At 42.2% G+C, this 118,874-nt stretch overlaps 2 protein-coding genes across 2 annotated transcripts; both read right to left on the bottom strand.

The window, feature by feature from the left end:
* Positions 1–6,269: 6,269 nt before the first annotated feature.
* Positions 6,270–49,114, bottom strand: LOC140210578 (nucleotide-binding oligomerization domain-containing protein 1-like). The gene is made up of 13 exons (XM_072279657.1): positions 48,989–49,114; positions 42,335–42,676; positions 40,543–40,872; positions 37,308–37,421; positions 35,246–35,671; positions 25,612–26,049; positions 22,352–24,077; positions 19,252–19,338; positions 17,986–18,069; positions 15,784–15,867; positions 14,722–14,805; positions 13,364–13,447; positions 6,270–7,604 (listed from the first exon to the last, which is right to left on the bottom strand). Exons 1-13 carry the CDS (start codon positions 49,062–49,064, stop codon positions 7,520–7,522), a joined length of 3,960 nt encoding a protein of 1,319 aa, XP_072135758.1. The 5' UTR covers positions 49,065–49,114; the 3' UTR covers positions 6,270–7,519.
* A 3,122-nt stretch (positions 49,115–52,236) lies between these two features.
* On the bottom strand, positions 52,237–91,757 carry pop4 (POP4 homolog, ribonuclease P/MRP subunit). Its single transcript, XM_072279656.1, has 7 exons — positions 91,721–91,757; positions 81,934–81,986; positions 79,340–79,557; positions 69,246–69,323; positions 62,939–63,000; positions 58,390–58,491; positions 52,237–54,088 (listed from the first exon to the last, which is right to left on the bottom strand). Exons 1-7 carry the CDS (start codon positions 91,743–91,745, stop codon positions 53,952–53,954), a joined length of 675 nt encoding a protein of 224 aa, XP_072135757.1. The 5' UTR covers positions 91,746–91,757; the 3' UTR covers positions 52,237–53,951.
* Between the last annotated feature and the right edge of the window lie 27,117 nt (positions 91,758–118,874).

The following is a 118,874-nucleotide window of genomic DNA, read 5'->3' as shown; positions in this document are numbered from 1 at the left end:
TATTTGTACCCCCAACAAACAGCATTTTAACAGTAAAATTCAGACAGTAACACCCAGTTTAGTAAATAAGGCCAAGCAGCTGACCTGCATATTTGACTTCTTTTCAATACTTAGGCATGCAAATTTAAAAAACATTTCCTGAGGAAACTTAAATAACAGATGGTCAAATGCTTCAATAGCCATAGTGGTGACACATTGAAACCTGCATAACGATTTCAGAAGCTAAAATTATAATCAAAGTCATGATATGTATTTTACAAAAAGAACACATATCTTGAAAAATTTGGATGCTTGGGTATACGAAGAGCTCGTTTTCAAGTTCTCAGACTAAGGGACAGAAAAAGACAAAAATATATTAAGATAAAAAAATTCACACAGATAAATAAAGTGATTAAAATAGCACTAAAGATAACAGATATCTTTTTTTAGAAATTGAAATACAGTAGATCACAGTACTGGGGAGAATAGTCAGAATATTTACATCAGTGAGAGATTTATTTATTTTAACAATGCCAATTTGATCAATGAAAGTTAAAAAGAAATGCAAACAAAAATACTCAAGAAATTATCAATGAAAGTGATCATGGGAGAATTTATTGAAGACGTTAGCTAGAAGCCATTAGAGAAAAGAATCAACCGGAACTCAAGAGGTCTTAACATTGCCTGACAATGTTCTATAAAAGATTTTGCAGAGATCACAATGTAAGAGACCACATTAGGGCTGTTTCATATAGAAGGAGATGAGCTACAAAGTCTTAGCATTGTTATCATTAAACCTTGGAGGACAGACTGAGCTTAACATAGAAAACATAGAAACATAGAAAACCTACAGCACAATATCGGCCCTTCAGCCTACAAAGCAGTGCCGAGCAAGTCCTTATCTGAGAAATTACCTACGGCTGCCCATAGCCCTCTACTTTTCTGAGCTCCATATACCTGTCCAGGAATCTCTTAAAAGACCCTATCGTATCCACCTCCACCACTGTCACCAGCAGCCCATTCCACACATTCACCACTCCCTGCGTAAAAATCTTACCCCTGACATCTCCTCTGTACCTACTTCCAAGCACCTTAAAACTGTGCCCTCTCGTGCTGACGAAGGGTCTCGGCCTGAAACGTCGACTGCACCTCTTCCTACAGATGCTGCTTGGCCTGCTGCGTTCACCAGCAACTTTGATGGTGTTGCCCTCTCGTGCTAGCCATTTCAGGTCTGGGAAAAAGCCTCTGATTATCCACACGATCAATGCCTCTCATCATCTTATCTCTATCAGGTCACCTCTCATCCTCCGTCGCTCCAAGGAAAAAGGCCGAGTTCACTCAAACTATTCTCATAAGGAATGCTTCCCAATCCAGGCAACATCCTTGTAAACCTCCTCTGCCCCCTTTCTAACGTTTCCACATCCTTCCTATAGTGAGGCGAACAGAACTGAGCACAGTACTCCAAGTGGGGTATGACCAGAGTCCTATATAGCTGCAACATTACTTCTCAGCTCCTAAACTCAATCCCACGATTGATGAAGGTCAATGCACCGTATGCCACCTTAACCACAGAGTCAACCTGCGCAGCAGCTTTGAGTGTCCTATGGACTCAGACCCCAAGATCCCTCTGATCCTCCACACTGCCAAGTCTTACCATTAATACTATATTCTGTCATCATATTTGACATACCAAAATGTACCACTTCACAATTATCTGGGTTGAACTCCATCTGCCACTTCTCAGCCCAGTTTTGCATCCTGTCAATGTCTCGCTGTAACCTCTGACAGCCCTCCACACTATCCACAACACCCCCAACCTTTGTGTCATCAGCAAATTTACTAACCCATCCCACCACTTCTTCACCCAGGTCATTATAAAAACCACAGAGTAGGGGTCCCAGAACAGATCCCTGAGGCACACCACTGGTGACTGACCTCCATGCAGAATATGATCTGTCTACAACCACTCTTTGCCTTCTCTGGGCGAGCCAGTTCTGGATCCACAAAGCAATGTCCCCTTGGATCCCATGCCTCCTTACTTTCTCAATAAGCCTTGCATGGGGTATCTTATCAAATGCCTTGCTGAAATCCATGTACTGCTCTTCCTACATCAATGTGTTTAGTCACATCCTCAAAAAATTCAATCAGGCTCACAAGGCACGACCTGCCTTTCACAAAGCTATGCTGACTATTCCGAATCATATTATGTCTCTCCAAATGTTCATAAATCCTGCCTCTAAGGATCTTCTCCATCAATTTACCAACCACTGAAGTAACACTCACTGGTCTATAATTTCCTGGGCTATCTCTACTCCCTTTCTTGAATAAAGGAACAACATCTGCAACCTTCCAATCCTCCGGAACATCTCCCATCCCCATTGATGATGCAAAGATCATCGCCAGAGGCTCAGCAATCTCTTCCCTCACCTCCCACAGTAGCCTGGGGTACATCTTGTCCGGTCCCGATGACTTATCCAACTTGATGCTTTCCAAAAGCTCCAGCACATCGTCTTTCTTTATATCTACATACTCAAACTTTTCAGTCCGCTGTAAGTACAATCACCAAGATCCTTTTCCATAGTGAATACTGAAGCAAAGTACTCATTAAGTACCTCTGCTATCTCCTCCGGTTCCATACACACTTCTCCACTGTCTTGGTAACTGAATCCACTTGTTCCAAATTTTCCCTCATGTGATTTTCCCTCTGTGATATTAAAATAACTGTGACTCCCTTGACTTGTATCACAGATGTCTAGGATTATAGCTGAATTCAGCACAGTGATACTCTTGTGACTGACATGTAACTGTATGAAGATGGCTTCAATTTTATGTTATTTTGTAAAGGATATGGATCAGAAAATACAGTGACTATGACACTAATGCTTTGCTTTACATTTCAAAATACATTTATTATCAAAGTATGTAAATATTTCCATATACCACCTGCAGCATTTACAGAGAAAAAAAGAAATACCTCTTCTCTCTTCTTACACATATCACTGAATGTTTTCAGCTTGTTGGTTTTCATTGGGTCATGGCATTTCTTTGCTGGCGGGTCTTCCTCTAGTCTCTCAGCCCTGAAGGTTGTGTCGCATTGATCACCAATCTCATATGCCTTCATCAGGTCGGAGGCAATGTCCTTGGAGGCTGCCTTTGCCGTAGAGATGCTAATGAGGTCCCGCTTCTCTGAAAATGGGTTGACCCATTCATGTATGAGGGTAACCACTGCTGAAATTGCTTCCTCATCTTTCTGGATTCCTGGCCGCTGTAGCTCCGCATGACAAAGCTCTGATTTGTTGCCTTGCACCATCTCCCTTAACTGTCCCAGGAATGCACTGAAGTGCTCAGCTGTTATGCCGTAATGCTTGATAGCTCCAGCATTCAGGCTGAACTGTGATGTGCCTCCAGGAGTCTGCATGTCTTTGTTCACTGTGGCTTCAATAGCCTGGTCCACAGGGATCTGCCCAAAGGGGTTGTTACTTGACAGCTGCACTGAGAATTGGCCTGTCTTGAAGGCCTCGTACACAGAAGGATTCTTCTCTGGGAGGTTCATCATCTGAGCAAAGTAAGGGGACAGGTACCTGGCATAATTCATCTTATCACTGGCAAAGCACCTGGGATCATGGTTCTTATAGCATGGAGGTTACTATGCAAGCGACCACCGCTGCAATGCTATAACACATTTTCTAGCATTAGGGGTGATACCTTGCCAAAAATCACTATAAGAATTATTCCCCCCAGATGGTATCGGTGGCCCAAATTTGGGGTCCTGGCTAATGGACTACACAGAATTTTACAAAAATATACATAAACAGACAAAGCCTAATAAACACCAGTGTGCTAAAGAAGACAAACTATGCAAACAAAATAACACTTGAGAACCTGATTTGTAAAGAGTCCTTGAAAGTGAGTCTGTAGATCCTTCCGAGTTGTAGTGAATGAAATTACCTATGCCAGTTCGGGAGTCTGACAGTTGTGGGGTAATAACTGTTCCTGAACCTGGTGGTGTGGGACCTAAAAGATTTCTGTACCTCCTGCCTGATTGTAGTAGTAAGGAGAGGGAATGTTTTGCAGTATTTGTCGAAGAGGTTGATAATTCATGTTATTCACGTTTGTTTATTACAGGACAACTTTAAACAAATATGGCATTGTTTCTAAAATGTCTAATAAATAGAAGATTACTTTCCAATATTGTTCTAACATTAGCCTGGGCCTTGCAACATCATGCATTTAAGCTTAGTGTGACAGTACTTGGATCTCTAAGCTCAGGTTTGAAGCACACATCGATTATTCTTACAGACCATCTGTTAAATTTGATTGAGGGGGAAGATTCAGGTAAGCAGAGTAAGAATACACTATTGAAGGACATCTCCAAAGCATTCCTCAGGACTAGCATGCAATACAGTTGTGAGATTCAGCTGCCAAAGTGGTGCTTGTGTACCTTCTGAAGGGAAGTCCTGACTGGGTCACTGTTAATTTCTGATATCCGTTCAAGGCCAATTTCATTGTTTATTCATCTGTACATATATAATCTACGCTTTAATTAGGTTTCATAGACGACTGCATACGCAGCAAGTAAGTACAAAATACCCTTTTCGTTTACTGAGGACATTTTTTTTAAAAGTGCCAGGTGGATCAAATGATGGTTGCAGTAAGAACGATCGGGACAATTTTGGGTGTGGATTCTGCCTGTCTCACCCCAAAGTGAGAAACGGTGAGTGCGGTTGCTTGATGAGTAGATTCTTTCAGGCGAAATTCTGTAGCACGAGTATACTTTTGAATAATTAGCTTTAATTGTATCAGTTGCCGATTTTTAATATAAAATGTTCATTAAGATCTATAAACACAACAATTAATTCTTCATTAAAATGAATAAAAATTGTAGGTTGTTAAATTTGTCTTGGGAGCTTACCAACATGAGAACATAGACCAGTACAGCGTGGTAAGGGCCCTTCGGTTGTGCTGACCCTTAACCCCCACTCCAACGTCGATTAAGCACTTCCCTTCCACATCATTATTCTTTCATCCAAGTTGCTATCTAAGAGTCTCTTAAATATCGCTAATGTATCTATCTCTACCACCACTCCTGGCAGCATGTTCCATGCACTAATCACACACTGTGTAAGAAAAACCCGACCTCTGACATACCCCCTATACTTTCATCCAAACATCTTAAACGTATACCTCCTCTCAAACCACCCCCCACCCCCACCGCCTCCGCCTCATATTAGCCATTTCAACCCGGGGAAAAAGTCTTGGGTTGTCTACTCAATCTATGCCTCTTATCATCTTGTTCATCTCTATCAAGTCTCTTTTCATCCTCCGTCTGGCCAAAGGTACATGCTTTAGCTCACTGTCTATTCAGTCTAGCCTCATAAGACATTCTTTCTAATCCCGGCATCATCCTGGTAAATCTCCTCTGCGCCCTCTAAATCTTCCACATTCTTCCTATAACAAGATGACCGGAACTGAACAGAATACTCTATGTGTGGCCTAACTAGAGTTTTATAGAGCTGCAACATCATCTTGCGTTTCTTGATCTCAATCCCCTGACTATTGAACCTGTAGGACCTGAGTCATAAGGAAAGATTGAATAGGTTAGGGACTATATTCCTTAGAAAGTAGAAGTTCAAGAGGAGATTTGATAGAGGGTCATAGGTAGGGTAAATGCAAGCAGGCTTTTTCCACTTAGGTGGGTGGAACTACAACCAGAGGTCATGGGTTAAGGGTGAAAGGTGTAAAGTGGAAGGGGAACATGAGGGAAAACAACTTCATTCAGAGGGTTGTGAGAGTGTGGATTTTGCTGCCAGCACATGTGGTGCATGCAAGCTCGATTTCAACATTTATGAGAAGTTTGGATAGGTACTTGGATGGTAGGGGTATGGAGTGCTACACTTCCGGTGCAGATCAATGGAAGCAGGCAGTATATGTGGTTTTGGCAAGTACTAAATGGGCTAAAGGCCTGTTCCTGAGCTGTTCTTCTTGAAGACTCTTTATGATTATGGAGTTGTTATAGGAAAGAGGCCCTGAAGTAAATGAACAGCTGATTGAATGCAGAACAGTCTCATGGGACAAAATGTTCTACTTCTGCTTCTATTTCCAATATTTTTATGACACAAATCCTATGCTGGATTATTTTAACTAACCACAATTCCTTGGAACATAATAACTGTAAAAAAGAGTGATTTACTCTTCAATTGTATATTCTTCAAAGGATGGGGTTGAGATTATAGATTTTCTCAAAGGATTTGGATCAGCTATTCATCTAGTAAAGTGCATTTTCTAACACATGTTGTTAAAAAAAATCATTTATTCCTTTGATGAAGGTACATGTTTGGCACAATTTCTGTAATTCAGTAATACAGTTGAAAAGCAAAAGGTCTTTACAGTCCTTTCAGCATGAGATTGTCACGGCAGAACTCCCTGGCAGTTTCAACAACACTAGAAGCCCTCAATGTACTACAGTATATTAATTTTGGCAGTATAATATCTGGTTTAAAATAGATATTGACAACTGAGTGGAAATCTTCTTGGATGAACAATACTGATGAAACTTTTGACTTGTTGTATACTCAGTGGCTACTTCCCGGTCATGGTCTTCTGTTGCAGTCGCCCATCCGCTTCCAGGTTTGACATGTTGTACACTCAGAGATACTCTTTTGCACACCACTGTTTTAACACATGAGTATTTGAGTTACTGTCGCCTTACTGTCAGCCTGAACTAGTCTGGCCATTCTCCTCTGACCTCTCTCATTAACGAAGTATTTTCACCCACAGAACAGCTGCTCACTGAATGTTTTTTGATTTACACGTCATTCTTTGTAAACTCTAGAGACTGTTGTGTGTGGAAATCCCAGGAGATCAGCAGTTTCTGAGATACTCAAACCACCCGTCTGGCACCAACAATCATTTCACGGTGACAGTCGCTTAGATCACATTTCTTTCCCATTCTGATGTTTGATCTGAAAAACAACTGAATCTCTTGACCACGTCTGTACGTTTTTCTGCTTTGAGTTGCTGCCAGCTTATTAGATATTTGCAATAATGAGCAGGTGTACTTTATAATGTAGCCACTGAGTATATTTACTTAGCAGTTATAGCAATAAATAACATTAATAAATTTACATTATCATTGTTGAATATCACATAAAGAAAAGTGTAATAAAACAGAACTTTTGCTGTTCTTCTGTGAAAAACCCAACAGATTCACTCAAACAAGAACTTGGAGTGAGGAGCTGTGAATACATCACAGTATGTCTTTCTCACCAAATTATACTTTTATATCACTTTTATCATATGATAAGACAATAAAAATCTCTTAAATAAGTTTTTATATTACACATAAACCACAGAAGTCCAGAAATTAAGCTGTTGAAGAGAGTACTTTTCAAGGGAAACAGGTCAGCCCGAACAAGCAAGCTTGCTTCTGGAGATTTCGATAAAAGCGCACAAATGCTTCATGGGCTGTTCTTTGCATTTTTCAGCAGAACCAAGTGCTAGGTTTGCACAATAAGTATTGCTATGCATTTTTAAAATAAAATTAATTCAATCGAAGATTTGGATTTTTACGCCAGGCATTTTTCAATCTTTCCTTTCCAGCACTTGATATGTTATTCACCAAAATCCTAAAAGATAAATGAAAGTTAAAGAATTTCAGAAGAACACAAAATTTATATTCACATTCTTGAGTTTGCAAACCCATAAAGTCCTTAACATTAAAATTAAGGGTTATTTTCTAATAAGAGTATCTGTAGTTCTTACTTCCTCCAAAGAGGCACTGATCTTCTTGTTAATTTTTGTCTGATGACATTGGGCGAGTAAGATACTTACATCTTATTCACCCAATTATAAGCTGAGAAAATTTTATTAGATTTTATTGCATGGCACAGTAGCGTAGTGGTTAGTGCCATTGCTTTCCAGCACCAGTGATCACTGATAGGGGTTCAATTCCAGCCACTGTCTGTAAGGAGTGTGTACGTTCTCTCCATGATTGCGTGGCTTTTGTCTGCGTGCTTCCTACCACAAACGGTTAGGGTTATTGAGTTGTGGGCATGCTATGTTGACGCTAGAAACGTGGTGACACTTGGCTGCCCCCAGCACCATCATCACTGATTTGTTTGGATGCAAAAAGATTACAGTTCACTTTCAATGTACATGTGACAAATAAAGTTAATCTCTAATCTTTAATCTTTCGATGCAGTTTCTAAAGAAAAATCGGAGAATTCTCTGGCTCAATACAATACATCCAATTCTTTATTCAACTAAAATGAAGGAGAAGGAACAATTGGTCCATTGCATCATGGGTATTTATTATTTCCATCTCCTTCATGTGGCATGTAATTGCTTTCAATTGCCTTTCATTCGGAGCAAGGAGGCTGCGAGTGAACGGCTGATTTTTGGAGCCAAGGCAGGTTTTAACACTCAGGTTAAAAGCGAGGCAAGACTGTGCAGGCGCGTGACATCAGCCATAAATGTTTAAAAAGAGGGATGCTATATCCAGCGGGCAGTGTTCGGAGCAGGCGCGGAGTGAGTGGCAGCAAAGTGGTAGGGCTTTGGCTCAACGGGCTTAGGTGGTAATGAGGGGAGGTAGGTCTACCTGTGTTAATTGTGGAAAGGAAGTAGTATGTGTGTGAGGCCATTTTCTGTGCTCGGTGTCAGATGTGGGAAGTCCTGGAGTCTCCTAGCCTCCCGGACGGCGATATCAGCACCCGGTGTGTCGAGCTGCAGCTCCTAAGGGACCGCGTTAGGGAACTGAAGATGCAGTTCAATGACCTTCGTCTGGTCAGGGAGAGCAAGGAGGTGATAGAAAGAAGTTATAGGCAGGTGGTCACACCGGGGCCACGGGAGACAGACAAGTGGGTCACAGTCAGGAGAGGGAAGAGGAAGAGTCAGGTACTAGAGAGTACCCCTGTGGCTGTACCCTTTGACAATAAGTTTTCCTATTTGAGTACTGTTGGGGGGAGACAGCCTACCTGGGGGAAGCAACAGTGGCTGTGCCTCTGGCACAGAGTCTGGCCCTGTGGCTCAGAAGGGTAGGGAAAGGAAGAGGGAGGCAGTAGTGATAGGGGACTCAATAGTTAGGGGGTCAGACAGGCGATTCTGTAGACGCAGGAAAACAACTCAGATGGTAGTTTGCCTCCCAGGTGCCAGGGTCCAGGATGTTTCAGATTGCGTACAAAATATCCTGCAGTGGGAGGGAGAACAGCCAGAGGTTGTGGTACATATTGGTACCAATGACATAGGTAAGAAAAGGGAAGAGGTCCTGAGAAAAGACTACAGGGAATTAGGAAGGAAGTTGAGAAGCAGGACCACAAATGTAGTAATCTAGGGATTACTGCCTGTGCCATGCGACAATGAGAATAGGAAGAGAATGAGGTGGAGGACAAATGCGAGGCTGAGGGATTGGAGCAGGGGGCAGGGATTCAGATTTCTGGATCATTGGGACCTCTTTTGGGGCAGGTGTGACCTGTACAAAAAGGACGGGTTGCACTTGAATCCCAGCGGGACCAATATCCTGGCGGGGAGGTTTGCTAAGGCTACTGAGGAGAGTTTAAACGAGAATTGTTGGGGTTGGGAACCGAACTGAAGAGACTGGGGAAGAGGAGGTTGGCTCACAAATAGAGAAAGCTTGTAGACAGTGCGAGAGGGAGGATAGGCAAGTGATAGGGAAGGGACGTGCTCAGAACGAAGTGTTGAGATGCGTCTACTTTAACGCAAGAAGTGTTGTGAACAAAGCGAATGACCTTAGAGCGTGGACCAGTACTTAGAGATATGATGTGGTGGCCATTACAGAGACTTGAATGGCTCAGGGACAGGAGTGGTTACTTCAAGTGTCGGGTTTTAGATGTTTCAGAAACGACAGGGAGGGAGGAAAAAGAGGTGGGGGCATGGCACTGTTGATCAGAGATCGTGTCATGGCTGCAGAAATGGTGGACGCCATGGAGGGATTGTCTACGGAGTCTCTGTGGGTGGAGGTTAGGAACAGGAAGGGGTCAATAACTTTACTGGGCGTTTTTTGTAGGCCGCCCAATAGTAAGAGGGATATCGAGGAGCAGATATGGAAACAGATCCTGGAAAGGTGTAATAATAACAGAGTTGTCATGATGGGAGATTTTAATTTCCCAAGTATCGATTGGCATCTTCCTAAAGCAAGGGGTTTAGATGGGGTGGAGTTTGTTAGGTGTGTTCAGGAAGGGTTCTTGACACAATATGTAGATAAGCCTACAAGAGGAAAGGCTGTATTTGATCTGGTACTGGGAAATGAACCTCATCATGTGTCAGATCTCTCAGTGGGAGAGCATTTTGGAGATAGTGATCATAATTCTATCTCCTTTACGATAGCATTGGAGAGAGATAGGAACAGACAAGTTAGAAAAGCGTTTAATTGGAGTAAGGGGAATTATGAGGCTATCAGGCAGGAAATTGTAAGCTTAAATTGGAAACAGATGTTCTCAGGGAAAAGTACGGAAAAAATGTGGCAAGTGTTCAGGAAATATTTGTGTGGAGTTCTGCATAGGTACGTTCCAATGAGACAGGGCAGTTATGGAACTGTGGTGTACAAAGGCTGTAATAAATCTAGTCAAGAAGAAAAGAAAAGCTTACAAAAGGTTCAGAGAGCTAGGTAATGTTAGAGATTTAGAAGATTATAAGGCTAATAGAAAGGAGTTTAAGAAGGAAATTAGGGTGGGCAGGATTAAGGAAACCCCAAGGCATTCAACAAGTATGTGAAGAGTAAGAGGATAAGACGTGAAAGAATAGGATCTATCAAGTGTGACAGTAGGAAAGTATGTGTGGAACCGGAGCAAATAGCAGTGGTACTTAATGAATACTTTACCTCAGTATTCAGTACAGAAAAGGATCTTGGTGATTGTAGTACTGACTTGCAGCAGACTGAAAAGCTTGAGCATGTAGATATTAAGAAAGAGGATGTTCTGGAGCTTTTGGAAAGCATCAAGTTGGATAAGTCGCCAGGACCGGATGAGATGTACCCCAGGCTACTGTGGGAGGTGAGGGAGGAGATTGCTGAGCCTCTGGCGATGATCTTTGCATCACAAATGGGGATGGGACAGGTTCCAGAGGATTGGAGGGTTGCAGATGTTGTTCCTTTATTCAAGAAAGGGAGTAGTGATAGCCCAGGAAATTATAGACCAGTGACTCTTGCATCAGTGGTTGGTAAGTTGATGGAGAAGATCCTGAGAGGCAGGATTTATGAACATTTGGAGAGGTATAATATAATTAGGAATAGTCAGCATGACTTTGTCAAGGGCAGGTCGTGCCTTATGAGCCTAATTGAATTTTTTGAGGATGTAACTAAATACAATGATGAAGGAAGAGCAGTAGATGTAGTGTATATGGATTTCAGCAAGGCATTTGATAAGGTAGGCCATGCAAGGCTTATTGAGAAAGTAAGGAGGCATGGGATCCAAGGGAACATTGCTTTGTGGATCCAGAACTGGCTTGCCCACAGAAGGCAAAGAGTGGTTGTAAACGGACCATATTCTGCATGGAGGTCGGTGACCAGTGGTGTGCCTCAGGGATCTGTTCTGGGACCCTTACTCTTCATGATTTTTATAAATGACCTGGATGAGGAAGTGGAGGGATGGGTTAGTAGTTTGCTGATGACACAAAGGTTGGAGGTGTTGTGGATAGTGTGGAGGGCTGTCAGGGGTTACAGTAGGACATTGATACGATGCAAAAGTGGGCTGAGAAGTGGCAGATGGAGTTCAACCCAGATAATTGTGAAGTGGTTCATTTTGGTATGTCAAATATGATGGCAGAATATAGCATTAATGGTAAGACTCTTGGCAGTGTGGAGGGTCAGAGGGATCTTGGGGTCCGAGTCCATAGGACGCTCAAAGCAGCTGCGCGGGTTGACTCTGTGGTTAAGAAGGCATACGGTGTATTGGCCTTCATCAATCGTGGAATTGAATTTAGGAGCCGAGAGGTAATGTTGCAGCTATATAGGACCCTGGTCAGACCCACTTGGAGTACTGTGCTCAGTTCTGGTCATCTCACTACAGGAAGGATGTGGAAACCATAGAAAGGGTGCAGAGGAGATTTACAAGGATGTTGCCTGGATTGGGGAGCATGCCTTATGAGAATAGTTTGAGTGAACTCGGCCTTTTCTCCTTGGAGCGGCGGAGGATGAGAGGTGACCTGATAGAGGTGTATAAGATGATGAGAGGCATTGATCGTGTGGATAATCAGAAGCTTTTTCCCCAGGGCTGAAATGGTTGCCACAAAAGGACACAGATTTAAGGTGCTGAGGGGTAGGTACAGAGGAGATGTCAGGGGTAAGTTTTTTACTCAGAGAATGATGACTGCGTGGAATGGGCTGCCGGCAACTGTGGTGGAGGCGGATATGTTAGGGTCTTTTAAGAGACTTTTGGATAGGTACATGGAGTTTAGAAAAATAGAGGGCTATAGGTAAGCCTAGTAATTTCCAAGATAGGGATATTTTCGGCACAACTTTGTGGGCCGAAGGGCCTGTATTGTGCTGTAGGTTTTCTATGTATCTATGTCACATTGACCACAAATAAACAATATAATGGCTAATATGAGAGGGCACAGTTTTAAGGTGCTTGGAAGAAGTTACAGGGGAGATGTCAGGGGTAAGTTTTTCATGCAGAGAGAGGTGAGTGCGTGGAATGGGCTGCTGGCAACAGTGGTGTAGGCAGATATGATAGGGTCTTTTAAGAGACTCCTGGATAGGTACATGGAGCTTAGAAAAATAGAGGGCTATGGGTAACCGGAGGTAATTTCTATAGTAAGGACATGTCGAAGGGCCTATATTGTGCTGTAGGCTTTCTATGTTCCTTGGGCACCGTGTGCAAGACCATGGGAGGCACTAAAACTAATATTTTTAAAAAACATATTGATCTATTTTATAGGTATTTAAGATGTTTTTTAAAAAATAAATGCATAACCGAAATGCATTTTATTTGGTAACTTTACAAGTTTTCAATGCAGTTTGGGTTATTACAGTTTTTTGTTGGTTTTATCTTCAGGTTTATAATAATTTATCTTCAAATACCCCAACAGAAAAGTTTAAATTTGCAGTGTTAAACAAGATATTTGGTTATACAATAGTTTAACATTATTTTTGTATTTAATTCCACAATATTTTTTATAAAGAGCTTTTCGTACTCTTCACATTGCATAGTATTTCTTTCTTAGTAATGAACAATAGGGACAAATTCAATTTATTTTTATTTAAAGATATGATTTCCATCATAAATAGCAAACATCATAATACTGAAATCTGCCTATCTGTTGGATTGTTTTGTTCCAAGAAAATAAAAGCCCTGCACATGAGATCCCAAAGTGCAATTACATTATAATAAATAAACTTTCAAAAACATGGAAATCAAAACAAAATTCTTACCACAGTTCTTCAAGTGTATCATTTACTTCTAAAGTGCTTCTAAAGTAACCACTCCCCTTGTCAGTGACTTCATTATCTCCAAGTCTGCAAACAAGATATATCTATTTTATTCATCAGATCTTGTCTTACAATTATACTGACAATATATATGAAAATAAAGGTCAAAAATGTGCATTATAGAAACTACTGGTTAATGAATTTGTTACTGTGTTTTCTTAACTTATTCATATTTTGGAATATGCATGGTACTGGCAAAACCAGCATTTAATGAGCAATAAACAATGATTCAGTGAAAATATTACAAAAGTGAAAATAAGTCTTAAAGGTTTGATTAAGATTTAAAAAAATGAGATTGAAAGACAGTACTGAATTTTCTGTCTTGAACTTTTTTCAGAAAGGATTTTACACAAAATAAACTATGTTAAACCTGCTAACCAAAGTAGTCATACAGTATTCAATTGAACTTAAAACAAAAACTGCTCATGCTGGAAATCTAAAATAGAACATAAAATGCAGGAAATACTCAGCAAGTCACACTGCATAGAAAAATGGATTTCATGCTTTAGGTCAAAACCTTCTGTCAGAACAGAGTTCTGAAGTTTTGATGAATGGCCCTCAACCTGAAAGATTTTCATGTTTCTTTTCCCAAGGCTTGACCTGCTGATTATATCCAGCATTTCCTGTTTCCATTACAGTCAAAAGCAATTATTTACACAATAATTATAGATATATAATTTGACAATAAAAGCAATGATTTCTCAATCATATCTCCTGTGGAATTGAGTGGGTATAAGTAATGTTCAAGACTATATTTGACTCATTAACGGTATATTAAGCTACAAATGAATTATGAAATGAGTCACAGTGTAGGACATTTCCAAGTTGAAAAGAATAAATGAATTAAAACACTTCAATGATTGTAGACCTGATCAGCTAGCCTTTAAGCTCTTCTGGCCGGACACCTGGAATTCCCAAGGACAGATCTTATTTTTTGTGAATAAAACAGAGTACTTATCATGAAAGTGGAGAGCAAATTGTCGGGAGGTATCTAGGATTGGACCAGCAGGATAAGGTCATTTGCTGTTAGAGGAGTATCATAGCTTTGAATTCTTATAACTGAGGACATGTAATATATTGCAATTATTTTGAATTACAAGGGAGCTGTCAGCTGAAGAGTAGATATGATAGGTGAAGTCTGTAAAATATTTCAAAGAAACTCAGTACTTGATAGGTCTAAGCCTTGAGAAGAAAAATATGGCAACTAAAAGTTAATAAGCTAAAATTGTTACAAAGTTGCGTGTGCCTGAGCAGTTGAAGTGGGATAGGTTTTAATATGTGAGCTTAGATTTAATCTATACCGTAATTCAACCAAGCTGCGATTTCTTTCAACTGCTTGGGCCATGTACTTTGCACCTTCATCTCCAATCTTGTTACACTGCAAGCTGAGTTAAGACAAAGATACAAATATATTAATGTTCATATTTAAATTAAAGTTTAAAAAATTTTAAACTCTATAGAAACAGACATAGGTATTGATAGAGAGGAATCAAAGCGATGAGACAATTTGCTCTTCTTGTTCCATGTTCTAATCAGAATCCACTGAGTCAGCTTTCAGTGGAGCTTTATAAGTATTAAAAAGGCACACAACAGCTTAATGAACATGGAGTTTTTTGGCAACATCAAACTACGAGTCTAGCAGTATTCCGTTTAGTTCAGTTCAGTTCCACACCACTAGCCGACTGCATTCTGCAGAGTCAGACTTCACCGAAGCACCCCAGTCCACACTGAAGCACCCTGATCAAACTGCTCAAAAACAGCAAAAAGGAAAGAGTAACCAGAATCCAGAAATACATGCAACATCACACTCAAAATTTCTGGAAAAGGATCCTTAACCACAAGCCACGCCGATCAATCCTTGCAAATGGCTCCTGCGCCTTCCTCCGAGAGAAAGCAGCCAGCGAGAGGAAGAGGAAGGCTGGTCAAACGCAGGCAGACAGCATTGAATGCCCGCCCGCCCTCCGCTCTCGTCCTCATTGGCTTCAGCCTTGCTTGAATTCCTAACAATGAGCACCCAGTAATGCAGTTTGCTCAATCAGGAGTACTGTCCCATATGAAGATATGAGCAAATGGTGAAGATCTAGCATAATGTCCGTGCTCTTTAGATCACACAGATAAGCAATTCTAATGCTTTGTTCTAGCATTGATTGAATGATGATAAAGCTGTGAGTACAGACACTTACTTTTTGACCTCTGGTTTTTAAAGGTCATATATCATAAATTATACAAGATAAACTGAAAATATTTTTAACATGAAGAACACGAGCCGCAATGAGACAATGTCAATCGAGTTTTCAAAATAAGCAGTAAACGGTGCTGCTCTGAAATCACACAAGCACAAGTAGAAGAGAACGACAACATACCCCAAAACTCTCAGTGTGGTGTTGACTTCCAGGGCCTCGGCTATGAACTGAGCACCTTTGGCTTTGACAACATTTGCTCTCAACCTAATGAAGGCAAAGTGATTTAGTTAAGCATCAGAGATCTATCAGCAATACAGCGACTAAAACAACAATGCAGTTAAATCATTTGTTTGAGCCTTCGAAAGCTTCTAATCAGTAATCGTACCCAAATGAACATAACAAAGGTAATCACGAGGAAATCAATTTCAAGCAACACGCACATAAAAGTTGCTGGTGAACACAGCAGGCCAGGCAGCATCTCTAGGAAGAGGTACAGTGGACGTTTCGGGCCGAGACCCTTCGTCAGGACTAACTGAAGGAAGAGCTAGGAAGAGATTTGAAAGTGGGAGGGGGAGGGGGGGATCCAAAATGATAGGAGAAGACAGGAGGGGGAGGGATGGAGCCAAGAGCTGGACAGGTGATAGGCAAAAGGGATATGAGAGGATCATGGGACAGGAGGCCTATGGAGAAAGACAAGGGGGAGGGGAGAAGCCCAGAGGATGGGCAAGGGGTATAGTGAGAGGGACAGAGGGAGAAAAAGGAGAGTGAATGAATGAATGAATGAATGAATGAATAAATCAATAAATAAATAAATAATGGATGGATGGGTACGAAGGGGAAGTGGGGCATTAACGGAAGTTAGAGAAGTCAATGTTCATGCCATCAGGTTGGAGGCTACCCAGATGGAACACCTACGCTCTGTCCGCCAAAGAAAACAGGATCTCCCAGTGGCCACACATTTTAATTCCACGTCCCATTCCCATTCTGATATGTCTATCCACGGCCTCCTCTACTGTAAAGATGAAGCCACACTCAGGTTGGAGGAACAACACCTTATATTCCGTCTGGGTAGCCTCCAACCTGATGGCATGAACATTGACTTCTCTGACTTCCATTAATGCCCCACCTCCCCTTCGTACCCCATCCGTTATTTATTTATTATTATTATATATATATTTCTTTTTCTCTCTCCTTTTTCTCCCTCTGTCCCTCTCACTATACTCCTTGCCCATCCTTTGGGTTCCCCCCCTCCTCCTTTCTTTCTCCTTGGCCTCCTGTCCCATGATCCTCTCATATCCCTTTTGCCAATCAACTTTCCAGCTCTTGGCTCCATCCCTCCCCCTCCTGTCTTCTCCTATCATTTCGGATCTCCACCTCCCCCTCCCACTTTCAAATCTCTTACTATCTCTTCTTTCAGTTAGTCCTGACGAAGGGTCTTGGCCCAAAACGTCAAATGTACCTCTTCCTATAGATGCTGCCTGGCCTGCTGCGTTCACCAGCAATTTTTATGTGTGTTGCTTGATAACAAAGGTAATTTTGTCTTCATCTTATTCTACCAAATTACAGCCTTTAGTACAGTTAGTTACATCATTGTCCAGTATCTTTTCATTGTTCTGATGGGTGGGACTTAGATTATTGGTTTCAGATATCACTCTACCAGTCATGGTCACAACATCAGCAGCAATAGCTTCTCTTTTGGGCTTTCGCTGTTATTATGATGCTCTCCAACAACCTGTACTGGTCCCTTCTATTCCCCATCTACAACTGCTCCTAACCAACAGTATTTGAAACCCAGTAACTTATTCCATATCCATAATGACAGCATATACCTTCCTGGTTTCTAAGTCATACTGCTTGTTTGATATCAGTATTGAAAGAAACACACTTTCTGTAATTTAATATTGAGAAGCATTTGTTTCTGGTCCTACTACAAATTCTCTTCTTTTATCATCATCCCCATGTCCCTCCCTTGCAAACATATGAAGTTAAATCAGACTTGACGTATTAGATGACAAAATATATACTATACCAATGTACGGTCTATTGTTCAAAATGCTTACTTCTGCCTCTGTACAGTGGCTCTCTCAGTGAAGTTACTTGTAAAGCTCTCTCAATTCTTCTATGGTGTTGTACTTAAATTCCTCTCCAGGAATTCCTTCTTCTCCACTTCTCTTACCCTTTCCCACTTTAAAAATTGCACTGTAAAATTCACCTTTCTGATTAAGATTCTACATAATCTCTCCCTTTGTGTTTCAGTTTAAGGTTTTTGCTCATTAGTGAAGTTAAGTGCTTTGAAGTGTTCTGATACATTGAATAGAACGTTGTTCCTTACAAACGATCCAGAGGTTGTCAAGTGTTGAATCCAGTAGGTTCAATACATACCCCAATACCTTCAGGCTGCTGTTTGTTTTCAAAGCCTCTGCAATTTGTGCTGCTCCTTTCTCCCCTATGGAGTTGTGCTTCAACCTGCAAAAATTCCAATAACCGAGTTACCAATTGATCAAACCCTGCTGGATCCATGATGCCCGAGACCTGCTGTAATGATTTCTTCAGGCAAACGAGCCAGGCGCAGAGTAAACTCAAGACTCAGAGGTAGAAAGTAATGATGAGGATTTATTTGAAGAATGTAACAGAGGAATAATAAATGACTCAGAATGTTAGTTCATTCCTACTCCAACTTCAGGACTCAGTGATGAACGCTATTCATGACTAACCTAAATAATGCATATAGCACGGAAATCCCGTGCATATCAAAATTAAAACACAACAAACTAAAAACAGGATGTACGAGGAACCCACATTCAAAAAAATAAGTGGCATGAAAGCACAAGGAAAACTTAATGATTAAACCAATTACTCAACAAGTTTTAGTTAAAACAAATCACTGATGCTTGGGCGCATTGGAGCACTGAGGCTTGATGTCCTCCGATGCCATGCGCTGGTCCTAAGAGTTCATGACAGTAACATACAATATGTGTACACAATTTATACGTTATATAGCTCAGAATTAATTACCAGATAGATTTAGAGAATTAATTGTAAAGGAGATTCACCAGGATGATCCCTGTCATGGAGCAGAGAAGGTTAAGAGGAGACGTGACTAAAATGCATATAATTAAATGAGAAACGGGTAAGGTAGACTGCAGAAAACTTCTCTCCATATCAGAGAAGATAAACTAGATAATGCAGGTTGAGGGTAAAGGGAAGAGATGGTAAAGTGCCTGAAATGCACCGGAAGTGGTTAAAGCTGGTTTGCTGAGAGCATCTAAGAAATGTCCCAATGAACGTCTGGATGTCTTGCATCACCTAGGCACAGAGGAGCTCTGAACCAAGAGCTGGGTGATGGGGTTAACACAAAAGGATGCCAACTGGTCAGAGTGAATAAATTGTGCCTTTTCAGGTTTCTAAGATATATAAAGTAAAGGATTTTAAATCCATGTTTACGAGGCCACAGCCTTGAGACAATGCACGAGTGACCTTGTTAGAATGAAGCTGAGAAACTTTAACCCTATTGGTTTTCATTCTACATTAATTGAATTTATACTTCTGAAACTTCTTGCTTAACCTTAATGTTACTAGTGTACAACTTCAAATAAAACAATACTTCTCAATATTGTGCATAAATGTGTAAAGAATTGGAAGTTTTACCTTAAGGTTTCTATTCTACATGTTTCTTTTCTGAGAGCATCAGCAATAATCTCTGCTCCTTCATCTTCTAGCATGTTTCCCTCTAAACTGTAAAAACAAAGCAATAATTATCTTTTGCCCTGATGAAGGGTCTCGGCCTGAAATGTCGACTATTGACTCTTTTCCACAATGCTTCCTGGCCTGCTGAGTTCCTCCAGCATTTGGTGTGTGCTGCAATAATAATCTTTTGCTCTCTTTGTATCTGCATTTTTCAAGCAATGAATTATTCATTTACTGAGTTATAATCATGCTATTGATGTTTGCTAGTATTTTCCCATAAACTAAAGATCATAAATTATTTCTTCTTGCTCACTATTCATCTTCCTGGAGCAGAAGAGGATAAAAGGAGATTTGGTTGAGTTTTTATTTAAATTCTGAAGAGTGTAGATAGGGTAATTTTTATAACTAGGGGCATAAGGTATATGAGGGTTTTTAGGACATAGAAGATTTAGGGTATGGGAGAAAGGTTTTGGAGGGGATATGAAGGGACTGCCTTCACCCAAGGACTGGTAAGTACCTGGAAAGCAGAGCCTGAGAGAGTGGTTGAAGCTGGGTCACTGACATTATTTAAGAATTGTCTATAGGAGAAATGGAATCATCTAGGCATATCAGGATGAGCAACCAACCTCACTGGGTGATTTTAACTTTCCTAATATTGATTGGCATCTCCTTGGCGCAAGGGATTTGGATGGGGTGGTTTGTAAGGTGTGTTCAGGAAGATTTCCTGATGCAATATCTAGATAAACCACCTAGAGGAGAGGCTGTAATTGATCTGGCATTGGGAAATGAACCTGGTCAGGTGTCAGATCTCTCAGTGGGAGAGCAGTTTGGAGGTAGTGACCACAACTTATCTCCTTCATCATAGCGCTAGAGATGGATAGGAACAGACAATTTGGGGAAATATTTAATTGGGTTGGGGGAAATATGATGCTATTAGGCAGGAACTTGGGAGCAGATGTTCTCAGGGAAATGCATGGCAGAAATGTGGCAAATGTTCAGGGAACATTTGCATGGAGTTCTGCATAGGTATGTTCCATTGAGGCAGGGAAAGGATGGTAGAGTTAAAGAACCATGGTATACAATGTATGTAGAAAATCCAGTTAAGAAAATAAAAGCTTACAAAATGTTCAAGAAACTAGGTACTGTTACAGCTCCAGAAAATTCCAAGGTTGCTAGGAAGGAGCTTAAGAATGAAATTAGGAGAGCTAGAAGGGTACATGAAAAGACCTTGGTGAACAGGATTAAGGAAAACCCCAAGGCATTCTGCAAGTATGTGAAGAGCAGGAGGATGAGCCATGTGGGAATAGGACCAATCAGGAGTGATAGTGGAAACATGTGCACGGAGTCGAAGGAGGTAGCAGAGGTACCTATTGAATACTTTGCTTCAGTATTCACCAGGGAAAAAGACCTTGGCAATTGTGGGGATGACTGAAACGCTTGAGCATACAGATATTAAGAAAGAGGATGTGCTGGAGCTTTTGAAAAACATTAAGTTAGATAAGTCACCGGGACCGGATGAAGTATACTCCAGGCTACTGTGGGAAGCAAGGGAGGAGATTGCTGAGCCTCTGGAGGTGATCTTTGCGTCGTCAATAGGGATGGGAGAAGTACTGAAGGATTGGAGGATAGCAAATGTTTTTCCCTTGTTCAAGAAAGGGAGTAGAGATAATCCAGGAAATTATAGACCAGTCAGTCTGATTTCAGTGGTGGGCAAGTTGTTAAAGAAGATCCTGAGAGGCAGGATTTATGAGCATTTGGAGAGACATAATCTGATTAGGGATAGTCATCATGGCTTTGTCAAGGGCAGGTTGTGCCTTGCGAGCCTGATTTAATTCTTTAAGGATGTAACAAAGCACATTGATGAAGGTAGAGCAGTGGATGTAGTGTATATGGATTTCAGTAAGGCATTTGATAAAGGTTCCCCATGCAAGGCTCCTTCAGAATGTAAGGAGGCATGGCATCCAAGGAGACCTTTTTTTGGGATCCAGAATTGGCTTGCCCACAGAAGGCAAAGGGTGGTTGTAGATGGTTCGTATTCTGCATGGAGGTTGGTGTTCTGCAGGGATCTGTTCTGGGATCCCTCTTCTTTGTGATTTTTATAAATGACCTGGATGAAGCAGTGGAGGGGTGGGTTAGATAGTGTGTTGATGACACAAAGGTTGGGGTGTTGTGGATAGTCTGGAGGGTTGTCAGAGGTTACAATGAAATATCGATAGGATGCAGAACTGGGCAAAGAAGTGACAAATGGACTTCAACCTAGATAAGTGTGAGGTGGTTCATTTTGGTAGGTCAAATTTGAAGACAGAATATAGTATTAATGGTAAGACTCTTGGCAGTGCGGAGGATCTGAGAGATCTTGGGGTCTGTGTTGAAAGGACACTCAAAGCTGCTGTGCAGGCTGACATTGTTGTTAAGAAGGCTTATGGTGTGTTGGCATTCATCAACCGTGTGATTGAGTTCAAGAGCCGAGAAGTAACATTATAGCTATACAAGACCTTAGTCAGATCCCACTTGGAGTACTGTGTTCAGTTCTGGTCACCTCACTACGAGAAGGATGTAGATAACATAGGGAGAGTGCAGAGGAGATTTACAAGGATGCTTCCTGGATTGGAGGGCGTACCTTATGAGAATAGGTTGAGTGAACTTGGCCTTTTCTCCTTTGAGCCACGAAGGATGAGAGGTGACCTGATAGATGTGTATAAGATGATGAGGGGCATTGATCGTGTGGATAGCAAGAGGCTTTTTCCCAGGGCTTAAATGGCTAACATGAGAGGGCATAGTTTTAAGGTGCTTGGAAATAGGTACCAAGGGAATGTCAGAGGTAAGTTTTTCACACAGAGACTTGTGGGTGTGTGGAATGCACTGCCGGCGGTGGCGATAGAAGCGGATACAATAGGATCTTTTAATAGTTTCTTAGATAGGTACATGGAGCTTAGAAAAATAGAGGGCTATGCGCTAGGGAAATTCTAGGCAGTTTCTAGAGTTGGTTACGTGGTCGGCACATCATTGTGGGCCGAAGGGCCTGCAATGTGCTGTAGATTTCTATGTTCTATTTCACTACCTCAGTGTTTTGATTCTGGAAAAAATAGACTTCAGTCTTTGGAAACCAGCAGCTCCAGCTTTGCACCCATCCAGTTCGAGTGTTTCAATAGTTGTGTGATGGGAAAGGAGGTTTGCAATCACAGTGCAGTCAGTCACATTCAAAGTGATGTAAGAAAAATTCACACAGTCACTTGTTTGGGAAGCAACTGATTTTGTTAGATCTTCATTTGCTGCTTCATACAGACAATGAGAGGCTGTTAGTTTTTGTCTTTTGTGTGCTGTATATTTTTTGATATTTTCAGGAGTTAGCTTGTCTTCTTTTGGAATGTCAACAGCAGCAGCATTTTCAATAGCTGCAAAGACTTCCCTTTCTTTGACCTGGTGTTCAGGCACCAACTGTTGGACAAGTTTTCTGTTGCTGCGAGAGACCAAGCCAGCAGTGAACCTCAGCACAATCTCAAAAGTGCTGCCCTTTGAGCTGAAGGCCTTGTGCACATGATCCACACCAGAAATACAATAGAGTGCTGCAAAAAACTCTTGATGAGTCAGATGGAAAAATTGCCAAATATGAGAATGCATCATTTGTAGGCTCTCTTTAGTGAGGATTTTTTTCCAGAAGGATTTTATTACTCTGGCCTTTTGAGAGATGTTTTTTTCAACGTCTTTAGATGAAAATATTATTGTTTTATTGATGACTCCATCCCATGCAAGTTGTGCCAAGTTAATAATTTCATTCTTGTCTTCATCAGCTTCTATGCAGAAGGACTCAGGGTCTTCTTCCTCACCACTGGTACAGACAAGTAAACACTTGGTGAAACGAAGGAATAAATCTGTGATCGTTTTGGGAAATGAAGACAGATTGGACCATTTGCCTTTAGAGTGAAATGATTTACGGAGATAGAAGCACAAAATGTCACAAAACGCAGGGACGTAACAGAGCCCATACAAGGAGTCAATGTTCTTCACAGTCTGGAAGACATGATCAGCAAATGTTTTATTCTTGAGGCACTTCTCAAAGTATTTTGCAATTTCATTCCTGGAAAACCCTAAAATTTCAGCACACCGATTAAAATAGGTTTTGTGGTCTAAATCAATTGAGGTTGGGCGGGATGTGATAAGAACAGTTGAGTCACGCAGGAGATCTCCCTTGATGATGCTTACAATCAAGTGGTTAATGCGTTCAGAAACGGATGGGTTATCAAGTGAATGAACACTAAAATCAAGAGGCCATTTGAATTCATCCAATCCATCAAACAAAAATAGAATTCCAGCTGGAAATTGCAGGAGTTTTTTGCATAATATAGTCAAATGAGGATAACTACGTATAATAAGCTCGGTCAGACTGATTTTCTCAGTGATTGTGTTTAACTCCCGGAAACTGAAATACAGCAACATATAAAATCCAGTGTAACCTGTTCCACATGCCCAACTGTAGGCAAGCTTCTGCATCATAATGCTTTTTCCTATACCTGCCACTCCCTGCACGAGTGTGATTCGTGGTGATGGCTTCCCTGGTGCAGATGGGGAAAGAAGCTGCTGCAAATCTGTATACTCGCAGGCTGTATAGTCTCTGTGCTGGAGCAGCTCATGTTCAGTTTTGTTCCTTTCTTGGACATTGAGAATGACCAGGCTGGTAAAATGCTCCTGCAGTAATGGACTAGAGTTATCAAATCCAAAGTATGGTTTTATTCTCTCCATCTGAGCTCTCAATATGCTCTTGTGATTATCAGTTGCTTTAAGGATTTCTATAATTACAAAAGACAGAACATTAGAATGAATGCGACATCCAAAGTGAGTAATAAAACATAATGTATAAGATACAGTAATAAAATGGGCACATACTAGAACACAAATCATAAAAATTAAACTAAAGTAACACATGAAAAATGCTGGAGGAATTCAGCAAGTCAGGCAGCATCTATGCAATGGAATAAAGAGATGATGTTTCGGGCCAAAACCTTTCAACAGGGCACCAGGACCTTTCAAGGGTCTTTGGCTGAATGTTGACTCTTCATTTTTGTTCATAGATGATGCCTGACCTGCTGAGTTCCTCTAGCATTTTGTGCGTTACTCTGGATTTTTAGTATTTGCAGGATCTCTTATGTTTGAAATTAAATCAAACCTTTCATATCTGTGAGGTTGATTTACAATGAACATTGTAACTGTAATGATGGGATAACATTTGCTGTGAGGTGATGCCTTGCAAGAATGAAGTCTTATACAGAAGGTAGATCATTGGAATATAAGTACTAGAAGCTCTATTACACATAAGTAAGACAATACAAAACATGTTCAATAGAGTTTAAATACTACTTCTAGAATGATGTGAAGGTAGACAACAATATTGTTCAAACAGTAATATACTCCTTTCCACAAATATGGTAGGCAGAGCCTATCAGTAAACTCAATTCACAAATTGGATTCTTGGTATCACATATTGTTAAGGTGTAGCTCTATTTGAAAAACAATTAACTTCTCCTAAATTCACAGGAATACTAAGGAAAAAATAAAAATCTAATTGTTGCTAGAATACAATCTTGGGTACATTTTAGGTATAAATTCTGCAAAAATCTGGTGTAAAATTGTTCTACAAAACACCTTTATATTCAATAAAAGTGAGGCAACAATGGCACATGAATTATTCACTGTGTGAAGTATGTGCAGATAAACCTGGGACATTGTAAGGGAATGTGAGAGAGGTCCTTTACTCAATGAGCCTATTCATTCAGAAGCACTTTGCACAAATACACATTTCTTATCAAATTATATTGAACAACTACACAACTTCCAGCTAATCCAATCCAGAAATTCCTGAGGAATGTTATTTAAACTGAATAAAACTGTAAAAGTGCTTTGCTTGGAGCCGGGGATTTGACAAAACTACCTAATGTACATGTACCATTGACCGTGGAGGTGGCTGGAAGATTGTAGATGGTGACTAGATGACTTTGCCTACATGATGAACTAAATTCAAAATGGAGAACAGAATACTTCAAGAGAAATTATGTCCTTAGGTTGAGGGCTATGTTTGGAGGCCTTTTAACTGAATAGTCCCATGGAGGAATAATTTTCATCTTTTTTTAATGTGTGAGGGCTTCAAGCCTTCAAGTACTCACCTCAACCAGCTATATATCAAAGTACTGTGACAGAGCATATCTGTGTCACAGTACTTTGATATATTATTATGGAATTTGCAAAGAGATGGGTTCAAGCTTTTCATGATTCATTATTGTTAAATACAGAAATGTCCATTAATTCTAAATATGTAAGCACACTTACCTTCAGGAATATTGATTATTTCGGATTTTTCGTTGTTGATCTGAAATAAACTCGTTGGTCTGCCTTCACAGAGGAGATCAAAAGCAGGTCTGTCATCTTTCTCAGTGTAGGATTCCAAAAGTGATGTTAGGTACTTTCTGATGCCAGGATAAAGATCATCAGTATTCTGTACGACATTGAAAAATTGAACACAAGCCCACTGCCCTCTGTGGCTCATTATGTCCAGGAGAGTCCGGCCTTTATCGATGTCTAGCTTAGCTTTTATATCACTCTGATCATTCTCAGAGATTATTTTCTTCTCTTTTAAAATATCTAGGAGTGGATGGATGTTTGGACTGATGTAATTAACTATAGTGCGGCGCCCTTCTTCAATAGCCTGCAGTGCCCAGTCTTTGCGCTTCATTTGTGTTGGAAAATATTCAATATCGTCATCAACACCTATGAGGAATGTTATTTAAGAACATAAAAGTATTGAAGAAATGTAACTTATACAGCACTCTATAATTTCCAGTTTAAGAAGTCGCTGGTGAGGCCCAGCGACTACTTGTTGGTGGCAAACAAAACAAAAAACACAACTACAGACAAGAGAAAGCGTGCAGATGCTGGAAATCCAAACAACACCTACAAAATGCTGGAGGAACCCAACAGGTCAGGCAGCACCTATGGAAAAGAGTACAGTCGGCATTCCGGGCTGAGACCCTTCATCAGGAAATACAACCAAATGCTTTATTGACAACACTCCTTCTCATAACATTTATGGTAAACGATCAGTACAAACAACAGAGAGGTGGGTGGAGGTGAGGAAGAGTCGAGTGTCGAAGCAAGTAGAAGTGAGGTTGAGGCAGATTCGAAGCAAGCGGAGGTGAGGCAAAGTCAGGGCGAGCGGAAATGAGGAAAAATCAAGGCCTGTCCACCTAAACCGAGAGCCAGGGAAGACCTGTGGTTTAATTGATCTAAGCGCCAGGCCAGTTTGGAAAGGTCAGGTACAGGCCAAAATGTGGTGGCGGGGTCCAGGCCTGGAGTGTATCGAAGTGACAGGGTCTGGGTGCTGCAGCAATGTTTGGATGAGTTAAACGCCAGGCCAGATTGAAAAGGCAGGGTGTCGGGACCAGAGGAGATGGTAAGGCCGATTCTGCTGGCTGTTCCGCGATGGTTACACAGCTCTGCGATGAACTGCGCCTGCTACGGATGCTCTGGGTCTGTGTCTGTGGACTCACTTGCGCTGTGAATACTTTCTGTTTACTCTTATTAGTTTGCGTGATTCGATTTTTCTCTGCACACCGGCTGTTTGATGGTCTTTTTTTATGGGTTGTTTTGTGGCAGCCTGAAAGGAGACAAATCTCAAGGTTGTATAATGTATACATACTTTGATATTAAGTGTACTTTGAACTTTAAACCTTGGTGCACGGTAGCATAGGGGTTAGAACAATCATTGTACAGCGCCAGTGATCACCGATTAGAGTTTGATTCCTGCCACTGTCTGTAAGGAGATTGTATGTTCGCTCTGTGATGGTCTGGGCTTACCTGGGCGCTCCGATCTCCTCCCTCATTGCGAAGATATATGGTTAGGGCTGGTGAGTTGTGGGCATGTTATCGTGGCACCAGAAGTGTGGTGACATTAGTGGGATCACCCCAGCACAATCCATGGGCTGAGTTGGCACTGATGAAAATGACACATTTCACAGTATGTTTTGATGATTTGAGGTGCACGTTACAAATAGTGCAAATAGCCAGTACTTAAAATGGATGTCATTACTGGAAGAAACATCACAGCCAATTTGCACACAATAAATCCCCATAATTAAAAGCAAATTATCTGGCATTATTTATGCTGATTAGGACATACCAAATATTAGCCAGTACATCCAAGGAAATTCCCCCACTTCTCTTTGATTTAATAATATGAAATATATAATTTATTTATTTATTTGGAGTCACAGTGCGGAATGGGGTCTTCCGAGCCACACTGCCCAGCAACCCCCAATATAACCTTAGCCTAATCACAAGACAATTTACAATGACCAATTAACCTACTAACCAGTACATCTTTGGACCGTGGGAGGAAACCAGAGCACCCTGTGGAAACCCACGTAGTCATGGGGAGATCGTGCAGCGACAGGAATTGGATGTGAGTCGCTGCTACTGTAAAGCGTTGTGCTAAACACTATGCTACCGTGCCGCCCTATCAGGTCCACCTGAAAGAACGGATGGCAGTTTTTCCTCACACAGCAGCACCCTTTCAGCACTGCTCTCAAACGTATTGGTCGATTTTGGTGCTCAGCTCTGGAACAAGACTTGATTCCAAGACGACCTGACCCTGAAGCAAAAGGGCCGCTCTTTGATCAACTGCCTCACAGGGTTAGATAAATAAATCCAAAATCTCTGTGTGATTCTCTCAGGGGAATTTAGTAAACCTCAGAAATATTGCATATAACAAACATGAGAATTTGTAGTTTGACCTTGAGTATATTCACCACTCATTGTGGTAGAGAATTTCAAGGATTTCATCCCTTTGGAAAAAAGAAACTTTTCCTCATCTTCTTCTTAAACAGGTCATCGCTTATTCAAACACTGTGCTATTGAATTCCAGATTGTCCCACAAGGAGAATCATCTCTCAGAATCTTCCCTGTCAAGCTCAGTCAGTCCTCTACATAATCACTTAACATTCCTCCAAACGTGGCCATTTCTCAAACAACAAGGCATTCATGCTATCCAACTAAGTCGTTGTTCCCTGAACTTCTTCCAAGGTTTGTTGTGTGTGATCGGGTGAAGTCAATATACACTTATGAAAAAGTAATCATTTCAGACAGTGCAAAGTGTTGCATTTTAAGAAGCTAAATCAGGATCAGACCTGCACAGCAAATATCAGGGACCTGGAGAGTGTTGTAGGACTTTGGGTGCAAGCACACAGTTTCCTGAAAGTGGCAACACAGGTAGATAAAATAGTGAAAGAGTACGGCACAATTGCCTTCATTGGATAGGGCGCTGTCTAAAACAGTTGGTATGTTGAGACTTTATAAGGCACTGGTGAGTTCTCACCTGGAGTATTGCGAGCAGTTTTGCGCCCCTTATTTTAGAAAGAATGTTTTCTATGGCGGGAGAACCTAAGATCAGAAGACACAGCCTCAGAGTAGAAGGGAGTCCTCTTACAATGGAAGTGAGGTAGGAATTTTTTTAGCCAGAGAGTGGTGAGTCTGTGGAATTCATTGCCACGGGCAGCTGAGGAAGTCAAGTCTTTATGAATATTTAAGGCAGAGATTGATTGATTGTCGATTGGTCTGGTGATGAAGGGATACAGGGAGAAGGAAGGAGATTGGAGCTGAAAGGAAAAATGGATCAGCCATGATAAAATGGCAGAGCAGACTCAACGGGCAAATGGCCTAATTCTGCTCCTATCCCTAATGGTCACGGAGCTACTGTAATGTGCTGCCACCTTGCATGGCACACACCGTCTGAGATGGTTACACGAGCAAATCCCGGAGTGCAATGCTACTGTGACTGGGTTTTCAATGATACAAGCAGACAGAGTTAATCTACAGTGTGGTAAGAGGAAGAGGAGTAGGCTTGCTGTGTTTGTGAATAATAGATGGTGTAATCCCTGTTACATTTCTGTGAAGGAACGTATCTGCAGTCTGGACATCGAACTGCTTGCAGTGAATTAGCATCCATTTTATCTGCTGCGTGAGTTCAGCCACACCATATTGCTGGTTGTCTACATTCTGCCTTCCTGATGCAGTGTGATGTCATAGACACCACCATCGCGAGGCTCCAGACTCAACACCCCAATACGTTCACTGCAGTATCGGGAGAGACTTCAACCGTGTTTCTCTCTCGACAATCCTGCCCAGCTTGGATCAGTTTGTCAAGTGTCATACAAGAGAAAATAAAACATTGGATCTCTTGTATTGAAACGTTAAAGATACACACAGCTCCACTTGGAAGATCAGATCACAGCCTGTTTCACCTCACAAGCCCAAAGCACAGCAACAGCTAGCTGCCACCAAGGTAGTAAAGAAATGGTCTCCAGAGGCCCTCGAGGTCCTGAAGGGCTGCTTTGAGGTAACTAACTGGAATGTGCTTTGTGAACCATATGGGGAGGACACTATCGGACTTACTGGTTGCATCACTAATTGTATCAACTTCTGTGTGGACACTGTAACACCATCAAGGACTGTTCGTTGCTTCCCTAACAACAAACCATGGGTCACTAGTGAGCTAAAGGCTCTTCTCAACCACAAAAAGAGAGCCTTCAGATCTGGAGACAGGGAGGAATTGAAACAAGTGTAGAGGGAGCTAAAGGAGAAGATCAAGGTAGATAAAGAGGAATACAGGAGAGAGCTGGAGAACAAGCTTGGGCAGAGTAGCACATGAGGGGTGTGGAGAGGCATGAAGAACAACACTGGCTTCAATCAGCCTGGCTGTAGAGCCCTGGAATGCAGCTGTGAATGGGATAATGAGGTAAGTCAATTCTTCAATAGGTTTGACAATTGCTCTCCTGTTAACACGCCCCTCAGCACACCAGTCCAGGTGCCAAGGTACCCAATTCTCGCTCAATAACAACACCTCCCCTCCCCCCCCCTCCAGTCCAGCATGTGGATAAACAACACAGGCTACCACTGTCTGCATCTCCTCCTTGCCCTGCACCTATCATCCGCACACCAACTGCTATCATCCCGATTTTCACCTCCCCCAGCTCCCCAATCATTATGGACTCCCCTTCACCACTAAGCAGGTGAGAAGGGCTCTGGGGAAACACGGCAAAGCATTGGGACAGGATGGCGTGAACACCAAGGTCCTGAAGGAGTGTGCTGAGTAGCTATGTGGAGCTCTCCAGCTCAATTTTAATCTGAGTCTCAACCCGGAAAGGGTCCCAACTGTGTGGGAAACATCATGCATGGTCCTGGTGCCCAAAAAGGGCCAACCAAAAGTCTTGAATGACGACTGTCCAGTGGTCCTGACCTCACACATCATGAAGATCTGAGAGAGGCCGGTCCCGGCTCACCTTCAACCCTGGTTAGATCAGCCGTTGATCCCCTGCAGTTTGCCTACCAGGAGCACACTGGAGTTGACGATGCTGTCATCTACTTGCTAAACAGAGCCTACTCCCATTTGGATAAGCAGGGCAGCACTGTGAGGATCATGTTTTTTGATTTCTCAGGTGCTTTCAAAACCCTACAGCTCTCATTGCTGTGGGGAAAAGCTCCATTCAATGCAGGTTGGCACTTCCATTGTATCCTGGATAATGGACTACCTGACTAGCAGATCACAGTTTGTGCAGCTTCAGAGCTGTGTGTCAGACATGGCTATAACTAGCACTCAGGCCCCACAGGACACAGTATTGGCTCCCGTCCAATTTACCCTGTAAACCTTGGACTTTAGATTCAACACTGAGTCATGTCATCTGCAGAAATTCTCTGATGACTCACCAATAGTTGGGCATATAAAGGGAGGATGGGAGGATGAACACAGGGCCCTGGAGGAGGACTTTGTCTAATGGTGCAAGCTGAATCATCTGCAGCTGAACATTCGTAAGACAAAGGAGACGGTGATGGACTTTCGGATGACTAAGCCTGCACTGCTCCCTGGTATTATTGATGGTGAGGTCATGGTTGTGGTGAGGGCCTACAAGTATCTGGGGATGCACCTGGATGACAGACTTGATTGGAGCACCGACACAGAGGCTGTGTACAAGAAGGACCAGAGTTGCCTCTACTTCCTGAGGTATGAGGTCCTTTGGAGTATGCAAGCCTCTCCTTCACATGTTGTAACAGTCTGTTGTCACCAGTACAATCTTCTATCCAGTGGTGTGCTGGGGCAATGGAATTAACAGACTCAGTAAACTGATTGGAAAGGCTGGCTCTGTTATAAGAGTCAAACTGGACACACTAGAGACTGTGGTAGAACAAAAGACCCTGTGGAAGATCCAGGCAATTCTAGACAATGTTTCTCACCCTCTGCATGCCACCTTGGTTGGACGGAGGAGCACTTTTAGTAATAGACTAAGACAACTGCGCTGCTCCAAAGAACGCTATATGAGGTCATTCTTACCCTCGGCCATTAGGCTCTATAATGAGTCAAACTATAACTGAGAAAGTAATGATCCCCCCCTGTTGGACTGTTTGAGGTAATTTATGTGCAGTGAAAGTTACGAGAAGGTGCTCAGGAAGCTTAATGGTCTGAGGGTGGATAAATCTCCTGGGCCTGATGCAATGCGCCCTTGGGTACTGAAGGAAGTAGCTGCAGAGATTGCAGAGGCATTAACGATGAACTTTCAAGAGTCGATAGATTCTGGCATTGTACTGGATGACTGGAAAATTGCAAATGTTACTCCGCTATTTAAGAAGGGTGGGAGGCAGTAGAAAGGAAACTATAGACCTGTTAGCCTGACATCAGTGGTTGGGAAGTTGTTGGAATCGATTGTTAGGGATGAGATAATGGAATACCTGGAGGCACATGACAAGATAGGCCAAAGCCAGTATGGTTTCCTGAAAGGAAAACCCTGCCTGACTAACCTACTCTATTCTTTGAGGAAATTACAAGCAGGGTAGACAAAGGAGATGCAGTGGATGTGGTGAACTTGGATTTTCAGAAGGCCTTTGACAAGATGCCACCCATGAGGCTGCTTAGTAAAATAAGAGCCCATGGAATTACAGGGAAGTTACTAGCGTGGGTGGATCCTATTCTGGCTGGCTGCCGGTTACTAGTGGAGTTCTATAGGGGTTGGTGTTGGGACTGCTGATTTTTATGATGTATGTCAATGATTTGGACTATGGGATTAATGGATTTCTGGCTAAATTTGCCGATGATACAAAGATAGGTGGAGGAGTGGGTAGTGTTGAGGGAACAGAGAGCCTACAGAGAGATTTAGATAGTTTAGGGGAATGGGCAAGGAAGTGGCAAATGAAATACAATGTTGGAAAGTTATTTCCCATGGTAGGGAAGTCTAGGGCAAGAGGGCATGACTTCAGGATTGAAGGATATTCATTTAGAACAGAGATGTGAAGAAATTACTTTAGTCAGAGAATGGTAAATCTATGGAATTTGTTGCCATGAGTGACTGTGGAGGCCAAATCATTGGGTGTATTTAAGGCAGAGATAGATAGGTTCTTGATTAGCCAGGGCATCAAAGGGTATGGGAGAGAAGGTAGAGGAGGGGGGATGTCTGGAAGAATTGGATCAGCCCATGATCAAATAGCGGAGTAAACTCTATAGGCCGAATGGCCTACTTCTGCTCCTTTATCTGAGAGTCTTATTTTTTTATTCTTTCTTATTTCTCTTCTAATGTTTGTATATTTGTTTATCTATAAACTTGTAATGCTACTGTGTCACTGTAATTTCCTTTGGGATCAATAGAGTATCTATCTATCTCTATCTATATAGGATGATGGTGAGAGTGTGTGTGGAATATTGTGATTGCCATGGTGTAGGTAGAATGAGATTAAGCTAGTGAAGGTGCAGAGAAGCTTAACAAGGAGGACTTGAGTTATAAGGAGAGACCAGGTAGGTTGGGACTGTTTTCCCTGAAGCGTAGGAAGCTGAGGGGTGACCCTATAGAGATTTATAAGATCACGAGGAGCATAGATAAGGTTGAGGATCACAGTCCTTTTCCTCTTGTAGGGGTGTCTAACACTAGGGGACGTAGATTTAAGGTGTGAAGAGAAAGATTTAAAGGGATCTGTGGGGCAAGTAGGGTTATCCAGTTCAATAGTAAAAATAGAAAAGCACAATTTTCTTAAATGGGCAGGGAGTGAGAACACTGGAATTTTAGGTGGACCTAGGTGGTCTTGTGCATGATTTATATAATGTTAACTTGCCAGTGCAGCTGAATACCAAGTGGAATAATGTCTCCTATTACAGAAGATTGTCTGAGACTGCAGTGAGTGAGACTGCATTGAACATCTTCCTTCCCAAGTGATACCCTTACTTCAAATTTCAAAGTGAACTTATTATCAAAGTATGCTTTTGTCATCGTACACTACCATGGGATTAATTTTCTTTCAGTCACTCACAGTAGAACAAAGAAATACAATAGAATCAGTGAAAAACTGCACACAAATAAGACTCACAAACAACCAATGTGTTAAAGAAGACAAAACTGTGCACATTTAAAATAAACAAATAAAGAATGAATAGACAAGTAAATAAATAATACTGAGACCATGAGTTGTAGAGTCATTGAAAGTGAATCCATAAGTTGTGGAATCAGTTCAGTGTTGAGGTGAGTGAAATTATCCACGCTGTTTCAGCAGCCTGATGGTTGAAGAGCAATAATTGTTCTGAACCTGGTGGTGTGGGACCCTTACTTAAGTGAGAGATCAAAAAAAGTTTGACTAGATAAATTCCTGTGGTGGAGAAAAATTAAAAAAACAAAATCTGCTGGAAATCTAAAACAAAAAATATACTCAGCAGGTCACCCCACCTCTGTGGACAGAGAAACATTTCAGGTGAGAGACCCTTTTTTTAACTTGAATTCACTCTTTCCACTAGTGGCATATACTATGTGATATACCAGAAAATATTACAAAATGAAATCTTAACATATATGCCATTCAAGGGTTATTGAGAAAGTAAGGAGACATGGGATCCAAGGGGACATTGCTTTGTGGATCCAGAACTGGATTGCCCACAAAAGGCAAAGAGCGTTTGTAGACGGGTCATATTCTGCATGGAGGTCGGTGACCAGTGCTGTGCCTCAGGGATCTGTTCTGGGACCCTTACTCTTCGTGATTTTTATAAATGACCTGGATGAGGAAGTGGAAGGATGGTTAGTAAGTTTGCTGATGACACAAAGGTTGGGGGTGTTGTGGATAGTGTGGAGGGCTGTCAGAGGTTATAGCGGGACGTTGATAGGATGCAAAACTGGGCTGAGGAGTGGCAGATGGAGTTCAACCCAGATAAGTGTGAGGTGGTTCATTTCGGTAGGTCAAATATGATGGCAGAATATAGCATTAATGGTAAGACTCTTGGCAGTGTGGAGTATCAGAGGGATCTTCGGGTCCGAGTCCATAGGACACTCAAAGCTGCTACGCAGGTTGACTCTGTGGTTAAGGCAGCATACGGTGCATTAGCCTTTATCAATCATGGGATTGAGTTTAAGAGCTGGGAGGTAATGTTGCAGCTATGTAGGACCTGGTCAGATCCCACTTGGAGTACTCTGCTCAATTCTGGTCGCCTCACTACAGGAAGGATGTGGAAATCATAGAAAGGGTACAGAGGAGATTTACAAGGACGTTGCCTGGATTGGGGAGCATGCCTTATAAGAATAGGTTGAGTGAACTCGGCCTTTTCTCCTTGGAGTGATGGAGGATGAGAGATGACCTGATAGGGGTGTATAAGATGATGAGAGGCATTGATTGTGTGGATAGTCAGAGGCTTTTTCCCAGGACTTAAATGGCTAGCATGAGAGGGCATAGTATTAAGGTGCTGGGGAATAGGTACAGAGGAGATGTCAGGGATAAGATTTTTTTACGTAGAGAATGGTGAGTGTGTGGAATAGACTGCTGGCGGCTATAGATTGTACAGAACAAAGAGTTCCAAAGGGTTTCTATTTCTTATCAATGTCTATTTTAGTTTAGTTTAAAATATTTCAAATTTTATTTTGGCCTATTCTGCAATAAAATAACAGCAACTCACCTTCCATTTCTACGATAACGGATCTTAAAATGTTTTGCTTCAGTGAGCCATGCTGGACAGAAAAATTGTACGCCTGCTTTCCTTCCGCAGCTCTTGCACATCTGAAGGTGAGTTGAGATATTAAACTGTACATTCCACTACTTTCGTGGCTTTTCCAAGTCACAGCAATATCACATTCTCCTTTGTGGAACAACATTGCTTTATCTTCTTGTTCATTCTGAAAATACCCTTTTGACTTCCTTTTTGCACAGTGTGAAGTGTTGTCCCATTTACCAATGAGGACTCTTTGGAATTTACCCACCTCCTCCCTGTACCAAGACACAACGATTGGTTTTGGTCCGAACCAGTAAACTGCACAGGCAAGAGAAAGTGGAGCGTTGGTGTTCCAGTGGTTTGATTTAACAATATTTGTCACCCTGGGAGTAACTGAAAATCAAAGAGAAACATAATCGATTTGTTGTTCTTTACTAAAAAAAAGGCTCTGCTACTTGTAGAGTCAGAGTCATATAACTATACAGCATGGAATACAGGCCCTTCAGCCCAACTGGATCATGTCAGACTGAGGTGTCCCTTAGGTTCATAGCCCTCTAACTCTTTCCTTTCCATGTACCTGCTGAAATGCCTTTTAACCATTGTGGCTGTACACCACTCTACATACCTCTGGCAGCAGGATCCATACAGGACCATCTTCTGCGGGAAATCATTGTCCCTTAGGCCCCTTTTATTTTTTTTTTCCATTCACTTTAAGCCTAGGTCCTCTCATTTTGAACTGCCCTATTCTGGAAAAAAGATGGTGGCTTTTCACCTCTTGATTTTATTGTTCTCCGTCAGGCCACCATTCAGCCTCTAATGCTCCATGGGACAATAGGCTAGCCTATCCAGCCCCTCATTATAACTCAAACCCTCCAGTTCTATTAACATCCTCTTGAATCTTTTTTGTATCCTTTTCAACTGAATGATGTTCTTCCTACAGTTGGACAACCAGGTCTGCATGAAGTACTCTAAATGTGGCCTAACTAACATTTTGTACAACTGTAACATGATGTTCTCAATTGTTGTATTCAATATCCTGATGCCTTCCTAAGTATATGTCTGTGTGTGTTGCCCGTTCCACGGAACCATGCACCTGCACCCCGGGTCTCCAGTCTACAGCAATCACTAGGACCCTACCATTTACTTTGCTGCGCTTGCTTGTCTTTCCCAAATGGAAGACTTCACATTTACCCATCTGTCATTTGTCCGCACACCGGCTCAGTTAATCTAGAATTCACTGCAATCTTAGATATGCTAACTTATTAACCATGCTGCCAATATTCTCATCCAATTGGCTATCTCACCTTGGATCTCATGTGATCTAACCTTCCAGACCGTTTCTCACTCATTTACTTTGCTGATCCTCTTGCTTTATTTTTTTAAGGAATGCTCCTTTACTAATCTGATTGACGGACAATGATCAATTTCAGTTCAAATAGATATATATATATATATATATAAAAGATGCAGATACTGGCGAGCTTAACTGAAAGCAGAAAATGCAGGGAATACTCAGGAGGCCAGGCTGCATACGTGGGGAGAGAAACAGAATCAATGCTTCATGTCAAAAACCCTTGGATGTGAAACGTTCGCTCTGTTTCTCCTCCCACCGATGTGGACTGACCTGCTGGATAGTTCCAGCATTTGCTGCTTTTAACAATCGCAGTGAAGTTACTTTTTTTTCAAAAGCAGTCAAGGTCATAGATGGACTGAACACTAAAACACATTGAGTATGCAAATCTGGTCAGACAGCTATGCTTAGTTAAATATTGTGCAACTGAAAAAATTATTACAGTACAATAAAGCACCAGGGACAAAAGGAAAGGATCACTGTCAGAAGCTTAGTATCACTGAAGTATTTTATTCAAACACACTGAGGCAACATCACCATCACTACCATCACACAAACCCCAATTACTCGAAGAGATAGGACATCATCACCTTCTTGGGAAAATTAAGGGTAAGTAAATACTGCCCTGGTAAACGCAACCTCATCCCAAAAATAAGTTTTAAGAGTTCTATTACTTACCTATACTTTTATTGTAGAAAAGGCAAGTTCCAAAACAGACAGATGACATTGCTGTGATCAGAAATGTCAAAACAATTGTGAGTAATACTCTTGATCTGCTAGTTAATTTGGGTCCTATGAAGACAAAAAGCCAAGCATTTGTTATTGATTATTTGTTATAGTTTCTTTGAGCTGACTGCTACTTGCAATCACAGAGCAGAATTTTAAACTTTGTTGCAGCGCAGTACAAAACACCATTTCCAATGCAACAACAGCAGTATTTTAGAAAACATGTCATTGGCTGTAAATGTGCTATGGGGTGACTCGAAAGAGATGTATGTTATATCAATATAGTCGATCCAAACTATATTCCAAATATAGTTTAATAATAGTTGAAAAAACTGAGACTTAAAGTATCTAATGCTGGAAACTATACTCTTCCAAAAGTAATGCTTCACATTTTGACTAGGAGATTAATGGCAATCTACTCACGACTATTTTGACATTTCTATTGTCTGATTCAACACATTTCAAACTTGCACATATGCATTACGTGTAGTTGGTGACCCAGGACCAGATAGGACAAAGTCAGCATGGCTTCCTTCAGGGAAAATCTTGCCTGACAAACCTGTTGGATTTCTTTGAGATTACAAGTAGGATAGATAAAGGGGATGCAGTGGATGTTGTATATTTGGACTCTCAGAACCCTCTGACAAGGTGTCATACATCAGGCTGCTTATCAAGTTAGGGGCCCATGGTATTACAGGAAAGTTACTGACATGGTTAGAGCATTGGCTGATTGGTAGGAGGCAGTGAGTAGGAATAAGAGGATCCTTGTCTGATTGGCTGCCAGTGACTTGTGGTGTTCCACAAGGGTTGGTGTTGGGACCTTTTCTTTTTATGCTCTATATTAATGATTTAGATGGTGGAATAGATGGATTGCTGCCAAGTTTGCAAATGATACAAAGAATGGTGGAAGGGCAGGTAGTGTTGAGGAAACAGGTAAACTGCATGAGGACTGAGATTAGGAGAATGGGCAAGAAAATGGCAAATGAAATACAATGTTGGAAAGTGCATGGTCATGCACTTTGGTAATCGAAATAAACGTGCAGACTATTTTCTAAATGGGGAGAAAATCCAAAAATCTGAGATGCAAAGGGACTTGGGAGCTCTTGTGCAGAACATCCTAAAGATTAACTTGCAGGTTGAACCGGTGGTGAGGAAGGTAAATGCAATGTTAGCATTCATTTCAAGAGGTCTAGAATACAAGAGCAGGGATGTGATGCTGAGGTTTTATGAGGCACTGGTGAGGCCTCACCTTGAGTATTGCGGACAGCTTTGGGCTCCTCATCTAAGAAAAGATGTGCTGGCATTGGAGAGGGTTCAGAGGAGGTTCACAAGGATGATTCCCAACTTGAAAGGATTATCATACAAGGAACGTTTGATGTCTCTGGGTCTGTACTTGCTGGAATTCAGAAAGTTGTGGGGTGGGGGGGGGGGACCTCATTGAAACATTTCAAATGTTGACAGGCCTAGACAGAGTAGATGTGGAAAGGATGTTTCCCATGGTGGGGGAGTCTAGACAAGAGGGCACAGCCTTGGGATAGAGGTGCGTCTGTTTAAAATAGAGATGTGGAGAAATTTCTTTAGCTAGAGAGTGGTGGATTTGTGGAATTTGTTACCACATAGAGCTGTGGAGGCCAGGCATTGGGTGTATTTAAGGCAGAGATTGATAGTTTCTTGACTGGACATGGCATCAAAGGTTACAGGGAGAAGGGCAGGAATGGCGTTGAGGAGGGGAAAAAAGAATCAGCCATGGTTGAAGGGTGAAGCAGACTCAATGGGCCATATGGCCTAACTCTGCTTCTATGTCTTATGGTCTCATTATTGACAAAGCTTAGGGAGGAAACTTAAAGATACAAGTGATTCAGAACTAAATCATATTATCAATATCAAATATTGATCCAATAATTGATCAACGTAGATGCCAAAGGTATGATGTTGATAATTTTTCAGCTATGTTGGCTTGGCAATAAAGCTCTGGGGCCTGGGAATTCTATTGATTTCATATTTATGCAGAGCAAGTGGATGAGTATCGATTGCAGCAGTATTCCTGTGCAAATTTGAGTTTCCCCGAGCCCTGGTTCTAGCAACGTTCACCTAAACTCTCCAAAAGAAATGAAGAATTTCATTTGTATGATATTTTTGTGTCATTGTCAGAACATTCCAAAGCACTTAGCAACCAATGAAATACATTCGAACTGAAATCTTTTGATGCAGGAAGCAAGCCTGTCAATTTCAACACAGCAAGCTCCTTCAAACAGCAAAAGACAATGAGCAGCACAAAGGATTCTGCAGATGCTGGAAATCCAGAGCAACTGGAAGAGTTACTCTAGAACAGGGGTTCTCAACCTGGTGTTCATGGACCCACTGCTTAATGGCATCGGCCCACGGCACTAAAAAAGTTTGGGAACCGCTGCTCCAGCATTTTGAGTATGATAATGAGCAGAAAAGGGGTTTTGGTACTGGTGGAAGATCTTGGGGAAGGACAAACATTGACCATGTCATCGAGACATTGAGCTCTTTTTTAAAATGGTGTCATGGTATTCCTGGAAAACAAACCACACTTTAATATAGTACCTCATTTGAAAAATAAAGGCAATGCATCCCTCTGTGGGAGAATATATCCACGTTACATTAATATCCCACATGTAGTTTGGTTCAGAGGCTCCTTCACATTAGGTCAGAGAACTAATTGATCAAAATTTTTTTGATTTAATTAAGTATTTACTGAGTATAATTTTGAAAACTGTCGGATGTTCATGTCAAATGACTCTCTTCTTGCATAATTTGACAATGAAACTGCAAAAAATAATTTAGAAACCGCATGATTCAGATATTGTATAAATAGTCAGTGAAATGCAGCTATAAAACTATTTTATTGCTGTATATATTTCTGATAAGGTGAGTTCAAAGGTTGGCAGTTTTTCTATTGAAATATTTTGTGTACATATTGCAAATAAATGACAAAAAACTTATTTTAAATGAAACACAGCAAACAATGTAACAGTGTTAACAAGTCAGACTAATTTTAAGGAACTGATGTACCATTAGGCAAGAGACTGGATGATGATTGCTTCTTACAGTGATGCCTTTCTCTTGTGGCTCAGTTACACAAAATTCTAACCAAGGTTCCCTAAATAAGAATAAACAGGGCGTAAGAGAAATGATACCAACCTCATTTATTATAACTCACCCTTTATGGTCAAACTAATGGCTTTTTGCACTGGTGATTTTAAAGCTTCATGATCCACTTGGCAGATATAAAAAGATCCATCATCTGACTGGTTTCCTTTGATGATTAGGAATGAAATCAGATTAAATGTCCCATCTTGATTTTGCTGAGGTGTTCCAGAAACTGCTTGGGATGTGATATCGACCTGGTTTCCATTGCCTTTCGAGCCACTTTTTAACCAAGTGACAGAGTGGTTCTTTGGGTAAAAGTTCTGCATCTCACAAATAATTGCTTTATCTTCACCAGGTTCAATTGTAATACTTACAGTGTTTACCCAGACTGCAGGAGGTGCTACAATAATAAAAGAAGCAGGATATATATTGCATTAGCTTCATAGCATTTTCATAGATTTTCATAGCAGTCATAGAGTCCATTCTCACGTACGGATACGAGATGTGGACACTCACCAAGACGATGCACAAGTCTCTGGATGGTTGCTATACACGAATGATCCGGATGTCTCTTGATGTGAATTGGCAACAGCACATAACAAACTTTGAGCTCTATAACAACCCACTGGTGCTCTCCACTAAAATCGAGGTGAGAAGACTGCAACTAGGGGACACTGTCTACGCCACCCCGAGCTACCTGCCAGGCTAGTCATCATATGGGAGCCCAAGCACGGTAGGATGAACCCTGGGTGCCCTCCCAAGAATATGGTCAACACGATCCTAGAAGGCAGCGGCGCGGCTAATGTAGATGAACTGAACACACTGATGTGGGGGAGGGAGAAGTGGAGAGTCCATCATCGTGCCCGACGCTGGCCCCCTAGGCCTGAGTCGACGTAATAGTACTAGTAGTACCTTCATAAGCTTTCTCATTTGGTATCACTTCGAATATAACATGTTCATGGTGCTTTGCAATGGAGCAAGTTGCATGCCCTCCCCACTCCTCCCATTTTCCAGATTATGTGTGCTGTTCAATGAAATCTTGTTTGTTCAATGGCCATCTGTCCAGCTTTGCCCAGCTCACCCTTCTTAGAATTTTTCTAATGAAGAGACATTGCCCTGAAATGCTCACTCTTTTTTCTCTTACCACTGTTATTATCTGACCTACTCAATGCCTCCAGCAAGGAATGATTGAATCGGTCTGGACTTTCTGCCTTGCAATGCAGAAGATTGAGAGGAGATTTGATAGAGGTACACAAAATTATGAGGGGTATAGATAGTGTAAATGCAAGCAGGCTTTTTCCACTGAGATTGGGTGGGACTATAACCAGATGTCATGAGTTAAGTGTAAAAGGTGAAAAGTTTAACAGGAACATGAGGGGAAACTTCTTTACTCAGAGGGTTGTGAGTGTGTGGAATGAGTGGACAGCACAGGTGGTGCATGTAAGTTTGATTTCAACATTTAAGAGAAGTTTGCATAGGTACATGGATAGTAGTGGCATGGAGGGTTATGGTCCCGGCGCAGGTTGATGAAAGTGGGCAGCTTAAATGGTTTGGCACAGACTAGATGTACTTTTCTATGACTTTATGACACTTGTTTATATTTTGGATATTGACCTTCTTTGGGTTTTGCTTCAATTATTCTTAACACTTTTTCTACTCTTAATAATCAGTCTCATGTTTAAAACTAACAATGGATTTCAAATCATCACCATTATGCAGATGAACACTGAATTTCTTTGGCATGTGGGTGTATTTTCTAATGTTAGTCACCAAACACGTGTGGTAATTTTTATCATCATTAACATTTCCAGTTTTCAGCTAACACAGTTTTGACAGATTTCAGGTATTATCTCTGTACTCACCTGAAATCGACAAAGTAACTCTCCCCACTTTTTTATGAGAAAATATTGTAACTGTACAGGAGTATGATCCAATGTCATTAATAGTAACATTTTTTAGGAGTAATGATGCATTTCCTTTGCTTATTTCGCTTAAAGAGAGACTTGATCCAGGTCTATAGATTTCATATTCTCCAAACTCAAACAGGCAAATAGCCTTCTCATTATCTCCTGTTCTCTGATTCCACTCGATCACAATGTAGCTCAAGTCAAGTTTACTGGTGTGAGAAAATAAGCAACTTAATAGGACTCCTTCACCAATTGTGGCATCCAACACTGTTGGGCTGACTTCCAAATCCAATGTAGCTATATTAAAAAGATGAAAGTGCAAAATGAAATAAGTTTTAAAACATGTCAGTTTATCAGCCTTGACAAATGTCTATTCTTTTTCTCCTCACAGATGCTACCTGAGTTTCCATCATTTTGTGTCTTTTTTCAGATTACCAGCATCTATAGTTTTTTGATTGACAACAAATCATTAATTGGTTAAAAAAGAATAGTTGGTTTGTAAAATTCTACAGAAAAAAATGTAATTCCTATCAGCTTCATGGCTAAGAAATACAAAATGTTTGTATTGGATTGGGGCCACAAGTCTCCAGGGGAACCTTATGCTACATAAACCTTACACTTTATGTCAGGAAGGTGTAAAACATGAATTGTCACGAAGAGCTGGGAAACATCAGGTGCCATTTTACACATCCCAATGGAAGTGTTTAATTTAATTTGCAACTGATACAAATTCAACTGAAAATGCTAACTTTGGGGTACATTGATTTTAAATTATTATTTTAAATTAAATTTATTCTAAGGATAAACCTGGCAATTATCGGCCTGTGAGTTTGACAACAGTGGTGGGTAAATTGATGGAAAGTGTTCTTAGAGATGGTATATATGATTATCTGGATAGACAGAGTCTGATTAGGAACAGTCAACATGGATTTGTGCGTGGAAGGTCATGTTTGACAAATCTTACTGAAATTTTTGATGAGGTTACTAAGAAAGTTGACGAGGGTAAAGCAGTGGATGTTGTCTATATGGACTTCAGTAAGGCCTTTGACAAGGTTCCACACGGAAGGTTAGTTAGGAAGGTTCAATCGTTAAGCATTAATATGGAAGTAGTAAAATGGATTCAGCAGTGGCTAGATGGGAGATGCCAGAGAGTAGTGTGGATAACTGTCAGATTGGAGGACAGTGTGTAGCGGTGTGCCTCAGGGATCTGTACTCAGTGTTGTTTGTCATATATATTAATGATCTGGATGATGGGGTGGTAAATTGGATTAGTAAGTATGCAGATGATACTAAGATAGGTGGTGTTGTGGATGATGAGGTAGGTTTTCAAAGCTTGCAGAGAGATTTAGGACAGTTAGAAGAGTGGGCTGAAAGATGGCAGATGGAGTTTAATGCTGAAAAATGTGAGGTGCTACATTTTGGAAGGACTAGTCAAAATAGGACATACATGGTAAATGGTAGGGCATTGAAGAATGCTGTAGAACAGAGGGATCTAGGAATAATGGTGCATAGTTCCCTGAAGGTGGAATCTCATGCGGATAGGGTGGTGAAGAAAGCTTTTGGTATGCTGGCCTTTATTAATCAGAGCACTGAGTATAGCAGTTGGGATGTAATGTTGAAATTGTATAGGGCATTGGTAAGGCCAAAATTGGAGTATTGTGTACAGTTCTGGTCACCGAATTATAGGAAAGATGTGAATAAAATTGAGAGAATACAAAGGAGGTTTACTAAAATGTTGCCTGGGTTTCATCTCCTAAGTTACAGAGAAAGGTTGAACAAGTTAGGTCTTTATTCTTTGGAGCGTAGAAGATTGAGGGGGGACTTGATAGAGGTGTTTAAAATTATGAGGGAGATTGATAGAGTTGACATGGATAGGCTTTTTCCATTGAGAGTCGGGGAGATCCAAACAAGAGGAAATGAGTTGAGAGTTAAAGGGCAAAAGTTTAGGGGTAACATGAGGGGGAACTTCTTTACTCAGAGAGTGGTAGCTGTGTGGAAAGAGCTTCCAGCAGAAGTGGTTGAGGCAGGTTCGATGTTGTCACTTACAGTTAAATTGGATAGCTATATGGACAGGAAAGGAATGGAGGGTTATGGGCTGAGTGCAGGTTGGTGGGACTAGGTGAGAGTAAGAGTTCAGCATGGACTAGAAGGGCAGAGATGGCCTGTTTCAGTGCTGTAATTGTTATATGGTTATATATGGTTAAATTATTACCATGCAGTATAATTTCAGAGCAGCTATTGTTTATTTTGTTAAGTTCCTCTTTAATGTGGTTCAATTTATTTGATTAGTTCCCTTTCAAAAAAAATTACCAGTACATTTGGAAAGCCTATTTCCAGCTCCACTTCCTCACCACGCATTATCCTCAAAAAGCCATATTTTTCTAAATGATAGGAAAGAAGACCTTCACATTATAAATTTTGCCTATTAGAAATTGAAACATAAATCAATTTGTTGATTGACATAAATTTATTTATCACATGTACATCAGTGAAATACATCATATGTGTTAACAGCCAATACAACCTAAGGATGTGCTGGGGCAGCCACACATTCTGGTGCCAAAATAGCAAGCTGATAATGTTGGGCAGAATAACACAAAACAAGCAACAAAACATGCCCCATTTCTTGCTCCCAGCCACACTGTCCTCCAACACTATGACAGGCCATCTCTGGTCTCAAGTCTCCAGCCTCTAGTGGACTGCTGGATTCCCAGACAGTGAGCTTCAAATCCCTCAGTGGGCTCAGGATGCCGGCCCAAATGTTATTCTGCTAAACTACCCACTGCAAAATCTATGATAATAGAATTCTGCTGCTTATTTCTTTGTGCACTGTTTAATAATGTTATGCAGCTGTTATGAGCAAGACCCACATAGTATTCCTTCCCTAGAAGGATTACAGCGGTTCCACAAACTGGCGCGTTACTGTTATGTTTGTTCTTGATCAAAGATAAACTTAGCTTGGGTAAAACCAACACATTTTTATTGACAGAATGGCTCTGCTCGACACAAGTGCATGCCACCAGCTCACTAACATCGCTTCTGGTTCTGGGGTGAACTGCCCGCATTACATATTGGGAACTGACGTTCTTTACTATGTATACACATAATAACACATCTTACCCCTTTAAAAAAAACAAACACAATACTATGTCCTCATAAACCTGCAAGAAACAATAATGCATTCTACAAAGATGCTTACATTAACCTCAGTTGTAATGAGCAAATAGTCTCTTATTCACTCAACACCTTTCAGTCAGTCTCTGCACTGGTCTGGTGATCCATTTTGGTCTGCTATTTATTTTCGCGGATGTATTGCCTTCCTTTGCTACGTTATTATTAGTGTGTTTCTGAAAACTCTGATCAACAAGTTTATTTTTTCACGTATGCTGGCCCCTTTGGTGTTCTAACATGTGACGTGTCACAGCTATGGGTCGGACCTTGTGATCATAGATCCAGACAGTTCCTTCTTAGTATTCCTACTCCATCTGGGTCTCTGGTAGGGATGTGGAGCAACTTCCTCTTGCATGGACCATGTGTTGGAATTGTGATCTCAGATTCATGCTTGATTTGCAGGCTTCAGGACTGGTAGGCTTTTCGCAGTCTTGCGTGATACTGTTTCTGTTTTTCTGTTTGACCTTGTGTGCTCCTTTAGGTGTCAACAGGTTTTCATGCACTGATAGATTAATGCATGTGTTGACCACCAGCATTTGGGCTGGTGAAAGGCCATTCTACAGTGGTACACTTCTGTAAATTACTGGACTGTTGAGGAAGTCCTCTTGTCCATCTTCCGCAATCTTCATGAGGCCCTTCACTACCTTGACCACACTCTCTACTTGCCCATTAGATTTTGGGTGATGTGGGCTTGAAGTTATATGTTAAATCCCCCAATTGTTGGCAAAGAACTCAAATTCACTGCTCGAAAATTGTGGACCCTTGTCGGATACCACTTCACATGGAACTCCATGCCTCACAAACACAGCTTTCAGGAAGGTGACAACCGCTTTACAGGATGTTGATTGCAGTGTTGAATTTCTGGGTAATTGGAAAAGTTGTCTCTTACAACAGTAGGACTCTTCCCCTAATATTCAAACAAATCCACTTCAACTTTGAACTGCAGCCTGTCTGCTACAGGGTGTGGTGTAAGTGGTTCTACTTTCTGCTTTAGTCTGTAGATAAGACATATCTCACATGAAGCTGTGGTCTGGCTAATGTCTCGATTCATTCTTGGCCAGCACATCACTTCACAAGCTTTACATTTACATTTCTCTTCACCAAGATGCCCTCCATGTATCTTTTGGAGCATTTCCATGTGTAGTGACACTGGATTCACAAACCTGTTCCCTTTGAAGACCATATCTTCCACTGCTGACATTTCAGCTCTGCACACCCAATAATCCTGAATACACATTGGACCGTCATTTTTATTTGCTGGCCATCCTTTCTATATTGTGTTTTTGAGTACCTTCATTGTTTTTGTTCGTGCTGCTGTCCTAATCTCATCTGTTCAATGGGGAGATACTGGAATAGAGGCTACAGTCATGTCAACATAGACCTCCATATCAGCATGAATCTCTTGGTCACTCTTTTCTTTCTTGTTGACTGCTCAGGAAGCACATCAGCAGCAAATATATATTTTCCCGTTGTGTAGGTCATCTTATATTTCTGCAGCCTTATCAACATGCACTGTATCCTCATGGGACAGTCATTCTGTGGTTTGGACATAATTAAGTTTGGGTTCAGATCACGCTTCTGAATCCATATTATGCTTGTTCTTGACAAACTCAGAATGGGTAAAACACATATTTATCTACAGAATGGCTTCTGGTCGACCTGAGTGTGTGCCACCGACACATCAATGTCACTTCTGGTTCTGGGGTGAACCACCTGTATTGCACATTAGGAACTGAAGTTCTTTATTATGTACACACATAACACAACTACCACCTTCTCAAGGACAATAAGAGCTGTGTAATATATGCTCTTCTTGCCAGTGATACCAATAAAGTAGAAAAAAACAGTAATCCATAATGCAGATTTTCCCCGGGTTATGGTAGGGTCGTTTCTACAGATTGTTTGTAACTCGGACAGTTCACAAGGTAAAGGTGCAACCAAGAATCTAGTACCCAGGCAGAAGGTGTTTGTTAGCAGTGTGGCAATCTACTCCTTTGGTCTTGTAGACACATGATCAGAAGTATGGGCTGTACTTAAAACTCCCAGAATGGACCTATTAAAAACCAGAAACTGAAGAAAAACATTGCAAGTTTCTCATCCAGTCTGACAGATTGCCAACCTTTGCATAGATTTGGCCTAACAAAAACTGAAACGATTTTGACTAGTTGTGTCCCACAAGGATCTGTTCTGGGTCCTCTACTTTTCGTGATTTTTATTAACGACCTGGATGTGGGGATAGAAGGGTGGGTTGGCAAGTTTGCAGACGACACAAAGGTTGGGGGTGTTGTAGATAGTGTAGAGGATTGTCAAAGATTGCAGAGAGACATTGATAGGATGCAGGAGTGGGCTGAGAAGTGGCAGATGGAGTTCAACCCGGAGAAGTGTGAGGTGGTACACTTTGGAAGGACAAATTCCAAGGCAGACTACAAAGTAAATGGCAGGATACTTGGTAGTGTGGCGGAGCAGAGGGATCTTGGGGTACATGTCCACAGATCCCTGAAAGTTGCCTCACAGGTGGATAGGGTAGTTAAGAAAGCTTATGGGGTGTTAGCTTTCATAAGTCGAGGGATAGAGTTTAAGAGCTGCAAGGTAATGATGCAGCTCTATAAAACTCTGGTTAGGCCACACTTGGAGTACTGTGTCCAGTTCTGATCACTTCACTATAGGAAGGATGTGGAAGCATTGGAAAGGGTACAGAGGAGATTTACCAGGATGCTGCCTGGTTTAGAAAGTATGCATTATGATCAGAGATTAAGGGAGCTAGGGCTTTACTCTTTGGAGCGAAGGAGGATAAGAGGAGACATGATAGAGGTGTACAAGATAATAACAGGAATAGATAGAGTGGATAGCCAGCGCCTCTTCCCCAGGGCACCACTGCTCAATACAAGAGGACATGGCTTTAAGGTAAGGGGTGGGAAGTTCAAGGGGGATATTACAGGAAGGTTTTTTTACTCAGAGAGTGGTTGGTGTGTGGAATGCACTGCCTGAGTCAGTGGTGGAGGCAGATACACTAGTGAAGTTTAAGAGTCTACTAGACAGGTATATGGAGGAATTTAAGGTGGGGGCTTATATGGAAGGCAGGGTTTGAGGGTCGGCACAACATTGTGGGCCGAAGGGCCTGTACTGTGCTGTACTATTCTATGTTCTATTTTCTATGTTCAAATCTGACTGCACCTTAAAGAGTTAATCAAAGTCTACATTTAGCACACCCCTGTTCTCCCCTTCCCTTTCACTCACAGAACAAACATTGATAGTGATTTGGTATCGGAGCATACAAGAACGTAGATTTTCCCTTTCAAGTTAAAATAACCAGGAAGTTTAGCAGTGTACCTGAACAGCCCTTACAGAGAAGATTCCAGGCCTAACATACAAGTCCTTTGTTGTAAACGTTGCTTGCAGTTCCTCATTAGCTGCATTTAACTGGAGATATCCACTTACCCACTAAAGAGAGAATGTAAAATATCATCAGATCAATCAGCAAACAGTTCATTTTTCCTCTTAACTTGAAGGCCATTTTGTAGAAGTAAAAACAATGTCCACGATCTCATCTTAACTGTCGCAAGACGATTTGGAAAACGGAAACTGAAACCAAAAAGATTTTGAAATGGGAAAATTAAAGGGGCAATGTTTTCAAAATATGTATGGCAAGATTATTTATGAGATGTGATATAACTGAACAATAATTGATATATTTTACTGTATATTTTAAAATAAAAAGAAATGACATTGTCAAATACCATGAAACTTTGCCTTTAATTTAGAAACATTACTGCATACAGGAAGAAGAAAAAAACACTTTAATTCAGATCAAAGAACTGATTGATCAGTGCAATTCATTACAAAAACATTAAATTCAGAATGATCACAGTAAACAATAGATTTGGCCAGATTATGGATATATTGTATAGAAACATTAATGTTAAATTAAGGCTGGAAAGAAACTTCCTTAAAGTCAATCCATAAAAAGGCTATAAATGGAATGCCATCAGGAAAAATAGGCAGTGAACATGCATTAGTTGAAGTAGTTTCAGAGGCAAAAGCTGAGCAGTTCAGGGTGACACAGTGGTGCATTTGGTGGAGTTACTGCCTCACAGTGCCGAAGATCCTTGGGTCCTGTCTGAATGGAGTTCACACATTCTCCATGTGACTACATGGGTTTCCTCTAGGTCCTCCAGATTCATCTAACGGCACAAACGTGTAGGTATGTAGGTTAATCGGCCACTGTATATTGTCCTTTGTGTCAAGGAAATGGTTTAATCTGGGAGAGCTGATGAGAATGTGGAGAAGATTGGATTTATGTAGGACCACTGTAAATGAATGGTTGATGATTGGCATGGGCTCTGTGAGCTGAAAAACCTATTTCTGTGCTGTACCTCAAAATGACTAGAAAATCTGACGCAGATTGGGAGACCGTTTTGCCAAGCACTTACGCTTTGTCTGCCAGGAAAAGCGAGATTTCCCAGTGGCCAACTATTTGAATTCCACTTCCCATTCCCACATATCAGACCATGGCCTCCTGTACTGTCGTGATGAGGCCACACGCAGGTTGGAGCAGCAACACTTTATATTTGGTCTGGGTAGCCTCCAACCCGATGGCATGAACATAAATTTCTCGAACTTCCAGCAATGCCCACTCTCCCTCCTCCTTCACCATTCCCCATTCCCATTTCTCCCTCTCACCTTATCTCCTCACCTATCACCTCCCTCTTTTCTTTCTTCCACAGCCTTCTGTCTGCTCCTATCAGATTCCCCCTTCTCCAGCCCTGTATCTCTTTCACCAACTTCCCAGCTCTTTACTTCACCCCTCCCCCACCTGGTTTCACCTATCACCTTGTGGTTCTTCCTCCCCTCCCCCCACTTTCTTACTCTGACTCCTCATCTTTTTCTGAGTCTTGAGGGATATTGGCCAGAAACATCAACTGTACTCTTTTTCCATAGATGCTGCCCGGCCTGTGGAGTTTCTCCAGCATTTTTTATGTGTTGCTAGAAAATATTTGAAAGGGAAATGTGTGAATTTTTAAAGGATCACAATTTTCATGCAATGCTGGTAACCCTAGTGAGAATGCATGCTTGGAATAGCTGTCAAGCACTCTTCATTTGCCAGCACTCAACAGCATTCACAACCCTGATTATATAAGGAAGCAAAGCATTTGATTCTCACAAAGTAACTGTTACTTCATCTTTGTAAAATGTCAACCTCTAGTCTCAGGTTCTGTGACCACAACCATTGTAATTACCTCTATTAACTTCAGCAAATATCCATAAAAGAATGTACGCACAGTCTTCTAAACAGGGGTGAGGGGCTGGTGCTGGAGTGGTAAGAATGCACGTTAGCCATCTGATCGTTATGATCGATTTCTGATTAGAATGTACTCACTGACAAGGTTTCCTCATCCCTCTGGACTTACCTTCTTCCGAGTGAAGAACTGTTTCATCTCAGTCCTCATTGGCTTGCATCTTATTGTCAACTCTGCACAATGGTCAGTTGCAGCAAATATTCTCCCTGAATTTAGCCTGGCATGCTTTTCAAGAAAGTAATATGACTCGCTTCCCTTCTGATTTCTCTAAACTCTGGATAATATAGTCACGGTCCATTCAATCTCTCCTCATATGAGACGCTGCCATCCATAGAACTATTCCAGTGAATCCACGCTGCACTGTTTCATGCCAAAATTATACCCAACACTCCATGTGGGGTTTCAGCAACACCTTTGCAATTGCAATAAGCCCTTTTTAGTTCTTGGAATCACATCCTCTTTATAATGGATAACATAAGGTTTGTCCTAACTGTTGCTGTACTTGTATGTTGATCACCAAAATTCCTTTGAACATGAACATGACCCAGTTTCACACTACTCAATGCTCTACCCATCTGTCATTTACCTAAATGGATCATCTCATATTTTTCCATATTATATTCTATCCCCTTTGTTTATTACCTTCAGCAAACTTGGAAATGTGATGTTTGGACCCTTCAGCCAAATATTTATATAGATTGAGCACAGCTAGGGCACAAGTGCATTCTCTGCAGAATAGTCAGTCTGCCAACCTAAGAAGCATTCATTTATTCTCACATTTAGCTTTCATTTTGATGACAATTCTTTGCCCATATTGGCATATTACCCCTGATTCTATGTGCTCTAACCTCACTAACTCTACCTGCTTTGCTCACACTACCATTCACGTGAAGCTGAGGTCTGAACAAGGGACTTAAGTAAGGATCTTGTCAGCTTTCATTATGTTCCTTTCTCCTCAGAATTCTAATCAGTGTGTGGAAAAGAGACCACCAGCGCTTTACAGTTCCAAGATCCATTGCTGAAATAGAAGCAACTTGTATTAACTGGCAGTCCTGTTGGTAATTGGCAAGGATGGAGATCTGCTTCACACCACTTCCCCTCAAGTATTCTGTCCATTTCCCACAACAGCATCTCAGGCCTCCCAGGCAATCCAATTTCCATTATAACAAAATCCTCTTCTTCATTCAGTGCTCCTAAATACGCATTATTTATATTTGACAAAAACATGTTTTCGGTACCCAATTAGAGGTAATTAAAAAATTACCAGGCAATGGGTTAAATTTTCTTAAAATCAGCTGGCAGTTTTTAATACATTATATTCCACATGAACAACCTTAAATTATGAAATTATCCTACTTTTAGATTCATTTTCTGGAATGTCAAATGATGACAATTTGAAGACATTTTTATTCAGTATTCTTGTTTACTTCATTTGGATTTTACTTGTGAACTCCATGGGAAAATCCAAGTGCATAACAAACCATAAATATATGAACTGCTTCTAGGCAATGAGGAATTTTGTCATCAGATTTCAGAACAGTCCAAGAACTCTGCTGGGTTATTCCCTTTTTTTTAAACAATATTTATTTTGTAATTTATAATCCTTTAAAAAAATTTCTTTCCACTGTACTGCTGCTGCAAAACAAATTTCATGTCATACAAGACAGTGATAATAAACCTGCTTCTGATTCATATTTTCACTCATCTGCAATATGATCAAACATTAGAATGTCCTTACTATGAAATATACATTTTCACTCAGCAGCATTTCATGTAATTTCAGCAGTAAGTTATTTCCAATTCTTTTAAAACTTTTTCTTTATGAACTACTATGATTTTAGTGCTCAATTTGACCGTCTACTTCTCTCAGACTTGTGTAATTATTATCCTTATATGCCAAATACGGCAAATGAACTAGCTCAGAAACTTCCCTTTGCTATGAGGTGGTGAATGTTTTCATCAAATAGTCAATCTGTTGCAAGACAGTGAAAGCAGGACTTTTCATTATTGTAACACTCTGTTTCTAATGATGTAGCTATTGCAGTAAAATGTCAAATTAATTTGTTTTTTGGTAAATTATTTCCCCTAAGTATTACATCATTGAAATGATTCATAAACCACAAACAACAGTGACAAACATCGAGTTTCTTCCTATTAAGTAGGATTTCATGTGATATTTATGGCTGAGCCCCACCATTCTCAGTCTCAATATTCTCCTTGACACAGTAAACCAGATTTTCTATCATCTCTGTCACAAACACCTTATCTCTGTAACATTCCCCATCAGATGCTGAGACAACCAGCTACAGGTGTCACTTTCGAACTTGCTCTACCGTTCCTCTTTCAGTCTCTTCTCCCCAGCCTCTACCCTGTTACTGTAATCTATCAAAAATTGCTTCTTTTCCACATTCGAACCTGAACCAGTTCCACTTGTCTATCATTTTACCTACCCTGATGTTCAATTTCTTCATAGATCATTCTGTCAATTTTAAAGTGTTTAAATTCCTCCTTATACTTTATCCTCTGCATTATGAACTCCTTCTGGGTCATATTCCTCTCTGAACACACAGGTTCTCTATCTTCAAACTTGCCACCCCCAAATGCATCCATATTCTACAGCTCTTTCAATTTTCATGTTAAAAACCTCCTCTTTAAAACACATAACTCTAACCAAGTTTACTCACACTCCTAATGATTGCTTTATTGGTCCAAGGTATATTTCTTCCTCATTGTGAAGTGCACTGTGACATATATATTTGCCACAAATATCTAAATGTAAATTACCCATAGAACTAATTTAATTTCTGCTGTTGAACATTGTGATAAACTTACCACAGCTTTAAAAGAAAATTATCTGTATTCATTCATAGTTTGTAAGGATTACAAATGAGAACACATTTATCTAACGTTCTGGAAAATCCTTTCATTGCCAAATATTTAAAAGCAATGATTTGACAGATTGTTATACAAGATTTTAAACATCTCAATTGTGTCATGTTCATGCTGGTTGAGCCAAACATACAGGGTTCCATTGTTTCTTGCAATGCTGAATCAAGAGGTCAATGCTGTATTTGATAAAGTGCACCAGTGATTCCTCCTTTGACTTAAAGGTCTATGCTTCCTTTTCCTTTAAACTTCTTCACAGAGCGTTCACTTGATCTCAGTTGAAACATATTGCCGTAGATATAGGAGACAAATCCACCGACTTCCACACTGAAAATGTTATTTTGCTTTGGAATTACTATGGTTGCAAGATGTTTGGGGGATGCGTGGAGAGAAGATAAAAAACAGAAAATACATTATAATGTGAAATCAAATTTAAAATAGTATTCAAGTGTGCCATTTTGCCCACATTGGCTCATAGATAGAATTGAGGCCTACGTGTTTGTTTACAGAATTGTTCGCGGAAAACCACACTTCTAGAAATTTTCTTGAATGCCGCGTGTTCGCTTGCACCATGACTTTCACTGATGCTTAGTTGGGAGAACATTGTCTGTAGGCAAGCCTCTGCACGGGAGCAACCCTCCTTCCTCCAGGAAAGCTTAAGGTGAAATATACGACCATGAAAGCAAACACGTAGACCCCGATCCTATTTATAAGCCAATGTGAGCAAAAATCCAGGCCATAATGCACGAAGTTTGCCCCACAGCCATTCAGTGACAAGATTTCCTCCCCACAATTGAGTTTCTAAAATGATGTCCAATCAGCTGATTGAAAAGTATCTAAAGGCCAAGCATTCCGAGGACACACCAAAATTAACAGTGCACTGGCAATGTCTCCTCGCATAGTGACGATATATTTGCAAGTAAATTGCCACGATTGGAGAACAACTCAACCCAACCATCAACCACCCAAGCTACACACCTTCCAAATTATTTCCAGTTTCCAAGTGTCCTGCCCAGTTCATCCTCCTCTATCTCTGTTTCAAAGCACTTCTAGGCAGCCTTCTCGTTCAAATTTCAATAAATTATATGTTATACAAAACTTCATGCCATCTCCTAAATTGCAGCAAGTCTTATTTCGGCCCTCATCTTTCTGTTTGCTGACTAGTCAGGTTTCCTGGTTCAGCAATCCTTACCTCAACCTTCTCATACTTGTTTCCATATCCCTCCTATGTCTCCTCTTCCTACTTTTTGTATCTTGTTCCAGTCTAGCATTTTGCTAAGACAACTGCCTTCTGTAATTCTGATTTCTTACTCATCCATGAATTAAACCACTCCACCACTTGTAGCTATGCTTCAGCTGTGTGCACACTAGTCCCTAAAATTCCTTCCCTCTCTAACCCTCTTCAACACCTACTTCTTTTTCCTCCTCTTAAGGAGTTCCTTAAAATCTACATCTCTGACCAAAATTTTGATCAATTACATTGATAACTCTGTATGGCTGAGCATTATTTTTTTCCTTTCTGCTAATGTTCCTCAGGAATTTATGCTACGTTGAAGGTACTATGTAAATGGACTTATTACCAAAGGCTAACAGTACAAATATTACTTTGAAGTTAATTTTAATCAAAAAAGCCTAATTCACCTTTAAAGCCATAAGGCAAGGGGAAGCTGAAAACTAAGTCAAAGCTAAAGCGGCTAGTCTGGAGTTCTCTCACTTCAATGAGGTTTTCTACATTAAAATATTTTTTGATTATGACAGCTCTGTGGGATCAGGGGTTTGTGGCTGATTTAATTAAATACTACAATACAAGGAGAAGTAGTTCAGGGGAACAGAACAAAACATAGAAAACATAGAAAATAGGTGCAGGAGTAGGCCATTCGGCCCTTCGAGCCTGCACCGCCATTTATTATGATCATGGCTGATCATCCAACTCAGAACCCTGCACCAGCCTTCCCTCCATACCCTCTGATCCCCCTAGCCACAAGGGCCATATCTAACTCCCTCTTAAATATAGCCAATGAACTGGCCTCAACTGTTTCCTGTGGCAGAGAATTCCACAGATTCACCACTCTCTGTGTGAAGAAGTTTTTCCTAATGGCAGTCCTAAAAGGCTTCCCCTTTATCCTCAAACTGTGACCCCTCGTTCTGGACTTCCCCAACATCGGGAACAATCTTCCTGCATCTAGCCTGTCCAATCCCTTTAGGATTTTATATGTTTCAATCAGATCCCCCCTCAATCTTCTAAATTCCAATGAGTACAAGCCTAGTTCATCTAGTCTTTCATCATATGAAAGTCTTGCTATCCCAGAAATCAATCTGGTGAACCTTCTTTGCACTCCCTCTATGGCAAGAATGTCTTTCCTCAGATTAGGGGACCAAAACTGCACACAATACTCCAGGTGTGGTCTCACCAAGGCCTTGTACAACTGCAGTAGAACCTCCCTGCTCCTGTACTCGAATCCTCTTGCTATAAATGCCAGCATACCATTCGCCTTTTTCACCGCCTGCTGTACCTGCATGCCCACTTTCAATGACTGGTGTATAATGACACCCAGGTCTCGTTGCACCTCCCCTTTTCCTAATCGGCCACCATTCAGATAATAATCTGTTTTCCTATTTTTGCCATCAAAGTGGATAACTTCACATTTATCCACATTAAATTGCATCTGCCATGAATTTGCCCACTCACCCAACCTATCCAAGTCACCCTGCATCCTCTCAGCATCCTCCTCACAGCTAACACTGCCGCCCAGCTTCGTGTCATCCGCAAACTTGGAGATGCTGCATTTAATTCCCTCATCCAAGTCATTAATATATATTGTAAACAACTGGGGTCCCAGCACTGAGCCTTGCGGTACTCCACTAGACACTGCCTGCCATTCTGAAAAGGTCCCGTTTATTCCCACTCTTTGCTTCCTGTCTGCTAACCAATTCTCTATCCACATCAATACCTTACCCCCAATACTGTGTGCTTTAAGTTTGCACACTAATCTCCTGTGTGGGACCTTGTCAAAAGCCTTTTGAAAATCCAAATATACCACATCCACTGGTTCTCCCCTATCCACTCTACTAGTTACATCCTCAAAAAATTCTATGGGATTCGTCAGACATGATTTTCCTTTCACAAATCCATGCTGACTTTGTCCGATGATTTCACCGCTTTCCAAATGTGCTGTTATCACATCTTTGATAACTGACTCAGCAGTTTCCCCACCACCGACGTTAGGCTAACCGGTCTATAATTCCCCGGTTTCTCTCTCCCTCCTTTTTTAAAAAGTGGGGTTACATTAGCCACCCTCCAATCCTCAGGAACTAGTCCAGAATCTAACGAGTTTTGAAAAATTATCACTAATGCATCCACTATTTCTTGGGCTACTCCTTAAGCACTCTGGGATGCAGACCATCTGGCCCTGGGGATTTATCTGCCTTTAATCCCTTCAATTTACCTAACACCACTTCCCTACTAACATGTATTTCGCTCAGTTCCTCCATCTCACTGGACCCTCTGTCCCCTACTATTTCTGGAAGATTATTTATGTCCTCCTTAGTGAAGACAGAACCAAAGTAATTATTCAATTGGTCTGCCATGTCCTTGCTCCCCATAATCAATTCACCTGTTTCTGTCTGTAGGGGACCTACATTTGTCTTTACCAGTCTTTTCCTTTTTACATATCTATAAAAGCTTTTACAGTCAGTTTTTATGTTCCCTGCCAGTTTTCTCTCATAATCTTTTTTCCCCTTCCTAATTAAGCCCTTTGTCCTCCTCTGCTGAACTCTGAATTTCTCCCAGTCCTCAGGTGAGCCATTTTTTCTGGCTAATTTGTATGCTTCTTCTTTGGAATTGATACTATCCCTAATTTCTCTTGTCAGCCACGGGTGCACTACCTTCCTTGATTTATTCTCTTGCCAAACTGGGATGAACAATTGTTGTAGTTCATCCATGCGATCTTTAAATGCTTGCCATTGCATATCCACCGTCAATCCTTTAAGAGTCATTTGCCAGTCTATCTTAGCTAATTCACATCTCATACCTTCAAAGTTACCCCTCTTTAAGTTCAGAACCTTTGTTTCTGAATTAACTATGTCACTCTCCATCTTAATGAAGAATTCCACCATATTATGGTCACTCTTACCCAAGGGGCCTCTCACGACAAGATTGCTAATTAACCCTTCCTCATTGCTCAAAACCCAGTCCAGAATAGCCTGCTCTCTAGTTGGTTCCTCGACATGTTGGTTCAAAAAACCATCCTGCATACATTCCAAGAAATCCTCTTCCTCAGCACCTTTACCAATTTGGTTCACCCAATCTACATGTAGATTGAAGTCACCCATTATAACTGCTGTTCCTTTATTGCACACATTTCTAATTTCCTGTTTAATACCAACCCCAACCTCACTACTACTGTTAGTTACAAGTTACAATCCCTCAAGTTTTATACGGTATCCATAGCAAATAAATGCATTTTAAACTCGGAATTGATCAGAAACATGAAGCGGATTAAGCAGCAAAAGTCGGGAAAATAAAAAAGGAAGCATGCAGTAGTTTAGTAGGTAATTCACCAAAGCATCTTATTCTTATCTCAATATTGTGCTATCACTTAAAATAGAGGGCAGTACAAAACCCTTTATGTAAAGACACAGGATTTGTAACATTACCTTTAAGCTTATTTTCCACAGTGATAATCTTGAATATATGTTTCATTTCCTGCAGGACAATTCCAGTAATCCCAACATAAGAGGGGCATTTGGACTTAACCACTGTAATACAAATAGATATTCAATACATGAATGTGAATCTCAAAAGAAGTAATTTTTTAAAATGCTTCTACGCCAATGAGTTAAAATGATTGCCAACAAAACCTGCTTAGGGAACACAAAGACACAAACACGAGGAAATCTGCAGATGCTGGAATTTCAAGCAACCACACATAAAAGTTGCTGGTGAATGCAGCAGGCCAGGCAGCATCTCTAGGAAGAGGTACAGTCGACGCTCTGTCCGCCAGACTTCTATATATTGGCGAGACCCGGCGCAGACTGGGAGACTGTTTCGCTGAACACCTACGCTCTGTCCACCAGAGAGAGCGGGATCTCCCAGTGGCCACACATCTTAATTCCACGTCCCATTCCCATTCTGATATGTCTATCCACGGCCTCCTCTACTGTAAAGATGAAACCACACTCAGGTTGGAGGAACAACACCTTATATTCCGTCTGGGTAGCCTCCAACCTGATGGCATGAACACTGACTTCTCTAACTTCCGTTAATGCCCCTCCTTCCCCTCGTACCCCATCCGTTATTTTTTTTATATATATATATTCTTTTTCACTCTCTGTCCCTCTCACTATACCCCTTGCCCATCCTCTGGGTTTTCCCCCCCTCCCCCTTTCTTTCTCCCTAGGCCTCCCATCCCATGATCCTCTCATATCCCCTTTGCCAATCAACTGTCCAGCTCTTGGCTCCATTCTTCCCCTCCTGTCTTCTCCTATCCCCTCCCCCTCCCACTTTCAAATCTCTTACTAGCCCTTCTTTCAGTTAGTCCTGACAAAGGGTCTCGGCCCGAAACGTTGACTGTAGCTCTTCCTACAGATGCTGCCTGGCCTGCTGCATTCACCAGCAACTTTTATGTGTGTTGCTTGTAGGGAACAGAAAGATATAAGTTTGGTTTAAGAGTCAGTTTATGGAGTTCTCTCACTTCAATCAAGTTACTGGTGATCTAGATATCACTGACAGTGCCATAATTACCTATGCCTAAGGATGGGGGCGGTAGCAGTTAGCATAATGCTTTACAGTAAGGACGACTAGGTTCAATTCCCACCGTTGCCTGTAAGGAGTCTGTACGTTGTCCCCATGACCGTGTGGGTTTCCTCTGGGTGCTCCGGTTTCCTACCACATACTAGGGACGTACTGGCCGGTAGGTTAACTGGTCTTCGTAAATTGTCCCATAATTAGGCAAGGACTACATCAGGGGATTGCTGGGTGGCTTGGCTCCAAGGGCTGTGAAGGGTCTATTCCATGCCGTATGTCAATAAATAAAAATCAGTGTCACAGATGGTGCCAAGATACTTACATTAGATGGAAAAAATTCGTAAAGTGTTCTTCCATCATTGATGGAAATTCTATTTTAATTCTTCCACTTTTATGTCATATTGCAGCACTTGTGGAGTGATACAACACAGAAGAAACTATTAATTACCACCAGTTGAGGACCTGAAGGCAAGATTACGGTATTGAAGGGAAATGGGAGATTGCTGTGTTCTACGCTTAACTGAGACACAGCTTACATCCAGCAAGCCAAATGCGGCAATCTGACCCAAAGTCTTCTCAATTCACAGAATGTACCAGACTGCTGATTTGGAAAAGGCAAAGGATTGTGTTTCATGATAAACTCTGTGGTGCTCGGATGTGGCGGTTTTGTTGAACTCATGTTCCCGACTTTGAAAACCTAACAATCAAACGCCACACATTCTACTTACCTTGGGAGTTCTCATCCGAGATCTTCACCAGAGTTTATATACCACCAGCAGGCGACTATAATCAAGTGCCTGAGATACTGCATGATGCTTTCACCGAACAAGAAACAATCCATCCTGGTGCATTTCAAATCATGGTCAGGAACTTCAACTAGCCTTGTTTGAAGAAATCCCTGCCAAATTACCATCAGCATAAAACCTGTAACACCAGAGGTCTCATCACACTAGACCACTGTTATACCAAGATAAGGGAAACCTACCGTTCCATGCTTGGACTGCATTTCTGGAAATTGGATCACTTGGTTGTCCTTCCCCTGCCTGCATACAAGCAGAGGCAAGGCTCCAGAGATTAGAACAAAGAGATGGTAGTGGGAGGCAGATGAGTGTCTATGGGATTGCTTCGAGGTGGTGGAATGGGTCACATTCAAGGACTCATCTGTGGTTCTGAATAAATACACCATGGTTGTCATGGACTTTCTAGAGACAGTTGTAGATGAGTGTGTCCCCACAAAATCATTCTGCGTTTCTCCAACCAGATGCCCTGGATGAACCATGAGATCCACAATCTGCTGAAGACCAGTTCAGAGATTTTCAAGTCTGGTGATCAAGAAAGTTACAAGAGGTCCAGGTATGATCTCCAGAAAGCGATCTCACAGGTGAAGTGACAATTTCAGACTAAACTTGAATCAACAGAGGATGCTCAACAGTTGTGGCAGGACTTGAATGCTATCATCTCTAATAAAGTAAAATCAAGCCACATAAGTGACAAGCAGGCTTTGCTTCCAGATGAGATCAATGCCTTTTATGCTCACTTAGACTGGTAAAACATGAACTATCAAGAACCCTGACAGCCCCTGATGATCCTGTGAGTTCAGGCCGATGTGCAAGCATCCTTTGAGCAGGGTTTATCCATGAAAAACTTCTGGCCCAGACGGGGTACCTGGCTAAGTACTAAAGACCTCTGCCAATCTATTGGCTGGAGGGTTCACTGAGATCTTTAACCTCTCGCTTTGGCCGTCTCAGGTACCTACCTGATCAAGCAAGCTTCAATAATCGTACCGGTGCCTGAGGAGTACACAGAAGACTGCCTCAATGACTATCGTCCAGTAGCACTTCATCCACAATTTTGCGACATTGGTGATGAAAGAGGCCCACAGAGGTGCTATCTCATTGGCTCTTCACTCAACCTTGAAACATCTGGACAGCAAAGATGCATACATCAGGATGTTCTTCATTGACTACAACTCAGTATTCAATACCATCATCCCTTCAAAACTAATCAATAAGCTTCAAGACCTTTGCCACATTACCTCCACGTGCAATTGGATCCTTGATTTTGTCACTTGTAGACCCCAGTCAGTTTGGATTGTCAACAACATCTCCACCACGATCTCCATCGGCACAGGTCCACTACAAGGCTGTGTGACTAGTCCCCTGCTCTACTCACTTTACCCTTATAACTGTGTGGTTAAGCACAGCTCCAATGCCACATTTAAGTTTGCAGATGTCACCACTCTCAATCGGCTGAATCAAAGGCGGTGACGTATCAGCATATTGGAGGGAGATAGAAAATCTGGCTGAGAGGTGCCATAACAACAACCTCTTACTCGATGTCAGCAAGACCACAGAGCTGATTATTAACTTCAGAAGGAGGAAACCAGAGGTCCATGAGCCAGTCTGCATCAGAGGATCAGAGATGCTGAGGGTTCAGCAACTTTAAATTCCTCAGTGTTATTTCAGAGAAGGTATCCTGTGCCAACATGTAAGTTTAATTACGAAGAAAGCATAACAGCACCTCTATTTCCTTAGGAGCTTGTGAAGATTTCGCATGACATCTAAAACTCTGACAAACTTCTATAGATGCGTGGTGGAGAGTATATTAATTGGTTGCATCACAGTCTTGTATGGAAACACCGATGCCCTTGAACAGAAAATCCTACATAAAAGAAGTGGATACGGCTCAGTCTATCACGGATAAAGCCCTCCCCACCATTGAGCACATCTACACGAACCGTTGTTGCAAGGAAGCAGCATCCATCATCAAGGACATCTCTTCTTGCAAGGTACAGGAGCCTCTGGACTCACACCCCCAAGTTCAGGAACAGTTATTACCACCAGGCTCTTGAATCAAAGGGGATACCCTCACTGATCTTCACTTACCATCACTGAAATATTCCCATAACCTATGGACTCATTTTCAAGGCATCTTCATCCCAGGTTCTCAATATTTATTGCTTATATATATTTATTATTATTATTTTCTTTCTGTGTTTGCACACGGGTGAAAAGCCCATTTGCTGTTGCCTTTCATTGATTCTATTATAGTTATTATTCTATTATGGATTTATTGAGTATACCCACAAGAAAATAAATCTCAGGTACATGGGTAAAACAGCTGTGAGAAAAACAGTTCTGAATTGCCTTACTGCTCACTTCTCATGAACTATCAGTAACAAAAATTCACTGCCTTTTGAAAACAAACAAACACACCTGATGTTATTTAAAAACTGTTTGTTCTAAGTATAGTGTACTGTCTTAACGGCCAAACAAGTGAATGTGACTGACGCTAGTTAGAAACTGTTTGGCAACAGTCTTCTACCCAATTAAGTGGCACAGTGTCCCAAATAAGCAGCTGCCCCAATTAACATAAGGCCCAATTAACTAGAATCCACTATATCTTCTACAAGGGGAGTTTTTTGTACTTTTGCTTATTACACTGTAAAAATCTATGTACCTGTCACAATGGCTCCATGAAAGTCTGCCTTCATCAGCTTTGTCTGGATCATATTCGTTGACCTATGAATGTTTTAGAAACATTGTATAACAACCACAAAGGCACTGATATCCTTTACATGTCAGCAGACATTCAACAGGTTTTACTAAATTGCTACTTAATTGTTAGTACTTAATTTAAAACATTTTAGTTTTTAAAATTTTAGCCTTTAAAATTTTAGCCATGTGCATCGATAAACTTAGAAAGATTTCAACATTAATGAAACACAATAAAAACTTAGAATCTCCTTTACACCATTGTAATTTATCTCACACCACTTCCATAACTGAGATACTTCCCTAAAGTTAAGGACATGTTGGGCTCATTGTTAGAAAGTAAATTATTTCTGATTTATATAAAGTTGTGGGATTTGGAAAAAAAAACTTATTTAAAAATATACATTCAATGTCCCTTTGTCCAATAACCCTGAAAAGGAATATAACAAAATGAATTTACACCTATCACTGTCTCTTTCGTTTCAGTTTAATGAGCATCATCGCCCCAAAGTATCTGGATATATGGGACGCCACGGTAGTGTAGTGCTTAGCGTGATGCATTTACAGCTTGGGTGTTGGAGCTCAGAGTTCAATTCGAACATAATCTGTAAGGCATCTGTATATCATCCCTATGGAATGTGTGGACTTTCATTAGGTGCTCCGGTTTCTTCCCACAGTCCAAAGACATACTGGTTATGGTTAGTAGGTTAATTAGTCATTGTAAATTATCCCGCAATTATGCTAGAGTTAATTGGGAGTTGCTGGGCGGTGAGGCTCAAAGGATCAGAAGGGCCTATTCCCCGCAGTATCTCAATAAATTTATATTACCATTCACTCAGTTTTTTTAATAAATACTTCCAAGCAACATTTACAGAACTGAGTAAAATTGAAAGCAGTATCCCTTAAGCTGTAGTGCTTGATAACTTAAACTTCTTTTATATACTTGTCCTTGAAGGAATTTAAGAATAAAAGCTCTGTAAGTTTATCTACTGACAGACTGGTGTCTTTGTTTCTAGCCAGGTTCCATAAACTCCTACTTGCACTGTTATTCCATTCATTTATGAGCTGTTAGTATCACTGGCAGGACCAGAATCAATGCCTACTTCCAAATGATCGTGTGAAGGTGAACATAAGCCACCCTCTGGAACACCATAAGTCATAGGAGCAAAGTCAGGTCATTCAATCCATCAAGTTTGGCCTGCCATTTCAACAGCCCATCCATTTCCCTCTCAATCCCATTCCCGTACCTCCGCCATGTAGTGTTTCACTAATTAAGAAACTATCAACCTTAAGCACACCCAATAACTTGGCCTCCACAGCTGCCTGTGGCAATGAATTCTAAAGACTCACCCCACTCTGGCTTAAGAAATTCCTCCTCATTTCCATTTGAAATGAATGTCCTTCTATTCTGAGGCTGTTTGCTCTGGTTCCAGACTCTCCCAGTGTAGAAAACATCCTCTTCACATCCACTCTATCTAGGCCTTTTAACACTTGATTGATGTTAGTGAGTCCCCCCCCCCCATTCTTCTAAATTTCCATGAGTATAAGCGCAGAGCCATCAAACGCTCCTCAAAGGATAACCTTTTCATTCCTGGAATCATTCTCACAAATCTTCTCTGAACCCTCTCCAGTGTCAGCACATACTTTCTTAGATAAGGATCCCCAAAACTGCTCACAATACTCCAAGTGAGGCCTCACCAGTGCCATATAAAGCCTCGGCATTACTTCCTTGCTTTTATATCCCAGTCCTCTCGAAATAAATGCTAACATTGCATTTGCCTTCCTCACACCCTGACTCAACCTGCAACTTAATCTTTAGGGGACTCCCAATCCCCTTTTTGGGCAACTTTATTTCGGATATGAGATGTCCACATGTCAGAGGGAATTGAGCATTTGGGGAGCAATTCTACTAGTTTTGTTGCTTTTGTGTTTTCAAAATATCCAGTGACTAATCATTTGTATCTCCCTGCACAACAGAATGGCAAAGCGGTGAATGCTGGTTTGTGGTGGGAGATCCTGTTATACATTCCTGTGGGTGGCATTTGAATTTGCATACTGAATCAATGGGTCAGATTGCTGAAGTTGTTTGAAGACTCTTTATTACATCTCAGAAGGTATGCCACTGATAGTGATCTCTTTGACGATGAAGACTGTTGGGGGAAATTATCTGGCTTCTTGGATTTTGGCATGCATTCTGTTATGGGGGAGCTGGGAGGTACTCGTCCATTCCAGCTAACCTTAACCTAGAGTATGGTAACAGCCTTAAGGGACTTGAGCCTTAATAGCTCGGGTGGAGTGAGTCCTTTAAGGGCTGGTATTTTATTTTACGTAGCATTTATATAATTGGAATGTCCTGACTCATAAAGTGATTTCCGCACCTGACAGGGAGTGTAGTGTAAGTGGTATGTTGAGTAAAGGTACAAGGTGCAAGGTGCATGGCAAGTGTGAGCAAGAGCAGTATCCTGGGACAGCTGTGTCTATGCTAAATGGAGTTGTGAAGCTGGGTACTTGTTGGATGGAAGCTAAATGGCACTGATATGTAGTTCCTAAGCCTACCCATTATTCACACAGGGTGGTGTGCTTGATATGTAGTGCTGTATGTATGCCAGTCCAGTGCCCTTGCCCATGCTGGTCGGTAAGAGGGCTATTACATAGGAAGGATGCTTTGAATGATAGCCTTTCTCAGCATGGTACAGCCAGACTGACCCAGGAACTGATTTCAATGGCCTTGGATTACCTGCTGATAAGGAAGATGGCACTCTCTGACGGTGGTGTCTGAAAAGAGGATGCTGTCCAAGTTGCATGCCATCTTGGACAATGTATCCCATCCACTACATAATGTACTGGGTGGGCACAGCAGTACATTCAGCCAGAGACTCATTCCACCGAGATGCAACACAGAGCGTCATAGGAAGTCATTCCTGCCTGTGGCCATCAAACTTTACAACTCCTCCCTTGGAGGGTCAGACACCCTGAGCCAATAGGCTGGTCCTGGACTTATTTCCTGGCATAATTTACATATTACTACTTAACTATTTGTGGTTTTATTACTATTTAATTATTTATGGTACAACTGTAACGAAAACCAATTTCCCCCGGGATCAATAAAGTATGACTATGACTACTATGACTTGTACTGTTACCGGTCACGAATGCTACACCAAGATTCCCGAGGGGTCGGGTAACATCACTCATCTGGTTGATAACATTTCAGAATATAAGATTAAGTGGGGGACCAGCTCATTGGCTATTACACACTGGGGCAGGGCTAGTGGTCTTTTGGGGCACGGAGAGGCTGGTGGACTACTATAGCATACTGGGAGGTGACTATTAGGTTTACAGTACTGGGTATTGTACTTGTGATTTATGTGTAACTTAGTTCGGAGTTCGTGAGTCATAATAGTCTGAGGGATGGATCATCATGCTCACAACTTTCCAGAGGTGGAGTGTTTTATGGGGCGTGTCTTATTCTGATTGTTGAAAGTCGCTTCCTTTGTGATTGATTAGTTTAGCGCCTGCAGCTGCTTTTCACACTGGATAACTACCTGGCGTCCAGTTTCAAATATCCTGGGTATATAAATAGCACATGGAAGAGGCTTGCTCTCTTCTTCTTCCTTTGTTTAATCTGTACGCACTTTTTAACTAAGTATGTTTGTGTAACATACGTCTGTTTGTTGAGTATTCAGCTTTGCAGTGACTGTAACTTGTGAAACATGAATGTTTGGTTGAATTTTTATCGTTTGTAAATAAGTGATTAATATGCCTATTCGAAGTCAGTGCACCTCCTATCTCATTTGCCGGACCTGTGAATCTGATTCAATATTACAACCCCAAAATTTCATCCTTAATAATCGACTCCAACATCTTCCCAACAACGAAGGTCAGGCTAACTGGCCTATAATTTCCTTTCTTCTGCCGCTCTCTCTTCTTGGAGTGATATTTGCAATTTTCCAGTCCTCCAGAACTATGCCAGAATCTTGAAAGATAATTACTAACGCCTCCACAATCTCTTCAGCTACCTCTTTCAGAACCCTGTGGTGTAGTCCATCTGTTCCAGATGGCTTATCTAGCTTCAGACCTTCCAACTTCCCATGCACCTATTAATAGTAACTGCACTCATTTCTGGCCCTAACACTCCCGAATTTCCAGCATACTGCTAGTGTCTTCCACAGTGAAGACTGATGCAAAATACTTATATAATTCATCTGCCATTTCCTTGTCCTCCATTACTACCTCTCCAGCGTCATTTTCCAGCGGTCCAATGTCTATTCTCACGTCTCTTTGACTCTTTATATATCTAAAAAAAAAAACTTTTGGTATCCTTTTTGATATAACTGGCTAGTTTACCTTCATATTTCATTTTTCTCCTCCTTTTTGGCTTTTTAGTTGCCTTCTGTTGATTTTTAAGTTTCCCAATCCTCTAAATCCCCACTATTTTTCCTCTATTATATGCTCTCTATTTTGCCTTTGACATCCCTTGTTATCCATGGTTTAGAATACTTCTTATTCTTTGAGGTATATCTATCCTGCACCTTCTGAATTGACCCCAGAAACTCCAACCATCGCGGCTCTGCCGTCATCCATGTTATTGCCCCCTTCCAATCAACTTTGGCCAGCTCCTCACTCATACCTCTGCAATTCTCTTTACTCCACTGTAATACTGATACATTTGACTTTAGCTTCTCTCGCTCAAATTGCAGGGTGAAAAATATCATTTTATGTTCATTGTCCCCAAAGGGTTCATTTGCCTTTAGCTCCCTAATCGACAGATCACCCAATCCAACCTAACTGATCCCCTAGTAGGCTCAAACACAAGCTGCTCTAAAAAGCCATCTTGTTGACATTTGTTACATACTTCATGGATATTTTGTGATTGTCTTATGAGGATGATGTAATGGTCTTGCAGAGGTCACATGATGTAATTTTCCCGCTGATGTGAGCTCATGTGATGACCTGTTCTCACCAGGTATATAAGTGTAGACCCCTGGTGATGCAGTTAGTTTTCAGTTAGATCGTCAGTCGGATACTCCTCTACGATGCGTATTAGTCTCATGACGCAGTATAGTTTTTAAACAGAGTTTTACTTTCTATTGTAAGGTACAGAAGTGTTGGGCCGGTAGTTTCAACAATCGCTGCCAGGTTTGTTGATGTACATTTTCAGTAGTAATGGAGAGTGAAGACAGGAACCTGAAGGAGTCGTTCGGCGGTTCTGGAGAGGATTGACTATTACTGAATTTGTTCCAGTAAGATTGACCTGCATGAGATAACCTTTGCTAAAAGCAGCAGGAAAGGTTGTGCAGTATCTAGTCTACAGAGGGAAAAGGTCAGTGCCTTTAAACCGTTTTATTTCCGTCGTCGTGAATCCTGCGGACAAGGCAGGTTCCAGCTGGGATCAGCAGTAACGTCATGTCTTCGAGGAATTCTTTACTTCAGGAAAGTCTCTCCTAATTGACTGTATAAATATCTTGGACTTTCAGATTTAGCACTCTAAGAACTGTGTTCCAATTTAACAATTTAATACTGTGTTCGCACGTACCGCTTTAAGAACTAGTACTGAGTTTGGCAGTTTGTTAAATGGCGGCATAGCAGTTTACTTCCGGTTAAGGTTTTTGTTTATCTTTTTACTAATTTTAAGCAGAGTTCAATAAATGTTTATTTGTTTATAAAACTGACTCAATTTCTATATTCATTGTTGCCGGTCACGTGACACATTCTACATATTTCTCTTGGGATCCAGTACCAACCTCAAAAGTATCCAAAGCTGTATACTTATTATTGAGGAAACCAGCCATAGAGGTACTGTCTGCCCATTTCCTTGCCCTCTCCTGAATGTCATCCAGGTACCTGCCTCCTGCAAAACTTAGGGGTGACTATCTCCCTACAGTTTTACCTTCAGACAAAGAGTTTCCACAGTGGTATTGACTGAAAGGTTCATAACTTGGCCCATCAAAGATGAAAGATAAATAAAATATTGCCATGTTGGAATGGTGTGTGGCATATGTCAGAATATGCTTCTGATCAATGGTGCCTTGTACACCCACACTCCACAAAATTCTCAGCTCCTGAAAAATGTGATTCATCAGCAATAATGCCAATGTTCAGAAGATGGTCACACTGTTATCTGTACAGCTCAACAACCACCAGCTTTTTATGTGTGTTGCTCTACATTTCTGAATGATATCTCGGTCTTGTTGCAGTTAATCACACAGGTCCTTCAAGTTCACATATAGAGTAATAACGTGTGCATTTTGCAAAACAATGACAGTACTTACGCTTGAGGTTTCAAGCCATTACATAGATCTCGAATGTACTGTTTCCATAGCTCATGCAAAGGGAGAAACAATTCATACCTGAAAAAAAGCAAAATGGTCCTAACTATTATTTTAACACCTACAGCCTCATATAAACTGATGGGTGAAAATGGATATTTCACTGAAACTCTATTTGAAATAATAGAAAATGCATAGAAAAACCTACAAAACTGAACAGTTTGCAATGTATTGCAAGTATTTCAGCAAATACTTGACATTTTGAATTGCCACAGAAAATGGAAGCATTATTACTTTCCACATTGAAGTGACGTTTAATGCAGAGAATGGGCTAAACTTGCCAAACATAAATCAATACAGTGGTAAGTAAACTGAAATGGTGTTTGATCAAGTACACAAGAAGAATTTTTAGAATGTTTACTTTGTATTTTCCTTGTCAGACAAGGACCTGGCTAGAATTTGAATGCAAATTATTTGTGCATAAATATAAATATATCATTGTTTTCATTAAAAATTTCTATCCTTTTCTCAGCTTTCAAGGATCTCCAGCTAGAACAGCACTTCAGAAAGTGGAGCTCACCACCTTCACTAATTATCAGAAGACACAAGGCATAAGGTGGATTCTGGTTAATTGGGACATACCGAGACCAGTACATTTTGGCCCAATTAAGTGGCTGCCCCAATGAGCTTAAGTTTCATGGAAATAGTTAAAAAGGTATTAAAAAAAAGTCAAACTACCGTAAAACTTGAGTAACAAATAATGTAATTAAATGAAATACAGAACAAATTAGAATGTTACCAATGCTACTACAGTACTATAAAACTGTGCATTATTTCCTAAAAGTTATCTACACAGGAATTCATCCAGTGTAAGCTGCCACGTTCTTTTCATTGACTAAATGAATAAAATCAGTGCAGATAACACTGGGCAACGAAGATTTTGCTTCCTGAATACTTTTGTGTGTATCTTATGGATTTTAGGCTGCTGATCATGAAAATCACCTTGAGATTTTCCTATAATGCATCATTTTTTAAAATCACCTATATGTGTTATTTCATTTCATTTTAAAATCTTTTTATTAATATAATCTTCTACAGCTATAAAATACAGAGATTCAACAAATTAGTATATATATAATTAATAAAGCTGAAGAAAAAACATATAAATGCTAATGAAAAAGAAATTTATAAAAGAAAAAGAAGGAAAAAAGAGAACCCCACACATATGTGTGTGTGTGTGTTTAAGTGAAAAGGGGGTTAGAGTACAGAATAGGAAGGGTTAAATGGTGTATGTGACCTGGAAAATATAGCAGGGGCGTGAACTAGACAACAGAACCGGGCACGGTTAGGATGTTGCAACTGCATGCTCATCTCTTAGAATAGAAGCGCTTACTGACCTGTACCTCTGCACGTGAAGCTATTGTGACCATGATGAAATTGCTAACCACAAAACCGTCTTAAGCATGGACAGGGGAAACAGGTGCTAACTGAAACCTTTTTTTTTGGATATAAATGTAACCTTGTACTCGGGCTAGGCAGAGTTGATTGCCAGACGCTGCAGATGCATATGTTGGTTACCTCTCCTCGGATCAAATTAAATAAAGAATTGATCGAGCGAAAAAGTGGCCTCTGAGTGTTTTCTCCGACTGAATAACGAATCGGTATGGACAATTTGGCGAGCCAGCCCGGAGTCCCAACGGGAGCCTCCAGCGATCCTGGTGTTAGTGAACTAGCGATCCACTGGACGCCGCTGAGACGGACGGGTCCACGGGGTGACTTTCCCCCAGTCCTCTCACGGTCTCCTTTGGTTGCTTGTTCCCCTCAGGGTTCCTGTTGAGCTGCTCAGCGGACTCCACGGACCACAGTCGGTAGAGGCCACGAGGGTAAGTGGTTTTAACGTTGATTGATTTCTGACAGGAGAATCTGTATGAGAAATAGTGTCTGAAAAACAGGGAGTCCGGGACTCCGAGGCCAGGGGCCAACGCGCAGGATTTGTTTTGGAGGTCCGGGACCTCAATAAGGGGTTAGAATTCCCGAAGTATTGTGAGTATTAAAGCCTGCCGGTGCTAATAAATTGGGCAGCGGATCATTGGTAGTGATCTATTACATTTTTCTTTGAGTGTGTTACAGCAAATTGGTCAGCAGGTTAATGGCAGTAACCTATTACATTTTGAAGCTGGTAACCATTCTAACTGGCGTGGGAGGGGATGGGGCGTGTAGATTAAATTGATCGGCACAGGGCAGAGCAGACGTTTGGCCAAACACAGGGGAAGTGGCTCTCCCCTGCAGTCTATCCGGATGCTGTAAAAACGTTTTGGGGTATACTTGTGAACTAGTGGAAATCTCGCTTTTCTACGAGTGACTGAGTTGGGGTTGCCTCGCACGCGAGTACTGCAGTAAAAGAATCGGGGAGGGGCGGGTGATATTTCACTGAAACTGCATCCAGCCTTAGACCGGTTGTTAAGAGGGGAAATCCCCCACGCGAAGGTCAGGACCTTGAAGTGGATGGGGGAGTAAAGTGATAAACATGGGTCAGACTTTGGATAAGGGGGACATTACCACCCCACTCGGAAAGATGTGTAAGGAGAATCCGGAGCTAGAAAAGAATCTAAGACGCCTTAGTGCGCGCTTAAATACAAGATGGGGGGGGGCGGAATTGGCCGTTGGGGGGAACTTGGGACCTGGACAAATACAAAAAAGCAGTGACTGAAGTCTAGAAGCAAAATTGCTCTCAATAATGGAAAGATTTGATTACGAAGTGGGTAAAAGTAGCGGACAGATCAAATGAGCGTTCTAGATAGACATCCTGGTTAGAAAATGCCAAAAAAAAAAATGACACATCCCTACTACTGATGATCAGGGCCAGGTCCGACCATATGTGGTTTTAAAGGCCTTACGTGAATTATTTGATAAACAACAAATTAAATCAACTAGGAAAGGTGCACCTTTGGATATGTCACGACTGCAGATTTTATTTGACACCGGCGAAGAAACTGACAATGAGGATGTAATAGTTCCTTCAGCCCCTGCAGAAATCCCACTTCCTCGCCCATCCGGTTTACCAAATCCTTCAGGTCAGGTCTGGAAACCACCCCGCTATTCTCCTACCCCCACATCAACCCCTGTGACGGCCCCCGTCCCAGCATCCTCCAAACTTCTGGGGACTATTACTAATGGTGGATCAGGTACCCCGCAATTTTCGGACTATGTTGCTACCCAAACTCGCTCGCAGACCACACAGCACTCCCAGATTCTAGTCCCAACGCCCCGGCCGAAGCGCAATGCGGTGGCTCGCCCAGCTGACGGGCTGTTGGGCGATGGCCCCACCCTGGACCCCCAGGACCCTGATGATCCAGACCCCAACTCTAATTTTGATCATGATTCCGGGAATGACTGGTCTCCGTTGACCTGACAATTCCCACTTAGGACTGTGCAACAGTGGTTTTGGCACAAACACACGGAGACCAACGCTGTCCGGTTGCCTACTATTCCGTAGTCTTGGACCCAGTGGCACAGGGCTTTCCCCCGTGTACTAAAGCATTTCCTGCCGTCTACAGCATGGTCACGGCAGCTGCTAATATCACCCTTCAGCACCAGTAACAGTTTATACCTCCCACATGATGACGGCGCTGCTCACTACACACAGTACCCAACATCTTAACCAGGCCCACCTTAATCAATACCAGATTGCCCTCCTTCAGAACCCTTTCCTTACTTCTGAATATTGCTCTGCTATCAATCCAGTGTCCTTTTTACAGGAGCCACCGACACCCCTAACCAACCCCCCTCACTCTTGCATAGAACTTAACTACTTTCTTACCTCCCCCCGACCTGATCTTTCTGACCATGCACTACCCAACCCGGACCTCTTTTCGTGGACAGATCCTCTTCAATCTCCCCTGCAGGCAACCGGGTGGCTGGCTATGCTGTGACATCCCCCTCCCAGACCTTAGAAGCAGCGGCCCTTAAACCTCCCGTTTCGGCCCAGAAGGCAGAATTGTTTGCCCTTACTAGGGCTTGCATTTTAGCCTCGGGAGTCAGCGCAAATATATATATGGACTCCCGCTATGCCTTTGGCGTCGCCCATGTCTTCGGGTCCCTCTGGGTGCAGCACGGATTCCAGACCTCGACGGGCAAACCTATTGCCAATTCTGATTATATCTCCAACTTACTTAAAGCCATACTGTTGCCCTCCAAACTGGCAATTATCAAATGCGCTGCCCATTTAACAGAGGCCTCTCCGGTGACCCAGGGTAACTCCCACGCCGACGCAGCAGTGAATGAGGCATCCCTACTTGGCCCCTGGGAAGTGAGCACAGAACAGCGTGCATTGCTATCACGCAGACCCCCTAATGGTCCTGACATATCCACCATTTTGCAGTCCCAGGGGTACGCCCGAGGCTGAAATTGACCTGTGGCGCGATCATAATTGCGTTCAGGACTCTGTAACGCATCTCCGGCAGACACCAGCGGGACAAATATATGCCCCAGATGCATGGTTACCCCTTCTTGTCGATAAACTGCACACTGATACACATCTGGGTAAGGAGGGAATGTGTGCGATATTGCTAAGAACCTGGTGGAGCCCTAACATGCAGGAGGCAGCAAAGAATAGAGCCAGGCGATGCCTAACCTGCCAGCAGGTAAACCCTGGAAAATCTATCAAATGCGAAAGAGGCTGAACTCCACTTCCAGGAGGGCCTTTATGAAGTGTTACAAATGCACTTTATTGAGCTGCCTCGAGTACACTGTTACAAATATTGCTTGGTGATAGTACATGTGTTTAGCAGTGGATAGAGGCTTTTCCAACCACCAATAACAAAGCAAGTACGGTGGTTAAGATACTAGTAAAGGACATCATACCACGATTTAGAATCCCCTGTCGATTGTCTTCAAACTTCATTGGAAAGATCAGTAAGGAACTCTGTGAATTACTAAAGATAGACCAGCAGTTCCATTGCTCCCACCACCCTGTAGCGGCAGGACTGGTGGAAAGGGTTAATGGGATACTAAAGGACAAATTGACTAAACTAACCCTAGAGACCGGACAGAACAGGTTGAAAGTGCTTCCGCTGGCATTATATCATATGCGGATCACTCCCCAGATTGGGACAGGACTAACCACAGCAGAGATAGTTTATGGACAACCTGGTAGGACTCCCTGGGACAGTGACAGACCTCCCCCTCCCGTAGTGGATTTACAAGTAATGGGACAAGAATTACAGGACTATTGTAGGCAATTAACACTCTCTTTGAAGTTCCTCCATACTCAGGTTGTGGAAGCCTGTAAGGAGGGAGCAAATGACAACGACTGGCTTAACCCCGAACCTGGCGAATGGGTGTTGATCCGAGACTAGGAAAGACCAAAGTTGGGACCTCGGTGGAAGGGACCGCACCAGGTCCTCCTGCAGACCTCTTCAGCGGTCAAGGTGGAAGGACAAGAGCACTGGATCCATCTGAGCGACTGCAAACGCTGGGACCCAGAATCACCAAGAACTATGAAGGACTAAAAGAGTACTGATAATTGTACTAAGATTGTCCCTGGTGTATGATTGAACTTTGTCTTTTTGGAGTACTGCAGCCCTAAAACCGTGCCCGGGGGGATGGAAGGTAGAATAACTTTGATTGTTTATATCCTTTTAGGGATAGTAGGAACTATGGGTAGGATTAGGGGATGAGTACAAACCTGCGATACAGAGCGGGAAAATAGGGTATATCATCTCTGCAGTCAGGATGTTCTGATGTGTGAGGGTGACGGGGATGATGAATTAGTGGAATGGAACATTACCAAGATCAATTACTGTACCAGAAAGCTCGAGCAACTGGACCGCTGGGCTAGTCCTGGACGGAAGGAACTCTTGCGTCCTCCCATGTCGGTACCGAAGTTGCAGGTTTGATTTTGACTGCAGAAGGAACTGAATGGAGAACCAACTAGAAAACCAGTCCTATAAAGGAAGGTGTTCCCGGGGAGCCCTAAAAGGGACCTCAACATCCTTAGTGGGCTCAAAGAGGGGCACCCTGAGAAAAAAGAAGGAATTGGGGTTTCACCGAAAGCTCCATGCTTGGAAGGCCCCCTCCCCCCTTGGGATATATCAGTGAAAATTACTTTCAAAAGGTACATAGACGATATTTGGAACCACTATCGTCTGTTATCCTCCCCCCACGAGTGTCTCCTCCCTATTCACTATCTTCTCACACTGGGACTGAACCTACCAACCTTTCCGGTGCGTCCCCCGCGACAGTACCCTGCCTAAGGAAAAGAGGGTGAAACTTACCTATGATCCCACCAAGGCCCCTCTGGCAGACTATTTCCTCCGGCTAACATTACATGGACAAGTAGTGACCACCGTTACAGTATGGAATGGTTAAAGGGAGACCTCTGATGGGAGGGCAACCCCAAACCCCTGCGGGGAGGCCCAGGCTATGAGAACTGTTACAACAGGACAGGATGGGGATGCTCCGACATTTTTGCCTGCACACCCCTCACCTGCCTATACAATGTCTGCGAAAGAAGGCAGTGTCGCCCCTCGATCAAAGGGCAGAGCATCACCTGTACCTGTAGTAAGTCGAATTGTGTGTCCTTCTCCCGGGGAACACACCTTCTATGCGGAGAAGGAAACCGCACACACCTCCGAGTCTACAACCACCTGTTCCCCCGCCCGGACTACATTGAGGGGACCAAATGGGCCTCCTGTCCTCCCGGTAAAAGCCCAAGTGCCTGAAAGGACCATGGGTATCTGATGACAGCCAAGGGATGTACTGAAACCCTGTACACTTCTCAGGGGTATTTCTTCTTCTACAATGGCAAGGCCACCAATTTCCTGGAATACCCCTATCCTTCCTCAGTGGCCTATGGCACCTTCTTCCCCACTGCAGTTCCCTGCCCAGGGGCCTGGAGGCCCCTGGCAGCGCCACCTGCAAGACTTAAGAGAGAGGGTTCCCAAGAGTTTTGCGCGGACTACTGGAAACTGACTACCCTCACCCCGGGACAAGTGGCTGGGTATGGGGTGGCCAGCTTTTTCTCCCTAGGGGCTTCTGAAGCAGTCATGGCGGCCCACAATAGGAACTGCTTAGCTTGCAGCCTCACTAAAGCTCATAACGGACAACCTTACCCAACTACGCCTCTTCTCCATGCAGAACCGTGATGCCCTTGATTATCTCCTTGCGAGAGAAGGTGGGGTGTGTGTTATCGTAAAAGACCAATGCATAATGGGCCTGGACAATGCCACTGCAAACATAACACGCTATGTGAACCAAATAGTTGAACAATTAGGATCAATTAAGGAAGTAATAGGCTGGGGAGGATGGGGAAACTGGGGATTAGGAGCATGGATGGACTGGTTGATTAATGGTGCCATCTATGCACTAACGGCTATCATAGGAATCTTTGTCTGTATTGCCGTAGTAAAGTGTGTTCTGAACCGAATGATGGCCTCCCTAGGGGACTTAATGCCGGCAAAACCAATGATGGTAGTGAAGAACCCTGTAGAAGCCGGTGAGCTGCTTGAACCGATACCTGAGGATTTCCATGATATTGGTGGTTATCATTGAGATGATAAAAGGATGGAATGTGTAAGTGAAAAGGGAGTTAGAGTACAGAATAGGAAGGGTTAAATGGTGTATGTGACCTGGAAAATATAGCAGGGGCGTGAACTAGACAACAGAACCAGGCATGGTTAGGATGTTGCAACTGCATGCCCATCTCTTAGAACAGAAGCGCTTACTGACCTGTACCTCTGCACGTGAAGCTATTGTGACCATGATGAAATTGCTAACCACGAAACCGTCATAAGCGTGGACAGGGGAAACAGGTGCTAACTGAAACCTTTTTTTTTGGGTATAAATGTAACCTTGCACTCGTGCTAAGCAGAGTTGATTGCCAGATGCTGCAGATGCATATGGTGGTTACCTCTCCTTGGATCAAATTAAATAAAGAATTGATCAAGCGAAAACGTGGCCTCTGAGTGTTTTCTCCGACTGAATAACGAATCGGTATGGATATATATATATAAAAAGAAAAAGAAAACAACAACCACCAAATCTCATTTATATAACATAAAATTGGAGGGAAATTATGTAAATTGATTCAAATTAAATGATAATATTTAGCAAAAGAGCCCCATCTTCTCTCAAAATCAAATTGGGACTCAAAAGTTCTACTTCTAATTTTTTCCAAACCAAGACATAACATTACTTGGGAAAACCATTGAGTTAGTGTAGGGGCAGAGGTATCTTTCCACTTCAATAAAATAGCTCTTCTTGCCAACAACGTAACGAATGCAATTACATGTTGGTTTGAAAATGAAATACCCTGAATATGATGCGGAACTATTCCAAATAGAACAGTCAATGTATTAGGTTGTAAATTAATTTTCAAAGCTTTAGAAATTGTAGAAAATAAAGATTTCCAAAAAGATTTCAATGAGGGACATGACCAGAACATCTGTGACAAAGTAGCTACTTCATTTTTGTACCTATCACAGTAAATATCTATATTAGGAAATATTTTGGATAGCCTCTCTTTTGTTAAGTAATAGCGGTGAACAATTTTAAACTGAATTAAACAATGATTGGCACATATCGAAGAAGAATTAACCATTTTCAAAACTCGCGACCAGTCTTCATTAACAAAAGTCATATTAAGTTCTCTCTCCCAATCTTGTTTAATCTTTAGTGAGAGGTTATCTTTTTGTAGTAAAAATAAATTATACTCAATCCAACCTAGCTGATCCCCTAGTAGGCTCAAACACAAATTCAATAACATATATGTTATTTCAATTCATAACTGATGCCAAGATTAATAAAGGACTTCTAGTGGGAATTGCACAGAAGGCATTCAAAGGTGTTGACAATTTTCTTGGCAACTACAGAGCACCAAACTACGTGTACCTAGTTGACAACATGCTTCAAGCATATAAAGCCATGAAGGCAACATATCACTAAAAATTCATTTTCTCTATTCTCGTTTAGACTTCTCTGCAAATCCTGGCACTGTCAGTGACGAGCATGGTATAAGGTTTCACCAGACATTGCGGTCATGGCGAAACAGTATCAGAGCAACTGGAATCCATCAATGCTGGCTGATTATTGTTGGACACTGAGTACAAACGAAAATCATCAACAGAACTTTTTTTTTAAGCTTAGTTGAACTATTGCAAAGCATCAGCACCATCATGTAACTCAATGAAAGTTAATTTCTTGTTTCTCCACATTCCCACATGATACAAGTAGTGTGAAGATATAGTTGTATTTAGCTTCAATCAGTCTATCATAAGCAAAACAAAAAAAATTCCTGAGGAAGCAACACCTTTGAAAAAAAAATTGTTGTCTGGTGTAATGGACTGCCTTCATTGCCTTACTGCATGTAGTGTCATAAGTCAACAATAAATTTCCTGGCATTCTGTGTAGTCACTAGCTCAAGTTCAGATGGCTTTTAACTTGGTCCAGTGAGGTAATTTTTTTTTTGGGTAGTGTCAAATCTTTTTGTGGCTTCTTGACAACGCTCTGAATTTGTTTGAAGAACAAAATGATCAAAAGGCACTGCTTTTTGAATTGGTATCTGTCAGCCCAAATGGATAACATAACACAAGCACATACCACTGACGCCATTTAAAAATTGATCAGTCTAAGCATGGTGTAGTGTCTAATGGCCACACAAGTACACACGACTGATGCTAGTTAGAAACTTTTCGGTAACTGTTTCCATTCCAATTAAGTGGCATAGTATCCCAAATTAACAAAGGGAATCTCAGCTCTTGTCTCGACTAGTATTTGTTATTTAAGATTTGTTCCAAATAAGTGGCTGTCCCGATTAACTGATGGCTCCATTAACTGGAATCCACTCTATTTAGAATAAAGTACATCTCTGTGGAATCTTGGACATGTCATCCAGATACTAGAAGATGAAACTCCAATCAGTGAATGAGAGCTAAAGCTGGAATTTACAGGAACCCAATAACCTGATACACAACACACACATACAGATTTTAAATAGAATACACATTTCTTCAGTATTTTTCTGCTTCTTAAAATAATCTACAAAATTACATAAAAATCAAATGGAGACAAATATTTTAATATAAATAAAGCAAGCATACCTTTGTTGTTCTGGCTTGAGCTCAAATAGCCTCAATTCCCGTCTTTCTTTAGCAGATAAACACTTTGCTTTCCTCTTCTTTTTCTTGAACTTTGTTGTTACACCAACAAGAGTAATATTTTTATACAAATAATTCTTAACTTTCTCAGGGCTTAATTGCGGTAAACTGGATTGGAGAAAGGATGCAACGAACTTTGCAGATTGTTTGCCTTCTGGTAGCTGTCAGAAGGAATTTATGAATATTTGAAAATTTTGAAAATAGAAGATTGACAATTGCAACCCCCAAACAAAAGATACTGGCTTGATTAACAAAAGATGTAGTGTAAGAAGTACATGGGCAAATTTTTAAACAATTGAACCTTGATATAAAAATATTGGGAAGTAAAACCCAAAAGATGGTTTAGAAATAAAGTGGAAGATTATAACAAAAGGAAGTACACAGTCTATTAGAGATTCAGAAGGTATTCAGTCTGTGGGGAAACCTGATAAAACCAAGGCACATTCATCTTTGGAGCATAAGGGAATCAAGGATCACTTTAATCTGGCAGGGAAGTGGAATTGAGCTCAACAATCAGATCAACTACAGAATAGGATCAAAGGCTTTATTGTCTATTTTTACTCCCACTTCCCTTGTTCTTATATTTTGCAACTATCTTCACAAAAGAGGGATATAACACATATATTCTGGTTTAGAAGGAAGCATGTGGAACACTGAAAACAACGAAGAAAGAAATATTAAAGAACTTGGCATCTTCAAAATTGGACAAATAAGCATATTTGGAAGAAATGAATCTTCGCATGGACTACATGGGATGAAGGACCTGCTTCTGTGCTGTAGTGCTCTATGACCCTATAAAGAAAGGATCAAATAGCAGATGCTTTAACCAGAATTTTTCAATTCTCTCTTTTACAGAAGTAGTAGTTATTAACATGGTATCATTCTTTCAAAAAGGGAGAGAAATGTATAGACTCATTTTGTCAGTCTGTCTGACATTGATGATAAGCAAGTTACTGAGCAAAAATTCTGAAACATAGAATAAATTATCATTTAGCAAGTTAAAGGTTAGGCAGAAACATCAATGTGAATCTCTTATGGAAAACCAGCACTGATTAAGCCATTAAAAAAAATACATTCCAAAACGGATGGCCCATGCTATTAGCACTTTAGATCTACTCTACATGGAAGACTCACGTGCCAGCCAATCGGAAAAGTACATGGGATCCAAATGAAAACAGAATGTCGAATACAGAAATTGGCTCAAGGAAAAGAAGGATGTGTTTTGGACTAAAGGCCTACTTGTATTAGGGCCCCACAGAGCTCAGTACAAGGTGTCTTGGTTTCTATGGTATATAGCAATAATTTATTCTCAAATGGAGAAACAATAATTAAGAGAACATAAAGTTTGGACAGGTAGTTGACAATGAGGAAGAAAGTTCTGCACACAGGAGAGTATTAAAAAATAATAAATTACTTATGCAGGTGGATGAGAGAATTCAATTAGAGCAAGTGTGAGGTAGAGTATGCAAGGAAAGCAATTAGATACACAATAAATGGTATGACTTCAGAATGCATGTCTACAGATCCCTGAACATACCAGGACAAGTAGAGATGACAGCTAATAAGTCTAATAAGATTGCTTTCATTATTAGCTGAGACACAAAGCATAAAAGTAGGGATGAAAAGCTGCATTACGTTACAGCCTAGTTGGATTGCAACCAGTATAATGCATACAGTTCTGATCACCATATGGAAGGAAGAAAGTAATAATACTACAAAGTTACAGATCAGATTTATATTAAACTTACTGAGGTTGGAGAAATTTATTTATGAAGAATGACTGGATAGACTGGTGTTGATTTTGTTACAACTGAATTGTTGAGGGGAGATTTAATTGAGAGGTTTAAAATTATGAGACCAGACACAGTGAGAGGAAGGATTTCTTTAAAAGAACAGGCAATAACAAGTGGTCATAAGACCTTAAATACCAGGAAATATATTTGGAAGTTGAGGATTTTGTTGTCAACCTGAGAATGTTGAGAATCTGGAACTCACAGTATGGAAGAGTAGAGGAGGTAGAAACCCTCATAACATTTAAAAAAAAGAGATCAGCACTCCAAATACCAAAGCTTACATGCTGATGGATCAACATTATAAAGTAGAATTAGGCTGGACCCTTCTCTCTTTTTTTGGCTAGCATGGACTAATATAATAACTTCCTTCTAGATCATAAGTTCCTATAATTTTATAAATCTCATTCACTATTAACATTCAACAAACACAATCATTACTGTATTAAATATATAATTACAAATAAAATGGTGCAAAACAATATAAGTCACAGTGAAGCCTGAAGCTGCAGGGCAAAGACCCTGAAACAAAATGATCACTAGATCTGGCCAATCAATAATATGTGGAAAAAAGGAGAATTATTGTACTTGGAAATAAAGTTTTGGTGTATAATATATCATGCATATCGCTGTTAATGTGCCTCAGAACAGTTCAGGTTGCTTACACACTGCTAATTAAACTATGCAATTTCATGGATTGTCAATATAAAAACACAAGAGGGCGACAGTGACCACCAAGTAGCATACCTTAACATCTGACTGGTCTCCTGCATCAGCACGAATTTTGCTGTATATAATTCCTTCAAAAGCAAAAACAGAACTTTATTACCATTGGGTAACAAGACAGTAGTAAACAAAAGCAGACAGCTTGCTATTTTCATACAGTTACTTCAAATTATTTTAAAAGTGGGTTATTACCTCACTTTTTCCACTGCTTATTTTTTATATATTTCTTAAAGAAACTTACAGTATTTTTAATATATTGCACTGTACTGCTGCAAAACAATAAATTTCATGACATATGATTTTGGTTATGAAATAAAAATATGAAAATAATACAAAATGTAAGCTACATACAACTGGAAAATCAAAACATATTGTTTGAATACATTGAATGTCAGTGCAAAATCCTACAAGTAGTCTAACACATTAATGTAGTTATTGAGTTGCAAAGACGTAAAGAGTGTAAAATTCCTCTAAAACTGCACGAAACTTGTGAACAAGGCAAATCTGTAAAGTTGGAAATAAACAGTTATTATTTTCACCTGAAGTTGTCTGGTAAGTTATTACAAGCAGCACAATTAAACACAGTAAGTTTTTAATCTATTTGATTTAATAACGTAATGAGCAGTAACTACACCAACACGAGGAAATCTGCAGATGCTGGAATTTCAAGCAACACAAATAAAAGTCGCTGGTGAACGCAGCAGGCCAGGCAGCAACTCTAGGAAGAGGTACAGTCGACGTTTCGGGCTGAGACCCTTCGTCAGGACTAACTGAAAGAAGAGCCAGTAAGAGATTTACTCTTACTAGCTCTTCTTTCAGTTAGTCCTGACGAAGGGTCTCGGCCCGAAACTTCAACTGTACCTCTTCACAGTAACTACACCAGATCAGTGATTCCCAACAGGGGTGGTTACGTATCCGAAGGGTGCATTAGGAGAAACTGGAGTTGTCGGGAGGGGGTTAAGTGACACCCTAACTTGGGGTACGAGACCTGACTGACCGTTAGTAGAGCAGGCGCTTACAGAGTAAAAAAGAATGAAGTGCTGGAACACAGGAAGAACCATGAGGCAATGAGCACTCATCGTCGCAACGTGTCTGAAACTTGGCAATCTCATCTGACCTTACCAAACAAACAGACATTATTAGCAACCAGGGTGCAACAGTTCCCCTTGACTCACAGCATGGAACAAGTTCATGCAACTTAATAGTTGGTCAGTCAAATGTACCCTTCAACTTTCTGTACAGATCTATGGAAAACAAGTCGCACAACAATACAGTGCTGGTCAGAACCAAACAGTGAAATAGAGCCAGTGAACCGGCCAACCCCGAGGATCCCTCTTGAGGTGTTCAAAGTGACCTTGGCTTCATATGCGCGGTCCAGAACCATCTTTGGGGATTATAAGACCTTACGTGTTTGGTCAATCGCACCAACTAGAATAGTATAAAGTTAACTTGCCGAACACCAGTTCTATCCTGACTATCATTCAGATTCCAATCTAAACTCTTGTCAACGTAATTTTCACTGTTGCGATCGTCTTCATCTTCACCTCGCTGTTCCTTTACATGTTGCTAACACTATTCCATCCATGTCAACTCACTGCCATCGTCAGCACCCAATAGGCATTCCCAGTTTGTGTTCATTTTTATTCTAATTTAGCCCCGTTAATGATAGATTAATACATATGGCATGATCTCTGTGAATCTGAAGGTGGTTGACACCTTGAATTCTAATCCTGCTAAGAACCAGAAACTACCGAAAGTGCATCAATACAATGTTACATGCCTGGCGTATGGTTTTATTCTCTTCCCATCAGATCAGCGACGCTCTAAGTGTCTTATTTGGAATACTGTACTGTCTAATAAAGCCATGAAGCCATCAGGATTGCAGGATCACTTCCGTAAAAGACACCTTGAAAAGGCTACTTATGGTAGTGCTCTCTGTTCCTGAAGATGAAAGAAGCATTTGCAGAGTGCTGCACACTCGAGTCATTTGCCAAGAAAGCTAAAAATGACCTTGATAGTGGTCTCATTGTTTCTTGTAATACTTCCAAATTGATAGCAGTATGGAAAATCTCATACAATTGGTGAAAAATTTCTAATGTCTGCTGTATCAGAAGTGCTCACCACTGTTCTCAAAATGGATACCAGTATTTTAAAATCAATTCCTCTGAGAAATAACTCTGTAGCTCGTCATATTGATGAAATGAGTGAGGACATTGAATATTAACTATGCGCAGAGCTACAAAAAAAAAAAAAACAGAATTTCGGATACAACTGGATGAGTCAACTAAACGTGACCAGGCATTGCTAATGGCATATGTACAGTTTATCAAAAATAGAAAAGTTTATGATGAAATTCTCTTTTGTAAAAGGTTAAAAACAAATATCAATGGAGCATCAATCTACAATGAGCTCAAAATGTATATTGAGGATAAAAGTATTCTGATAGGAATATGATTTCTTGTGCAACAGATGGAACACCGTATATGACAGGTCACCATTCTGGTTTAATGGCATTTATGAATAAAGAAATTTCAAGTCTGTTTGCAATCCATTGTGTAATTCACCACCATCATCTCGTAGCCAAAAACCTCAGCCAGCAACTTTTTTCAAGTAAGAGTCTTGTAATATCTGCTAACAATTGAAGCTCATCCATTAAATAGCAGAATATTTCAATGATTATGCCAAGACAATGATGAAGTGTTTGAAGACTTGCTTCTTCACACTGAAGTGCGTTGGCTGTCAAAAGGCTGCTGCTTAACATGTTTCTTTGATCTTTTTGATGCTGTGGTTGAATTTTTGCTCAAAGTCGAGAAGCGCTTGGGAAACAAGATTGAACTTCTATGTGAAGATGCAGCAGATCTAGCTGATTTGTATGACAAATTGAATATTCTAAATATGAAACTACAGGGTAAGAATTTCAATTTAATCCAGGTAAAAAGTACAGGGTCCACTTTTATCACAAAATTGGAAATATATAAGCAAAGCATTGGGGAGAAGAATGTTCTCAGTTTCCCTGCATGGAAACTACGGTACTCTCTTTCACAGACGGTGATTTGCAAGAGTACTACTTACACCTGCAGTCACTGAAGACTTTCCAGAATTATTTCAAGGATTTGAACGATCTAGAAATTCCTGGCTGGGTAATTAACCCATTTCCTTGCAAGATGGAAGAGCAGGAAGAGAGTTTACAAGAAGAAATTATCAAAATTCAGAATGATGAAGCAAAATTGCTTTTCAAAAAAGTCGGCTTTTGTGGCATGTGGCTACATTGTCATACGAAGGTTTACTGGTCTTTGGAGAAGAGACAAACTGCTCTTCATTGCATTTCCATCCTCCTATCTAGTTGAAAGAGGCTTCAGGGCAGTGAACCACAAACTCACAAAAAACAGAGACTACTTGGACTTTGTTACACGTAGGGACTTAAGGATTTTGCTTTCACGACTTGAACCATCAAGCTTTCAAAACTATCAAGCTCAAGGATCACATTGATATCAAAGCTGGTTTACAGCACTCAGGTACCATGTAAGCTAGATTTAAAGACAAATAAAAATTTAAAGCAGAATCATTTCTCTCATGTTAGCATATGGTAGACATGTTTTTACATTATAGGGGTGCTGGCAAGTACATTGTGTCTAAGAGGGGCATTGGCAAGTATGAAAGTGCTTTGGTGGGGGGCATTGGGCTAAACAGGTTAGGAAGCACTGCACTAATTGAATCATCAGAAAGATTTTATTACATTTCTAGGAAAATGCTGGAAAATACTGAAAGGTAAGTTATCACATATGAACGGACCTGAATAGCCCGATACCTCTTTAGTGGGTGGAATGGGGAAACAGAAGCAAAGTAACTTTTGGTCTAGCTTTAAGCCCAATGCAACATATCTGGCAAATTATATAATTCCAAATTTTTATGTGCATTTGCCAAAACAAATTAAAAACATCTAAATAAATCCCAAATAATATTGGCTGTTCCTGCAAATGACTATTCTTTGGAGTGAAAGGTTTTTGAAGCTTTCATTTCTGTCATTTGGTGAAATGAACACACACATTGCATTTACTGACTGAAAAGATAAAGCAAACAACTCCTTAGACATTTTGCTAGAGCAGTTCAGTGAAATAAAAATCAATTCACAACTGAAAAATCCTGATTTTACTGCCAATTAACTTCATCTTCAACTAATTATAAAGCAACAATCACATTAAAAAAAAATCCAGATACATTTTGACAAGATCTGTGGCCATGTTGACTATTGTAACCGAACAGTCAGATGTGTTCCTACTACATGAGCACATTTTTTGGCATTATTCTCCAAATGCTAAAGCTTGAAACATTTCATATTTTTCTACATTGTACTAGAACAGCCAGATCTATAGCAGCTAGATTTAAAAAAAAATCATTATGTGGTATATTTATTATACCAAATCATAACAGTGTGATTAGGTCTAATAAGTGTAATGTACTATGTGCTGAGGATGTGAAGTACTTCAGGTTCAAAACAGCCTGTCTAATCACCCAGATAGAGGATTCCATTTTCTTTTATTCGCATTGAAACTATCACAGGCTGAAGTACTACTATTTACAAATCCCCAAATAAAAGGAGATAAAAGAAAAAATTAAAAGGTAGAATATTTATGTAATTAAAAGAATGAAATTATTCACATTACAACATATAAATATTCCTCAAAGTAACTAAAGGAGAGATCTATCAAAATGATCACAATGCTTTGAAAGAAAACCTTAGTTAAAATGAACTGCACCATCATTCCGGAAGTTATTGTTTCATATTTGCAATGCTTCACAGAGGAGAACATCTTGTTTATTCTGGTAGTCACCTTCTGGCATTTTACACAAGGAGAACTAATCTGTGGTTGTATACTCATTTTAATTAATTTTCTTCAGGGATAAAATTCTCATTATAAAACAGATCCGTGTTTTTGAGGACATATTTTCAGAGTGTATTTATAAATAAGGTTTAAACTTATCAACGATCCCTCTCCAGAAACACCCTCGGTGAAAAAATATAGGAAGGATGTGGAACTTTGGAGAGGTGCAGGAAAAATTTAACAGGATTCTGCCTGTAAGGAGAAATTGGACAAATTTAGGTTACTTTCTCTGGAGTGCTGATGGCTGAGGGGGGAGACTTGATAGAAGTTTAAAGAGTAGACAGCCAGTATATTTTATCCTCAGGGTCAAAAATTCTCATAATAGAGGGCAAGCATTTCAGGTGAGAGGGGTTAAGTTCAAAGAAGTAGTGCAGGGTAAGTTTTTTTTTTAAAAACACACATGGTAGTGGGTTCCTGGAATGCGCTGCCAGGGCAGGAATTGGATACTTACACAATAGAGATGTTTAAGAGGCCCTTAAACACAAGATATGTGCAGACAGTGAGGTATATAGATATTGTGTAGGCAGAAGAGATCAGTTTAGCTTGGCACTTAACTATTAGCTCAATTAGCTTGCACAATACTGTGCCCCGAAGAGCCCGTTCCAGCGCTGTATCATGTACTACTGAACACTAATTATGAAATCTGCCAAGAGCTGAAGTGGAGAATGATAAGGGGTTGGGAGGGATGGGAGTTCATTTTAACTGAGTTTATCTTTTAGGGAAACAAAAATTTTAATTTAATTTCCAAGTGTCTGCCTTTCAGGGACTATTATAGACCAAAGAGTTTTATCTAGTGGGCAGCACGATAGAGCAGTAATTAGCGTAACACTTCACAGAGCCTATCTCAACCGTTTTGCCCTGGATCAACCTTTGAAATAATTGTCAGGTCCCAGGGAACCCCACGTGAAAAATATTATATCTACAGTTCACTTTATATTAGCATGATCAGCAAGTTGTAGATATTATAATCCAAAATTAATGATCAATGCTCTTTTGAGTAGAGAATTGACTTTTAGCCAACCTTTCTTGAAAAAAAGCAGGTAGTTAAGCTTAGCTTACCTTTCTTGAAATTAATCCCTTTCTTTCCCTTTCATAAAATTTTAAAAGCTCATAAGGCAAACATAATAAATTTCTGTTAAAGAACTGGCTTAAGCCAAAATGAGATTTAATTTTTCTAAAGGTAGGCTTGGCGGATTTAATTTAAATTGTTGTAAATTGATTTTAATTAATGCTATTTACAACATGAAAATTTATTTGCAATGTTGAAGCAATGTGTTGTGACGACGTCAGGATTTTCTTTTTTTAACAAGAGAAACCAAACCTCTCATTGCACCATCAGTACAGATGCCAACACAGTTCCTCCAAGACAGACCTTTTGTTTCCAGATATGAAGAGCAAACATTAAATATATCTTGGCCTTTGCTTGTTTCGTGCAGCTCTTTGCAACAGAAAAAGTTTTCTTGAATTTCCCCATCATTTACAAATCTTACAAATGACATTTATTGGTGAAGTCTGTTGACTCATCAACCAGGATAGAGAAGCTATTGTTTTTCAATTTATCACACAAAACTTTTTCAGTATCATGTGACACGTCATCAATATGTTGACTTATTGTACCATTTGAGAATGAAACCTTTTCAATTTCTCGAACTGCATCTTGCCCTAGCATTTTACCCACTATAATTTTACGCGCTAACTGTAACTGTGTGATTTTTCCTTTTCTGGGAAATAAGTTCTGCTACTAAATAACTTGCTTCCTGATTCTGTTTACTGATTGTGACTTTACTAACAAAAGTTTTACTGTTTGTTCTGAGATTCCAATAGTCGTTTAGAACGATCAGCACTTTCACATGTCATATGGCTGTGATTGTAGTTACGTGTCTTCAATTTTACAGGAGCCATTACTGATTTGTAAGTTGTTTGTCACAGACTAGGCACAATGGAATAGGACAACTTGGATCACCAGTCCAAATAAAACCCATTGATAAGTAGCTTTCAATTGTAAAGACAAACTGTATAAGAAGAATGGCATAATAAATAACTAAACGAAAAGCGCAAAAAAATACGAAAACTTCACAATACTTCTAACCTACACAATCCATCTTTTGCAACATATACAACAGCAAAGCAGCAGGCCAGCAGCTGAGTGAAGAAGTGCAAAAATTCCTTCCTTAGAATGAAAACTTCCCTCCAATTTTCTACTACATTGGTAGAATTTGTTCACTCTAGTAAGTCAGCCGGTGGCACGGAAGGGGAAGTTGGGGGAGGTAATTCGGTAGGGAAGCTGACATCATAGCCCAAGTTGGGCGAGTCCATTCAATGCTCAGAAAATGCACTTCATGCTCATCAGCTTACCGTCCTCCCCTCCGTGCAATACAGCGCTCACCAATTATCAACGGCCTGCCCACCCTGCATCAAAAACTGAGGATGCACTCAAGCAAATAAACACGGTCCTACTGTGCACTGCCATACTGGGCTGAAGGACTCTAACCAGATTGCTAATGGGGCTGCTCGGTCACTGCCCGCCTCTGTGAGCACTAGCGTTGAGCACAGTTCAAAAGAATGATGCTTTTTTAAAAAATCACGATCTCTTGCAGAACCCCAGTTGAGAAACCCTGCTTTACAGCATCAGCAATCATCAACCGGGGTTCAATTCCCAGTGCTGTCTGTACGGAGTTTGAACGTTCTCTCCGGGACAATGTGGGTTTCCTCTTGCATTCCAAAAGACATACAGTAACTTAAGAGTTAATGAACTGTGCACACGCTACGTTGGCACCGTAAGCAGAGCAACACTAGTAGGCTGCCCTCAGCACAATCCTCAGTCTGTGTTGGTCACGGACGCACTGTATGCTTTGGTGTACTAGAGAGGTGTATTCAGAATTGGCTCGATGATAGGAAGACAGGCTGATGGTCTGTGGCTACTGGGGCGCCTTCCTGGGGTCAGTGTTGGCTGCTATTCATTATTTATGTAGAATGTATGTGGCACAACTAACAAATATGCTAATGATTGTAAATTTGAGGTCTTGTTGATAGTGAAGCAGGATACAATGAATTATAAAGAGATCTTGATCAGTTAGGGGAATGGGCTGAAAAAATGGCAAATGCATTTCAACTTAGATAGTGTGCAGTGACACATGTTGGACATAGAAACCAGGTAGGATGGCAGGGTACTGATAAAAGTTGTGGAACAGAGGGACGTGGAGTACTAGTGCACAGTCCACTGAAAGCAGCTGTAAGTAGTCCGGGTGGTGAAGAAGGCATTTAGCATGCTGGCCTTCATCAGTCAGGGCATCAAGATGAGGAGTAGGGACATTACACTGCAGTTATATAAGCCACTGGGGAGACTGTACTTGGAGTATTGTGTAGTACTGATGGCCCTGTAAGAGGAAAGATATTGTCAAGCTGGAGAGGGTGCAGGAGATAAATGATGATGCTGCCTGGATGAGAGGACCTGTTTTATATGGAGAAGTAATGCACACTGGACCTTTACTCCTTACAGCACAGGAGAATGAGAGGTGACTTCACAGAAGTTCATAAATCATGAGTGGTATGGATATGGTGGACGGTCATCGTCTTTTCCCCAGGGCTGGGAATCCATAACTAGAGGGCTTGGATGCAAAATCACAGGACAGAGATTTAAGAGAACTGAAAAGTAACTTCTTTACACTGAGGGGAGGGAGTAAAAATGCAACATTTATTAGGCATATGAATAGGCACATACAACAAGGAGGGAGGCAGAACAAAGGAAATTATAGGCCAGTTAGCCTGACTTCAGTGGTTGGAGTCCATTATTAAGGAAGAAATTTCCAGGTACTTGGTGGTGTATGATAAGGTACCAAAGTCAGCATGATTTCTTTTAAGCCTGACAAATCTGCTGGAATTCTTTGAAGAAATAACAAGCAGTTAAGACAAAAAAGAATTGGTGGAGGTTGTGTACTTGGATTTTTGGAAGGACTTTAATAAGGTACAGCACATGAAGCTGTTTAGTAAAATCCATGGTATTGCAGAGATACCAGCGTGGACAGAAAATTGGCTGACTGGCAGGAGATAAGGAGTGGAAATAAAGGAGGCCTAGTCTGATTGTCTGCCGGTGGCTAATGGTATTTCACAAGGGTCAGTATTGGGACCGTTTTTTCCTCATGTTAAACGTTAACGATTTGGATGATGGATTGACGGCTTTGTGGCCAAATTCGCAGACGATACAAAGATAGGTGGAGGGGCAGATAGTGCTGAGGATGCAAGGAGTCTTTAGAAGGACATAAACAGATTGGGAAGATGGGCAAAGAAGAGGCAGACGGAATACAGTGGTGTGAAGTGTATGGTCGTGCACTTTGGTAGAAGGAATAAACATATTGACTATTTTTTTTTAAATGGGGAGAAAAGGCAAAAATCTGAGGTACAAAGGGACTTGGAGTCCTTGTGCAGGATTCTCTAAAGCTAACTCGCAGGTTGAGTCAATGGTAACATTCATTTCAAGAGGAACTGGCAAGTACATAAATCGATGAATTGAGAGGCAAGCCTGGTAACAACAGTGTACACACAGAAGCCGTATCTGTACCTACACATTTTACAATACGAAAGCAATGAATAATGATGGAAATAGAGAAAAAATAACATGTTTGTGTTTAATTTGGACCTCTAAACCTGAGAAATTTGTGGGAGCCCTGTACGGCTACTGACTTTGTTATAATGTAAAAGACAGCGACAGAACCAGCTTCACTAGCCATTTCCTGCAGCACCAGGCCGGGACCGGATGGTAACCCTGGCGCCGACACGAGTAGGTACCACAGACAGCATGGGCTGAATATCCTATTCCCATACGCTATACCTTTCTGAATTTGGTGCAGTGACCCTAGCCTTGCACTGTTGCGGGTGAAGGAAGCAAAGTATTTACGCACGCAACAATAGCAAGAAGAAACACTCACCCTTTATCTCAGAGGAGGTCGCCATGATGGCCAAACCGGCGCATTAAAATGACGTCAGGAGGGGCGCCAACGGGATCATCGAATCGGGGGCAGGTCCAGTGCTGTAACCATGGGGACTTCCCGGCAACGCCGGTGCACGCGGTGTTCACGCTGTGCCTGACGGGGAGTCGCTGCAGCCGGAACGATGATGGCGATGCTCTGCTGTCTTAGAGCAAGTCTACATTGCTTTAACCCGGCTCGAAGGGATTCTAATTCACACCATCTATTAATTACTGGCACTGTCGTACCCTGGAATAACACTGCGCAAATAAGCAAATAAATACTGATGTCTTGGTGATACTCAACTCCTCTGTAGAAAGGGAATAATTAAATGTTTAAGTATCTGCCTACTTCTTTTCCTGCTACCTGATCCAACTATAGTCACCCTCCTGAAGAAAGTGAGCAGTCTTATAAAACTTCCAGGGAGATGCACTTTTTTCCTACATTACTGTTTATCTTTCAAGGAAATCGTGAAGTTTTCGCACGAACGAGTATAGCTACAAAAAAAAGAGGGGCTGGTCATTCAAATCTGAAGTGTGTAGAAGTATCTTCTCCAAGTGTAGTAAATCTCTGCCGCCGTGGCGGTGGAGACGAGATCATTAAGTGTATTTAAGATGTGTAAAGATAAATCTTTGCAAGTTGGAGAAATTGACGTTTATGGGAAATTGGCACTGAAGGGGGGTTGAGGGCAGCATTGTGGTCAGCCATTATGGTCCTGGTGGCCAACTCTTGCTCCTTTTTTCTTATGTTCTTGTGGAATAGATCCAGTATATGACGGCAAAACATATTTGTGTTCTATTGAGGATAATCCCATGGTCATCAAAATAGGAAACAATACTATTCCACAGGGTAATAAAGTTCCTATTCTGTACCAAGGTACTTAAATTACAGCATTGGCAAGAGAATACCAAACTTTATAGAGATATAGCTTCAACTCCATTTGTTACAAATTTGATAAACATTGGAGTTCTTTGAGGATATAGTAAGTGTAGTGGATAGAGAGGAGCAGGTGCATGTTGTACACTTGGATTTTCAGAAAGTGTTCAATAAAGTGCTGCATACCTTCAAGATGAGGATGTTGGAGTTGGGGGTAATGTATTATCATGGATAGACAGTTGGGATAAATGTGTATTTCTTCAATCGGCAGTCAGTGGTGAGTGGAATGCCACAGGCGTTGGTGCTGTCCCATTGCTGTTCACAATATACATTAACAATTTGGAAGAAGGGACCAAGTGTAGCATATTTAAATTAGCTGATGACATTAAAATGAGTGGAAAAGCAAATGGTGCAGGGGATATGGAGAGTCTGTGTAGAGATATTGATAGGTTAAGTGAGTGGGCAAGGGTCTGGCAGATGGAGTACAACATTGGCAGATGTGAGTTCATGCTCTTTGGAAGCATGCTGTTATGTAGAGGGACTTGGGAGGGCTTGTGCATGAATCGCAAAACATTGGTTTGCAGATGCAACAAGTTATCAAGAAGGCAAATGAAATATTGGCCTTCGATGCCAGAGGGGTTGAATTTAACAGCAGGAAGGTCATGCTGCAACTGTACAGGGGAATGAGGAAGCCACATCTAGAGTACTAGATGCAGTTCTGGTCTCCTTGCTGGCTTTGAGGCGGTGCAGAGGAGGTTTACCAGGTGGATTCTGGAGGTGAGGGGTTTAGCCTATGAGGAGGGATTGAGTCACCTGGGACTACAGTATATTCACTGGAATTCAGAATGAGAGAGGATCTTATAAAAACATATAAAATTATGAAAGGCATAGGTAAGATAGAGTCAAAACAGTTGTCTGTACTGGCAAGTGAGACTTGAACTGGGAGACACAGCCTCAAGAATCAGAAGAATAGATTTAGGATGGAGGTGAGGAGAAATTGCTTTTCTTGGAGAGGTAGTGAATCTGGAATTCTCTGCCCAGGGAAGCAGTAGACCCTACCTCATTAAATAAATTTAAGACACAGTTAGACACATTTTTGCATAACAAGAGATTTAAGAGATATGGGGAAAAGGCAGGAAAGTGGAACTACGTCCCCGGCCAGATCAGTTATGCTCCTACTGAATGGCGGAGCAGGTTCAATGTGCCAGATGGCCAACTCCTGCTTCTAATTCTTACCTTCTTATGGATTAGTTATGCCTTTTTGTAAGAATATGGTTGAATGTTTCAGGAGAAGATGATTTGAAGAAAGTGTAGAGTTGAATTATTTTTAGAAGAGAACATTGATGGCCTTATGTAGACTAACACTTATCTCAGAATTAAATACAGTACAGTCAGTCTGAATTTCAGACGTATGTCAGGAAATGGTTGTAGCTGTAAACTATGGAACAGAGGTTAAGAGGAGATTGAAAATGCATAGTCTTCCCAATACCTATTGGCAGTAACTTACTCATCATTGAATATTAGACCAGGGGCCAGGGCTCTGACAATTTAATGGTAATATAGAAGTCTAAAAAAGCTTTTGTGAGGCACATTTGGGGTTTACAGAGCACGTACAGTATGTCTACTAGACAATTTTTGATCTGTTGTGTTCAGTCATCATTATCCTTCACCCCCCGCCACCCCCAACACTGTTCTTTGCAAGATAATCTCGCCTTTTGAGTCCTGCTAGATCAGTGGGCCTCGAGGCCTGGATGCCATGTAATATAGCCACAGGTACAGATTATTCCTCAGGATAACTGTGGTAACTTCTACCTTGAAAAAGGCACAATCGACAACTTCATGCCAAAGAATCAACTTTATCTTGAACTTCAAAACCGTTATGTATATACAGAGGCTTTTGACAACCCGTACAGCATGGCAGGCACACTATATGCAAAACACACCAGAAGTAAGAAGAATGGAACCCCCCCCCCCATTATCCTAATTAGTATTAAGTTACTTTTAATAATGCTCACATTACAACACTTCTCCCCCTTTAAAATCCAACATTCCCAAATGTAAAAACTAGGAAATAAAAACTGTGGTGTTATTAACTTGCATACCCCTGAAAACTTACACTCGTATCTCAGCAACAGTTTATCAATACAAAACATGTGGAAAATGTGACAGATTCAACATTCAATCAAAAAACAACCTGTTCTGTCAAAGATTCAGTCTGTCAGGAAGTTTACGAGTGCGCTGTGATCTGCAAACTACCCCCGGTGACCCAGCAGACACCGCTGGTGATGGTGTTTTGGGTGGGTCTGGTGTTGGGGGCATGAGAGGTGTCTGTGTGAGAATGTCCATCCTCTTCAGGGGACCCCAACCCTTCTGCCAACGTCTTGCCCTCTGGCAAAGTCACTGGTGGACATGCTTCCACTGTAGGCTGTCTTACAAATGGAAACTCCATGGAACTGTCTGCCTCTGAGCCGGTATCATGATGCAGGCGCACATGGTCCTGATGTCTGCGGAAAACACGCCCATATGTCAGCTTAACAACATAGGAGACGGGACCACTCTGCTTAAGAATAACCCCAGGCAGCCATTGCTGATTGTTTCTGACATAGACATTGTCATCCGGTTTTAACTGTCTCTCTCGCACATGTTGATCATGTCCCTCCTTCTGCTTTTCCTGCTTTCTCTCCACTTTCGCCTTCATGTCCGGGCGCAGCAGGTCCAATCTTGACTTGGGCCTACGCCCCATCAGCATCTCTGCTGGAGTGCGGGCAGTCGTAGTCTTTGGTGTGAGGTGGTATTTAAACAGGAAACGTGAAAGCCGAATGCTAAGAGAGTCCCCTGTCATCCGCTTCAGGCCTTCCTTCACTGTCTGAACAACCTGCTCAGCCAAACTATTGGAGGTGAGATGGAAAGGGGCCGTCTGAATGTGATGAATGCCATTCTGCTGCATGAACTCACTGAACAGCTCACTGGTGAACGTTGGGCCATTATTAGTGACCAGAGTGTCAGGCAACCCGTGGACTGCAAACACTTGCCTGAATTTGTCTATGGTTGAGGGGGCTGTGATGTTGCTCATGATGTGAGCTTCGATCCATTTAGAATGCACATCTACCATTACAAGAAATATCTGCCCCATAAAAGGGCCAGCAAAGTCCAAATGTAGCCGAGACCAGGGGTGGTCTGGCCACTCCCATGGGTGCAAAGGAGCTGGTGGTGGCATATTCTGATTATTCTGACGTTGCATGCATGACTCTACCTTGTTCCCCTGATCCATTCTTGGCCACCAAACGTAGGATCTTGCAGGGCTTTTCATTCGAGACACCCCTGGATGAGTCCCATGAATTTCCTCCACAATCTGTGAATGGCCAGGGGGAGGCACGATGACCCTCACCCCCCAGAAAATGCAGCCATCCTGCAGACTGAGTTCTGTCTTGCGTTTGGCATAAGGCCTCAGTTCCTCTCCTTCCACGACTCTGGGCCAACCTTGTAAGAGAAAAGTCTTGACTTGGGACAGAGCTGGGTCCCTCTCTGTCCACTGCTTGATCTGGGTCGCCTTTACAGGTGTCTCTGACAGCCTCTCCAATGAAAACACAGTCTCTGGAGGCACATATGTAACAATAGGTGTCTCAGGTAAAGATAGTCGACTCAGTGCATCGGTGTTTGCATTATCCCCACCCGCTCTGTACGCTATAATATACTGGTAGGCTGACAATGTAAGAGCCCAACGCTGTATCCTGGCTGAGGCTAGCGGTGGGATGCATCTAGTCTCACTGAACAGGCTCATCAGTGGTTTATGGTTTGTATAAATTGTAAATACGCGTCCATAAAGGTACTGATGGAAGCGTTTGACCGCAAAGACAATGGCCAGACCTTCTTTGTCTAGCTGTGAATATCCCTTCTCAGCAGCTGTCAGAGTACGTGAAACAAAACCAATAGGCTTCTCTGAACGGTCCTCCATTACATGTGAGAGAACTGCCCCGACTCCATAGGGCGAGGCATCGCATGCAAGGGTGATCTCCTTGTCTGGGTCATAGTGAACAAGCAGCTTCGCTGAGTGGAGGAGTTCTTTCACTTCCTTGAAAGCTTTCTCCTGCTCTTCACCCCACTGCCACTTAGTGTCATTGTGAAGCAGCTTGTACAGTGGGGTCAAAACCCTTGAGAAGTCAGGAAGAAACTTGCCATAATAATTCACCATGCCCAAAAATGATCTGAGTTCTGTGACGGTCCTAGGGCTTGGGGCTTCCTTAATAGCTCTCACTTTGTCCTCCACTGGGCAAAGACCCTCAGCTCTGATTTTGTGTCCCAGGTAAGTCACACTCGACACCAGGAACACACACTTTCAGCGTTTCAACCGCAGCCCTGTGTCTGAGAGCCTCTTCTGCACCCGTTCTAAATTAGCCAGATGCTCCACCTCCGTAGCCCCCGTGATCAAAATATCATCAAGGTACACTGCTACGAGCGGAATCCTCTGCAGCAAAGTGTCCATTGTCCTTTGGAAAATGGCAGGGCTGGACGCCACTCCAAACACCAGGCGATTGTACTTGAATAATCCCTTGTGCGTATTAATTGTGATGTTCTTCTTCGAATCCTCGCCGAGCAGCAGCTGTTGGTAGGCGTGGCTCACGTCCAGCTTTGTGAACAGCTTACCCCCTGACAGGGTTGCAAACAGGTCATCCACCCGTGGCAATGGGTGCTTCTCCAGTCTAGAGACCTGATTCACCGTAAGCTTATAATCCCTGCATACCCTCACTGTTTTGTCTGCCTTCAAAACTGGAACAATGGGAGCCGCCCACCTTGAAAACTGGATGGGCTCAATAATGCCCAGCCTCTGTAAACGTTCCAGCTCCTCCTCGACTTTGCCTTTCATGGCATAGGGCACCGACCTGGGCTTAAAAAAACGTGGTGTAGCCTCAGGGTCGACATGGAGTTCCACTGTCACTCCCTTCAGTGTGCCCAGCTCGTCCCTGAAAACGTCACTGTACCGCTGTAGAATGTCCTCCGTCGCGTGTGCATACTTAATTTCATGCCAGTTTAGCTGGATTTTGTGAAGCCAATCGTGACCCAAAAGACTGGGTCCCCTGCCCTCAGCTATCACTAGCCTGGCTTCAGCCTTCTGACCCTCGGCTGAAATATCCACATATGACACCCCTAAATGAGGTATGGGCTGCCCCGTATAGGTCCTAAGTTTGAGATTTGACGGTCTGATGGGAGACAGGTTGGACCCCCATATCCTCCTGTCGGTCTCCTCACTAATGACCGATGCAGTAGCCCCTGAATCAATCTCATACTTAATGTCCTTTCCCCTGACAGTGACTGTGGCATAATATGGTTCAGGTGGTTCCTCATCTGTTTCCACTGCAAACATGTTGTAGGCACTTATACTCATACTTCATCGAAAACCAATTTCCCCCGGGATCAATAAAGTATGACTATGACTATGACCATGACTAACTAAAAGCATTGTTGATTGCAGAATGCTTTAGGTTTCATAAGCAGAATCAAAAGGAAGGATGGTCCATGATGCACCATCAATTACTCCAAAAGACTGGAAGTAGAGTAAATACTGAAAGGCTTTTATCAGCAGTAAAATGTGACCTCCAGCATGTTGAGTGTCTGCCCCTGGACTGAGAGGAGGAGCCATGGCCCAGTCGCCTTTATTCAGGGATCTGTGGGAGAAGCCACAGCGGCAGTGTCCAGACAGGTAACCCAGTTACAACATATAAATATGGTTTACCACATTCACCCCTCCTTTTTAAAGAAGAGTCCCGTGGGGTGAAGTGACTGACAATATTTAAAACAAGTATATTTACAAGTTAAGTCTATCAGGCAGTCGAGTCTGTCGCTGTGATCTACGTAGCACCGGTGGTGATTGCACCAGCGATGGCGGTTGTGCTGGCTCCAGCCTGACTTGAGGTGTCAGCACGTTAGGCATCGGTAATCCCTCGTGCGTGTGCGTCGCGCCCGGTATGGGAGTGTCGTGTGGTGTCTGTGTAGGGCTTGGAATGCGTGGCGTCTGGTGGGTATACATATTGGTGGATACGGGGTTAACAGTCACCATGGAGTCGGTGGATACGGGGTTAATAGTCACCATGGAGTGTTCAGGGTAGGGGTCTGGTGCTCCTGTGGGTGCCAGGTCGCGGATGGAGACTGTGTCCTCCGACCCATCAGGTGAAACCACATAGGCATACTGGGGGTTCGCATGAAGTAAGTGAACCCTCTTGACCATCGGGGAGTATTTATTGCTCCTCGCATGTTTCCGGAGCAGCACTGGCCCTGGGGACTTCGGCCAAGTTGGTAGGGTGGTCCCGGTGGTCGATTTTCTGGGAAAAGAAAAGAGCCGCTCATGAGGGGTGGCATTGGTGGCTGTGCATAACAGGGAGCGGATGGAGTGGAGTGCCTCGGGAAGGACCTCCTGCCAGCGGGAGACCGGCAGTCCCTTTGACCTGAGGGCTAAGAGTGTGGCTTTCCACACCGTGGCATTCTCCTTCTCCACCTGTCCATTCCCCCGGGGATTATAGCTCATGGTCCTACTGGTTGCAATTCTCCTAGCCAGTAGATATTGGCGCAGCTCGTCACTCATAAACAAGGACCCTCTGTCACTGTGGATATAGCATAGATATCCGAACAGAGTGAAGAGCTTGCGCAGGGCTTTTATAACTGACGTGGTAGTGGTATCGGGGCAGGGGATGGTGAAGGGGACCGCGAGTACTCGTTGATAACGTGAAGAAAGTACACATTGCGGTTGGTGGAGGGAAGGGGGCCCTTAAAGTCAACACTCAGTCGCTCAAAGGGGCGGGTGGCCTTGATGAGTTGTGCCTTTTCAGGTCGGTAGAAGTGCGGTTTGCACTCTGCGCAGACTTGGCAGTCCCAGGTCATCATCCTGATCTCCTCAAGGGAGTAAGGCAGGTTCCAGGCTTTCACGAAGTGGAAAAGCCGGGTGACCCCTGGGTGGCAAAGATCTACAGGTGGGGCGTATAGCCGGTCGATCTGCGCGCTGGTGCACATTCCCTGGGATAGGGCATCAGAGGGCTCGTTGAGTTTCCCAGGCCTGTACATGATGTTATAGCTGAAGGTGGAGAGTTTGATTCTCCACCTCAGAACTTTATCATTTTTGATTTTGCCCCGCTGTTGGTTATTAAACATGAATGCGACTGAGCGCTGGTCAGTCAGCAGGATGAACCTTTTGCCGGCGAGATAGTGTCTCCAGTGTTAATAGGCCTGGGCATGGGCCTCTTTCTCTACCGCGGAGTGCCGAATTTCAGGGCCTTGAAGGGTACGGGAGAAGAACGCCACCGGTCCTCTCGCCTGGTTGAGGGTAGCAGCCAGCACAAAGTCGGAGGCGTCACTCTCTACTTGGAAGGGAATGGCCTCATCCACCGCATGCATTGCTGCTTGGCAATGTCCCCTTTTATGCGGCTGAAGGCTGCACGGGCCTCGGCTGAGAGGGGGAATGTGGTGGACTTGACCAGGGGGAGGGCCTTGTCTGCGTAGTTAGAGACCCATTGGGCGTAATATGAAAAGAAGCCCAGGCACCTTTTGAGGGCTCTGAGGGTGTTGGGAAGAGGGAGTTCCAACAGGGGGCGCATACGGTTGGGGTCAGGGCCAATGACTCTATTCTCCATGACACACCCAAGGATAGCAAGTCGGGTGGTCCCGAACACACACTTGTCCTTGTTATAGGTGAGATTGAAAGCTTTGGCCACTTGGAGAAATTGTTGGAGGTTGTTGTCGTGATCCTGCCGGTCGTGACCACAGATGGTGATGTTATCCAGATATGGGAACGTGGCCTTCAGCTGGCACTGGTCCACCATCCGGTCCATTTCCCTCTGGAAGACAGATACACCATTCGTGACACCGATGGGGACGCGCAGGAAGTGATAAAGCCTGTTGTCTGCCTCGAAGGCGGTGTAAGGGCGGTCCTCCCGGCGGATGGGGAGCTGATGGTAAGCGGATTTTAGGTCTATGGTCGAGTACACCTTAAACTGTGCTATCTGATTGACCATATCCGTGATGTGGGGTACATGTAGAGGGTACACGTCGAGCTGTGTGAACCTATTGATGGTCTGGCTATAGTCTACGACCATCCTATTCTTCTCCCCGTTCCGAACAACCACCACCTGCGCCCTCCAAGGACTTGTGCTTGCCTCAATGACCCCCTCCCTGAGCAGCCACTGCACTTCCGACTTAATGAAATCTCTGTCCCCCGCGCTGTACCTCCTGCTTTTAGTTGCCACAGGTTTACAGTCAGGGGTCAGGTTGGGGAGGGATCTTGAGGGTGGAGAGGCTGCAAATGGTGTCGGTAGTGCGGCAGTTGGCATGGTGTTGGGTGGGATGTGCGGGTTGGTGTGTGTGTGTGGTCAGTAGCGGGGTATGTGACGTATTCCTACAGAACTGGGGATTTACGACAGTAATTGGTGGGAGGGGCCCATCATACTTCATTGTCAGGCTTTTCAGGTGGCTCTGGAAGTTGAGCCCTAACAGCACAGGGGCGCACAGTTGAGGCATGACCAGTAACGTAAGGTCTCGATATTCTGTGCCCTGCACAACTAGTGTCGCTACACAATGCCCCCCCGGATGTCTGTTGTATGTGACCTGGAAGCCATGGCGACTCTCTGACTTACTGGCCGTATTGCGAGTCCACAATGCTGCACCGTGACCAGGTGGATAAAACTCTCCGTGCTGCCGGTGTCAAACAGGCAGCTTGTCCTGCGCCCATCCACCAGGACATCCATCATTGACCTTGCGAGCTGGTGGGGTGCGCTTTGGTCGAGGGTCTCGGAGGCCAGGGTTGAGTTGCTGTCTCGGTCCAGCGCGGTGGGGTGCCCCGTGAGCACCTGTTGGTCATAGGCGGTGGGAGGTGGCACTGACCAAGATGGTGGCCCCCATGTCTCGCACGTGGTGGCAGCGTGCAGGGAAGATGGCGGCAGGCAAGATGGCGACCCCCATGTCTTGCATGCGGCGCTGCTCGATGCCGCTCGCGGTTTGGACTTACAGGCCTTGGCGAAGTGGCCCTTCTTTCCGCAGCTGGAGCAGGTAGCTTCTTGGGCTGGGCAGCGTTTCCAGGGGTGCTTCTTGAGTCCGCAGAAGTAGCACTTTGCGGACTTGCGACTGGCAGCAGCCGAGGTCGGTTCGCTGGCGGGTTGTGGGGTCTGCGGCGCCCATGAGGTCATTGGGGGATGGTGTGCCTGGAGAGCCTCAGAGTTGCGCAGAGCGGCCTCCAGCGTGCCGGCCATATCAATCGCCGAACGTAAGGTAAGATCGGCTTTTTCCAGCAGCCGCTGGCGTACATACACTGACCTGGTCCCCATGACGAAGGCGTCTCTCACTAGGAGCTCCGCATGCTGTTCTGCTGTCAGTTCTTGGCAGCCGCAGGTCCGCACGAGCGTCTGTAGTGCCCGGACAAACTCAGCGCTCGACTCCCCAGGCCGCTGCAGCCGTGTCGCTAATAAAATTGATGCACCATCAATAACTCCAAAAGACTGAAAGTAGAATAAATACTAAAAGGCTTTTATCAGCAGTAAAATGTGACCTCCAGCATGCTGGGTGTCTGCCCCTGGACTGAGAGGAGGAGCCAAGGCCCAGTCGCCTTTATTCAGGGGTCTGTGGGAGGAGCCACAGGGGCAGTCAGCAGAGGGGCATGTCCAGACAGGTAACCCAGTTACAACATATATATATGGTTTACCCCAGTCCATTTCAGCTTGCATGGCTGAATTAATGAGATTCTCTGAGTATTGCTAGTTCAGTGATGGGATTAGTGATGCACTGAGGGGTTGTTTAGTTTGTGGGATCTTACAAGAAAGCATTCTGTAACGGTTCCTAACTGAAGCACAACTCCCATTTAAAAGAGCAGTTGAAATTGCTGTATCAACCAGAGATGAAATTGAGTTGCACTCAGGAATGAAAATGAGCATGAACAAAATTGCAACATTTGAACAGACACCTGCCTGGCCGAACAAATTGTGTTAACATTGTGGCAGGGGCTCACATTCACTAGATCAATGTATATTTAAAGGTGAAACTTGCAGAAAATGCAACAGGTAGGACACATACAAAGTGTATGTTGGGCAGACAAAAATACATGGACTGCACAGGGAAAAGAAAATGATAAAAAGTCAAGTTGCAGTTTAAAAACAGCACTAATCTGCATGCTGTTGATGAAAAAAAAAATAATTGGATAATGATGAGACTGCCCACAAAATTATTTTGAAGGGATTTCAAAGAGACTGAACTGAAGCCTGCAGATATCCAACTAAGACCTTATACTGGAGAAAATACAGCTTCCTGTGGGAATGACTTTTGTAACAGTGAAATACACCAACCAACAAAACTCATTGGGCTTGCATGTGAAGCCCAGCATTGTGGGAGAATAATTGGCTGAAACAATACATTAAGGAAGTTACTGGATGAAGCCACAACAGTGTTCAAGGATGGATTGGAAAACTCAAGCATATCAGAATCAGAATCAGGTTTATTATCACTGGCATGTGACGTGAAATTTGTTAACTTAGCAGCAGCAGTTCAATGCAATACATAATCTAGTAGAACGAAAAAAAAACATAATAATAATAAATAAACAAGTAAATCAATTTCATATATTGAATGGATTAAAAAAAACTTGCAAAACCAGAAATACTGTATATTAAAAAAAGTGAGGTAGTATCCAATGCTTCAATGTCCATTTGGGAATTGGATGGCAAAAGGGAAGAAGCTGTTCCTGAATCACTGAGTGTGTGCCTTTAGGTTTCTGATTCTCCTACCTGATGGTAACAGTGAGAAAAGGACATGCCCTGGGTGCTGGAGGTCTTTAATAATGGATGCTGCCTTTCTGAGACACTTCTCCCTAAAGATGTCCTGGGTACTTTGTAGGCTAGTGCCCTAGATGGAGCTGACTAGATTTACAACCTTCTGCAGCTTCTTTCAGTCCTGTGCAGTACCCCCTCAATACTAGATAGTGATGCCCCGTCAGAATGCTCTTCATGGTACAACTATTGAAGTTTTTGAGTGTATTTGTTGACATGCCAAATCTCTTCAAACTCTGAAAAAGTATAGCCGCTGTCTAGCCTTCTTTATAACTACATCAATATGTTGGGACCAGGTTAGGTCCTCAGAGATCTTGACACCCAGGAACTTTAAGCTGCTCACTCTTTCCACTTCTGATCCCTCTATGGGGATTGGTATGTGTTCCTTTATCTTACCCTTCCTGAAGTCCACAATCTTACGGACGTTGAGTGCCAGGTTGTTGCTGTGGCACCATTCCACTAGTTGGCATATCTCACTCCTGTACACCCTCTCATCACCACCTGAGATTCTATGAACAATGACTGTATCGTCAGCAAGTTTATAGATGGTATCTGAGCTATACCTAGCCACACAGTTATGTGTATATACAGCGTAGAGCAGTGGGCTAAGCACACATCCCTGAGGTGCGCCAGTGTTGATCGTCAGCAAAGAGGATACATTATCACCAATCTGCACAGACTGTGGTCTTCCGGGTAGGTAGAGGATCCAATTGCAGAGGGAGGTACAGAGGCCCAGGTTCTGCATCTTCTCAATGAGGATTGTGGGAATGATGGTATTAAATGCTGAGCTGTAATCGATGAACAGCGTCCTGATGTAGGTGTTTGTGTTGTCTAGGTGGTCTAAAGCCATGTGGAGAGCCATTGAGATTGCGTCTGCTGTTGACCTATTGTAACGATAGGCAAATTGCAATGAGTCCAGGTCCTTGCTGAGGCAGGAGTTCAGTCTAGTCATGACCAACCTCTGAAAGCATTTCATCACTGTTGATGTGAGTGCTACCAGGCGATAATCATTAAGGCAGCCTACATTATTTTTCTTAGGTACTGTTATAATTGTTGCCTCTTTGAAGCAAGTGGGAACTTCTGCCAGTAGCAGTGAGAGGTTAAAAATGTCCTTGAATACTCCTGTTAGTCGGTTGGCACAGGTTTTCAGAGACTTACCAGGTACTCATTTGGGACCTTCTGCCTTGCGAGGGTTCATTGTCTTTAAAGACAGTCTAACATCGGCCTCTGAGACGGAGGTCACAGGGTCCTCAGGTGCAGCAGGGATCTTCACAGCTGTAGTTGTGTTCTTCCTTTCAAAGCGTGCATAGAAGGCGTTGCTTCACTACCAGATGAACTCATTGCTGCCATTCGGACTATTGGTTTTCACTTCATAGGAAGTAATGTCTTGCAGACCCTGCCAGAGTTGCTGTGCATCTGATATCACCTCCAAACTCGTTTGAAATCGTCTCTTCACCCTTGGAATAGCCCTCCACAAATCATACCTGGTTTTCTGGTACAGGCCTGGACTGCCAGACTTGAATGCCTTCAGCAGATGACGTACCTCCTGGTTCATCCACAGCTTTTGGTTTGGGAATGTACAGTAAGTCTTTGTAGACACACACTCATCCACACAGGTTTTAATGAAGTCGGTAACAACTGCAGCATACTCATCCAGATTTGAAGATGAATCCCTGAATACAGTCCAGAGCACCGATTCAAAGCAGTCTTGTAGGCGCTCCTCTGCTTCCGTGGTCCATACCTTCTTGGTCCTCACTGCTGGTGCTGCAGTCTTCAGTCTCTGCCTATACTTAGGGAGTAGAAGTACAGCCAGGTGATCAGACTTCCCGAAGTGAGGGCGTGGAATAGCACAGTAGGCATTGTTGATGGTGGGGTAGCAATTTCCGGTGTGTTGTTTCCTCTGGTATCGTCAGTGATCTGCTGATGGTAGTTGCTTAGTGATTTTTATAGACTGGCCTTGTTAAAATCTCCCAAAATGATGGTGAAGGCATTAGGGTGCGCTGTTTCGTACATGTTGATCCCACTGCTCAGATCATCTAAAGCCTGACTGACATTGGCCTGAGGTGGAATGTAAACTGCTACCAGAATGACCCTAGAGAACTCCTGTGGTAGGTAAAAAGGACGGCACTTTACTGCTAGATATTCCAGGTCTGGTGAGCAGAATTGGGACAGCACTGACATATGTGTGCAGCAAGAAGAGTTGATTATGAGGCATACTCCTCCACCTCTGCTTTTGAGAGACTTTATAGATCTATCCTATCAATAGATCTATCAAATCTCTGTAGATTTACCTTATCAAGGGTAAAACAGTGTGAAGTGAAAATGCCACACCCAAGTTTTATAAACCCCGTCCAATTTCTTATATCACCCATGATAAAGTAGCCACTAACCTAGATCACATTGAGGCTGGAGGAATTCTTTCCAAGGTTGAGTGGAACCCCTGGGCAATGTCAGTGATCCCAGTAGACAAGAAGGATGGGATTGTAGGGATCTGTGGTGATTTTAAGATCATGACCAACCAAGTACTGAAAGTAGATCAGTACCCTCTGCCCAGGATAGAAGATATCTTTGCAAAACTTTCTGGAAGGAAACATTTCAGCAAAGTGGACTTAGCTGAGGCCTACCTACAGATGAAGGTGGAAGAAGAGTCCAAAGTGTTTCTCACCATAAACACTCACAAAGGGCTTTATCGCTATAGTAGGCTTAGATTTGGAGTAACATCTACACCTACACGCCGGTGGAAAGCTATGGACCCGGTGCTTCAAGGCACTTGGATGACATCATTGTTGCTAGTAAAGATGACAAAGAACATCCCCAAAATCTCAAGACACTGTTAAAAAAATTATAGGATTATGGGCTCAGAGCACGGCACACCAAATGTGAATCCTTTAAACCAAGCAACACTTACTGTGCTCACACCACTGATGCACAAAAATTTACACAAGTGTGCAGATAAAATTCAAGCAGTGGAGGATGCCCCAAGGCCAAAAAACGTATTACATTTTCAGTCTATTGTAAGATTTGTTATGATGTTAACAGGTTCCTGCCAAACCTGGCTTCACTCCTTGAACTCATTATCACAGATCAGGAAAAAAAAGCAATGAGCAAATCAGTGTGAGGTGGCTATCCAAGGGACAAAAGAAGTGGTAATGTCATACACTGTACTCACACATTATGATCCACATCATCCAGTGAAGCTTGCCTGTGAGGTCCCGCCTTCTGGTATAGGAGCAGTCATGTCACATGTTATGAGTGACAGAAATGAGCACCTCAAAGCCTTTGCATCACGCTCCCTTAACACTGCTGAGAAAAATCATGCACAGATTGACAGAGAGGCCTTGAGTCTAGTTTTGGGCGTAAAACATTTTAACGTAAAGTATTTGTATGGAAGCGAGTTTACCCTTCTTACTGATCATCAACGACTAGTGTCCATTTTCAATCCACAGAAGGCTGCTCCACTAACAGCAGCAGCATGAGTGCAGAGAAGGGCTCTGTTTCTTGGAGGATGCAATTACAAGATCGAATTCAAGAGGACGACTAATCATTGAAGTGTTGATGGATTGTCCCATTTACCAATGGAAAAGGAAATACCCGAAAAATTTACAAAAGAGGACACTCCTCTCGACCTATTCTCCCTAATGAAAATAGAAAGTCTCCTTAATGCAAATAGAAAGTCATCCTATTTTGGTAGCGATAATCCAAAGGGAATGCAGCAAAGACCCCACACTGTCTCAGGTCTACGTGGCAACACAAATTGGCTGGAATGTACAGCAGAAATGCCAATCCCCCCATTTTTACCAGCGCCAGGATGAACTTGCCCATGACGGGGTTGCCTCATGTGAGGATTCAGAGTTGTACCATCCAAATTGAGAGCTAAAGTATTGGAGGAGCTACATGCCAGTCATCTGTAGGAATGGCCAGACTGAATGTGTTGGATCAAAGCTTTGTCTGGTGGTCTGTGACAGATCAGACGATGAGCAGTTTGCCATTGTACTGTTTGGGATGCCAACAAGCCCAGAAGAAAGGTGGTCAGAGCTGTCAGAACCACTTCCTGCAGCCCCGGAGTCAGCTCCTAAAACCACCACGGAGGAGGCTGCAGAACCTGAGTCTGTTTCACAGTCACAGGTCTCTCCTGCCAAGCGCAGTGATCCCCCTTGCCAGTAAAGAGGTTATCCCACAAGCGTAAGAAATCCTCCACAGTGATTAAATCTTTAGGCCTGAATGGGATAATTTAAAATTTACTATGCTTTGGATGTCTATATGGCCGTTTGGTTGGTTGGCATCAGTCTGTCTCGAAGGAAAATGGGTGATGATGATGATTGTCACAAGCCTGGGTGGAAGGTATATAGATCCTGAGATGCCCAGTTGTCAAGAGCTCCTCTCGGCCTCACTAGTGTAGTCCAAAGGAAAGCTTATGAAGCAATACATTTGGCACCAGCTTGGCTGCAGGAGCTGCCGGAAGGATGGTCAATGATGTCCAGCCATCTTAAGGGCTGTTCACAAAATTCATTATGGGTTACATAAAAGTACGTGAATGGCAGACATCATAAGTGCTTGCCTTACTAAAGTAAGTACAAAGTGGACATATTATTCTCAGCTCTGTGTTTGTCCTTCAATTAGTTTTATGTTTTGGGGTTAAAAAACATGACAGCAGAGTTGAAGTCGATGAGCAACACTGATTGTTTTCTAGGACAGCATGGAGGGCTGAGGCTATGGCATTATCAGTGCACCAGCTGAGTGGTAGGTGAACTGGAAAGGATCCAATGTAGCTGGAAGGTGGCATTTTATATGATCCATTACCAGCTGCTCAAAGCACTTCATGATTGTTGAAGTCAGTACCAATGGGTGGTAATCATTTAGACCAGTTACCATTGCTCTTTCGGGCACCAGAATGATAGTGGCTGCCTTGAACCCTGCAGAGAGAGTGTACTGTTTCAAAGAGATGTTAAAGATGTCTGTTGAAACCTATGTTAGCTGATCCACATCGTCCTTCAGCACCTGATCAGGTATGTTGTCTGGCCCCACAACTCTGCTTGGGTTTACCTTGGCTTGGATCCTGCTCACCTCGCTGGTGGTGGTGGTGGGGGGGGCATTGGAGATGTAAACAGCAATCATCACAATGGCAGTGAACTCCCTTGGTAAGTAGACAGGCCTGCACTTCATTGCAAACTCTGTCCGCGGTCAGCGGTGTGCCATTACCACTGAGGCATTCACACACCAGCTCTTAATAGTGAAGACACACAGTGCTCCTCCACGGGTCTTGCCATAGGTCGCAGCATTATTGGCTGCCCAAAAGGAGATTAGGCCTTCTAGCTGAGTGGCTGAGTCTGGAATGGTGTCTAGAAGCCACGTTTCTTTCAGGGTGAATATGCAGCAGTCCCTCTTCTCCTACTGGTTCAGACACAGATGTAGGTAATTCTGTTTATTTTCTAGTGATCAGACATTAGCGAGTAGAATTGACAGGAGCCTGGGTCTACAGCAAACCACTTTAATACCGACATGCTTACTGTGCTTCTGGTTTTGAGTGCACCACTTCCGACGGCCACTTCCCCAAGTAGCTGTCTAAACCGCGGTTTGGAGTGGGAGCCCTCCCCCACATTAGTCCATAAAGGCCAATTTATACTTGTGCGTCACATCGATGTCATACGTACCCTACACCAAACCCTACGCTGTAGCCTGACACACACCTCCTCAAAAATGTAACTACGCGTCGCAGCGATGCAGACCACAACAACTGTAATTTTTCTGCTTGATAGCATCACATTTCCTCCTACGCTGCAATAGGGCGACTGAAGGGCAGGGAAGGAACTCTGGCTGCAATGCTTTCCATAAAGCTTTACAGACCTCCGAAATTATGGAGGACCCTGTGCTTGATGCCAGTTTGTAGCTAGCTGCTACAGCCTGTTGACTTCCACCTGAAGCTAAAACTCGAATGATGAATGCCAGTCTCTGAGTATACCGTGCATACACTGATGCGAAATATATGGTTGGAGACGATGAACCAAATCGTCAAATCTACCTGCCGACATCCGAAAATATTTGAAATGCATTTCCTCGTCCATGTCTCTCAGTGGCCAGATAAGCACAGAAAATTCACCCTCCTTCAGCCTCAGTCGCCATTGTTTGAAGTTTGAGTTTCTATGTGTTGTGTTTCAACACGAAGAAACTCAACACAGTGGCATAGAAACCCCACCGCCAACTAGCGTTTTGGTAATGAATTGTAGAGTGACGCAGACACACCAACGCGCAAGTATAAATGCTCACAACGGCGTAACCCAGTTGCATAGGCTATGGTGTAAGCTAGTACGCACAAGTATAAATCAGCCTTATCTGTGCAGCATCTTCGTTATTCTACTCACTAGTGAGGCAGACTTGTAGACTTCAGTGTTCTTAATGTTTTCCAGTCATAGAAAGTTGAACAGGACAAGTAATTTCACCATTGGTTGGAGCCAGAGTGGCCGCTGTTCCCACATGAGCTGCCACCTTGTGATGTCTTACCAACACATTGACAGTCTCGTTTAAATTAATGGGAGCTACACGAATTATGTCAGTTATGCTCAGTTGAAAAAGAAAATTACCTCAGGTATTTCATCTGGCAAGAACAAAATAATATAGATGCAAAACTTTGTGTAAGTTCAGAGAGTAGTACAAAATAAACTAAATTCACAATTAGAGTATTTTCTCTTTTCCTATTTTGGAATGTAGATTTGTAGAACAAATTGTTACATGAATTAGATTAAATATTTATTGTAATTCTAAACAAAGTAAGTAGAATTTTGCTTTGAGGTTTCATTGCATAAACATGGGCATCGATGACACATCGTTTGTAATTGATAAGGTGGAAAATGCAGATGATGGTTATGTAAAGGTGTGCCCGCCTGCCCCAAGTAAGCTAACAGTAACTTTCTATTCTCATTGGCCGATTAACTGCCAATCACTCGAGCTTTAGCCATCACCAGTGCCCATTCATCACCAGTTTAACTGACAACAACCCGACATTCCCATTGATTAATACTCTGGAATCTTGCTCATCTGTCCTTGGCTCTGATAGCTATTTGGAAACATATTTTCTTCTTGGATATTAGCTTGTGTTTGTTTGCCTCACCCAAGAGGTGTCCTGCTCTACGTGGAATATATGATAGAGCAAGTCATAATGTAGTATGCTGGCCAGGCAGTGAATTCATTGTATCCCAGAAATATCTGGCCATTTTTTCATGAATATAATCAAGTTATCGTATAAATTTCTTTCCAATAGGTTTTGAGCAAAATGCTATCTGAAGTGGTTTATTGACCCCCTTAAGTCAGTCCAGCATCATTCAAACAAGTTCTAAATTAATCTGATATGTTTTTAAATAACAACTATTGGAGCAAGAATAGGCAGTTCAAACCATTCAGTTAGATTCTGCTGATCTTTTAACCTCAACTCAGTTTGTGACTTGGTCTCCATTATTTTTGATTGAATCTAAAAACTTACCGATCTCAGCCATGAACATACTGGATAACTCAGCCTTCATCCCCCGCCCCCTTGTAGAACCAATGAGGCTTAAATTCAGCATTATTTTTTTTTTCTTTCCATAGGCATTGAACACACAAAGTTTAGGCATCTGCCATACTCATTTTTCTGGATTCTGAATGTGTTGCACTAATTATTAAACTGAGTCTCTAAATTAGGAGCAGGTGTAGTCATCTTAACATTTGACAACAAAGTTCTGAAGAGAAGTTTATGCTTACTATAGTATTGGTTATGATATAGAAGGTATATGAAAGTGAAACAGTACCAGTGCCACTTCAAAATCCTGCAGCTATTAAATATTACTCAGAGAATTGTTGTTGTTCATCCTTCGTAGTCCAAGATGACCATGGCTTCAAAGTCAAATGGGAGATTGGTGGCTGTGGGTCTGGAGCTGACTGATGAGGCCAATCCGGGCCCTGAAGGCTCGCCCACATGTGGGACACAAGTGGGTGGGTGCTGTCGTGGCAGTGGATGCTACTCGGGCCTTGCGCACAGCACGCTTTCGTTGCGCCTCGATGATGCGCCTGACTTCAGCTGCACGGGCTCCTGTGGTGATCTTGCTGCGCCAAGCTGGATGGTCGAGGGCAAGCGTCTCCCACGTGTTGATGTCGACACCCAGGCCTTTGAGGGACGCTTTGAGGCAGTCTTTGTAACATTTCTTCTGCCCCCCGACTGAGCACTTGCCCTGACACAGTTCTCCATGCAGCAGCTGCTTAGGCAATTGGCTGTCTGGCATTCTGACCACATGTTCAGCCCACCTGGCTTGGGCTTTCAGCAGGAGGGTGTAGACGCTGCAGAGCCCAGCTCATTCCAGGATTGTCCTGCCACCTGATGTGGAGGAGTCTGTGGAGACAGCTCAGGTGAAAGTGGTTGAGCTGTTTGGTGTGTCTGCTGCAGACAGTCCAGGTCTCACTGGCGTAAAGGAGGGTGGTAAGGACCACTGCACAGTAGACCTTCAGCTTGGTGGTAAGGCTGAGTCCTCTCCGCTCCCAGACGTTCTCATGGAGTCTCCCAAAGGCGGCGCTGGCTTTGGCAATCCTGTTGTTGACTTCAGCGTCAATACATCTGAAAACAAAGGCACCTTAAAGGATTCTAAGTATTCATTAAAAACACCATCTGACAGCATCATGATAATATGTTATTCACAGTACGGGCAGCATTGTATCAAATACCTTCCTCAAAGAAGTTTTTGAAAAGGTTAAGGTTTATTTGCTGATTTTTTTCCCATAAAGAAATAGGAATAAGTCACTTACACAGTATGAGTCTACAGTGATTGACTGTAACATCAGCATGAGAATACTTTTAATTTTCTTCTGATCCTAAAAATTCTGGACTGGACAGGTCTGACAGATGGCCTCAATCACACCTTTATTAATTGCTAAATGCAGATTGGCAACCTCTACAGTGCTTGTGGCATTGGATGAAAGGGCTCACAAATTACTTCAATATGCCTAAGTTACAGAAACTAGAGACAGTGAACAAATAACGTCACAAAAACTGGCAGTAAAGTTCTTCACACTTTTTATGTTCAGTTTCCTGTTTTCATTGGATCCTAGTAATGCAACTCCCCATTTTTTAAAATGCCCATTGCTAAATTAATTGGCAAGAGAATGGGTCTGGTCAGTCTATGGGAAGGAAAATGTCATTACTGTTGAAATTCAGGTCAAGGTTTTGTGTGATGTCCTAGACTGCACAGAAGCTTTGCATTATGAGTTCTGCATATGTCTGAACACATACGCTCATACTCAACTGGATGTCCTGAGGACAAATTTGGGCATCATCTTTAGGGAGAGTGCATGTGATACATTTGTTCCCATTGAAAGGAGTATGTGTACCTTTCCAGATATTCCTTAACACTTGGGAAAGTTAAACATACCATGCAGCATCTATGGAGAGGAATAAAGAGCAGACATTTTTGGGCGAGACCCTTTATCAGTGCCTAACCTGCTGAGTTCCTCCAGCGATTTGTGTATGTTACTCTGGATTTCCAGCGTCTGCAGAATCTCATGTGTTGATGATGAACTTGGAAAGCAATTCTGCAATTAAGAAACTGCTGTAGAGCAAGTTAACTGCTCAGTTAATTATTTTGCATTTGTGTGTCGGTGACCTGGTTAAATTAGTGCTAGCAGGCCACTGATGGCCTTAAGGCAAGCTTAAAAAAGTTACTGCCAGACCACCATTTCTTCTTTTAAATGGGACAAGTTCAGATATTTATTATTGTCAGACTCTTGGCTTTGCAAACGTGTGACATTGTCAAAGCACAGTTGATATGTTATGAGATGGAGGGTAAAAGAATACACTGTTGTTTTCATGAAATCAGTAGTAGTGGTGAGATTTTTCTGGATGAGTCTTGGTTCTGTCTCTGTGTGAGCTATCTAATGCTGGCCTGACTCAGAGTCATTGACCTGTAGTGCAAAACACATTCACTGAGGTGATTTAAGTGAGATCCAGGTTTATAACAGCTGTAGCTTCATCATCACCTTAATCTGGTTGGGAGCTGATCTGCACTGCACTCAAAATTACAGTTGGCCACTGACTGAGATTTTTCTCTTTATACTTGATGTGTTGTTTACCCTTTGAACAGTATGTGCAGATTTGGAACCCAGCTAACAGCAATTACATGACCAACCATGCGTGGGCTGAATTAACATGCACAGCTGACTTGTTAAGCTTATTGAAGCACATTGCGATAATGACTATCTTTGCTGATGTTAGTTCAACTCCATCAGACAATTTAGGCTGAATAATTATTCAGCTACTTCCCTTGGTGACATTTATCACAATTATTTAAACATAAATATTCCAAAATATAAACAGAAATGAAAATCGATTAAACCACAGTGCCTTAAAATTGTGTGGATTGACTGGGAAGCTCTTTCTTAAAGGGATGCTGGAGACTTTTTCTTAATTTCATCTCTATTATCTCCAACTTTTCCCACTCATAGCAACAGAACTGGGTTTATTGTACTGATAACCAGCAAACTTCTTCTTTGGCATTAAGGACAAATAGGAAAGCTTCCTTTAATGCAGGAGACCACCACTACCTTCGCACCCTGCCCAACCCTATCTCCAACCCGAACCCCATCCTATAGATAATTAAACTACAAAAGGCTCTTTTGAAAGTGTCAAACCAGCAGTAGCATTTGAAGGAGAAAAAAAAACAGTAAGTGGAAATCTGGGAAAAATGTAGAAAGTGTTTGAAATATTTAACACTCTGAGAAAGAGTCTTCAACTTAAAATGTCAGTTCTGTCTTTTTTTTACCCATAATTCTGCCTAATCTTCTGGGTTTTGAAAACATCCGTTTTTGTTTTCAAGGACACATTTTGTTTCAATGCTAAAATGTACCAACTCCAAAGAGTCTCTCGATCTGCAGGGCCAATCCTTGTTGCAATATCTGAATTTACCTGATTTGAATGGATTGAGAAACAGGAAATGCTGACTCCAGGTAGGCCAAGTATTGGATATAATGACAAATAAAACCTACATTATGTTAGCCAATAAAACTGTATGGAGGTTCTGAATCCTGTGATCTATTGTCCTGCTGCTATGTCCAGGAAAACTCTCTTCAAAGATCTAGCTACCTCTGTGCCACCAACATCCTCTTTTCCAACCTAGCTAGTTTTCAGACTTCACTTCAAAGAGATCCTAAAGAAATTTGATAGGTCCTCATCGACTCATGAATTTTTATTGATGCACCATAGAAAGCATTATTTCTTGATGCATAACAGTTTTGTCTGCAACTGCTCTGCACGTGAGAGCAAGAAACTGCAGAGAGTTACGTTCACAGCGCAGCACATCACACGAACACCCATTCTTTCTGTACTTCCTGGGTGTCAGTATCTCTGAGGACCTAATCTGGACACAACATATTGATGCAGCTGTAAAGAAGGAGTTTGAGGACATTTGGTTTGTCAACTAAAACACTTGAAAACTTCTACGAGTGTACTGTGGGGAGCATTCTGACTGGCTGCAACTCCGTCTGGTATGGGGGAGGGAGGGCCACTGCGCAAGATCGAAATAAGTTGCAGAAACTTGTAAAATTAGTCGGCTCTATCATGGGTACTAGACTCCGTAGTGATCAAGACATTTGCAAGGAATGGTGCCTTTGGAGGATAGCACCCATCTTTAAGGACCTCTACCACACAGCACATAGCCCCTTCTCACTGTTAACAGCAGGAAGGAGGTACAGAAGCCTGAAGGCACATACTCAGCATTTCTGAAACAGCTTCTTCCCCTCTGCTATCCAATTACTAAATGAACATTGAACCCATGAACACTGCCTCACTACTTTTTTATTTGTTTTTTTTTGCGCTACTTATTTTAATTTAACTATTTAATAGACAAATATACATGTATACATATGTAATTCAGCCATTTCTCTATATTTATTTATCATGTACTGCATTGTACTGCTGCTGTAAAGTTAACAAATTTTACGACATATACCGATGATTCTGATTCTGATTCTTGTTCCTCAGAAAAGCAGCCACCATAATCAAAGAACCCACCCACCTTTCCTCTCTTCACCCCTCCCCCAGCGGGCAGAATTATGAAAAGTGCATGCACCACCGCATGTGAGTTTACTCGACTGCTGAGCAAAGTCCCAACCTCACCAAGCCCACGAAAGTCACAGGACATGGGGTTGAACACAACATTTCCACCAATGGTGTTTGCTGCCCACGTGGCCATTACTGCTGTCTTAATGACATCACCACACAACCAAGACTTTATGGCTTTTTAGGCAGGAAGTAAATTTTTTCCAAAGTTGATTTAGTTCGGGGCTACCATCAGGTGCCTATGTGCTCAGAGGACATTCCCAAAATGGTTATGATAAGCCCACTTGATCTTTTTGAGTTTCTGCGCATGCCATTTGGACTGAAAAATGCAGCACAGACTTTCCAACAGTTGATGGACTCTGTATTAAAAGACTTAGATTATCTTTTTGTTTACCCGGATGACATACTTGTCACTGGTGTGTCCAAATCTGAACATGTACCTCATCTCTGCACACTTTTCAAGTGCTCAAGCCAACACGGGTTGATTATTAGCTCAGCTAAATGCTAGTTTGGTTTGTCAACCATTTTCTTTTTTGGCCATTGCACCTTTGCAGAAGGTGTGAAACTCCTCCCATCAAAAGTAGCCACTATTATGCCCTGCACTACTAAAAAAATCCAGGAGTTTTTAGGCATGGTGAACTTCTATCACCACTTCGTTCCATGAGCTACTGAACTTGTGTGCCCCCTGTATAATGCACTTGAATTCAATATCCCTAATCAAATGCTTGACTGGTCAGTGGACAAGACCAAGGAATTTGATGATACCAAATGAGCTCTTTTTAACGCCTTCACTACTGATGCCATAGACTATGCTGCGGGTGCTGTGCATGAACAGTTGGTCAGGGCCCTGTCGCAGCCACGTCTCCTTCAGCCGGCAGCTCTGTGTCCCTCCCCCCACCCAAAAGGAAATGCAGCATGTTTGACTGTGAGCTTCTCGGTCTTTATCTGGGCGTCTGCCATTATCATTTTCTTCTAGAGGGTCACCATTTCACACCATTTGTTGACGACAAGTCCCTCGTGCACGGAATGGCCCAAATACCAGTCCTTTGGTCTGCACAGTAGCAACACCCCCTGGTCTACATATCCAAGTTCACAATGGATATACAACATACCGAGGGGGCAAAATAATGCCATGGCTGATTGACTCTCACGGCCAGCCTTTAAGGCCGTACACATAGGGGCTGACGATGCCAGCATAGCAGCCGAGCAAGCTACTGACCCAGAGGTCCAGGCTTACTGAACAACAGCCGCAGGCCTGCGGTTGGCTGACATTAAGTTTGGGGAAGCTGCGGTTTCCCTCCTGTGCGATGTCTCAGTTGGTTGCCCTCGGCCCATAGTGCCTGCAAGCTGGGCTGGAAGACTTCACAGAAACTGGTTGTGTGGCACGGCCTTAGAAGGGATAAGTGTGATTGGAGTGCAGCGTGTGGGGAGTGCCAGCGGGCAAAGTTAACCATCATATCCAGGCACCACTGGCATCTTTTGAGGTCCCTGAGTGACAGTGTGACCACATTAACGTGGACCTTGTTGGTCCTCTTCTCCCGTCCTGCAGCTTCACAGACCTTCTTACCAGCGTGGACCATACCGCCAGGTGTCCGTCTAGCATTGACAATGTGGCTCAGGCGTTCATCAGCACCTGGGTTGCTTGGTTTGGCACCCCATCTGATACTTCCTCTGACTGCCGTCTCCAATTCACTTCAGACCTCTGGGTTATGGGCTATGATGGACCAGAAACTCGGTTTTTGGCTATATCACATCACAGCGTATCACCCGCAGTCCAATGGCCTATGTGAGCAGTTTCCCTGCTCCTTCAAGGGTGCTTCTGAGGGTTTCCCTGACCGATGATTGTTGCCATGGGTCCTGCTGGGGCTCAGAACAGCTCCAAATGAGGACCAGCAATCATCCGTGGCTGAGTTGGTATATGGGCAGCTACTACAAGTGCCAAGTGATTTCATTCCTGAAGCCATGACCACCTGGTTGGTCTCTCAACAATGCTCCACCCTCCTCAGTAAATTCAGTTCCCTTTCATGTAATCCTACCTCCCACCATGGCACGCAGCACTCATGGGTTCCTGTTGACCTACATTCCACCTCATTTGTTTTCACCCACCATGACACATACCGACATCTCTTTAGGCTCCCTTATGATGGCGTTTCTGAACAGAGACAAAGGACTTTTATCATAGTTAAGGGGGGTAAACCTGAACATATTTTGGTAGATCGCCTTAAACCGGCCCACCAAGATTTGGGAGTATTCCACTACCATGTCCCTGGCATCACAACATGATCATGTTAATGCATCTCTGGACAAGTCAGAGGCACCTGTGGTTCCTCCAGCCTTGGAACAACGGACCCAAGCCAGGCAGCTCATCTGAGCTCCAGACAGGCTCACAATGCTGGTTTTAGTGAATTTTGGGGGAGGGGGGGCCTGTGTAACTGGGAGAGGTGTACATGATTCACCACCGTCGACATTGAATTGAGGTTTTGCTTTAAGAGGCTGGTCTGATGTTGTTATGTAAATATTTCCAGTGCAATTCTGTGTTTAGGCTTTGGAGTTTAATAAAATGTGCTACGGGTTTCATTAAACATAAAACGCCTCACTTTGTTCTATTTGCGAAAACCTACAAAAGCAAGCATTACTCAAAGACTCAAAGACAGTTTCTATCCTACTGTTATCAGACTCTTGAATGGATCTCTTGTACGACAAGATAGGACTCTTGGCCTCACAATCTACCTCATTATGATCTTGCACTTTATCGTTCACCTACACTACACCTTTTCAGCAACCCTTACACTGTTATTGATTTACCTTATTCTAGCTCAATGCGCTGTGTAATGATTTGATCTGTATACACAGTATGTAATACAGGCTTTTCAGTGTGTCTTGGTATAAGTGACAATAGTAAACCAATGCCGTTACCTGTTATCCTACAGCTGTAATATTCTCAAGCCACCTGAATGGCTAATCACATGCAGCAAAAATGAAGTAAAGGGACATTATAATTAATTGTTTAAACATTTTTACAAAGTGCTACATAAAAAATGCTAGCTGTTATTACAATGAAACTTAAATATGTCCAAGGAAATTATGATTCACGTGTACTACCTGCGTACCTGGGTCTGACTGACATGTACTATTAGTAATTAGTATTAGTGTGCCATTGCAAACTTACCTTGACCTCATGGAACAGAGTGTGATATATTTAGTGCCATGATTTGCAAAGCTAGAAAATGCGCACACTCGACATCTTTAGATTAAGGATTGTATTAGTAGTGATCTGCATGAGTAATAAATTAAGAACTAATTAAGGAAACAGAAAAGTGTTTAGACCAAAAGGTTGATTTCATTTTGAATTGCTGTAGTCAAGAGGAAAGAA

Source organism: Mobula birostris, chromosome 15, assembly GCF_030028105.1.
Source record: "Mobula birostris isolate sMobBir1 chromosome 15, sMobBir1.hap1, whole genome shotgun sequence".
Lineage (NCBI taxonomy): Eukaryota > Metazoa > Chordata > Chondrichthyes > Myliobatiformes > Myliobatidae > Mobula > Mobula birostris.
Note: the sequence above shows the minus strand (reverse complement) of the source record. Positions and strands in the feature narration are given on the sequence as shown.

What these genes read in the sequence shown, in the direction of transcription:
- LOC140210578 (XM_072279657.1), bottom strand. Translation starts at nt 49,064, where the DNA reads ATGGCCTTCAAGTTAAGAGGAAAAATGAACTGTTTGCTGATTGATCTG. An exon ending in CGTTATCGTAGAAATGGAAG is followed by an intron (nt 26,050 to 35,245) that starts GTGAGTTGCTGT and finishes CATTCCTCATAG; the next exon opens with GTGTTGATGACGATATTGAA. An exon ending in CGCAGCTTGGTTGAATTACG is followed by an intron (nt 13,448 to 14,721) that starts GTATAGATTAAA and finishes TCTTGTTTGCAG; the next exon opens with ACTTGGAGATAATGAAGTCA.
- pop4 (XM_072279656.1), bottom strand. Translation starts at nt 91,745, where the DNA reads ATGGCGACCTCCTCTGAGATAAAGG. An exon ending in GACCTCCTCTGAGATAAAGG is followed by an intron (nt 81,987 to 91,720) that starts GTGAGTGTTTCT and finishes TTGCTTTTGAAG; the next exon opens with GAATTATATACAGCAAAATT. An exon ending in GAGACCAGTCAGATGTTAAG is followed by an intron (nt 79,558 to 81,933) that starts GTATGCTACTTG and finishes TCCTTCTGACAG; the next exon opens with CTACCAGAAGGCAAACAATC.